At 41.6% G+C, this 144,179-nt stretch overlaps 3 protein-coding genes, 1 long non-coding RNA gene and 1 pseudogene across 6 annotated transcripts; 2 read left to right on the plus strand and 3 right to left on the minus strand.

The window, feature by feature from the left end:
• Positions 1 to 10,016: 10,016 nt before the first annotated feature.
• LOC113168691 (Fc receptor-like protein 5) lies at positions 10,017 to 21,451 on the minus strand. Its single transcript, XM_033326743.1, has 4 exons — positions 21,421 to 21,451; positions 20,698 to 20,733; positions 10,386 to 10,649; positions 10,017 to 10,306 (listed from the first exon to the last, which is right to left on the minus strand). Exons 1-4 carry the CDS (start codon positions 21,449 to 21,451, stop codon positions 10,017 to 10,019), a joined length of 621 nt encoding a protein of 206 aa, XP_033182634.1.
• A 1,894-nt stretch (positions 21,452 to 23,345) lies between these two features.
• Positions 23,346 to 103,635, plus strand: LOC113168364 (annotated as a pseudogene).
• On the plus strand, positions 43,439 to 46,855 carry LOC117153077. Its single transcript, XR_004463506.1, has 2 exons — positions 43,439 to 43,499; positions 46,726 to 46,855. It is a non-coding gene; the product is annotated as an uncharacterized LOC117153077 (long non-coding RNA).
• Positions 75,912 to 80,688, minus strand: LOC113168374 (butyrophilin subfamily 2 member A1-like). Of its 3 annotated transcripts, none has more exons than XM_026369392.2 (3): positions 80,341 to 80,454; positions 76,742 to 77,071; positions 75,912 to 76,457 (listed from the first exon to the last, which is right to left on the minus strand). In XM_026369392.2, exons 1-3 carry the CDS (start codon positions 80,414 to 80,416, stop codon positions 76,213 to 76,215), a joined length of 651 nt encoding a protein of 216 aa, XP_026225177.1. In that variant the 5' UTR covers positions 80,417 to 80,454; the 3' UTR covers positions 75,912 to 76,212. The 3 variants fall into 3 exon arrangements, with proteins under 3 accessions (XP_026225177.1, XP_026225178.1, XP_026225179.1); XM_026369393.2 differs by having other exon boundaries at positions 76,742 to 77,062; positions 80,341 to 80,431; XM_026369394.2 differs by lacking the exons at positions 75,912 to 76,457; positions 76,742 to 77,071 and adding an exon at positions 78,296 to 79,059 and having other exon boundaries at positions 80,341 to 80,688.
• A 26,743-nt stretch (positions 103,636 to 130,378) lies between the features above and the next one.
• On the minus strand, positions 130,379 to 131,746 carry LOC113155774 (Fc receptor-like protein 5). Its single transcript, XM_033326692.1, has 4 exons — positions 131,419 to 131,746; positions 131,094 to 131,339; positions 130,849 to 131,019; positions 130,379 to 130,707 (listed from the first exon to the last, which is right to left on the minus strand). Exons 1-4 carry the CDS (start codon positions 131,696 to 131,698, stop codon positions 130,607 to 130,609), a joined length of 798 nt encoding a protein of 265 aa, XP_033182583.1. The 5' UTR covers positions 131,699 to 131,746; the 3' UTR covers positions 130,379 to 130,606.
• Between the last annotated feature and the right edge of the window lie 12,433 nt (positions 131,747 to 144,179).

Consider the following 144,179-nt stretch of genomic DNA (forward strand, 5'->3'; position numbering starts at 1 on the left):
CGTGACTTTTCCAACACTTTATGTATTGATGGGGATTAACAATGGACGCGACCAGGATCAGACACACTGTTTACACCAGGGATCAGCTGATCGCTCTCTCCCAACACTCACCAGGAGAAAGGCCTCTGATCCCCGTGGAGCTAAGGAGAAGGCGCCGGGGATGAAGAGCTGGACTAAAAAAGAAAGACTGGAAGAGAAGGTTTAAACCTTCTCTACCTTCTGTGGTCACGGGAAGAGGAGAGGAGGTGGTGCAACCCCGGACATGTTACTGTAAAGGAACTGTTGAGCACAGCAACTCCTGCGTGTTGAGAAGTGAAGTCTTCTCTTTTGGCTACAGAACAAGCCATTTATTCTTCATAGGGACGTTATCGTCGGCTCTATACATCCGACATAGGTCACGACAGTCACTCACACACACGTGTACCGTAATCACATCCTCATCACTACCGTAAACAACAATGAGTAAGGGCACATATAATACACATACTAGTCTCAACACCCCCACTCGCTCTTACCTCAGAAACTTAGCTCTTAAAACATCAATGATAACCCATTACATTTGTCATGTGGTACATTGCAGATATTCTCAAGCACCGAACATGTCTTCAGCAAACATTGTCAACTTCAGCTTAGTGGCTGGTTTTGTCATTATGTCAGCAACCATCTTGTCAGTTGGGCAGTACTCCAGAATGACTTTGCCACTGTTTACAGTTTCCCTTGTGAAATGGTACTTGATGTCAATGTGTTTGCACCTCTGGCTGTTAACTGGGTTTTTGGCTAGTGCTATAGACCCCTGATTATCTTCATACACTTTGGTCTATGTGTATCGGTATGAATCAATCCCTGTAAGTAGTTGTTCCAGATGAACACTCTCCTGTATAGCTGATGCTAAGGATACATATTCTGCCTCACAAGTAGATAGTGCTACTGTTGGTTGTTTCCTTGTCTTCCATGCAATCAGACCACTGCCTTCGCTCAGACTGATCCAATATCCTGACGTGCTGCGTCTGTCTGTAGCGTCTGATGCCCAGTCAGCGTCACTATACACTTTGAGTCCTAATTTCTCAGAGTTTCTCTTGAAGTACAAACTGTGTTTTTCTGTACCATTGAGATATCTGAACACGTGTTTCACTGTGTTCCAGTGTTCTTCTGTTGGTTCAGCAAAATACTGTGACAGTTTACTGACCACAAAATGAGATCTGGTCTGGTGCAAGTGGACAAGTAGATTAAACTTCCCACTGCCTCCCTGTACATTCTTGGGTCGTCTATTTTCTTTGCATTTTCTGTGAAGTCTAGTTTGAGTTCACATGGGGTTGCTCTAGGTTTACAGTTTTGCATGTTAAACCTGTTCAATATTTTTATCACATATTTTTCTTGTGACATCTTTACACTTTCCTCTGTCTGTTCAAAATCTATTCCTAAGAAATGTTTTAGCTTTCCCAGGTCTTTCATTTTGAACCTTTCAGTGAGTGTTTTCTTTATGTCTGTCAGTACATCTGTATTGTCTGCCGCTATGATCAGGTCATCTACCCATATTATTATGATCACTTTTCCATCACAGTTCTCTCTTGTATTCACACAGTTGTCAGCTGGATTCTGTGTAAACCTGTTCTCAACTAAGCAGGTCTGTAACATACCATTCCAATTTCTCCCTGATTGTTTGAGACCATAAAGCGATTTCTGTAACTTACATACAAGTTTTTCACTTGTTTCTGACATCTTTTCATAACCTTTAGGTTGTTCCATGTATATTTCACAGTCGATTGCTGCATGTAGATAAGCAGTTTTAACATCCATCTGGTGTAAAACTAAATTTTCCTGAGCTGCCTTCTGCATGATCACTCTGACACTTGTCGTATCAGCTGTGGGCGAAAATGTCTCTTCATAGTCAGTTCCTGATTTCTGACTGTAGCCTTTTTCTACGAACCTTGCTTTGTACGTTTCAGGACCATCAATGTCTGTTTTTAGTGCGTAGACCCATCTTCCTCCCTGTTCTTTTCCCGGGTGGTAACTGGGTGAGAGTGAAAGTCTCGTTCTCTTCCAGTGAGTTCATCTCCTCATCCATAGCCTTTTTCCACTGCTGTGAATCACTTGATGACATGGCTTCCTCATAGCTTTGAGGTATGTATTAGTCTGTAACAGGAATCAACACATGTTTGGAGTTTGTCCTTGGAGTACTCAGTCTCAAATTCACGTAGACGCACTGGTCTTTTCTTTGTTCTTGGTGGGTTTCTTCTGATTTCCTCCCCTGTGTTTTTATCTGGACACTTGGATTCACTTTGTTCTGGTAAGACCTCACAAACATCATTTCTACCACTTGCTTCCATTTAATCATCACCTTTCTGGTTTTGAATCATAGGATATACACTCTCATATTCAGTGTATGGTTCAGAAGTTTGTGTTTCTCTCTCTTTGGTTGTTTTAGTTGCAAACTTCACTAACCTGTGCTTCATTATGTTTTCTGTGTCTGGGTAGTACACCAGGTAAGCTGGACTGTTTTTATCATAGCCAATGAAAATGCCTTGATCACATCGAGAGTCTAATTTCCCACTCTTCTGCCTGTAAGCAAAACATGTAGATCCAAATTTTTGCATCTTGGATAGGTTTGGCTTCTTGCCTGTGAACAACTCGTAGGCTGTTTTCTTTGTTGATCTATCATAACACCTGTTTCTCACATAAGCTGATGTTTGTACAGCATAGTTCCACAACTTATTTGGTAGTCCACTCTCTATTAGTAAGCATCTACTCATCTCATGGAGGGTTCTCCAACTCCTCTCTGCTGTACCATTCTGGTGTGGTGAGTAAGGTGCAGATGACTCATGTCTTATCCTGTTCTTTCTTAGCAACGTTTGGAACTCGTGGCTTGTAAACTCTTGTAATGCATTTAACTTCCCCATAAGGTGCTATATCTGCCAAGAATTTTTCAGTAGCCTTTACTGTATCACTTTTGGATTTTAGGAAATACACCAACATAGTTCCTGAATAATCATCTGTGAAGGACTGACTATATCTGTACCCATCTATGCTTGGCGTCGGCATGGGGCCGGCTAAATCAGTGTGGACTAACTCTAAGGGTTTCTTTGCCTTTGCATCTGGCTCTCTATTCCTTGACTGACTGAATTTCCCTTTAGTGCACACTTCACATAGCTCGTCTGGCTTCTTGTTTCCCTTTATCTCCATCCCTTTTACTACACCTTGTAGTCTTTGTACATCTCCATAGTTACAATGACCTTGAATTTCATGCCAGGTTTGTATATCATGACATGCATTACATTGGTCAACATTCTCTTCTACAGTTGACAAGTAATACAGATTCCCTGTTTCATGAATGTCAAACCTGCTGCCATCTTTGGTAATCATGTGATTGTCATCCCTTTTGAAGGTAATAGTTGCTCCTCCATTTGTTGCTCTTGCTACTGAGAAGATGTCTTGTGGATAGGAGGGCATGTAGAGTGTGTCTCGTAGATGTGCTCTGTGCTGTCTCCCAGCGTCGTCCAGAAGGTAGATCACCGCTGTGCCTCTTTGCTCTGCTATTCCACTGCATCTTGTCCCATCGGCTAATTCTACAGAATGAGACTTCGGCTGGAATGAGCTGTCAAAGTTGGTGAACTTTCGGATGTCACTGACGATACGTTGCTCCTGCATCCACCATGATGCCTTTTAACTTTCTTGTACCTGCTGGTGTTTCTTTCTTTATGTGCTTGGCTTTGAAGAGGTGGTCTTGGCCTGTGTCTTGGTTCTCTGCTATCTTTCTGAAACCATCTCTTTCTCTCTTTTTCTTGCAAATGGACTCTCCACACTTTTCTGGAACACTTTCTTGCCTTGTGTCCTTTTATTCCACACTTGTAGCAGGTTACGTCTATGTCGTCATCTTTTCTTGTTGTGAGACTTGCTGTTGGCTTTTCCATGCAGTGTCTTCATTACATTATCTGTTGTCTCTGTCACTCTAATTTTTTCTGATTCTTCATAAACTCGTAGTCTTCTCTTGAAGTCCGCAAAAGTGACGTTGTCCTCATTTTGTGTGACATGAACAGCTAGCGGCTTGAAGGAATCTGGTAGACCGCCTAGGACCATGGCTACGATTAGACCGTCACTCAATGACTCGCCAGCACTTCTCAGAGCTGTGATAATGTTTTCTACTCTTATGATGTAGTCTGTGACACTCTCGGTTTCTGACATTCTTAGTTGGGTCAGAGACGTGTATAAGTTTATTATCCGTGGTTTGCTTTTTCCACAGTAGTGTTCTTTTAGTATCTTCAGGGCTCCTCTACCATCATCACTGGCTTCATGTCTTATCAACGACAGGCTTCATCGTCTATTAGTCTTATTAGTTCTGCATAGCAGTCTGCATTCTTCCGTGCATCTTCGGCTAATGCTTCAGCGTCAGCACCAGTAGGCTCATTTAGGATGGTGTCCTTTAGCTTTAACACGTGTAAGTAGCCTAGAAATCTCGTTTCCCAAAGCTCATACTTATCTTCAGTGCCGTCGAAGAAAAGTTGGGGGGCCGTGACTCCGGTTGCTCTACTTGCCATTTCGCTAGCTCCGTCTTGCTAACTTCTTAGTCGCGCGTAATGCGTCGCGCTAAAACTGTCCAAAAGAGTTTCTCAAAACATTCACTTATCTTCAACCCTGGGCCCATAACCTGTTGAGCACAGCAACTCCTGCGTGTGTAAAGAACAAGTGAAGTCTTCTCTTTTGGCTACAGAACAAGGCATTTATTCTTCATAGGAACGTTATCTTCGTCTGTACATCCGACATAGGTCACGACAGTCACTCAGACACACGTGTATCGTAATCACATCCTCATCACCACTGTAAACAACAATGAGTAAGGGCACACATAATACACAAACTAGTCTCAACAGGAACGTCTCTGTAGCCCGGATATTGAACTCTTAGCTGTAAGTTTGCGTCCATATTATCTACAGAGGAAGTTCAGCTGTGTTATTGTCATTACGACGTACATTCCCCCGTCAGCCGCTCCTGAAGTAGCGTGTGACGTCAGTCACTGCTAATTTACAGAACCAGCATCCAAAATCCTTCATATTAATCACACAGACTTTAATCACATGTCTCTGGACACAATTCTTCCCACTGTTTATCAGTTTGTCAACTGCTCCACCTGAGACAATAAGACTTTAGATTTACTGTATGCAAACATTAAGGATGCATACACCTCCACTGCTCTCCCTCCCTTAGGCAGCTCTGACCACAACAATGTGATAATGTACAACAGTACATTAACTTCTGTGTGAACAACATCATCCCAACCAGGACAGTGAGGTGCTTCTCTAACAACAAGCCCTGGATCACCAGCAACTTAAAGGATCTGCTGAACAGGAAGAAGAAGGCCTTTCTGGAGGGAGACAAGGACCAGGTGAAGTCTGTGCAGAGAGAGCTGAGGGTGAGTCTGAGGCAGAGTAAGGACGCGTACAGTAGGAAGCTGGAGAACCAACTCCAGCAGAACAACATGAAGCATGTGTGGAATGAAAAAGATCACTGGCTTCAAGGAGAAGGGGAACCAGGTGGAAGGGAACCTGGACAAGGCCAACGAGCTGAACCATTTTTTCAACAGGTTTACAGCACTACCGCCCTCCCTCTCCCCCTCCTCCACCTCCAGACACTCTGCTGCACCCTCCTCTGCAGTGGTTGGGTGTATCAGCGTTGGGGAGGAGACAGAGTACAGAGGTCTGGTGGACAGCTTTGTGAAGTGGTGTGGAAACAACCATCTGACCTTGAATGTAAGCAAGACCAAGGAGATGGTTGTGGACTTCAGGAGGAAGAAAACTGGCTTTGACACTGTGTCCATTCTGGGTGAGAAGGTGGAGGTGGTGGAGAGGTACAGATACCTGGGAGTTCACCTGGACAACAGACTGGACTGGAAGTTCAACACACAGGCTGTATACAGGAAGGGACAGAGTAGACTCTACTTCCTGAGGAAGCTCAGGTCCTTTAATGTGTGCAACAAGATGCTGCAGATCTTCTACCAGTCTGCTGTAGCCAGTGCGATATTCTTTGCTGTCGTCTGCTGGGGCAGCAGCATCAGAGCCAGCGACACTAAGAAACTGAATAAGCTGATCAGGAAAGCTGGCTCTGTGCTGGGGGCTTCTCTGGAACCTTTAGAGCAGGTGGTGGAGAGGAGGATGCTGCACAAACTGCTGAGCATCATGGAGAACAGCTCATATCCTCTCCACAGCCTGCTTATCAAACAGCGGAGCAGTTTCAGTCAGAGACTTCTCCAGCTCCGCTGTGACAAGGAACGGTTCAGGAAGTCATCTGTGCCAACAGCCATCAGCCTGTACAATGACTCCCTGACAGAGAGTCAGTGTCCACGCTGATGGTTTAACAATGTGTAACTAAGTCACTTTACATTCAAGTCCTACTGTGTGTTTTGTTGTTATTATTGTCTATTCTCTGTGTTATTCTTGTACTGTGTCTCGTGTATTGTTGTGTAGATTATGTTACTTAATGTTAAAATGTTTTTCTGTGTAATGGCTGCTCCAACACCAAACTTTCCCCTTAGGGACCAATAAAGTGTTTATCTATCTATCTATCTATCTATCTATCTATCTATCTATCTATCTATCTACTAACACTCCTCCATCGTCCACATAAGAAAAACAGTGCAGAGCTTGTTGTATTTCGCAGGTTTGATCAAATGGGCTCTTACACATACTTTGATGGCTACTTTACCAAAGACTCTAACTACAGGTTTTGGTGCCGACAGGTTTGTTTATCTCGACCCATCAGATCCAGAGTTCGGTCGTCTGGTGAGGAAGTACGCCTACAGTATGTACTGGTCCACGCTGACACTCACCACCATTGGAGAAACGCCGCCTCCTGCGGAGTACTTCTTTGTAGTCACAGACTTCCTGGTAGGTGTGAAATGTAGATGTAATAGAGGGGTAACTGTGAGTACTCGTACAAACATTTAATTAATAATATATAATAATACTATTAATAATAATATTAATAAAACAGGTCAGATGTTTAAGTGCATTACTGTTAAATGTTGTTTGCAACCAAAGTAGAAACTTAAAAAGCTTTTAAAAACTCTGCTTCAATAACCAACTCTACTTCTCTAGTACCACGTTTCATGATGTTAATCAGTTGTTTTAAATTAATCATTAATCTCCAGGAATAGATTTCATACTTTCTTCTCTACTCTTCCTCAGGTGGGTGTGTTGATTTTTGCCACCATCGTCGGCAACGTCGGTTCCATGATCACCAACATGAACGCTGTCAGAGCCGATTTCCAGGCTCGTATTGATGCCAATAAGAAAACTGTGGATGATGATTTGATCAACATCAACACCACCTGGACACCCTGGAAAAAGTCTGCACAGAAGTCTGGAATGAGTCTGAGGTGGATTCGATGCACCACCAGCAGTGGTGGGTGTTGAGCTCCCTCTGCTGCTGGTTTCTCTGATAATATCCTGAATGATCCACTTCATGTTCTTGTAGCCTGGCAGCCAGATGTGTTTGCTGGTTAGGGTTCACATCAGGGAGCCTCTCCTCATCGAGCTCCATCCTCAATACTGCATCTGGCCCATAGGACAAATGTTCTAAAGGAAAATCAGGGCTGAATAAATAGAGGATCTTCACAACAACCAGGATGGTGTATCTGTCAGGATCCAGAAGGAGGCTGAGACGTCACTTCCTCTTTAACTGGAGGTGAACCAGTGGGATTTATTGGAGCAGCACATCAACGTCACAGTACTGGTTCAGCTTACTCATCACCTCACCTCACCTTTCCAGAACTACCAGTACATACATCCAACATGCCGTCACTTCCTATTACCTGAAGTCAGTGTTAAAACCGATTAGTGTCAGAGCCTTTCATACAGAAAGCATTGTGTACATGGCCCCATCTCATAACAAGAAAACGAGAAGCTGGCAAAGAATTATCCTTAAAAGTTCAGCTAAAATCTAAGTAAAGATAAAAAATGATTTGCAGAGTATCTTAGTGCTCTAAGGTGAAAAACTGTTCGGCGTAGGGAGGAGGATTAAAAGTATCTTAATAAGATGACAAAATGATGGAAGGACAGAGATAATTATTGTCCAAACACTGAATGACAGTGAGATCCTGTTTGTGGTGGATCTCATTAGAGATGTGCTCCCATCAGCCAGTAACACAGGAACACAGTGAACTAGGAGAACAACAGGAACCAGAGCAGCAGTGCTGACTTGTCTCTGTTAGAACCTTCTATCAGCAGTGATCAGACAAACTACTGCAGAACTGAGACCAACATGTTCCTCATTTATTTCACTGGACGTTCAGACCACACAGAGCAGACGTCACCAACGATGGTGAAGATGAAGATATTTGTGTCCAACATTCACCACGGTCACTACTTCAGTCAGAGTAACTCTCTCTGTGTCCAGCAGGGGGCAGAAGAAGATGTTTAATCAGTGCAGGACAAGAGAAGAAGACCAGCTGATGATGAGTCACAACATCCACAGTTCACACAGTCTTTATACAAACATAGATGTTCAGAAGATGTTTCCTGTTTAGTTCAACACTAAATGATGTCACTGCTGTTAATAGTCTGTGGTTATGGTTTGTGGATGTTTGTGCACAGTAGAGAGGTGTGGATCTGTTACCAGTCAAAGTGAAGTCAGTTTCCATTTTAACACCTTTGTATAAACCACAGAACTACACGAGAAAAACAGCTGCTACATTTGGACCAAAGTTTATTGATGCTTCAGAGAAACAAGTGAAAAAATATAAATAAAAAGCAAAGTTAATGTGGAATCACTGAAAACTGTATAAGTGGGTTATACAAAAAATGATCCATGTCTAAAAATGAAATAAAATAATTTAAGGTGTTGTAACCAGTTCCAGATCAGCAGGTGGACGTCAGTGTTTGAACTGTTGTGAAGGTGTGAAGCTCGACTTCAGTGAAGAGTAGACGACCGCTGGTTCTGGAGAAAAGTCTGAACACAAACACACAGTCACACGTTTATCTGACGATGATATTTCTGACATAGGTAAAGATTAATATCACTTTCTCATGTAGGTGTAGTTAGTTAAATGTCTGGTTACTCTACTGCAGGTCAAGACTGAAAGAAGCCTTCAGTAACTACAGCTTTACAGTACGTGACGTTTGTTTTAAATACAACCATGGTCGTGGTCCTCAAGGACCAGAATTACCCATCACTGGACCAACCTACTGTCATCATTAAATGTTCAAAAGGGTTTGTTGGGTTTCCTGACCTGAAAATTTTTAGTATCTTGAGTTGAAAGTGCTACTGAACGTGATGTGGCAGCTACAGTAAGACAGTGCAGAGATCCGAAGACTGCCGTTTATGGCTGACGTGTCGTTTATGGCTGATCAGAACTGAGACAAGCTTCAGTGTCTCTTCAATATTGTTGGTATTATTATTAGTAGTAGTATTAGTAGTAGAAGATCCTGTAGTAGTAGTATTTAGCAGCCATACACAAACAATTAAAAAGTACAAATGAACACTTACCTCTGCTTTCCCTGATTGGCTGTTGTTGGTGACTGTTTTTATTTAATATTTTGACTTCACTGTATGTGATGTCATCTTCTTTAACTTTTACTTCACCAGCTGGAACAAACCAACATCAACCACAATATAATTTGTTTTATAACAATCTTTCTATTTAAATGGAAACCAACTCAACTTGTAGTTTTTTGTAAATTTGAAGGAAACAGTAAAATGTAATTAAGAGAATACTGTAACATGGGAGGACGTATGTTAAACAGAATCAATCTAACTGTATAAAGTCTGTATCTCACCTTTAGATTTCTTCTTAACACATCGTCTCACCAGTAGAATCAGTAAAATCAGTAGAAGCAGAACAAAGACAACAGAACATGTAACAGACACTGTGACGAGGAGAGGAGGAGGAGGAGAAGGAGAAGGTACGTAGGCAGTAGAGGTAGAAGTGGGAGTTGGATGAGATGTTGTAGTTGTTTTCTCTAAAATGAAACAATTAAAATATGAAATTATTGTCACGTTATGAATAATGACTGGAGACCTTATTAATATCAAAACAGAGAATTTAAGTTTAAGTTTTCTCCACCCTCCTGACCTGTGACAGAGATCCAGCTGGGTGGAGACTCTCCATGACTGCTGATGTGACACTTGTAGAGGCCTTCATCAGACTTGGTAACATGGTGGATGGTCATGTGACCTGTAGGCTCAGTCCTGATGAGGGAGCCATCTTTATAGAAATCAGCTGGGAGCTTGGAGGGAGGGCTCTTTGTTTGACAGTGCAGAGTGACATCATGTCCCTCCATCACAGGGAGGACAGGACTCTGCAGGATCACTGATCCACCTCAACACAGAGACAAACTACAGCATTTCATCCATTTCCACACAGACTCATCAACACTAACTCCACAGTCTGATCTTACCAGAGACAGTGATGTTGATGATGCTACTGGTTGATCCCTCTCTGGACTCACACCAGTAAACTCCACTGTCCCATGGGTTGATGAAGCTGATTTTACAAGAAGAACCAGCTGTTCTTCCCCAACCATCTCCACACTGAGTCCTGGTGTCTCTGGTTGTGTTCCTCCTCAGTGTCCATCCAGCAGAGCTGTCGTCCTCCTCACAGCTCAGAGACACAGACTCATCTTCAAACAGCTGAGATCTGTTGGGACTCACAGTCAGACGAGCTGGAGAAAGATTCATGCAGAAATTTCACAAATTAGCTTTGAAGCACCAACTAGTTATTGGAGTTACATTTCCACATTACATTATATCAAGAATGAAGTTAATTAATATTTCTGTCTTCTTTTCCTGAACTTTGTTGAGAGCTGCATATTTCTGTCAAATTTGGAATCTGAAATTAAAAGCTGTTCCTAAGTTACATCAGAGAATGTAGATTAAACAAATATGTTAAGTAAGTATTAAGTATTTTATTAACTACACAGAAAAGTGCTAACGATATACGCCTTCGTCAGTCTGAGGTTACCAAGAATAACTTTAAAGAGGTGTTTAAATTAGTGAAGATGATGTCCGAAGGTGTAATCTTCTCTGGCCCCCTCCCAATGAGACGAGGTGACATAACCTACAGCAGGTTATGGTCGCTGAACCGCTGGATGTCCAGGTGGTGCTCCGAAAACAACGTGGGCTTCATAGATAATTGGAGTACCTTTGAGGGCAAACCTGGCCTGTTAGGGCGGGACGGTGTCCATCCCACTCGGAAAGGTGCTGCTCTCATTTCTTGTAGTATAGCTCATAGTCTAAGATCAGGCCTAGCTAGTTGCTGACTACCCAGAGTCCAGGCCAGGGAGCAGGCAAACAGGCTAAACCAACTGTCTGCTAGCTGCACAGAGTCGTCACTCAGGGTTCAACGTATTGAGACTGTGTCTGTTCCTCGAGCTAAACAAAAAGTCAGAAAAACCCAGAAAGTCTGTTCTAATAATCTAATTAACATAGTGACTTCAAATTCAGAGCACACTGATTCTGCAGCCAGCACCTCTGATCTGAAGTTCTCTCTTCCCTTTCGGCTCTAGACAAGTACCTGGCGCCGCCTCAGGTGGCTGCCTGTTGCAGTAGCTCCTGTTAGATTTTGTAGTTATTTTGGGCGTTTTTATTTCCTTCCTTACTTTTCTCTTTTAACTCTCCTTCGAAACAACTTACTTCACGTTGGAATATGGCCTTACTTATGATTTTTTACCCATTTTTCGCGACTTTTCAAACACTTTATGTACTGATAGGGAATAACAATGGACGCGACCAGGAGCGGACGCATTGTTTACACCAGAGATCAGCTGATCGCGCTCTCCCAACACTCACCAGGAGAAAGGCCTCTGATCCCCGTGGAGCTAAGGAGAAGGCGCTGGGGATGCAGAGCTGGACTAAAAAAGAAAGACTGGAAGAGAAGGTTTAAACCTTCTCTACCTTCTGTGGTCACGGGAAATGTGAGGTCCCTGGTGAATAAGATGGACGAGCTCGGTGCGCTGACTTCAAGCCAGCGGGAATATCGTGAGTGCAGCGTCATGTGTTTTACTGAGACCTGGCTGCAGGAACAGATTCCGGACTCCAACTGCACCATCAGCGGCTTCAGGACTGTGTGGGTGGACAGAGACTGTAGGAGGAGCAGTAACAGGTGGTGTAAGCCCGGACATGTTACTGTAAAGGAGCGTCTCTGTAGCCTGGACATTGAACTGTTAGCTGTAAGTCTGCGTCCTTATTATCTACAGAGGGAGTTTAGCTGTGTTATTGTCATCATCACTTACATTCCCCCGTCAGCCGCTCCTGAAGTAGCGTGTGACGTCATTAACTCAGTCACTGCTAACTTACAGAACCAGCATCCAAACTCCTTCATAATAATAACAGGAGACTTCAATCACACGTCTCTGGACACAACTCTTCCCACTTTTTCCCAGTTTGTCAACTGCTCCACCAGAGACAATAAGACCTTAGATTTACTGTATGCAAACATTAAGGATGCATACACCTCCACTGCTCTCCCTCCCTTGGGCAGATCTGACCACAACCTGGTGCTCCTCACACCTGTCTACACTCTTATTGTTGAAAAGCAGACACTGACCACGAGAACTGTAAGGAAGTGGTCTCAGGAAGCTATTGAGACTCTGCAGGGATGCTTTGAAGCCACAGACTGGAATGTTTTCTGTGACCAACATGGAGACGACATCAATTCCATGACAGACAGCGTCACAGAGTACATTAACTTCTGTGTGGACAACATCATCCCAACCAGGACAGTGAGGTGCTTCTCTAACAACAAGCCCTGGATCACCAGCAACTTAAAGGAGCTGCTGAACAGGAAGAAGAAGGCCTTTTTGGAGGGAGACAAGGACCAGGTGAAGTCTGTGCAGAGAGAGCTGAGGGTGAGGGTCATCCCTGTCTCCTTCCTCTACCATACCCACCTCCCCTACCCATCTGTCAGTGACCAGCAGCCAGGTGAAGAGGCAGCAGGACCTGATGGTGTCAGCCCCAGAGTCCTGAAGTCCTGTTCTGAGCAGCTCTCTGGGATTCTACCAGTCTCCCTCACCTCACACATCATGAAGGTCCTGGAGAGACTGGTTCTGACTCATTTGAGACCTCAGGTCGAGACATCACTAGACCCACTGCAGTTCGCCTATCGTCCCCAGGTTGGAGTAGATGATGCTATTGTCTACCTGCTTCAGCGAGCTCTCTCACACCTGGACAAGGCTAACAGCACTGTGAGGATCACGTTCTTTGATTTCTCTAGTGACTTTAACACCATCCAGCCTGTCCTGCTGAGAGAGAAGCTCCTGAAGATGCAGGTAGACTCCTCCACAACCTCCTGGATCACTGACTACCTGACAGACAGACCACAGTTTGTACGACTGCCGGGACGTGAGTCTGAGCGGGTGGTCAGCAGCATAGGAGCACCCCAGGGGACTGTCCTCTCACCTTTCCTCTTCACCCTGTACACCTCAGACTTTCAGTACAACACTGAGTCCTGCCATCTGCAGAAGTTCTCAGATGACTGGTGTATTAGCGGTGGGGAGGAGACCGAGTACAGAGGTCTGGTGGACAGCTTTGTGAAGTGGTGTGGGAACAACCATCTCACCTTGAATGTAAGCAAGACCAAGGAGATGGTTGTGGACTTCAGGAGGAAGAAAACTGGCTTTGACACTGTGTCCATTCTGGGTGAGAAGGTGGAGGTGGTGGAGAGGTACAGATACCTGGGAGTTCACCTGGACAACAGACTGGACTGGAAGTTCAACACAGAGGCTGTATACAGGAAGGGACAGAGTAGACTCTACTTCCAGAGGAAGCTCAGGTCCTTTAATGTGTGCAACAAGATGCTGCAGATCTTCTACCAGTCTGTTGTAGCCAGTGTGATATTCTTTGCTGTCATCTGGTGGGGCAGCAGCATCAGAGCCAGCGACACTAAGAAACTGAATAAGCTGATAAGAATTGTTGTATTGTTGTGTAGATTATGTTACTCAATGTTCAAATGTTTTCTGTGTAATGGCTGCAACACCAAAATTTGGGGATCAATAAAGTATCTATCTATCTATCTATCTTTTCCCATCAGGGGTCGCTACAGCGAATCATCCTTTTCCACCTCACTCTATCATGAACATCTTCTACCCTAACACTAGCCAACCTCATGTCCTCTGTTAAGACATCCATATATCTCCTCTTTGGTCGTCCTCTTGTCCTCCTGCCTGGCAGCTCCATCTCCAACATCCTTCTACCAATATACTCACTATCCCTCCTCTGAACATGTCCAAACCATCTCAGTCTGGCCTCTCTGACTTTGTTGCTAACACAGGCAACATGAGCCGTCTCTCTGATGTACTCGTTCCTTATTCTGTCTAACCTGGTCACTCCTAAGGAGAACCTCAACATCTTCATCTCTGCTACCTCCATCTCAGCCTCTTGTCTCTTTCTCACTGCTACCGTCTCTAACCCATAGAGCAGAGCTGGTCTCACCACTGTCTTGTCCACCTTTCCTTTGAGTCTTGCTGACAGTCTTCTGTCACACAACACTCCTGACACTTTCCTCCACCCGCTCCAACCTGCCTGCACTCTCCTCTTCACCTCTTCTCCACACTCCCCATCACACTGAACTGTTGACCCTAAGTACTTAATGTTACAGTTCCTCCCTCTGGCCCGGTCTTTTGGTTTGGTTTGGATTTGTTTTGTTCAGTCTCACTCTCCTGCCACACCCCTGTATGGACTGCCTCCACTCTCCACACCGGACTAATTACAGACTCAATTCACCTGTGCATCCCTCTGTTTTAAAAGCACCCCTCAGTCCTCAGTTCGGGGCTGGTTTGTCACTTCTGCTTATTCATTCATGCTGCACACTACTCCTCCATTTCTCTGGTCAGTCTGTTTGTTTGTTCGTTTGTCCATAAGGCACCTGTCTGTTTTTGGTTTGTAGGTTTGATTTGTTTGGTCTGCGTTTATGCAGCATTTTTAGTTGATACTTTGCCTGTTAGTTTTGTATGTTTGTTCCTGTTTGCCTGCCTTGCGCAGTGATTTTGGTTTGTCACTTTGTACATTTAGTTTGTTAGTTTCATGTCCGCATTAGTGCGTGGTTTTTTTGTTGGCACTTTGTATGTTGTCGGTAGAGTTTTAGTTTGCGTTTCTGCCTGTGTTCCCACAGCGTTTGGCTAGGGTTTTGTTTGTACTTTGTAGCACCGTGTGTTCGGGTCTTTTTCTTTTGATACTTTGTTGGTGTTTGTTAGTTCCCTGTGTCCCCTGCCCTTTTTGTTAATAAATATATCATTTGTTCTTACTCGTTCGCCCCGTCAGTCCCTGTTCGTAACAGAACAAACCAGCCAGTTTGCGAACTACCTCGTTCCACCACTGGTCGCTCAATTTTTCTTCCCTGCTCCCATTTTGTTTGTGGTAGTGATAGTTCGAATGAGGATTACCTGGACTGTTACGGTACTGCTCTCACCTCACCTGACCCTCTGACCCCCGTTGCTTTGAGCCCAGAGAAGGCTCGCTCCATATATGAGAAGCTTAAGGCCCAGTCAGCCCCAGCGTTTGATCTCCGTAGCGGCTGTTCGTTCAGCCAGCCTCCTGTAATTAGCGACACCCAGTATTCGCTGTACGAGGGAACCCGCTTGGCTTTGTGGATGGGGTTTCACAGCAAGCGCCATTGTCGACGTCGGAGGCGGAAGGCTCCCCGGGTTTCAAGGTCAGCAACATCCGTAGATCCGGTTATTGCAGCTAATGCTGCTTTTGTTAGTTATGCAGCTGATGCTGCTTCTGTTAGTTATGCAGCTAACGCTGCTTTTGTTAGTCCCGCAGCCCCCGATGCTGCTTTTGTTAGTCCCGCAGCCCCCGATGCTGCTTTTGTTAGTCCCGCAGCCCCCGATGCTGCTTTTGTTAGTCCCGCAGCCCCCGATGCTGCTTTAGTTAGCCCCGCAGCCCCCGATGCTGCTTTAGTTAGTCCCGCAGCCCCCGATGCTGCTTTAGTTAGTCCCGCAGCCCCCGATGCTGCTTTAGTTGGTTCTGCAGCTAAAGCTGCTTTCGTTAGTCCCGCAGCTACCCATGCTGTTTTAGTTGGTTGTGCAGCTCCCGCTGTTCTTGTTGGTCCCGCAGCTCCCGCTGTTCTTGTTGGTCCCGCAGCTCCCGCTGTTCTTGTTGGTCCCGCAGCTCCCGCTGTTCTTGTTGGTCCCGCAGCTCCCGCTGCTCTTGTTAGTCTCCGGACGGGTCGACGCAGAGGTCGTCGCCGCCGTCTCTTCAGTTCAAACTTTGTTGGTCACCACAGGAGATGTGGTGGGATGAGAATAAGGACACCACCACTCTGCTCCTGTCTCCTTGGGGGGCCCCTGAGAACTGTGGTCCTGTCCTGGCCCCTGAGCTCCAGCTGGCCGGGCAGTCCGCCCGGGACTCTCCAGCCTTGTTCATCGCCGCCGGGCAGTCCGCTCGGGGCTCTCCAGCCTTGTTCATCGCCGCCGGGCAGTCCGCTCGGGGCTCTCCAGCCTTGTTCGTCGCCGCCGGGCAGTTGGTCGCCGCCGGGCAGTTGGTCGCCGCCGGGCAGTTGGTCGCCGCCGGGCAGTCCGCCCGGGGCTCTCCAGCCTTGTTCGTCGCCGCCGGGCAGTTCGTCGCCGCCGGGCAGTTCGTCGCCGCCGGGCAGTTCGTCGCCGCCGGGCAGTTCGTCGCCGCCGGGCAGTCCGCCCGGGGCTCTCCAGCCTTGTTTGTTGCCGCCGGGCAGTTCGTAGCTGACACAGGTATGTCATCAGGACCAACACCCTTTCCACTCTTCATCCTTTTCAGAGTCTTCCTCACCTCATTCTTTCCAATCTCTGCTACTTCCTGCTCCAAAACATCCACATCTTCCTCCCTTCTTTCCCTGTCATTTTCCTCATTCATCAGCTCCTCAAAATACTCCTTCCATCTTTTCTGCACACTCTCCTGGGTTGTTAGTACCTTTCCATCTCTGTCCTTAATCACCCTTACCTGTTGCACATCCTTCCCATCTCTATCTCTCTGTCTGGCTAGCCTGTACAAGTCCTTCTCTCCTTCCTTTGTGTCTAACCTGTCATACAGCTCATCATAAGCTTTCTGTTTGGCCTTTGCCACCTCCCTCTTCACTCTACGCTGCACTACCTTGTACTCTTGTCTACTTTCATCAGTCCTTTCTACATCCCACTTCCTTTTAGCTAACCTCTTCCTCTGGACACATTCCTGTACTTCCTCATTCCACCACCAAGTGTCTTTACCTTCTTTCCTCTTTCCAGATGACACACCTAGAACCTTCCTCCCCGTTTCCCTGATAGTCTCTGCTGTAGTTTCCCAGTCATCTGGAAGCTCATCCTGACCTGTTCCTCTCTCTTCTGGAAGTAAGTGTTGACTACAGCCATTTCCATCCTCTTAGCAAAGTCCACCACCATCTTTCCTTCCAGATTCCTTTCCTTCACACCAAACCTGCCCATCACCTCCTCATCACCTCTGTTGCCCTCACCAACATGCCCATTGAAGTCTGCTCCAACAACAACTCTCTCTGCTCTGGGGATACTCTCTATGACCTCATCAAACTCACTCCAGAATCTCTCCTTCTCTTCTAACTCACAGCCAACCTGTGGCGCATACCCACTGACTACATTCACCATCACCCCTTCAATTTCTAGCTTTAGGCTATTTTCACCTCTAGAACATTGTTCACAAACTCCCCCTTCAAGATCACTCCTACCCCGTTTCTCTTCCTATCCACACCATGGTAGAACAGTTTGTATCCTCCTCCAATACTACGTGCCTTGCTGCCCTTCCACCTTGTCTCCTGCACACACAGAACATCTACCTTCCTTCTCTCCATCATGTCTGCCAGCTCTCTGCCTTTCCCTGTCATCGTGCCAACGTTAAGAGTCCCTATTCTCAAACCTATGCTCCTGCCTATTCCCTTCTCTCTCTGACCACGAACCCTTCTGCCTCCCCTCTTTCTTCGACCAACAGTAGTCAAATTTCCACCGGCACCCTGTAGGTTAACAGCATCGGTGGCGGTCGTTGTTAACCCGGACCTCGACCGATCCGGTATGAAAGTCTTTTTGATGATTCGCATGGTTATTTTGGCAATTTTTACGCCGGTTGCCCATCCTGACGCAACCCTCTCTATTTATCCGGGCTTGGGACCGGCACAGCTTTTGAATGTCTCTATACTAACATAACAAGTATAGATACAAATATAAAGTCTGCTCAGCCGATCCAGCTAATTATCATTTACAGACCTCCAGGGCCCTACTCTGAATTTCTTTGTGAATTTGCAGATTTCCTCTCTAACCTAGTTTTTTCTGAAGACAAAGCATTAATTGCTGGAGATTGGCGCCAAACTAAATTCTAAATTATTTTTCAATATCAAAAGTATAAATGTAAGGCATAAATTTCAAGCTTTAAAACCATTAAATTTAGTTGACAGAGATTCATCAACTTGTACATTAGACCCTATACGACATACTTTCTAAAACAGATAGTGCCAGAAATAATAGAACCCCTGCTGACAATCATAAATTCCTCACTCAGCTGTGGGTATGTCCCAAAGTCTTTTAAATTAGCAGTTATTAAACCGCTAATCAAGAAACCTGATCTCGACCCCTGTCAGCTGTCCAATTACAGGCCGATATCAAACCTCCCCTTTATCTCAAACAGTGATAATAGTGAAAACAGTGATGACAGTGATAACAGTGATAACAGTGATGACAGAACAAAGCAAAATGGTATTAACTTTCATTGTTATGCTGACGACACACAGTTATATGTTTCATCAAAACCAGATGAGATCAAACAGCTTAATAAAGTTGAGCAATGTGTAAAGGATATACGAGACTGGATGCTAATTAACTTCCTTCTGCTAAATCCTGATAAGACAGAAGTACTAGTTATAGGATCATCTGCAGCTAGAAGCAAGATTTTAGATCACGCCGTAACTCTGGATGGCCTTTCTGTTACATCTAGTGCAACAGTAAAAGACCTTAGTGTGATTCTAGATTCCAATCTTTCATTTGAAGCTCATGTAGATAATGTCACCAGGACAGCTTTCTTTCACCTCAGAAATATTAACGCAGAAAAATGAGTCCATGCTTTCATCACCTCTAGGTTGGACTACTGTAATGCCTTACTGTCTGGCTGTTCAACCAGGTGCATAAACAAGCTTCAGTTAGTTCAGAATGCAGCAGCGAGAGTCCTCACTAGAACCAGAAGATACGAGCACATCACCCTATCTTATTGACACTTCATTGGCTCCCCATGAAATTTCGCATTGATTTTAAAATACTACTTCTGACATTTAAAGCATTAAATGGTCTTGCGCCGCATTATCTAAGTGAACTGCTAGTGTCTTATGATCCACCACGCCTACTTCGATCAAAGGATGCTGGCTGCCTGTCAGTGCCTCGTATCCTAAAAACTACAGCTGGGGGCAGAGCTTTTTCTTACAAAGCCCCAAAGTTATGGAATAGTCTTCCAAATAGTGTTCGGGACTCAGACACAGTCTCAGTGTTTAAGTCTAGGCTGAAAACCTATTTATTTAATCAAGCATTTGAGTAAATAGATCTGGGAAGGACTCATGGACGTAGAGCATTATGGTGAACTGGTATGTTTAGATGCTGTCTTCCCAACTCTCACTGATCACTCAGGTTTGTTGATGGTGAAGTGTTCGGTTGCTCTACATCCCAGTGCGCCCTCATGTCTGTGTTTCCTTCTGAACCCACCCTTTTAGTTAGGCTGTCATAATTAGTCCTGCCAGAGTCCTGCACTCCACTAAATATACATTCACCTCAAACTTTATCTGACTGTGAATACAAATAACTGCAATCTCTCCTCTTCTCTCTCTTTCTCTACCTTTCTATTTCCCTCTTCCTGTCTCTCTGTCGAGCTACACGTCATTCCACCCTTTGCCCTCTGGACCTGTCTGACTCGTCCTGATGCCCAACTTCTGGCTGGAGATCTTGTTGCCTGGATCCACCGTTTGCCCTTTGGGATGCGTTTGGAGACTGGATTGGTCACAAGCTACTATGAAGTCGGTCTTGGCCTCGGCGGACGTCGGAAGCTGTTTCTCGGAGGTCTCGACTCAACGCTCGATAGTCAAGGAATGGAACAAGTCTGCCTGCAATTAACTAACTGGACTCCACATTAACTTAAAGACATTAACTGTTATACTGGACTGCCTGCTGCCTACACAGCATGTAATCACCCATATGAGGATGGGTTCCCTGTTGAGTCTGGTTCCTCTCAAGGTTTCTTCCTGTTGCCTTCTCAGGGAGTTTTTCTTGCCACCATCGCCCTCGGCTTGTCTGATTGTTATGATTCATACACATTCACTGTTCGTGTACTGTTCTTTGGTTGTGTAAAGCTGCTTTGTGACAATGTAAATTGTAAAAAGCGCTCTACAAATAAAATTGAATTGAATAGTTGTGGACAGCTCACTAATCACTCAGCAGTATTCATGTTTCAATAGAGTCATTGTTACACTAATAGATGATGTTGTAGGTTAATTAATCTGTTCATTAATATGCAGTTGATGAAAGGTGGTTTTGGAGAAGTCTGTGACTCCAGGAGTTAAAGAACTCACAAAAGTAAAATCAGTTTCTGTGTAAATATGGTCGTTCTTCAACACAGACTCAATCTGAACGGGTGTTAGCTTCAATCACCTTCATCCATTTATCAAAAACACTGTACAAGTGTAAGTTAAGGAGCTGCTGGTTAAAATCAGCAACTTGATATTTAAACATCTTTACAGAATCAGAAGAGAAGTTTACTGACCTTGGTTTGTTGTGCAGCACAGCAGTGAGATCACGACTAAGGAAGAAATAAATAAATAAATAATATTATGGGAGTGTGAATTAGAAATGAATTCATGGTAAATAACTGGAAACACACTTTTCTACTGGTTATTTCAGTGTAATCATCATGAATCAGAGTCAAACACAGCTCTGCACAAACAGCTGGAGACTTTTTGAAGTTGACAAGAGATCAGAGAATTTCAGCACTTTCTGCCTGATCAGCAGGTTTTGTATTATTATTAATTATTTTGATTTCTTGTTGATGATCAGTACTTCATCAGAATTATAATGGATGATTATTATAATAAATAAATATGAAAACACTTTTTGTAAGTTGAATATTACTTAAATACTGAAGCAGCATCGCTCTGTGGCTAAATTAAACTGAATGTGTTGCATCATAGTTACCCAGTTAGCTAGTTAACTAGCATATTAGCAAGATAATTATCTAACTTACTGCAAATGGAAAGAAGTAGAGATCAAAGTTAGTTTTTAAAGCTGCTTAATGACATTTTTTCACTGTTGATCTTTATCGTGATCCACACCGTCAGATTACAAATTATTTAACATCTAGTTTACATTTTAAAGCCCAGATTTTGATTTGTTTGCTTTTCTTGTCAAATTTCTTGACAAACTGTGTGATCCTGCGATCACCAACAAATCTGACAATAATAAAAAACAAAATAACACATGTTGTACTCACAGAGCAGCCACTGAAGAGCTGTTTGGTCCATTGTTACACTTGGTGATGTGAGATCATCAACACGTTTGGTCAGAGCAGTTAGTTTTACTTCCTTCCTCTTTTTTATTTGAGTATGTAGGTGTGAAACTTCCTTCTAAGCCTTTGACAGGAGAGAACACATTTAGTTTTATGTTAATATCTCACAGATAAACCATCAGCACTGAGCCAATATGTTGTTCGAGGCCATGTATGAACATCTTCCACCAAACAGAATACAGTGACAGGATGAACTTAGCATCATCTGAAGAATCAACTTATGAGATTCAAGATTCTAAAAAGTTCATTAATCACATGTGGGAATTATTTAACATTCACATTTATCTGTTATTTTTGTTTGTTTTATTAATTTGTTTTAGAGCTGTTGCTTTGTTTGTATCTGATCAACAACACAAGCAAAAGAACTGTAAGATCATAAACAGCGTGGACGCTGCAGAGGTGAGAAACTTCACAGGAAATACTTCAGTACTGAACGTCTCAGGTGCAGTTCCTACAAATATAGCAGCATAAAGAGGGATGGTGACGTGACGACCAGAGCTCTGTAGATTCAGTCTTCACGTTGTCTGTTCTCCTTCTTAGTATTGTTGCTATAATGTAAAAACACATACTGACCCAGACATTAACACCCAGATCCACTAATCTACCACTATTTATTTATTTATTTATAAGAACAAAGTTGATTATGGAGTAAAAATTAAATGAATGATTCTAACCTGAACCTTAATCTAAGTCTGTTTGAGAACCAGACAATCCCAGAAGAGTAAACTGGTTCTTCTAACATATACCAGTACACATGCACACACTTACACTGACTGAAGCCTAATTCCCAGTAAGCCTGTTAAACTCAGCAGCTTGAATGTGTGTCTGTGTGTTATTAGTGTTGAACTGCTGACTCAGGAGGATCAGAGGAAAACCAGCACCACTAATCTGCCCCTCCACACCTTTCACTGTCTCTTCCTCTCTCACAGTTACTTTCTTTCTGCTCCTGTCATCTGTGTTATTTCTCTAGGTCATTAATCCTTCCTTATTTCCTTCCTTATTTCCTTCCTTGTTTCCTTCCTACCTCATGTTTATTCTGTTCCCACTTCTTCTTCTGTGTGGTCTCTAGTCTGTCCTCTGTCTTCTCTGTGGGTTTCCATCATTTCTATTCTGTTTGATCTAGTTTCTCATCACTTGCTCATCCTAACTTAAAGTATAAAGACATAAAATAATTATGAATATTATTATGCATTATTAAGTGTGCAGTCATTTCCTTCATTCACCTCTGAGTGCAGGTGTATGTGAGACATACGTATCATCCGTCCTCCTCTAATCCCTTTATCCCTGTCAGGGTGACAGAGGAGACGTCCTGCTGGGTCTTCACTTCCTTTTCTCTCATTTTATCTCTGGAAACTTAACATTAAAAGGATTTATAGAGGTCAGAAATATCAGTCTGTGTGTGGGGGTGTTGCTCTTCTGTTTCCATGGCGATGAGATTGAAGCACAGCTGGCGGATACAGGCCTAGTAACCGAGGGCAACAGGTTATCACCTGACAGATGAGTAAAGAGATAATGGAGAAGTTTCTGGAAGATTTGTAAATATAGTCAAAACTTTATGTGGCTCTATGAAGATGTGTGATGGTGATAACAGTGATAACAGAACAGTGATAACAGTGATAACAGTGATAACAGAACAGTGAAAACAGTGATGACAGTGATGACAGTGATGACAGCCTTGATTCTTAGTTGGTCTGAAAATACTATTAAAGCTAAACTGTGTTTATCGTTGTTCAATGTTACCTTTCATGGTTCCAACTAAAAATAATAAAACCTCTTTGGTAGATGACACCAGATTAAACTGGAGTTGTTGTAGTTTCATGTTTCTCTCTGTAACAGAAAGTCAGGGGAACAGCACCTCCATGGATAAAGTAGCTCCATTAGCCCCTCCCTCCACGTCCAGGTTAACACCACCCACCATCGTTCTACAAGACATGGAGGAGGAGCCAGGTTCAGTCAGGGAGGGGGACAGGTGAGACCACACTGTATGGTAGACCAGGAGCTGCTGTGGTTGCCAGTTCTGCTTCTAAGTTGATTAATAAGAATTGAATATTTCTTGTTTGTCTCAGAGCTGCACAAAGAGCAGGACCAGGAGTTTTGTTCAATGTCAACAACAACAACAACAACGAGGAGGAGTAAGACCCACACATTCAAAAGATACAGTTTAATCTAAGTGTTTATGGACACAGCTGATCTCTCTGATCTGTTTCATGCTGCAGGGACGAGAAAAAGAAAAAGAAGAAAGAGAAGAAAGAGAGAAAAGAGAAGAAGGAGTAAGTTTTATCTTTAGGATTCTTCTACGATCCAATAAAAACAGTAATACAACAATTACTGCCACAAACATCCATGTTTCATTGTGCAGCCGTCGCCCAACACACTAAAAACTAATCAACCAATGTTCTTTATGTTCTTTTACTGTGACCTTTTAATTAGTTTTAATTCTGACAGACATTTTAAATTCAGCTCATCCTATTTTATTTCATTTTAAACTATTTTTATTTTCTTCTCATCTAGGAAGGAGAAGAAGGAGAAGAGAGAGAGGAAACAGAAGGAGAAAGAGGAGAAAGAGAAAGAGAAGAAAGCCAAAGAGGAGGCGTAGGTTTGATTTATTGAACCAAATACAGATATTTATAACTCAGAGGGACTGTACAACGACTAATGAACCACAATGAGTAGAATCATTAATAGAGACAATTAAAAGTATGTTTTAATATTTATTTTCTTTGTGTCCAGTCCAAAGGAGATCACAGTGATCGATCCAGCAGGTAACACCTACTACTACTGGCTGTTTGTTATCACCGTACCTGTGATGTACAACTGGACCCTGATCATAGCCAGGTACCAAACACATGCTCTTCTTTCCAGTAACTCTTGTTCTTTTGATAATTTCTTATCTTCTGTATGTCTTCCTGTGTTTCAGGGCGTGTTTCGAAGAGCTTCAGACCGACTATTTGGTCCTTGATCTGTGATCTCATCTACCTCGCTGACCACACACTTCCAAACACACACACACACATATCAAATGATTAATTCATACAATATCCGCATCTCCAACCTCGTCATGTACATCGTCATCATCATCCACTGGAACGCCTGCCTCTACTACTCCTTCTCTAAGGCCATCGGTGAGGTCTGAATCCTGACTCTAGTTCTTTGGTTGATGGCTACTTTACCAAAGACTCTAACACCGTGTCTTCTCCAGGTTTTGGTGCCGACATGTTCGTTTCTCCCGACCCATCAGATCCAGAGTTGGGTCGTCTGGTGAGGAAGTACGCCTACAGTATGTACTGGTCCACGCTGACACTCACCACCATTGGAGAAACGCCGCCTCCTGTGGAGAACTCAGAGTACTTCTTTGTAGTCACAGACTTCCTGGTGAGTGTGAAGTGTAGCTGTAATAGAAGGGAAACTGTTTGAGTACTAACACAAACATGTAATGAATAATATATAATAATACTATTAATAATAATATTAATAAAACAGGTGTTAAACAGATGTTTAAGTGCATTAATGTATACTGTAATAGTAGTAGAATATGTAATACTGCATCCGGCTCGAAGGACAAATGTTCTAAAGGAAAATCAGGGCTGAATAGTCAGAGGATCTTAACAACAACCAGGATGGTGTATCTGTCAGGATCCAGAGGGAGGCTGAGACGTCACTTCCTCTTTAACTGGAGGTGAACCAGTGGGATTTATTGGAGCAGTTCACAGTATTACAACAAGTCTGGAGTTAAATAACAAAGGTGTCAAATAAATGAACTCCAGTAACACATGTGTAACTAAAGAGACAATGTACCAATGGACATACAGCATATAGTTCTTAATTAACCATCAGATGTAGCTTCAGCATTTCTAATACAGTAACAGAACTCTGTTAAACATAGAGAGAGCTTCATCCTCAAATAAACAGAGGTGACATGTGACCAGGTAACAAGGAACAAGGACGACACCCAGTGGTTAAAAAGGAATCCTACATACTGATGCCCACCCCCAACAGTCACTCCTACATCAACATCACAGCACTGGTTCAGTTTAACATCATCTTTACCAGAACTACCAGTACATACAAACATTCTCCATGATGTTCAACAGCTTGTTCAGCATCCTGCTCTCAACAACCTGATTATCTCCTGAACTTTGATCCCATCACTCATCGAGTTGTATTCATGAAGCTTTTTAAGGATGAAAGTGGCTTCTAGTGATAAAATAATTTACAAATTCTTAGAATAATGATGTTTTCTAATATTTTCCTTTAAAGTTAAAACTAGTAAAGATGTGATTGACAAAACATCTTAGACCTTAAAAGAGCTAAGGTGGAAAATTGTTGGGAGTAGAGAGGAGAACAAATCAGTGGAAGGACAGAAATTTAATTAAATTAATATTAATTTAAGTCACAGCACTGACTGGGATCCACTAAATCAGGGGTCCCAGTGCTGCGTTCACAACACTTCAAAAAAAAGTTTCTGCCCAGCGGGACATTATAAGTTAAAGTGATGCGTTCACAGCGGGTTAAAAGAAAAGTAAGTAACTCACTGCAGCATAATGTAGTCTGCAGTCACATAGAGACACCTGTCAATCAACAATTACAGTCCCCGGTAACCCGGACCATTTATAAGGTCGTACTGTTATTTGTGGGTCATTGTTTTTATTTCCATCGTGCTATTTGCAGTTTCAATGAGAACTGACCCTCAGCTTCCCTGAGCTGAACTTTAATAAGTCCAAGTACAGGTCCAGACTTACCGATGATCCTCTTTAAACCATACTGAGGGTCTCAGCTGCTTCCTCCCTCAAGACAAATGTGGCTCGACTATGGAAGAGGAAGAGCTGCCAGGTCTGTAGCAGAAAAGAGTAGATAAGAGAAGAAGAACAGTTGATGTTCTTCAGTGTTCAATTAATGTTCAGAAGAAGGTTAAAGAACTGTTAATACAGACATTTGAATCTGAATACAGCCGATATAGAAGACTGAAGAAACCACATATAATCACTGACTAGAGGAATCTATTTATTATTATTTTCATTATTACTATTTTTTTATTTATTACTGATTTATTTTATTTTCTTTTTTTTACGTTTTTATTTATTTAGTATTAAAAATAAAAATATATTTTTTATTTTCTACAAAACTTTTCTTGAACAACCTGATGTGGTCCAGCCTCACCCAGACTCTGCTTCCCGCGACCCCCAGGTTAATTGAGTTTGAGACCCCTGCACTGAATCCTTCAGGAACCTCCATCATGGGGACGAACTAAACTCTAAACTTGTTCTTAATCCCACCAACGACACCACAGTCGATATCAACCAACCAGTCCAAACACAGTCTCAACACTAACTGAACCACTTAAACCTAAAAGTTAACAGAACCATCAGTTCTCACACTCACAGCACAAATCATAAAGTCCAAGCAGCCACTTCACTCAGATCATTACAATACATTTAATGATCAACCAATCACAGCGTTTAAAACAACGTGTCATCAATAGCAACAGGGTCAAACACAGCTCCTCACTCAGATAACAGCTGTTGTCCTTAAAGTTAGTGATGCAGTTGGTGAAGTGGTCGCCCATCAACTCAGGGCCGGTAGTTTAAGACACAGCTCCTCTTAGACACATGTCAAATGTCTCTGTACAAGAGACTGAACCCCCAAAATCCACAGACACTGAGGCTGAAGAAGCCTGATTAAAAGAAAAGGAAATAAAACTGTCAGAACTAAATGTGGTTTATGTCTCTTTCTGAGTTAAACTGAAACTTCCTCAAATTAAACTGTTCTGAGAAGTAAATGAAAACTTCTCGTTTCTTTAAATCTTTTATATCCACACACAGAGACACGTGTTTATAAAGGTCAAAGGTCATGAAACTAAAGATCACAAGATTTGTCACTGATGAATAAAAACTTTCCTCCTAAACTGTCTCAGTTCTTTGTCTCGTGTTTATCAGTGTAAAACAACATTTCTGCTTTATTTAAATACTTCAAACTACAGCAACACGTCAAGATGTTCTGAGGAATCAGGAAACTAAAAGTCACGTACACAGAGAGATGAGTAAAAATACTGTGAGGATGCAGTACTGTGAGTATTCTCACCGACTGTTGTACTGACTCAGCGATAAAATGTTGATCAAATATTTAAGCTGCTCATTTGGAAGTAAAAACAGTTTTTATTTTAAATAACCTCCAACAGAAAGACACATTCAAGAAATAGGATCTTTTTTTTTTCAAATCATCTGACATATTAATATGGAACCAGATGATGAGTAAATCCACATTAATGAAAAGACAATGTTTGAACAGTGGTAAAACTACATTCAATACAGTAGAAAACATGCAGTAGAATATGCGTATTCACATTAAATCAATCAAGCTGAGTTGATTAATTAACTGATATAAAACTATAAACACTTTAATAAATTAACACTTTAATAAACCAGGATTTGTATCTTCTCCTAATGTCCATTAGTAAAATTCCTGCTCTGCTCTGAGTAGATTAGGATATCAGGTATTAATGAGGAAGTGAAACAGTGGAGGATGGAGGAGACACAGTTCAACTCAGTGTTTGTTGAATTCTCCCAGTGAACAACAACAGGACTCATATCTGATCAGTGGTTTCAACATTGAACTCTTTCTACCTGAATGGTCCCAGAGAAACACAATAAACCAGGTTTTCTTCAGTGTCCTGAATCCGTGGGACCTCTGGAGAAACTGTCTCTGCTTCAACAAACTGTCTGCAGCTCTGTGCTGTGAGTCAACGAGGAGGTTTGAGTTGGATTAGACAGAAACTGAAGACAAACTAAAAACATGTGGAACAGAGTTCAGTTTTCATTTTTACTTTACCAGTCACAGAAGCAGCAGTTTGACCACTTTACATCTCTGGATGGAGTTTGGTGAAAAAGACCAAACTGTCACTTCTGTTCTCCACATTTTAACAGAGTCCCAAATATTTGATAGACTTTATAGTTTTAGTTTTCAACAAAGTCTCTGTTTTATCATTGTTGTTTAAAAGGAGCAGGAGAAGAAGATTCAGCAGCAGAGTCAGTTTGGACTGTTTGAAGTTCAGTTCTTTGTTCAGGAGGTTGTTGGTATGAAGACTGGTCTGTGGATCCTCTTTGTTTTTTATAGAACAAAAATCCAACAATACCAACAACAAGCAACAAAACAAGTACAACAGGTATCACTACACTAATTAGTGTAGTGTTTCCTCCACCCTTGTTGGTACCTGCAGATGAGAAGCAGCAGTGAGTCAGCAGGTGTCAGGTAGGTGATGAGTGAAGAACACAACAGAATCCATTTCCTCTTCAAACTCCTGTCAGACATTATCTACTGCACTTTGATCCCATCACTCATACCAGCTGTTTTCTACAAAGTCTCATCAACACCAACATCTGATCTGTGATGTTTCACTCTCACATCAACAACCAGGAAGCAGCTTCAACTCTGATCCACACACACACACACACACACACACACACACACACACACACACACACACACACACTAACTCACCTGGTTCAACTCTCAGGTTGATGGTGTTGATGAGCTCAGTTTTTTCTCCATATCCAACATAACACTCATATGTTCCAGTATCATTGATGTTGACGTTCTTCAGAATCACAGAAACGTCTCCGTCCTTCATCTCTGGATCTTTCAGCTCCACTCGACCTCGATAAGATTCATGCTGTTCTTCATTGATGTGCTTCCCTCTCATGTAGTAGACATAACCCTCAGACTTCAGGTCTGGTCTGATCCACTTTATCATCAGGATATCAGCATCTCTGGCTCCCTGACATTGAAGAGTGATGTCAACTCCAGGTTTAACTTTAATCTCTGAATAAAAAGAAAAAACACAGGAAACATATGAAGCAGATCAGTGATACAGTTCTTTAAGACATATTTTTATTAATTAATCATCAACCAGCTTCAGACTGAAACATATTTACTCTTTGTCTACATGAAACTCAGTTTAGCATCAACATGATCTGAAATAACAGCAGAGATGATGTTTAAAAAGACACAAGTGGGTTGTTATTCCACAGATCTTCTGTAACAACATGTTAACTGACATGAACCACTGAGGTTTTAGAAAGTGAGTAAAACAGGATTCTGCTACTTTTCCTCAGCTATGTACTGTAAACTAATGAGGTGGCACCAAAAGTGCACGTTTCATCAGTTTCTACTACAGATCTACAGTTTCTACTGTTGTTGAAGCTGATCTCACTCAAACAAATGAGAACTAGTGGACTTTGATACTAAAATCTGTACCTGTTATTAAAAGTGTGCACAGGTTGGCAGGTCTGCAATTCTTAATTATATTAATAAATGATTTGGTGATTATTTTATTACTAATGATAATAATGAATACTTTATTGATTCCCTCTGGGAAATTGTGGTTGGACAGTAGGGGAGACCGGGGTTGGTTGTCACACTTTTTATTTTTTTACAGATTCCTCAAAAACCGTCGCCCTAAAATATGAACTTTCACTGTATTATGAAAGGATAAAGAATAAGAATAGAGTGTCTTTACTTTCCATAACCTTATTCTGTTCAAAACATACTGGCTTTCAAATACATCATGTGCATTTGTAACAACCATCCCCGTTGTAGCGTTGGTTGTCCCTGTGTATTTTAATGCAAAAAATAGAAAAATTACACAATCAGAAAATGTAATTAAGAAATTAAACTTTTATTAAATGCAAAAGCCTAATATCACATAAGAACGTACGCAGGAAAAACTCTTTCCTGAAAGTGTTTTTTTAACCAATATATAAGACTAGAAATAAAAACAGACAACAACAATACAATGATAATATTTAATTTATCTTGTCAGTCACTACCGGACCCAGAGTCACAGTTCTGACAGATATAGACCGACAGTCCAGGGCTGTAGTCCTTGTGTGCCCACTGTTTGCACATGATGCACTGAAACCATTTCTCCCTGGGGCGGCTGTTTGAGAAGAGCTCCACACACACCAAGCAGAAACATTCTTCTTCATCTGAGGATGACTCCGTCTTCTGCTCTTTCCTTTTCTTGCTTGTCTTTGTTGATGTCTTACTCTTTTTCTTTTCACTGTGACAGAAGAGGGTCTTTTTCATTCTCTGCTGAGTGAATTCTGAGTCTTCTCTGCCTCAATCCTCTCTTTCACTGGGGTATCTGAGAGTATGGAACTTGTCAGGGTTTTTCATTTTCGGGTCTTGTTCCTGGGTCCAGCCTTTGGAAATGGCCTCAACTCCTCTGGAGTAGTTACTCTGTGTCCAGAGCTGGTGGAAAGGTCTGATGAATGGACAGTAGTGGTAGTATCCTGTGATTGGGGGGTTGTAGGTGCTCTGTTCTGTTTGTCATTTAGCACCAATGCATCGGCAGCTGGGCTGGGGTCAGTATTTGGACGGTCAGTCACAAAGGCAGGAGCAAATAACTGAGGGAACACCTCCCTATTGAGGGGATATATTCCACTTGCCCTGAAGCCTGCCTGAATGTTAACCATGTTTACAGCAAGAGGGAAGGCTGCAGCTACAATTCTGGGTATTTTGTGAATGGTCATTGTTTTTCCTGGATTATTGAACATCCAGGCAGATGAGGCAGTGTTGATGTGCTTCTTAAATGGGCCACAGACAGCTACATCCAGGGGATGCAGGCGGTGAGAGCAGTGAGGGGGGAATGATAGCATCACAATCCCACACTCTTTAGCATAATTAAGCCCATCGACAGACAGGTGGTAGCTGTGGTTGTCCAGCAGCAGGAGACCTGGTCTTTCTGTGCTGCACTTTGTGTGCACCACAAGATGATCCTCCTTCATCTACCCACTTGGATTTGCCCCCCCACACTTCCTGTGGGAGCAGAAGTTAGAAAATGGTCAAAAAAGTTGACTCGCGGGAAAATGAAGAAGGCAGGTATACTGTTCCCAGTGGCAGAGACAGCACAGGACACAGTGACCAGGGTTCCCCTCTCAGCAGAGGTCAAAGATCCCACCTGCTTGTAGCCTCTCCTGGCTACCACTTTGTTTGGTTTAGGGACCGTGGAAACACCAGTTTCATCCATATTGAGAGGAGACAGTAAATTGTACGCCATCTTGGAATTGTACTGATCAGACGCACGCGAAACTTGGGTTCGTAACTCCTCTGCTCTAAACTTTGTTAATCTCTTTGTACTACTCTCGTTGTATTTCTCACTTTCTCATATATCCATATAAACTCGATCTACTTTTAAACGGTGTTTTCAAACTGGTTATTTTACACCTTTTCGTGGTTATTTCACAACTAACAAACATTTCTCTTGTCTGAGCTCAACATGGCGGCCGCTGTTCCAGCACCAACTTCGCCCAGAGAGGACAACGTGCTGCTTCTGAGAGCCTAAAGGAAGATCGCTGCCCTGAAGGAAGACATCCGTCGCCTGTCTGATGAACTTCGACAGAAGGAGTCCTTGTTGACCAGCGTCGTCGATGTGGCCTCGGAGCAGTCCAAGCGGATTTTCTCACTCACCACGGCCCTCCAGGATACGGCTCCGTGGGATCCCTCCAGCTGTCCGCGACCTTCCCTCTGCTCGACTCCGAACCATCAGCCGTCGTGGGCCGAAGTTGTGACGCTTGGGAAGAAGAGGAACCGGGACCAGGATCCTTCAAGTCTCCAGATAAACATTTCCAACCGCTACGCGGCCTTGACCTCCGACGCCCCGAACCACCCAGCTGACGGAGTTTCGGCCCCGGCTCCCGCAGATCTTGAACTCCAACCAGCATCGACGCCCGCCGACTGTAACGACTGCCCGGCCCGGAACGCCACCAGCACTCGGCTGGCGCAACACTCACGGACTTCGACAAGGTCTGCTCGCCGGAGGATCCTGAAGGAGGCCGTGCTCAGACGCTCCGGAGGACTCCCGAGCTCTGAGTCGGTGGAGCCGGCTGCTCCTCATCGCCCCCCCTCTCCCGTGTCTGTAGCCGCGGCTACAGCTCGGCGCTCGTCTCAGATGCACGGCGTGCGCTCTGAACATGGACACAACTTCAACGACTCCAGCTCGGAACGCTCTCCTCAGCCCCTCTTCTCTCCGACCACTTTAATTGTTGGAGACTCCATAACCAGACACATCCGGTTCTTCAATGCAGCTACTCACTGCTTCCCTGGTGCCACAGTCCCAGTAATTCTGGATAAACTCCCGAGTCTGTTAGACTCTCTTCCGTCTTCCATTGTCCGGGTCATCGTTCACGTGGGATCATGTGACACCACTCGCCAGCACTCTGAACTGACTAAGAAGGACTTTAATGCCCTTTTTAGCTTCTTAAAGTCCTGTGGCAAGTCTGTCTTTATTTCTGGCCCCATTCCCACTCTAGGCAGAGGTATAGGACGTTTCAGCAGAATCCTTAGTCTTCATACCTGGCTCCAGTCTGCCTGCAAGTCTCAGCATCTTGGATTTATTGACAACTTTAACCTCTTCTGGGATAGACCCTCATTTTTCAGGAATGATGGTTTGCATCCCAGCCGTCATGGCAGCCGCATGCTCGCTGCTAATATACAGCACGCCATTCAGTGTACTCCTCATGACTGACGGTCCCTCCTTTTACCACCTGGAGATCCTCATCTCCTACCTTCACCTCAGGGATCTGCTCCCCTCACCTCCTCTCTCTGTTCTGTGATCCCCACTAACCTAATTTCTCTCTCCTCTAGCTGTATTGTCCACTCAGTACCACCTCAGGACAACACACCTGTCACAGGTTATCATCAAGGGGGGAGCAGGTGTTACTCCTCATCAGTGAGGCATTTCACCAGCTCCCTCAAAGGTCCAATCAGTGTCAATATTATTCCAGTTATCATCAATGGCAGACAGCAAACAGGTCACATAGCAGCACAAAGAAACTATTCTAATCTTGTTAAGCCTCTGACCAACCCTAGTACTAATATTAGTTCTCCTACTACAAGACTTGGTCTTCTAAATGTTAGATCCCTCTCTAACAAAACATCTCTCTTAAATGACTTTATCCTCTCTCAGAATTTAGACTTCTTTTTCTTAAATGAAACCTGGCTGAGGATAGGTGAATCTATCCAGTTGCAGGAGCTCTGTCCCCCTAATTTCATTTATTTCACCTCCCCTAGATTAAGTGGTCGGGGTGGTGGTGTTGCTGTGGTCTTTAAAAATCAATTCAAATGCTCAATGCTATCACTTAAACAGGTTCACTGCTTTGAAGCTCTGTCGTTTCTTATCCACTGCTCTGTTCCTGTATGTTGTACTGTCATCTACCGCCCACCAAAAGCTAATGGTAACTTTTTGTCAGAATTTTCCCAGTTTGTTGCTGACATTGTTGTGAGGTATGATAAGGTCATTATCGCTGCAGACTTTAACCTTCATATTGACAATAATACTAATACTCTAGCAAATGATTTTATCAGTCTTACTGAATCTTTCAACCTGGTTCAACATGTCAAAGGTCCGACCCATAACCAGGGGCACACCCTTGACTTGATATTCACTTTAGGTTTGACTCTAAATTCTATTGAGTTAAAGGATCCATGTCTGATCATAAATGTGTCCTATTTGATACTTGTCTTCATCCAATCACTGTACCTCAGAAATCCACAGTTAAACGCCATCTATTTAACAGCCAGTCAGCAGCTAAATTCACTAGCACCTTCTCTGTGTTGAAGCAGGGTATTTCTTGCACATCACATGTTGATGATGTCGTCCGCCTTTTCAACAATAATTGTGCCTCTGCGCTAGAGGCTGCTGCTCCCTTAAAAACTGCAAATGTGTCTCGTAAAGACACCAACAAACAGCCTTGGATAGATGTCAGCATTCGTAGTTGTAAAGCTGAGTGTAGGAAAGCTGAGCGGAGATGGAAGAAAACCGGACTTCAAGTGCATTATGAAGCTATGAAAGAAGCATTACTCCACTACAATACGATGGTAAAGAATACACACCTGTGCCAGATCTAAATACTTCTCAGACCTGATCACTGCTCACTGCCATAATCCTACATTTTTATTTCAGACTGTTGACAAGTTAGTAAACCCAACCCCCCCTAGCATCCCAGCTGAAAGTGATGCAGATTGTGAGAAGTTCTTAACCTATTTTAATGATAAAATAGAATCAATCAGAGCTTCTGTCATCCCCAACTCCTCACCAGTCATAGTTTCACACCCTTTTAGAGAATGCACTTTAAGCCAGTTTCCTCCCATGTCCGTATTTGAGCTACTACAAACTGTCTCTAGAATGAAACCATCTTCCAGCCCAGTTGATGTCATCCCAACTAAGTTCTTAATCTCGATCATTGATTCGCTTGCTCCCTCTCTCCTGATTATTTTCAATACTTCTCCGTCCACTGGGATTGTGCCAGATTATTTTAAAATTGCATCTCTGCAACCTCTTTTGAAAAAACCTGGTCTAGATCCCTCATCCCCCGAAAACTACAGACCAATCTCCAAACTACCCTTCATATCAAAGATTTTAGAAAAGTACGTGTCTAAACACTTATTTCTAGCCGCAGACAACTATAACATCTTTGACGAATTGCAATCTGGTTTTCTCAAACACCACAGCACAGAGACCGCCCTACTGAAGGTAACCAATGACATTCTGTTGGCTTCTGATGCTGGTTTGTGCTCTATTCTTGTCCTCCTTGATCTTAGTGCTGCTTTTGATACAGTAGACCACCAAATTTTGTTAGACCGGCTAAAGCACTGGGCTGGAATAGAAGGCACTGCACTGGACTGGTTCTCCTCATACCTGTCCAACAGATCGTTTTGTGTTACAGTTAATAACTACAAGTCGTCTTTTTCTCCTGTAAAGTACGCAAGGTTCAGTGCTGGGGCCAATCTTGTTCTCTTTGTATATGCTCCCTTTGGGACATATTATTCGCAAACATGGTGTTTCTTTTCATTGCTATGCTGATGACACTCAGCTGTACTGTCCCTTTAAGATATCAGACCACGGGTGACTGAGTTCCTTACATGAGTGTATAAATGAGATAAAAAACTGGATGGCTCAAAATTTCCTGCAGCTGAATTCTGACAAAACAGAAATAGTTGTCATCTGTCCACAACGTATAACCAAACACATTCTGCCCTGCACAGATTCTCTCTTAGCTAATTCTAAGCCCACTGCAAAAAGTCTTGGTGTTTGGTTTGATAGTAAACTTAACTTCGAGCATCATGTCAAAAAGCTTGTTCAGGCATGTTTTTATCATCTTAGAAATATCTCCAAAATACGTTCAATTCTTTCTTTTCATGACACTGAAGTAATCTTACATGCATTTATTTCCTCACGCCTTGACTATTGCAACAGTCTGTTCACTTGTCTCAGCCAGAAATCTATTAATCGGCTCCAGATTATTCAGAATTCAGCTGCAAGACTCTTAACTAGAAAAAGAAAATACGATCACATCACTCCTGTCTTAGCTTCCTTACACTGGCTGCCAGTATGTTTTAGGATTGATTTTAAGATTTTATTAATTACATTTAAAGCTCTGCATGGCCTTTCTCCCAGCTATTTATCCCAGCTTTTAAAGCCTTATGAGCCTGCACATAGCCTGAGATCCTCTGGTAGAAATCTTCTGTATGTCCCCGATGTCAGAATGACTACTAGAGGTGACAGAGCCTTTTCAGTTAGAGCCCCTAAACTCTGGAACAGCTTACCCGAGGATATAAGATCAGCTGACTGAGTAACATCTTTTAAAACTCTCCTTAAAACATACCTCTACCGGCGAGCCTTTTGCGATCTTCTGTAAACTAAAACAAATCTGTCCTTGGGAAGACTCTCCATTAGATTACAATGTATTTACGTTGGAACTGGTCTCCCCAAGGACCGATGTGGTAGTTGTTTGTATTATTGTTTTGTTTGTATAGCTGTTTCCTGCTCCCCAACCGGTCGAGGCAGATGGCCGTTTAACTTGAGCCTGGTTCTGCTGGAGGTTTCTTCCCCTAGGGGGAGTTTTTCCTCTCCACTGTTTGCCTAGTGCTGCTCAAGTTGATCTTGTTGGGCTACATGTGTTTCTTGTCTGTCTTGTGAAGCACTTTGTAACATATGTTTAGAAAAGTGCTCTATAAATAAATGTATTATATTATTATTATTCCCAATGGACTGGGGCTCAAACTGGTGTCTTCCCATCACCTCCTCCAAGTTGTCAAACAACTGGTCCAAATTATGCTTGTTAAAAGCTGTGGCACGTGAAAGGCTAGTGGCCTCCGGGGTCCTGATTGAAAGTGATGGATGTCTCTTCAGAAAGCCAGAGAACCAGTCTGCAGACTTCAGCAGGAGAGAGGCCAAAATAAATGTCCGATGCAGTGATGACGTACTCTGTCAACTGGTTTTCCTGCTCCTCACTGAAAACTGAACGATTTTTGATTTATCCTACTGGCAAGGATGGGAAAAGTCCATCTCCAGCAACTTCAGCTGGACTTATTTTATTCCAATATCTGGCCAGTGTTCGATAGTTTATCTGAAATTATTTAGCCATTCCTCTGACTGATGTTGTGCAGCTTCCCTGAACATTACATCTGGTGGAGTCTGCCCGTTGTTTGTCTTCCTCACAAACCTTCTGCCCATTTCTCCATTTAAAAAGAATTAAAACGGTCTGGTAGGTCACACCACACATGTCTATTTAAATGAAGGGGTTGGTCGCCACATGTGACGACCAACCCCCGAGAATGTGACAAACATCCCAACTGGACTTTTTAGCTAACATCAAAGCTAGCAGCTACATTTTGTAGCATAGCATAGAAAGAACCGAGTTATAATCAATGACAACCAACCCCGGTCTCCCCTACATGTCTGTGCTACTACAGGGTTTCAGTGTAGTAGCCACGAAGAACCGGACATCGAACCACTCACTCAAATACTGATGTGAAAGTTATTTTACTTCACTAATTCATCTGAAAAATACCTCCGTTACAGACGAAAACCTTCATTTTGATATGAGCAAGCAACAAAACTAGAGTAAAGACAAAACAGTACGTCGGTCAGAAACACGGCGACAGGTCTGGTTAACGAACTGACAGAGGCTCAACTGGACTGACGTGACGATGAGCTGAGTGTAAAATCTACAATCAGTAATAAAAAACACTAACCTTCATTTAGAGACACTGGAGAGATGATCAGCAAAGATGAGACAACAAAGAAAGAAACTGTTACTGAGGACAACATGTCGACTTCCGCATGTGCTCAACAGACGAAATCCCGGAAGAGACGTCAACAGACTGAAAACTAGACGGAGACAATTCTGACCGTTTTCTACCATCAAACTGTTTTTATTTTAAATAACCTCCAACAGAAAGACACATTCAAGAAATAGGATCTTTTTTTTCCTAAATGGTCTGATGTATTAATATGGAACCAGATGATGAGTAAATCCCCATTAGTAAGAAGACTGTTAAAAAGACCAATGCCACTTGGACTATTCCGCTCCCCCCGACCAGCTCCGTGCATGAGGAGGTCACGGAGGGAGGACAGTTTCTCTGAGTTCCAGCAAGTTCATTAAGTTCATTAAGTTCATTGCAACTGTTGTTGTTTATGCAGTGTGTGCGTCCATTGAACTAAACCACACACACACACACAGACATAAAAACACATGAACCTAAATATGATTGTAATAAGAAATGCTGGAATAAAGCTTTCCTAAAGGAAAGAAGGAACTCCAGGTTTTTGAGTGATCTAACAGTCACTTCAGTGGTGGGCAGTAAAGCACCCGAACCCAAGTATAAGGGAGAAGCCAGTGTCAGCCAACTCCATTTATTCATGGTCCTTCAAGCCGGATGTTTGTTCACCACTGATAAGGATGTCCAAGTTATTGGAAGAACAACGTAGTGTGCGAGTCAGGAGGCAGTCATACCTTTCCACACACTTTGAAGATTATGATCTCTCTGGATTTCATCAGAGGAGCCATCGCTCACAGGTGCATCCTACTCCTGTTCACCAGAATGAAGAGGATACTGTGGAAGATGAGGGTGCAGTGGGTGGTGAACGTTCAGTATCACCCATCAGTCAGGACAATGGTCTCTCATCACAGTGGGTCATAAAGGAACAGTGGCCATTCAAGGGAGAGTTTGAGAACAGTGACAAGCGTGAAGTAGATGTGGAGAAAGACGCTCCGCTGAAAGAATTGAAGGAGCTAAGACAGGAGAATGACAGACTACGCTATCAGAATGAGCACAGTCAGTTAAAGTTGGAGAAACTCACCCATCAGAGCTCCATGGACACTCACCAGCTTCACAAACAGGTAGAGCATCTGGGAGTTCTGGTCCAGCAATTGCCAGTGAGTAGTCCACCTGTACAGCCCACATCAGCCATGACAGAGCTGCAGTTGTCAGTTAAGCCAAAGCAATCTTCTCCACTAAAGGATCCTAGTCTCTCACATAGCAGTCATGCTGGTCATCAAACAATGAGGGAATCGTCTGAGACATCCCATAATAGCTCATCAGAGAGTGATCCTGATGAATACCATTACAGGTCAGGTCCACAGACATCAATCTCCCAGGGCACGAGTATGATGAATTCAAGAAACAGGAGAAACATTATAGACGAGGCATAAGGAAATAAAGCCCAAAAGACCAATCAGAACCTTCAGCACCACAAGGCCAATGGACATTCTGCCTTGGCGGAGGCAAAAAAACTTGCACCCGCTCACGCCAGGACAAAGAGGCCGTAGCCCTCCTGGAACAGAGAACAGTGAGGAAAGAGATAGAAGGCACTCAGAGATATGCTACACCGCTCTTACGTGTACAGCATATGCCTCCACTCAAAGCTCCAAAGGATGCAGTTCTTCCCCAGCTGAGAGCTACAGAGAAGAGGTTGGTAAAGGACCCAGAGAAAGCAGCAGCTTACCGAGTAGAAATACAAAAGCTGATCACCGCCGGCTATGTCCAGAAGTTGGGACCTGGTGACAAAGACACGCCCACCAGTTGGTATATTCCTCATCATATGGTGACACACAATGGAAAGAACAGAGTGGGTTTTAATTGTTCATTTGAGTTTCGAGGTGAGAATCTTAACAAGCTCCTGCTGCCTGGACCAACCCTAGGCCCCTCCCTGCTCGCTGTACTGCTGAGTTTCCGGGAGCATGCTGTGGCTGTCAGCAGCGACATTCACAGTATGTTTCATCAAGTTAGACTTCTTCCAGAGGACCAGCCTCTCCTCAGATTCTTGTGGAGAGATGTGAAACAAGAAGAACCACCCAGCATATATGAATGGCGAGTGCTTCCCTTTAACACCACATGTTCTCCCTGCTGTGCCACATTCGCCCCCCAGAAACACATTATCGAACACAGCCGTGAGGGTGAGGACATCAGACAAGCAGTACTGCAGTCATTCTATGTTGACAATTGTTTGCGTAGTCTAACATCAGAGAATGAGGCCAGAGTGCTTGTGGACAAATTGCAGGACATATTGGGCAGTGGTGGGTTTGAGTTGAGACAGTGGGCAAGTAACAAAATCACTGTCATCTCCCACCTTCCACCTGAGATCAGATCAGACAGTGCAGAGCTTGTGATCAACAAAGGTCAAGAAGATGCCTCTGAACCAGCTCTTGGGCTGCGCTGACATTGTTCATCAGATACTCTGACCTATAACCATCACTCATTCACACATTCAACTGTAAGCCTCCGCACCATATATCAGGTGCTTGCCAGTCAGTATGACCCCTTAGGGTTCATTGTGCCTAATACCACAAGAGCTAAGGTGATAGTGCAGAGGTTGTGGGATAAGAAAAGGGACTGGGATGACCCCTCACCCCCAGAGGGTCTTCTTCACATGTGGCAAGAGTGGGAGAGTGAGCTTTCCTCCCTGAAGAACATTGTCTTGCCAAGATGCTACACCAGTGAGGAAATGGACTCTGACACTAACTACAGAGAAATACACATCTTCTGTGATGCTTCAGAGCGCGCATACAGTGGCATATACAGTATGCGTACAAAGAACACAGAAGGCAAAGTCAAAACCACCTTTCTCACCGCCAGATCCCGTGTGGCACCTAAACGGCAACAGTCCATTCCCCGCCTTGAAGTGTGTGCAGCACTAACAGGGGCACAGCTGGCAAATGTGCTAAAGAAAGAACTTACACTCCTCATTCACCAGATAATACTATGGACAGACTCGACCACTGTGCTCACATGGCTGTCCTCAGAATCCTGTAGATTCAAAATGTTTGTAGGAACCCGTGTTGCAGAGATTCAGGATTTGACTGACAGAGAGGCATGGAGATATGTGGATTCTGCAAATAACCCTGCAGATGATATTACCAGAGGCAAGCACCTGCAGGAGTTGACAGCAGACAGCCGCTGGTTTCAAGTGTCACCGTTTCGGCCTGGCTTCAGGCCAAGCTGAGGATTTCCCTCACCTCTTCACTTCACTCTCCCTCTGGACTCCGCCCACCAGCCCATTCTCTCCCTCTGCTCACAGCAATCAGCTGAACATTGGACTCACCTGTGCCCACTTTCCCCTACAAAACTCTCCTCAGCCCTTTTCACCTCTGTCAGTTCGTCGTCGTTCCCAACCTGTTTCCAGCCTGTTTTCCATGTCTGTTCCTGCCCGTCCTCCTCAGCCCTGTCTGCTTCCCCCCCTGGATTCCTTGGACTTGTTTTCCCCCTCTGGACCTTAGACTTTGTTACTTTTTTCCTGCCCTTGTGCAATGGTTTTTGTTTTGTCCTTTGATCCTTGAGTTGTTACTTTGTTCTCGTGTTCCTGCCTGTTTTTGTAGTGTCTGTCGACACCCTCCTTAGTTTGCCTGTTTTTGTAGTTTTCAGTAATAAATCCTGTTTAAGTTCATTCCTGCCTCGTCCCCCTCCTTAAACTGTGACATCAAGGTCCTGCTTTCTTGAAAAACAGCTCAGTTCAGTGGCCACAACTGCATCAGATACCATCTATCTCTGCAGATTGTGAGGTGGTAAAAAAGACTTTTGTGGGCTCATAGCAGCTCACCCAGCTGTTCCAGACATTGAGCAATTAGAGACTTGGCCTCAGGTTGCTGCAGCCACTGCCCAGTGCCTTCACTGGGTGGCTAACACTCCACCTACTGCAGACCATTATCGAGAAGCAGAAAATAGCTTACTTCAGCGAGTGGTTCGACTATCAGAGGTTAATGATGGGGAAGTCTATCTCAAGCAGCAGTCGCATCATCACTTGGTGGCCGACTCCGCCATACTGCTGTCATTGAGGAGGAGACCCTCCACCCAATCATTCTTGATCCAAAACATAAGATCACACAACTCCTTATCCAGCACTATGATGACCAACTTCACCATCCAGGATGTGGACGTGTATTCGCTGAGCTAAGGAGGAAGTAGTGGATTCTAAGGGGAAGAGAGGCTGTCAGACGACATCAGCATCATTGCACTGGGTGCAGGAAGTGGCGTGGAAATCAAAAACAGCCTCGAACGGCAGATCTTCCACCAGCGAGGCTGCGCCTCCACAAACCAGCCTTTAATTCAACAGGGGTTGATTGTTTTGGTCCATACCATATAAAGATTGGACGAAGGACCGAGAAGAGGTGGGGGATCATCTTCAAGTGTATGACCACCAGGGCTGTTCACTTGGATCTCCTCCCTAGTATTGATGCAGATTCAATCCTTATGGCTCTGAGACGGTTTGTGGCCCGCCGTGGCAAACCCTTTGAGCTACTGTCTGACCAAGGCACAAATTTCAGAGGTGGAGAACGAGAACTGCAGGAAGTATTCTCTTCACTACATCCAGACCTTCAAGGCCAGCTGGCCTCTCAACAGATCAAATTTACCTTCAACCCACCAAGCGCTCCCCATTTTGGTGGATGTTGGGAGAGGGAGATAAGGTCCCTCAAACAAGCACTTCAAGTCACCATTGGCACACAGTCAGTCACTGAAGAGGTCCTTCAGACTGTGCTTGTGGAAATTGAGGGTATCCTTAATTCTAAACCATTGGGCTACACCTCATCCGATGTGGCAGACCCTGATCCTATTACACCTAACATCCTGCTTATGGGGCAGCAGGATGCATCATTACCTCAGGTGGTATATCCAGAGTCTGAGATCCTCAGCAGACGGCGGTGGCGTCACAGCCAAATATTGGCAGATCAGTTCTGGAGGAGCTCCATCCGATTCTACTTACCTGGTCTTCAGCCACGCCAGAAGTGGTGTTCAGAATCTGTAAATCTCCAAGCTGGGGACGTAGTAATGATAATCGATCCACAGCTGCCTCGGGCTTCATGGCCCATTGGACTAATTATTCAGACATTCCCTGCATCTGATGGCAGAGTGAGGACTGTGGAAGTCAAAGTAGGAGATCGCTCTTACACCCGACCAGTATCCAGAATTATCAGTCTTCCAAAACTGCCAGACTGTTAAATGTTCCAGTAGTGACAATAGGTCTTTTCTTGTTGTTGTGCAGATTTCTTAAAGAAATTTGGGGGCAACTGTTAAAAAGGCCAATGCCACTTGGACTATTCCGCTCCCCCCCTCTGGGAATGGTATGTTCCGATCGGACCAGCTACGTGCATGAGGAGGTCACGGAGTGAGGACAGTTTCTCTGAGTTCCAGTAAGTTCATTAAGTTCATTGCAACCGTTATTGTTTATGCAGTGTGTGCGTCCATTGAACTAAACCACACACACACACACACACACACACACACACACACAGACATAAAAACACATGAACCTGAATGTGATTGTAATAAGAAATGCTGGAATAAAGCTTTCCTAAAGGAAAGAAGGAATTCCAAGTTTTTGAGTGATCTAACAGTCACTTCAGTGGTGGACAGTAAAGCATCCGAACCCAAGTATAAGGGAGAAGCCAGTGTCAGCCATCTCCATTTATTCAGTATATATAGTAGATTATATATTAGATTATATACAGTAGAATAGATACAGTAGAATATGTGTATTCATGTTAGATCAGCCTCCTGTTTCCATCTCAGACTTAAAACACTGAAGTTGAGTTGATTAATTATCTCTGATATAAAACTATCAACACTTTAATAAACTAACAGAAAACTGTCAACCAGGATTTTGACATTCTCCTTATGTACATTTCTAAAATTAATACTCTGACTTGAGCTGATTAGGATTCATAAACCAGGTTTTCTTCAGTGTCCTGAATCTGTGGGACCTCTGGAGAAACTGTCTCTGCTTCAACAAACTGTCTGCAGCTCTGTGCTGTGAGTCAACGAGGAGGTTTGAGTTGGATTAGACAGAAACTGAAGACAAACTAGAAACATCTGGAACATAACAGACCTGAACATCGACTTTATCCTTCTTCATTGATGTGATTCCTTCTCTTGATGTAGACATAACCCTCAGACTTCAGGTCTGGTCTGATCCACTTTAACATCAGGATATCAGCATCTCTGGGTCCCTGACATTGAAGAGTGACGTCAACTCCAGCTTTTACTTCAATCTCTTGTGGGACTGAAGAAAAAAACACAGAAAAGATATGAAGCAGATCAGTGATACAGTTCTTTAAGACATAAGACCGAAACATATTTACTCTTCATCATCACATCACATGAAACTCAGTTTAGCATCAACATGATCTGAAATAACAGAGATGATGTTTAAAAAGTAAAAACATTAATAATAAATATTCATAGTTATTGTTAAAGCATGAAGCTCAGACCTGATTTTAAACATCTAAATCCTGAGTTTATCTGCAGTTTATAAAACTAATGGGTTTTTATGAGAACTGTGTTCATCTATGTGAATCTTAATCTGACAGCATTTTATTGTGATTAATGTTTATTTTAATTTAAGAAAACAGAAGCTGGAGTTCCATCTGAGAGGAAACAGTTTCTATTCCATTGTCCTGTGTTATTATTATTATGTCATATTATTTTTCTCTGTCCGTTGTCATTGGGTGCTGAAGCCTGTCTCATCTGGGTGAGACGTGAAGTTCACCCTGGACACTATTCATCCTTCAATGTCTTTGGACTGTGGAAGAAAAACCAGAAGTACCTGGACACACAGGTACAAGAGAACATGAAGATCCTCACAGAGGAGCCAGAGAGAGATCACGTCCTTCTAGCTGTGCTGCAGGAATTCTACCCACTCTACCACCATGGTAGTAGTAGTAGTAGTAGTAGTAGTAGTAGTATACGTAGTAATAGTGAAAGTAATGTGGGATTTACACAGTTTGTTTCTGCACTTTCAGTAAATGATGGATCTATGAAACTCCTTTTTAATCTTGCTGCCAGAAACTGACTTTCACTGTGAACAAAGTGATTTTAGAGCAGATTCATGGAGTTTGTTTAAATGTTTCACAGTAAGAGTAAAAACACATTCTCTGTCTTCGAGTGTAAGCTCACACAGGAACAGCTGAAGAAGGTGGAGGAGAAAATCCTAAGCCAATCAGGTCATGAAGTCACCAACATCTTTTCGTCCCCACTGGCAGCTCGTATGTTCAGATATTATTCCACAGATCTTCTGTAACAACATGTTAACTGACATGAACCACTGAGGTTTTACAAAGTGAGTAAAACAGGATTCTGCAACTTTTCCTCAGCTATGTACTGTAAACTAATGAGGTGGCACCAAAAGTGCACGTTTCATCAGTTTCTACTACAGATCTACAGTTTCTACTGTTGTTGAAGCTGATCTCACTCAAACAAATGAGAACTAGTGGACTTTGATACTAAAATCTGTACCTGTTATAAAAAGTGTGCACAGGTTGGCAGGTCTGCAATTCTTAAGTATATTAATAAATGATTTGGTGATTATTTCATTACTACTAATAATAATGAATACTTTATTGATTCCCTCTGGGAAATTGTGGTTGGACAGCTGCCAGTACGTGTCTGCTCCAGAATCAGATCCAGAAATCAAACCACTCACTCAAATACTGATGTGAAAGTTATTTTACTTCACTAATTCATCTGAAAAATACCTCCCTTTCAGACGAAAACCTTCATTTTGTGACGAGCAAGCAACAAAACTAGAGTGAAGACAAAACAGTATGTCAGTCAGAAACATGGCGACAGGTCTGGTTAACGAAACATGGAGTTCATAAAAAAGCACGACGACTGAACTGACAGAGGGTCAACTGGACTGACGTGACGATGAGCTGAGTGTAAACTCTACAATCAGTAATAAAAAACACTGATCTTCATTTAGAGACACTGGAGAGATGATCAGCAAAGACGAGACAACAAAGAAATACACTGTTAATGAGAACAACATGTTGACTTCTGCTGGAGTTCCTTATATGCTCAGCAGACGAAATACAACAGACAGAGTTAACAGACTGAAAACTAGACGGAGACAATTCTTACCGTTTTCTACCATCTTGTGTCTCATCCAGAGTAAAATTCCTCAAAGTAAACATCTCACAGTTTGGTACCATCGTAATCCAAAGTCTGTGTGGAAATGTGTCCCAATACTTTTAGAGTCACATTCTTCAACAGTGAGTCATCGTGTGAGCTGCTGCAGCTGCTGCAGCTCTTGAAGCTCCACTTACTGATCTATAATCTGTTCCATGTGCTGGTTACTTCCTCACTGTGCTGCTGCAGACTGATGTGAAGTGAAACGTTTAGACCAACAAGAAGTAAATCCAGAGATAACTTCCTCTGGATGACTCTTCACCAACACTTTGGTCAAACTACATTTCTCCAAAACACTGATGTGTTTGTACTGAAGAACTGACTGAAACTGAATTAGATATTATTCTAATTATTATCAGTGATCAATCCACACTAATGACAAGAAAATGTTTGAACTTACAAACAGTTGTAAAAATACAATCAATACAGTGTATACAGTACATTAATAATAATAATAATGTATACTTTATTCATCCCCTTGGGGAAATTCGGTTGGACAGCTGCCAGACTGAGTCGGCGCTACTACAGGGTTTCGGTGTCTTGTCCAAGGACACCTCAGCTAGTAGCCAGGAGGAACCGGGAATCGAACCACTCACCCTGGGGTTCGTAGGCGACTGCTCTACCACCTGAGCAGAAAGTGGTGATTTTTGTATTTTAGTCAGAAAAACACTGAGTGAACGCTGAAAAACACTGAGGCAGAGTTAATTAATTAACTGATATAAAACTATAAACACTTTAATAAATTAACACTTTAATAAACCAGGATTTGTATCTTCTCCTAATGTCCATTAGTAAAATTCCTGCTCTGACCTGAGTAGATTAGGATATCAGGTATTAATGAGGAAGTGAAACAGTGGAGGATGGAGGAGACACAGTTCAACTCAGTGTTTGTTGAATTCTCCCAGTGAACAACAACAGGACTCATATCTGATCAGTGGTTTCAACATTGAACTCTTTCTACCTGAATGGTCCCAGAGAAACACAATAAACCAGGTTTTCTTCAGTGTCCTGAATCCGTGGGACCTCTGGAGAAACTGTCTCTGCTTCAACAAACTGTCTGCAGCTCTGTGCTGTGAGTCAACGAGGAGGTTTGAGTTGGATTAGACAGAAACTGAAGACAAACACATCTGGAACATAACAGACCTGAACATCGACTTTATCCTTCTTCATTGATGTGATTCCTTCCTCCTGAAACATATTTACTCTTTGTCTACATGAAACTCAGTTTTCTCCTTTATCTGGGACAGTTCACAAACTTCTTATGTCAGTTGAAACTATAATTTACATTTCGATGAACATGGATCCTGATTCAGATCATTTAGTTTTAAGAAGTCATCTGTGTTATAGTAGATTATAGTTCCTGTTTCTATGTAATATGTAGGTTGATATTAGACCACACCTACAGCTACGTCATTAGACAGACTTCAACTTGAATCAGACTATAATGGACAAAATACTCTAAGATACTAATTAGAGTATTTTATAGTACTTATTATAGTACTTTGATAGAAGTTGTAATCCATATGTGTCAAACTCACGGCCCGCGAGATCATTTCTATATTATTGTTATTAATCACCCGACGATATGAAGCGCTGGTAACACAATAAACTACAGATCCCATAATGCAGCGCTTCAGCTGCCTTCATCAAGTCTAGTTTATGATGCTGCAAGTTATTATGAAGCTGGTCCTCAGGATGTCAAGTAATGTTGAACCATATCGTTACAACGGTGTTCAGAAATACACACTTTGCTGATAAACTGAGTTCTCACGGAGCTTTGGTGACTTTGACGAACAAGAAAATAATTTTGAGTTGCTTCTCAACCCATTTACCGTCTTTGTGGAAACTGCACCTGTGCAGATTCAGATGGAGCTGATTGAGCTGCAGTGTAATGACTGAAGGTAAAGTAGGACACCGCAGGACCAGCACAGTTTATTCACTCCATTCCTGCAGAAATGTCCCAGCTCCGTCCACATGAGGCTCGAACCTTGTTTATGTTTGGTAGCACAAATCTTAGTGAGAAGCTGTTCTCAGTGATGAAGACTAACAATACAGCACACAGGAGTCGTCTCACTGGTGAGAACCTACAGTCCATCCTGAGAATCTCCACAACACAGAACCTCACAACAAATATAAACGAACTTGTTGACAAAAACAGATGCAGCTCTGATAAAATGATATAAGAACAAAGACAACTGAATGATTTGTTTTGTTATTGCTGAAAAGCACAAATTTTATTTATATTTCCAGGTTTTGGTGTTTTTGTCTCCCCCTGATGTTCACCTTCTCACTCCCATCCACAGCCACTTCCTAATACCCTCATTTGGACCACCTGCACTCTTCACTCTCCTGGACTTTATGAGTTGTTTCACCTGTGTGTCTCGTGTCTTTAAAAGCTCCCTCAGTCATCATTCTCATCACCAGTTTCTTATACACACGTCCTTTTTGTTCTCCTCAGCTGTGAGTTTGCAGCACTTTTCAGTTGTTACTTTAGTGGTGGTCATGAAGTCATGAAGCACTTTGAGGTTTCCTAACAATTGTGTGGAGAAAGGTTCAAAGCTTCAAGACCTCAGTGACGTCTGGTGGACAACTGAAGCCATAGCAACCTCTAAAAGTCACGACTGAAGCTCTGGTGCTGTTTCAATCCCATGACAGCAATAAGAGTTGAGAACAGTCTGTGTGGTCATTTTAATGTTTTGTTCATTCATACCAAATAATGATTCTATAGTCATTACAATAAAATATGCAGATGCTCTCTCTCATACTCTAAAACACATTCCTGATTAACCCAAAGAATCAAGGCAAATTATAATATGGGTTAAAGGTTGGTTAAAGGTTTATTAGGGTTTATTATCTCTAACAGGATCAGAGATCCTTCCTACTTTGCAAATGATCAGTTTTTAAATTCAGTGTTTTTACAGAAAACCTTTAAAGATAATATTTTGTCAGTTGAGGACTTGTATAGTTGATTTGAAATGATTATTTACAGAAGCAGACAAGTTAGTTGTCTTCACGGGTTTTTATTAAGAAATATAATTTTTTCTACGGTCGCAGGATCAGTCGGCTCATTCCTGGCACGCAAGTGTCGCAGTGTTTGGTGGTATGAGATAAAAATCATCCCAAATGTTAGAACATCTCTTATTAGTGGTACTCACCATGAAACTTACTCTCTATGAAAAATACTCTCACTGTCCAAACCTCTGTCTCCTCACAACCTCATTTGAAGCATAATGATGAATCTTATATAGCTGCTAAAGAACCAAACACTCAAATCTGTAAAACCTGTCAAGCTGTCTCAGATTCAGAATATATTGAAACACTCTGAGCCAATGAAACACACTGAAACACTCTGAGCCAATGAAACACACTGAAACACTCTGAGCCAATGAAACACTCTCAAACACTCTGAGCCAATGAAACACTCTGAAACACTCTGAGCCAATGAAACACTCTGAAACACTCTGAACCAATGAAACACACTGAAACACTCTGAAACACTCTGAGCCAATGAAACACTCTGAAACACTCTGAGCCAATGAAACACTCTGAAACACTCTGAGCCAATGAAACACTCTGAAACACTCTGAACCAATGAAACACTCTGAAACACTCTGAGCCAATGAAACACTCTGAAACACTCTGAACCAATGAAACACACTGAAACACTCTGAGCCAATGAAACACTCTGAAACACTCTGAACCAATGAAACACACTGAAACACTCTGAAACACTCTGAGCCAATGAAACACTCTGAAACACTCTGAGCCAATGAAACACTCTGAAACACTCTGAACCAATGAAACACACTGAAACACTCTGAGCCAATGAAACACTCTGAAACACTCTGAAACACTCTGAGCCAATGAAACACACTGAAACACTCTGAAACACACTGAAACACTCTGAAACACACTGAAACACTCTGAAACACACTGAAACACTCTGAGCCAATGAAACACACTGAAACACTCTGAAACACTCTGAAACACTCTGAGCCAATGAAACACTCTGAAACACTCTGAGCCAATGAAACACTCTGAAACACTCTGAGCCAATGAAACACTCTGAAACACTCTGAGCCAATGAAACACGCTGAAACACTCTGAAACACTCTGAGCCAATGAAACACTCTGAAACACTCTGAGCCAATGAAACACACTGAAACACTCTGAGCCAATGAAACACACTGAAACACTCTGAGCCAATGAAACACACTGAAACACACTGAAACACTCTGAGCCAATGAAACACACTGAAACACTCTGAAACACTCTGAGCCAATGAAACACACTGAAACACTCTGAGCCAATGAAACACTCTGAAACACTCTGAGCCAATGAAACACACTGAAACACTCTGAAACACTCTGAGCCAATGAAACGCACTGAAACACTCTGAGCCAATGAAACGCACTGAAACACTCTGAGCCAATGAAACACACTGAAACACTGTGAGCCAATAAAAAGCTTTGAAACATTTTAAAGAAAGGAAGCGCGAAACGAAACAGTGATCTGTCACGTGACTCTGGTGTTTCTATACAACCTCCAACAGCGTTTCGAATCACTACACTTCAGGAAGAGTGAGACAAGCTCTGTATCATTTGCCCATCACTAAGTTCTAGTTAAGTGAGTTAGTTTGTTTTTTAGTGTTAATGTATATTTTGTCTGCCTCTGTGTTTTTGATTTTCAATGTTACTTTGTGTTTCTGGTTAGTGTGTTATTTTGTAGTTTGCCTGCGTCAGTCTCTGTTACTTTGTATTTTCTTGTTTGTATCTTCTTTATGACTTTGGTTCTCCAGTTGTGTTGCCACTTTGTTTGTTACTTTGTTTTTTACAGTGCTTTACGTTGTCACTTTGTTTTTTCATTGGGTTTGTGTGGTAGTAGTATGCATTAATTTCCCCCACTGTCGTTTGTTATACTCATGTCCCGTTTGTTAGTTCCTCACACCTAAAGTCCTAAGGTGAATCCAAACACTGAATGACAGTGAGATCCTGTTTGTGGTGGATCTCATTAGAGATGTGCTCCCATCAGCCAGTAACACATGAACACAGTGAACTAGGAGAACAACAGGAACCAGAGCAGCAGTGCTGACTTGTCTCTGTTAGAACCTTCTATCAGCAGTGATCAGACAAACTACTGCAGAACTGAGACCAACATGTTCCTCATTTATTTCACTGGACGTTCAGACCACACAGAGCAGACGTCACCAACGTTGGTGAAGATGAAGATATTTGTGTCCAACATTCACCACAGTCACTACTTCAGTCAGAGTAACTCTCTCTGTGTCCAGCAGGGGGCAGAAGAAGCTGGTTGTACAACAGTACTTTAGAGGGAGAAGACACGTCCTACTACTGAACCAATGTTTAAAACTATTATAACTGACTAAATATTAAACAATCTGCTGAGTTACTTTATGGTAAATTAATTACAAAACAAAAATAAAATATTTAAATTACTAATATCAACAGTGTTACTTCTTGTTACAGTTCTGCTGTACTGCATTGGTAATATATATATAAAATGTAATGAAATGAATACAATTAAAAGATAATATGAATTAATAATATTACATATCTATCGTCACAGGTAATATAAGAAACTTTCTCTAACTCTCAATAATTCACTGATTATTAAACTGTCTTTAAACAAACGTTCAGAATATGTTTCCTGTTCAGTTTAACACTAAATGATGTCGGTGCTGTTAATAGTCTGTGGTTATGGTTTGTGAAAGTTTGTGCACAGTAGAGAGGTGTGGATCTGTTACCACAAACAAACAAGAACAAGTTAAAGTTTCCATTTTAACACCTTTGTATAAACCACAGAACTACATGAGAAAAACAGCTGCTACATTTAGACCAAAGTTTATTGATGCTTCAGAGAAACAAGTGAATTAAATATAAATAAAAAGCAAAGTTAATGTGGAATCACTGAAAACTGTATAAGTGGGTTATACAAAAAATGATCCATGTCTAAAAATGAAATAACAGAATTTAACATGTTGTAACCAGTTCCAGATCAGCAGGTGGACGTCAGTGTTTGAACTGTTGTGAAGGTGTGAAGCTCGACTTCAGTGAAGAGTAGACGACCTCTGGTTCTGGAGAAAAGTCTGAACACAAACACACAGTCACACGTTTGTTAATCAGCCTCTGACGACATGATCTCTCTTTTTATTTGCTGATGACTGAAACATTTCAGCTTCCTTGAAGAAGAAGAACACATTGATCACAATGGATCAGTTCAGAAGTGATGCTCTGTGGTGACATCATCATAGTCATCATCCAATCCCTGCTCAGCCTGGAGGGGTGAGGTCATCACCATGGAGACAGACAGGTGATTTTCTACAGTCAGAAAATGTTAAAAAGAAAAAGTAGAAAATGTATCAAGAGACACTGAGATTGATTGATTGATTGATTGATTGATTGATTGATTGATTAGTGTTTGTGAGGTCAGTGACTGATTCACAGTGTTACCTGTGAGTCTGTGTCGATATAAAGACACCATGAGGAGAGTGGAGATGAAGTACGGACAGAACACCACCAGGTGGAGGACCAGTATGAACACAAGCTGGAGGGAGGTGGAGGCAGGAGGTGGAGATGAAGTAGGGAGCAGTTCTGAAGCAGGGGGTGTAGTGGTGCAAGTGGTTGTAGTTGTAGTTTTACCTGTAGAGAGAATCCAGCTGTTCAGGTGAATGTGTGGATGTAATAAATGTTGAAATCCAAGTTTTCCTCCTGACCTGTGACAGAGATCCAGCTGGGTGGAGACTCTCCATGACTGCTGATGTGACACTTGTAGAGGCCTTCATCAGACTTGGTAACATGGTGGATGGTCATGTGACCTGTAGGCTCAGTCCTGATGAGGGAGCCATCTTTATAGAAATCAGCTGGGAGCTTGGAGGGAGGGCTCTTTGTTTGACAGTGCAGAGTGACATCATGTCCCTCCATCACAGGGAGGACAGGACTCTGCAGGATCACTGATCCACCTCAACACAGAGACAAACTACAGCATTTCATCCATTTCCACACAGACTCATCAACACTAACTCCACAGTCTGATCTTACCAGAGACAGTGATGTTGATGATGCTACTGGTTGATCCCTCTCTGGACTCACACCAGTAAACTCCACTGTCCCATGGGTTGATGAAGCTGATTTTACAGGAAGAACCATTTCCTTCTCCCCATCCATCTTCACACTGAGTCATCTGTTGTCTGGTTGTGTTCCTCCTCAGTGTCCATCCAGCAGAGCTGTCGTCCTCCTCACAGCTCATAGACACAGACTCATCTTCAAACAGCTGAGATCTGTTGGGACTCACAGTCAGACGAGCTGCAGAAAGATTCATGCAGAAATTGCACAAATTAGTTTTGAAGCACCAACTAGTTATTGGAGTTACATTTCAACATTACATTATATCAAGAATGAAGTTAATTAATATTTCTGTCTTCTTTTCCTGAACTTTATTGAGAGCTGCATATTTCTGTCAAATTTGGAATCTGAAATTAAAAACTGTTCCTAAGTTACACTAGAGAATGTAGATGAAACAAATGTCTTAAGTAAGTATTAAGTATTTTATTAATGTCTGTTCCCTGAGCTAAATAAAAAGTTAGAAAAACCCAGAGAGTCTGTTTTAATAATATAATTAACATAGAGACCTCCAATTCAGAGCACACTGATTGTGCAGCCAGCACCTCTGATCTGAAGTTAGGACTGTTAAATATTAGATCTCTTACATCTAAAGCTCTTACTGTTAATGAAACTATCACAGATCAGGAGTTTGATATACTCTGTTTAACAGAAACCTGGATTAAACAGGACGAGTATGTAGCTTTAAATGAAGCAACTCCTCCTGGATACAGCTACATTCACCAGCCTCGTCTGACTGGTAGAGGAGGAGGTGTCGCAGTTATTTATAATGATAAACTGACTATCGTACAAAAGCATGTACACAAATTTAAAGCTTTTGAATGTCTTTATAGTAACATAACAAGTATAGATACAAATATAAAGTCTGCTCAGCCGATCCCGCTAATTATCATTTACAGACCCCCAGGGCCCTACTCTGAATTTCTTTGTGAATTTGCAGATTTCCTTTCTAACCTAGTTGTTTCTGTAGACAAATCATTAATTGCTGGAGATTGGTGCCAAAATAAATTCTAAATTATTTTTCAATTACAAAATTGTAAATATAAGGCAGAAAATTCAAGCTTTAAAACCAGACAATTTAGTTGACGCAGGTGATGAGCTAACCTCAGCAGATCAGTACCTAGATTACTTTACTCCTCTTGAAGAGAATGAACTAATTTCACTCATCTCAACCTGTACATTCGACCCTATACCGACACACTTTCTAAAACAGATAGTGCCAGAAATAATAGAACCCCTGCTGACAATCATAAATTCCTCACTCAGCTGTGGGTATGTCCCAAAGTGTTTTAAATTAGCAGTTATTAGACCGCTAATCAAGAAACCTGATCTCGACCCCTGTCAGCTGTCCAATTACAGGCCCATATCAAACCTCCCCTTTATCTCAAAGATTCTCGAAAAGATAGTAGCTGGGCAGCTATCCTCGTATCTTCATAGAAATAACATACATGAACTCTATCAGTCAGGATTTAGGCCTCAGCACAGCACAGAGACGGCACTTGTTAAAGTAGTAAATGACCTCCTATTGGCCGCTGATCAGGGTAGTGTCTCTGTGCTTGTGCTACTCGATCTCAGTGCAGCTTTCGACACCATTGACCATAGTATTCTCCTTCACAGACTAGAAAATGTTGTTGGAATTAAGGGAACAGCCCTCTCCTGGTTAAGGTCCTATTTGACTGATCGTTATCAGTATGTAGATCTAAGTGGCGATTACTCCACATGCTCTCCAGTGGAGTTTGGTGTTCCACAGGGTTCAGTTTTAGCCCCACTGCTTTTTTCCCTCTACATGCTTCCTCTGGGTAACATAATCCGTAAACATGGTATTAACTTTCATTGTTATGCTGACGACACACAGTTATATGTTTCATCAAAACCAGATGAGATCAAACTGCTTAATAAAGTTGAGCAATGTGTAAAGGATATACGAGACTGGATGCTAATTAACTTCCTTCTGCTTAATCCTGATAAGACAGAAGTACTAGTTATAGGTTCATCTGCAGCTAGAAGCAAGATGTTAGACCACACCGTAACTCTAGATGGCCTTTCCGTTATATCTAGTGCAACAGTAAAAGACCTTGGTGTGATTCTAGATTCCAGTCTTTAATTTGAAGCTCATGTAGATAATATCACCAGGACAGCTTTCTTTCACCTCAGAAATATTGGTAAGATAAGGAATATTTTGTCACTAAATGATGCAGAAAAATGAGTCCATGCTTTCATCACCTCTAGGTTGGACTACTGTAATGCCTTACTGTCTGGCTGTTCAGCCAGGTGCATAAACAAGCTTCAGTTAGTTCAGAATGCAGCAGCGAGAGTCCTCACTAGAACCAGAAGATATGAGCACATCACCCCATCTTATCTACACTTCATTGGCTCCCCGTGAAATTTCGCATTGATTTTAAAATACTACTTTTGACATTTAAAGCATTAAATGGTCTTGTGCCGCAGTATCTAAGGAAATTGCTAGTGTCTTACGATCCACCACGCCTACTTCGCTCAAAGGATGCTGGCTGCCTGTCAGTACCTCGTATCCTAAAAACTACAGCTGGGGGCAGAGCTTTTTCTTACAAAGCCCCAAAGTTATGGAATAGCCTTCCAAATAAAGACATTAACTGTTATAATGAACTGCTGCCTACACAGCATGTAATCACCCATATGAGGATGGGTTCCCTGTTGAGTCTGGTTCCTTTCAAGGTTTCTTCCCTTTGCCTTCTCTCGTCCTCGGCTTGCTCTTCAGGGACAATCTGATTATTATGATTCATACACATTCACTGTTCATGTACTGTTCTTTGGTGGTAAAGCTGCTTTGTGACAATGTCAATTGTAAAAAGCGCTCTACAAATAAAATTGAATTGAATTGAATTGTTGTGAACAGCTCACTAATCACTCAGCAGTATTCACGTTTCAAGAGAATTGTTTTTACACTAATAGATGATGTTGTAGGTTAATTAATCTGTTCATTAATATGTAGTTAATGAAAGGTGGTTTTGGAGTCTGTGTCTCCAGGAGTTAAAGAACTCTGTAAAGTAAAACCAGTTTCTTGGTAAATATGGTCGTTCTTCAACACAGACTCAATCTGAACGAGTGTTAGCTTCAATCACCTTCATCTATTTATCTAAAACACTGTACAAGTGTAAGTTAAGGAGCTGCTGAGTAAAATCAGCAACTTGATGTTTAAACATCTTTACAGAATCAGAAGAGAAGTTTACTGACCTTGGTTTGTTGTGCAGCACAGCCGTGAGATCACGACTGAAGAAGATATAAATAAATAATATTATGAAAGTGGGAGATAGAAATGAATTCATGGTAAATAACTGGAAACACACTTATCTACTGGTTATTTCTGTGTAATCATCATGAATCAGAGTCAAACACAGTTCTGCACAAACAGCTGGAGACTTTTTGAAATTGACAAGAGATCAGAGAATTTCAGCACTTTCTGCCTGATCAGCAGGTTTTGTATTATTCTTAAATATTTTGATTTCTTGTTGATGATCAGTACCTGAAGTCAGAGTGTATGAAACATAAAGAACAAACCTGAGCTGTAACTATAAAGAGGGAGGGTTGGACGGAGTCTCATACTGGTTCTAACTTAACTTGTTCATCATAACTTTGTATAGTACAATGGATCATTATTCTAATAAATACATAAATATGAAAACACTTTTTGTAAGTTGAATATTACTTCAATACTGAAGCAGCATCGCTCTGTGGCTAAATTAAACTGAATGTGTTGCATCATAGTTACCCAGTTAGCTAGTTAACTAGCATGTTAGTAAGATAATTATCTAACTTACTGCAAATGGAAAGAAGTAGAGTTTAAAGTTAGTTTTTAAAGCTGCTTAATGACATTTTTTCACTGTTGATCTTTATCGTGATCCACACCGTCAGATTACAAATTATTTAACATCTAGTTTACATTTTAAAGCCCAGATTTTGATTTGTTTGCTTTTCTTGTCAAATTTCTTGACAAACTGTGTGATCCTGCGATCACCAACAAATCTGACAATAATAAAAAACAAAATAACACATGTTGTACTCACAGAGCAGCCACTGAAGAGCTGTTTGGTCCATTGTTACACTTTGTGATGTGAGATCATCAACACGTTTGGTCAGAGCAGTTAGTTTTACTTCCTTCCTCTTTTTTATTTGAGTATGTAGGTGTGACATTTCCTTCTAAGCCGTTGACAGGAGAGAACACATTTAGTTTTATGTTAATATGTCACAGATAAACCATCAGCACTGAGCCAATATGTTGTTCGAGGTCTTGTATGAACATCTTCCACCAAACAGAATACAGTGACAGGATGAACTTAGCATCATCTGAAGAATCAACTTATGAAATTCAAGATTCTAAAAAGTTCATTAATCACATGTGGGAATTATTTAACATTCACATTTATCTGTTATTTTTGTTTGTTTTTATTAATTTGTTTTAGAGCTGTTGCTTTGTTTGTATCTGATCAACAACACAAGCAAAAGAACTGTAAGATCATAAACGGCGTTGACGCTGCAGAGGTGAGAAACTTCACAGGTAATACTGCATTTCCTACAAATATAGCAGCATAAAGAGAGATGGTCACGTGACGACCAGAGCTCTGTAGCTTCAGTCTTCACGTTGTCTGTTCTCCTTCTTAGTATTGTTGCTATAATGTAAAAACACATACTGACCCAGACATTAACACCCAGATCCACTAATCTACCACTATGTATTTATTGACTCTTACTGCTCGAATAAAAGAACAAAGTTGATTATTAAATGATTCTAACCTGAACCTTAATCTAAGTCTGTTTGAGAACCAGACAATCCCAGAAGAGTAAACTGGTTCTTCTAACATATACCAGTAAACATGCACACACTTACACTGACTGAAGCCTAATTCCCAGTAAGCCTGTTAAACTCAGCAGCTTGAATGTGTGTCTGTGTGTTATTAGTGTTGAACTGCTGACTCAGGAGGATCAGAGGAAAACCAGCACCACTAATCTGCCCCTCCACACCTTTCACTGTCTCTTCCTTTCTCACAGTTACTTTCTTTCTGCTCCTGTCACCTGTGTTATTTCTCTAGGTCATTAATCCTTCCTTATTTCCTTCCTTATTTCCTTCCTTATTTCCTTCCTTATTTCCTTCCTTATTTCCATCCTACCTCATTCCTCTTCTGTTCCCACTTCTTATTCTTCTGTGTGGTCTCTAGTCTTTCCTCTGTCTTCTCTGTGGGTTTCCATCATTTCTATTCTGTTTGATCCTGTTTCTCATACTAACACTGCTCATCCTAACTTAAAGTTAGGATGAGCAGTGTTAGAATAAAAACAGTGATAAAAGTGATGACAGTGATAAAAGTGATGACAGTGATGACAGCCCTGATTCTCAGTTGGTCTGAAAGTACCATTAAAGCAAAGTGGTGTTTATCGTTTTTAAATGTTCTCTTTCGTGGTTCCAACTAAAAATAATAAACCTCTTGGTAGATGACACCAGGTTAGACTGTGATGAAGTCAAGAACAGATTAAACTGGAGTTGTTTTAGTTTCATGTTTCTCTCTCTAACAACAGAAAGTCATGGGGAACAGCACGTCCATGGATAAAGTAGCTCCATTAGCCCCTCCCTCCACGTCCAGGTTAACACCACCCACCATCGTTCTACAAGACATGGAGGAGGAGCCAAGTTCAGTCAGGGAGGGGGACAGGTGAGACCACACTGTATGGTAGATGGGGGGGGCTTCTCTTCTGTTTCCAGCTGGTGGATACCGGCCTTGTAACCGAGGGCAAGAGATTATCACCTGACAGGTGGGTAAGAGATAATGGAGTAGTTTCTGGTAGGTTTGTTAATACAGTCAACACTTTACGTGGCTCTCTGAAGATGTGTGATGACAGTGATAAAAGTGAAAAAATTACACAGTTATAAAATTGAATTTCAAAATTTAAATTGTATTAAATGCAACAGTCTAATATCACATTAGAACATATGCAGGAAAAACTCTATCCTGAAAGTGTTTTTTTAACCAATATATAAGACTAGAAAGAACAACAGACAACAACAATACAACGATAATATTTCATTTATCAGTCACTACTGGACCCAGAGTCACAGTTCTGACAGATATAGACCGACAGTCCAGGGCTGTAGTCCTTGTGTGCCCACTGTTTGCACATGATGCACTGAAACCATTTCTCCCTGGGGCGGCTGTTTGAGAAGGGCTCAACACACACCAAGCAGAAACATTCTTCTTCATCTGAGGATGACTATCTACTGCTCTTCACTGAAAATTGAACAATATTTGATATATCCCACTGGCAAGCATGGGAAAATTCCAACAACTTCAGCTGGACTTTTTGCAATATTACATCAGTTAGTTTGGTAGTGATAGTTTATCTGAAATTCTTTAGCCATTCCTCTGACATTTTGTAGCGTAGCATAGAAAAAAACGATGCAAAATATAGCACTGATATAGCATAACACTTCAGGCTTTTTAACTGGTAAGAATAGTTTTTTATGAACAAATTTTCTCATAAACTACATGAAAATTTTCACATTGTTAAAAATGTCCATTTTGCCATGAAAAAAAAAACTAACAGTTCTCTCACCTCATTATAAAGTGTCTTGCTGCAGAAAAGTAATAGTAGGTGATCTTTGACCCAAATTCCTGAAAATTTAGTGGTAACAATTTTTAACAGCACCCCCTAGGGACCGAGTTAAAATCAATACGACAACCAACCCATGTGACAACCAACCCCGTTCTCCCCTACTCACACACCAACACATAGACACATGTCACTGTTTTAAAACATACATTAACACTGCTGAACGCAGCTTAGTGAAGACATTAAAGTTCTGACATATAAAAAATATAAAAGGGTTTGGAGCCAACTAGTGGAAAATGTAGGAGCTGCAATGTTGCAGACCACCTGTTACCCACTCGTCTGATGTGAACTTGGTTCATCAGGATGCTGGAGTTCTTCCAGAGGACTGAAACAAGGACAAACTACCCCAACGCTCTCCGCGTCTCCAACCTCGTCATGTACATCGTCATCATCATCCACTGGAACGCCTGCCTCTACTACTCCTTCTCTAAGGCCATCCGTGGGGTCTGAATCCTGACTCTAGTTCTTTGGTTGATGGCTACTTTAACAAAGACTCTAACACTGTGTCTTCTCCAGGTTTTGGTGCCGACAGGTTTGTTTATCTCGACCCATCAGTCGTCTGGTGAGGAAGTACGCCTACAGTATGTACTGGTCCACGCTGACACTCACCACCATTGGAGAAACGCCGCCTCCTGTGGAGAACTCAGAGTACTTCTTTGTAGTCACAGACTTCCTGGTGAGTGTGAAATGTAGACGTAATAGAAGGGAAACTGTTTGAGTACTAACACAAACATGTAATTAATAATATATAATAATACTATTAATAATAAAACCAAAGAACAAACTTAAAAACTGAGGTTCTGAACTCAGGTTCAATAACCAACTCTACTTCTCTAGTACCACGTTGCGTGATGTTAATCAGTCATTTTAAATTAATCATTAATCTCCAGGAATGGATTTCATATCTTCTGTTCTACTCTTCTCCAGGTGGGTGTGTTGATTTTTTCAGAAAGGTCAGTTCGTTAACTAGTTAGTTCAACACTGTTTCTGGTTTTGTCCATGTGGTCGGTAACGTTTGTGGACTTGAAGCAAATTACTTAAAGAGAACAAATCACATAACACACATTTAGCACCAGTATCTGAGCAGCTTTCCAAGCTTATGTTGGCCCAGATCTGACCTTTAACCTTCCTCCACTTCTTGCTCTCTGTTTCAGGTCACTAAAGACCTGGAGAAGCGAGTGATCAAGTGGTTTGACTTCCTGTGGACCAATAACAAAGCTGTGGATGATGATGTGATCAACATCAACACCACCTGGACATCCTGGAAAGAGTCTACACAGAAGTCTGGAATGAGTCTGAGGTGGATTCGATGCACCACCAGCAGTGGTGGGTGTTGAGCTCCCTCTGCTGCTGGTTTCTCTGATAATATCTTGAATGATCCACTTCATGTTCTTGTAGCCTGGCAGCCAGATGTGTTTGCTGGTTAAGGTTCACATGGGAGCTTCTCCTCATTGAGATCCATCCTGAATACTGCGTCCGGCTCGAAGTACAAATGTTATAAAGGAAAATCAGTGCTGAATAATCAGAGGATCTCCACAACAACCAGGATGGTGTATCTGTCAGGATATAGGAGGAGGCTGAGACGTCACTTCCTCTTTAACTGGAGGTGAACCAGTGGGATTTATTGGAGCAGTTCACAGTATTACAACAAGTCTGGAGTTAAATAACAAAGGTGTCAAATAAATGAACTCCAGTAACACATGTGTAACTAAAGAGACAATGTACCAATGTACATACAGCATATAGTTCTTAATTAACCATCAGATGTAGCTTCAGCAGTTCTACAACAGTAACAGAACTCTGTTAAACATAGAGAGAGCTTCATCAGCTTTTTAAGGATGAAAGTGACTCCTAGTGATAAAATTATTTGTAAATTCTTAGTATAATGATGTTTTATAATAAATACCGTTAAAGTTAAAACTAGTAAAGATGTGATTGACAAAACATCTTAGACCTTAAAAGAACTAAGATGAAATATTATTGGGAGTAGAGAGGAGAACTTTTAAGAAGTTTAAGAGTTTGTTAAGAAGACAACAAAACAGTGGAAGGACAGAGATTTAATTATATTAATATTAATTTAAGTCACAGCACTGACTGGGATCCACTAAATCAGGGGTCTCAAACTTGCCGCAAACGACCCGCGGGACGGGACGAGTTTGATGTTTGACACAAAGACAAATGTGGCTCGACTTTAGGAGAGGAAGTGCTGCCAGGTCTGTAGCAGCAAGGAATAGACAAGAGAAGAAGAACAGCTGATGTTCTTCAATGTTCAATTCATGTTCAGAAGAAGGTTAAAGGTTAAAGAACTGTTAATACAGACATTTGAATCTGAATACAGCAGATATAGAAGACTGAAGAAACCACATATAATCACCGACTAGAGGAATCTATTTATTATTATTTTTTTATTTATTACTGATTTATTTTCTTATATTTTATGTTTTTATTTATTTAGTATTAAAAAATAAAGAGATTTGAGAAGATTTTTTATTTTCTACAAATCTGATGTGGTCCAGCCTCACCCAGACTCTGCTTCCCGCGACCCCCAGGTTAATTGAGTTTGAGACCCCTGCACTGAATCCTTCAGGAACCTCCATCATGGGGACGAACTAAACTCTAAACTTGTTCTTAATCCCACCAACGACACCACAGTCGATATCAACCAACCAGTCCAAACACAGTCTCAACACTAACTGAACCACTTAAACCTAAAAGTTAACAGAACCATCAGTTCTCACACTCACAGCACAAATCATAAAGTCCAAGCTGCCACTTCACTCAGATCATTACAATACATTTAATGATCAACCAATCACAGCGTTTAAAACAACGTGTCATCAATAGCAACAGGGTCAAACACAGCTCCTCACTCAGATAACAGCTGTTGTCCTTAAAGTTAGTGGTGCAGTTGGTGAAGTGGTCGCCCATCAACTCAGGGCCGGTAGTTTAAGACACAGCTCCTCTTAGACACATGTCAAATGTCTCTGTACAAGAGACTGAACCCCCAAAATCCACAGACACTGAGGCTGAAGAAGCCTGATTAAAAGAAAAGGAAATAAAACTATTAGAACTAAATGTGGTTTATGTCTCTTTATGTGTTAAACTGAAACTTCCTCACATTAAACTGATCTGAGAAGTAAATGGAAACTTCTCGTTTCTTTAAATCTTTTATATCCACACACAGAGACACGTGTTTATAAAGGTCAAAGGTCATGAAACTAAAGATCACAGAGTTTCTATCATTGATGAATAAAAACTTTCCTCCTAAACTGTCTCAGTTCTTTGTCTCGTGTTTATCAGTGTAAAACAACATTTCTGCTTTATTTAAATACTTCAAACTACAGCAACACGTCAAGATGTTCTGAGGAATCAGGAAACTAAAAGTCACGTACACAGAGAGATGAGAGTAAAAATACTGTGAGTATTCTCACTGACTGTTGTACTGACTCAGTGATAAAACATTGATAAAATATTTAAGCTGCTCATTTGGAAGTAAAAACAGTTTTTATTTTAAATAACCTCCAACAGAAAGACACATTCAAGAAATAGGATCTTTTTTTTTTTCAAATCATCTGACATATTAATATGGAACCAGATGATGAGTAAATCCACATTAATAAGAAGACAATATTTGAACAGTGGTAAAAATACATTTAATACAGTAGAAAACATGCAGTAGAATATGTGTATTCACATTAAATCAATCAAGCTGAGTTGATTAATTAACTGATATAAAACTATAAACACTTTAATAAATTAACACTTTAATAAACCAGGATTTGTATCTTCTCCTAATGTCCATCAGTAAAATTCCTGCTCTGACCTGAGTAGATTAGGATATCAGGTATTAATGAGGAAGTGAAACAGTGGAGGATGGAGGAGACACAGTTCAACTCAGTGTTTGTTGAATTCTCCCAGTGAACAACAACAGGACTCATATCTGATCAGTGGTTTCAACATTGAACTCTTTCTACCTGAATGGTCCCAGAGAAACACAATAAACCAGGTTTTCTTCAGTGTCCTGAATCCGTGGGACCTCTGGAGAAACTGTCTCTGCTTCAACAAACTGTCTGCAGCTCTGTGCTGTGAGTCAACGAGGAGGTTTGAGTTGGATTAGACAGAAACTGAAGACAAACTAAAAACATGTGGAACAGAGTTCAGTTTTCATTTTTACTTTACCAGTCACAGAAGCAGCAGTTTGACCACTTTACATCTCTGGATGGAGTTTGGTGAAAAAGACCAAACTGTCACTTCTGTTCTCCACATTTTAACAGAGTCCCAAATATTTGATAGACTTTATAGTTTTAGTTTTCTACAAAGTCTCTGTTTTATCATTGTTGTTTAAAAGGAGCAGGAGAAGAAGATTCAGCAGCAGAGTCAGTTTGGACTGTTTGAAGTTCAGTTCTTTGTTCAGGAGGTTGTTGGTATGAAGACTGGTCTGTGGATCCTCTTTGTTTTTTATAGAACAAAAATCCAACAATACCAACAACAAGCAACAAAACAAGTACAACAGGTATCACTACACCAATTAGTGTGGTGTTACCTCCACCCTTGTCTCCTTCATCCTTGTTGTTTCCTGCAGATGAGAGGCAGCAGTGAGTCAGCAGGTGTCAGGTAGGTGATGAGTGAAGAACACAACAGAATCCATTTCCTCTTCAAACTCCTGTCAGACATTATCTACTGCACTTTGATCCCATCACTCATACCAGCTGTTTTCTACAAAGTCTCATCAACACCAACATCTGATCTGTGATGTTTCACTCTCACATCAACAACCAGGAAGCAGCTTCAACTCTGATCCACACACACACACACACACACACACACACACACACACACACACACTAACTCACCTGGTTCAACTTTCAGGTTGATGGTGTTGATGAACTCAGTTTTTCCTTCATATCCAACATAACACTCATATGTTCCAGTATCATTGATGTTGAAGTTCTTCAGAATCACAGACACGTCTCCGTCCTTCATCTCTGGATCTTTCAGCTTCACTCGACCTCGATAAGATTCATGCTGTTCTTTATTTATGTGATTCCCTCTCATGTAGTAGACATAACCCTCAGACTTCAGGTCTGGTCTGATCCACTTTAACATCAGGATATCAGCATCTCTGGGTCCCTGACATTGAAGAGTGACGTCACCTCCAGATTTTACTTCAATCTCTTGTGTGACTGAAAAAAAAAAACACAGAAAATATATGAAGCAGATCAGGATTCTGCTACTTTTCCTCAGCTATGTACTGTAAACTAATGAGGTGGCACCAAAAGTGCACGTTTCATCAGTTTCTACTTTGATACTAAAATCTGTACCTGTTATTAAAAGTGTGCACAGGTTGGCAGGTCTGCAATTCTTAATTATATTAATAAATGATTTGGTGATTGTTTCATTACTAATGATAATAATAATGAATACTTTATTGATTCCCTCTGGGAAATTGTGGTTGGACAGTAGGGGAGACCGGGGTTGGTTGTCACACTTTTTATTTTTTTTACAGATTCCTCAAAAACCGTGATCCTAAAATATGAACTTTCACTGTATTATGAAAGGATAAAGTGTCAGCTAAGAATAGAGTGTCTTTACTTTCCATAACCTTATTCTGTTCAAAACATACTGGCTTTCAAATACATCATGTGCATTTGTAACAACCATCCCCGTTGTAGGGTTGGTTGTCCCTGTGTATTTTATTGCAAAAAATAGAAAACTTACACAATCATAAAATTTAATTAAGAAATTAAACTTTTATTAAATGCAAAAGCCTAATATCACATAAGAACGTACGCAGGAAAAACTCTGTCCTGAAAGTGTTTTTTTAACCAATATATAAGACTAGAAAGAAAAACAGACAACAACAATACAACGATAATATTTAATTTATCTTGTCAGTCACTACCGGACCCAGAGTCACAGTTCTGACAGATATAGACCGACAGTCCAGGGCTGTAGTCCTTGTGTGCCCACTGTTTGCACATGATGCACTGAAACCATTTCTCCCTGGGGCGGCTGTTTGAGAAGAGCTCCACACACCAAGCAGAAACATTCTTCTTCATCTGAGGAGGACTCCGTCTTCTGCTCTTTCCAGTTCTTGCTTGTCTTTGTTGATGTCTTACTCTTTTTCTTTTCACTGTGACAGAAGAGGGTATTTTTCATTCTCCGCTGAGTGAATGTTTTCTCTGCCTCAATCCTCTCTTTCACTGGGGTTTCTGGGAGTATGGAACTTGTCAGGGTTTTTCATTTTCGGGTCTTGTTCCTGGGTCCAGCCTTTGGAAATGGCCTCAACTCCTCTGGAGTAGTTACTCTGTGTCCAGAGCTGGTGGAAAGGTCTGATGAATGGACAGTAGTGGTAGTATCCTGTGATTGGGGGGTTGTAGGTGCTCTGTTCTGTTTGTCATTTAGCACCAATGCATCGGCAGCTGGACTGGGGTCAGTATTTGGACAGTCAGTCACAAAGGCAGGAGCAAATGACTGAGGGAACACCTCCCTATTGAGGGGATATATTCCACTTGACAGGAAGCCTGCCTGAATGTTGGCCATGTTTGCAGCAAGAGGGAAGGCTGCAGCTACAATTCTGGGTATTTTGTGAATGGTCTTTATTTTTCCTGGATTATTGAACATCCAGACAGATGAGGCAGTGTTGATGTGCTTCTTAAATGGGCCACAGACAGCTACATCCAGGGGATGCAGGCCGTGAGAGCAGTGAGGGGGGAATGATAGCATCACAATCCCACACTCTTTAGCATAATTAAGCCCATCGACAGACAGGTGGGAGCTGTGGTTGTCCAGCAGCAGGAGACCTGGTCTTTCTGTGCTGCACTTTGTGTGCACCACAAGATGATCCTCCTTCATCTACCCACTTGGATTTGCCCCCCCGCACTTCCTGTGGGAGCAGAAGTTAGAAAATGGTCAAAAAAGTTGACTCGCGGGAAAATGAGGAAGGCAGGTATACTGTTCCCAGTGGTGGAGACAGCACAGGACACAGTGACCAGGGTTCCCCTCTCAGCAGAGGTCAAAGATCCCACCTGCTTGTAGCCTCTCCTGGCTACCACATTGTTTGGTTTAGGGACCGTGGTAACACCAGTTTCATCCATATTCCCAATGGACTGGGGCTCAAACTGGTGTCTTCCCATCACCTCCTCCAAGTTGTCAAAGAACTGGTCCACATTATGCTTGTTAAAAGCTGTGGCACGTGAAAGGCTAGTGGCCTCCGGGGTCCTGATTGAAAGTGATGGATGTCTCTTCAGAAAGCCAGAGAACCAGTCTGCACCTGGCGTCTTCTTTTCTGCCCAGTTTGTGCGAACTGCAACATTATTGTGAACTGCATACATGTATGCAAGTCTGCAGACTTCAGCAGGAGAGAGGCCAAAATAAATGTCTGATGCAGAGATGACGTACTCTGCCAACTGGTTTTTCTGTTCCTCACTGAAAACTGAACGATTTTTGATTTATCCTACTGGCAAGGATGGGAAAACTCCATCTCCAGCAACTTCAGCTGGACTTATTTTATTCCAATATCTGGCCAGTGTTCGATAGTTTATCTGAAATTCTTTAGCCATTCCTCTGACTGATGTTGTGCAGCTTCCCTGAACATTACATCTGGTGGAGTCTGCCCGTTGTTTGTCTTCCTCACAAACCTTCTCCCCATTTCTCCATTTAAAAAGAATTAAAACGGTCTGGTGGGTCAAACCACACATGTCTATTTAAATGAAGGGGTTGGTCGCCACATGTGACGACCAACCCCCGAGAATGTGACAAACATCCCAACTGGACTTTTTAGCTAACATCAAAGCTAGCAGCTACATTTTGTAGCATAGCATAGAAAGAACCGAGTTATAATCAATGACAACCAACCCCGGTCTCCCCTACATGTCTGCGCTACTACAGGGTTTCAGTGTAGTAGCCACGAAGAACCGGAAATCGAACCACTCACTCAAATACTGATGTGAAAGTTATTTAACTTCACTAATTCATCTGAAAAATACCTCCAGACGAAAACCTTCATTTAGTGTCGAGCAAGAAACAAAACTAGAGTGAAGGCAAAACAGTAGGTCGGTCAGAAACACGGCGACAGGTCTGGTTAACAAACTGACAGAGGCTCAACTGGACTGACGTGACGATGAGCTGAGTGTAAACTCTACAACCAGTAATAAAAAACACTAACCTTCATTTAGAGACACTGGAGAGATGATCAGCAAAGATGAGACAACAAAGAAAGAAACTGTTACTGAGGACAACATGTCGACTTCCGCATATGCTCAACAGACGAAATCCCGGAAGAGACGTAACAGACTGAAAACTAGACGGAGACAATTCTGACCGTTTTCTACCATCAAACTGTTTTTATTTTAAATAACCTCCAACAGAAAGACACATTCAAGAAATAGGATCTTTTTTTTCCTAAATGGTCTGATGTATTAATATGGAACCAGATGATGAGTAAATCCACATTAGTAAGAAGACTGTTAAAAAGACCAATGCCACTTGGACTATTCAGCCCCCCCTCTGGGAATGGTATGTTCCGATCAGACCAGCTCCGTGCATGAGGAGGTCACGGAGTGAGGACAGTTTCTGAGTTCCAGTAAGTTCATTAAGTTCATTAAGTTCATTAAGTTCACTGCAACTGTTGTTGTTTATGCAGTGTGTGCGTCCACTGAACTAAACCACACACACACAAATGAAAACACATGAACCTGAATGTGATTGTAATAAGGAATACAGGAATAAAGCTTTCCTAAAGGACAAAGAAGGAACTCCAAGTTGTTGAGTGATCTAACAGTCACTTCAGTGTTGGACAGTAAAGCATCCAAACCCAAGTACAAGGGAGAAGCCAGTGTCAGCCATCTCCATTTATTCATGGTCCTTCAAGCCGGATGTTTGTTCACCACTGATAAGGATGTCCAAGTTATTGGAAGAACAACGTAGTGTGCGTGTCAGGAGGCAGTCATACCTTCCCACACACTTTGAAGATTATGAACTCTCTGGATTTCATCACAGGCGCATCCTACTCCTGTTCACCAGAATGAAGAGGATACTGTGGAAGATGAGGGTGCAGTGGGTGGTGAACGTTCAGTATCACCCATCAGTCAGGACAATTGTCTCTCATCACAGTGGGTCATAAAGGAACAGTGGCCATTCAAGGGAGAGTTTGAGAACAGCGACAAGCGGGAAGTAGACGTGGAGAAAGACGCTCTGCTGAAAGAATTGAAGGAGCTAAGACAGCAGAATGACAGACTATGCTATCAGAATGAGCACAGTCAGTTAAAGTTGGAGGAACTCACCCATCAGAGCTCCATGGACACTCACCAGCTTCACAAACAGGTAGAGCATCTGGGAGTTCTGGTCCAGCAATTGCCAGTGAGTAGTCCACCTGTACAGCCCACATCAGCCATGACAGAGCTGCAGTTATCAGTTAAGCCAAAGCAATCTTCTCCACTAAAGGATCCTAGTCTCTCACATAGCAGTCATGCTGGTCATCAAACAATGAGGGAATCGTCTGAGACATCCCATAATAGCTCATCAGAGAGTGATCCTGATGAATACCATTACAGGTCAGGTCCACAGACATCAATCTCCCAGGGCACGAGTATGATGAATTCAAGAAACAGGAGAAACATTATAGACGAGGCATAAGGAAATAAAGCCCAAAAGACCAATCAGAACCTTCAGCACCACAAGGCCAATGGACATTCTGCCCTGGCGGAGGCAAAAAAACTTGCACCCGCTCACGCCAGGACCAAGAGGCCGTAGCCCTCCTGGAACAGAGAACAGTGAGGAAAGAGACAGAAGGCACTCAGAGATATGCTACACCGCTCTTACGTGTACAGTATATGCCTCCACTCAAAGCTCCAAAGGACGCAGTTCTTCCCCAGCTGAGAGCTACAGAGAAGAGGTTGTTAAAGGACCCAGAGAAAGCAGCAGCTTACTGAGTTGAAATACCGGCTATGTCCAGAAGTTGGAACCTGGTGACGAAGACACGCCCACCAGTTGGTATATTCCTCATCATATGGTGACACACAATGGAAAGAACAGAGTGGTTTTTAATTGTTCATTTGAGTTTCGGGGTGAGAATCTTAACAAGCTCCTGCTGCCTGGACCAACCCTAGGCCCCTCCCTGCTCGCTGTACTGCTGAGTTTCCGGGAGCATGCTGTGGCTGTCAGCAGCGACATTCACAGTATGTTTCACCAAGTTAGACTTCTTCCAGAGGACCAGCCTCTCCTCAGATTCTTGTGGAGAGATGTGAAACGAGAGGAACCACCCAGCATATATGAATGGTGAGTGCTTCCCTTTGGCACCACATGTTCTCCCTGCTGTGCCACATTCGCCCTCCAGAAATACATTATTGAGCACAGCCGTGAGGGTGAGGACATCAGACAAGCAGTACTACAGTCATTCTATGTTGATAATTGTTTGCGTAGTCTAACATCAGAGAATGAGGCCAGAGTGCTTGTGGACAAATTGCAGGACATATTGGGCAGTGGTGGGTTTGAGCTGAGACAGTGGGCAAGTAACAAAATCACTGTCATCTCCCACCTTCCACCTGAGATCAGATCAGACAGTGCAGAGCTTGTGATCAACAAAGGTCAAGAAGATGCCTCTGAACCAGCTCTCGGGCTTCGCTGGCATTGTTCCTCAGATACTCTGACCTACTCTGACCTAATCCTGTAGATTCAAAATGTTTGTAGGAACCCGTGTTGCAGAGATTCAGGATTTGACTGACAGAGAGGCATGGAGATATGTGGATTCTGCAAATAACCCTGCAGATGATATTACCAGAGGCAAGCACCTTCAGGAGTTGACAGCAGACAGCCGCTGGTTTCAAGGTCCTGCTTTCTTGAAAAACAGCTCAGATCAGTGGCCACAACTGCATCAGATACCATCTATCTCTGCAGATTGTGAGGAGGTAAAAAAGACTTTTGTGGGCTCATAGCAGCTCACCCAGCTGTTCCAGACATTGAGCAATTAGAGACTTGGCCTCAGGTTGTTGCAGCCACTGCCCAATGCCTTCATGGGGCAGCTAACACTCCACCTACTGCAGACAATTATCGAGAAGCAGAAAATAGCTTACTTCAGCGAGTACAGCAGGAATGTTTTCCTGATGACTATCAGAGGTTGATGATGGGGAAGTCCATCTCAAGCAGCAGTCGCTTCATCACTCTAGCCCCAGAGTTTGATACTGTGGCAGATCTCATTCGAGTCGGTGGCTGACTCCGCCATACTACTGTCGTTGAGGAGGAGACCCTCCCCCCAATCATTCTTGATCCAAAACATAAGATCACACAACTCCTTATCCAGCAATATGACGACCAACTTCACCATCCAGGCTGTGAACGTGTATTCGCTGAGCTGAGGAGGAAGTTTTGGATTCTAAGGGGAAGAGAGGCTGTCAGACGACATCAGCATCATTGCACTGGGTGCAGGAAGTGGCGTGGAAATCCAAAACAGCCTCGAATGGCAGATCTTCCACCAGCGAGGCTACGCCTCCACAAACCAGCCTTTTATTCAACAGGCGTTGATTGTTTTGGTCCATACCATATAAAGATTGGACGAAGAACCGAGAAGAGGTGGGGGATCATCTTCAAGTGTATGACCACCAGGGCTGTTCACTTGGATCTCCTCCCCAGTATTGATGCAGATTCATTCCTTATGGCTCTGAGACGGTTTGTGGCCCGCCGTGGCAAACCCTTTGAGCTACTGTCTGACCAAGGCACAAACTTCAGAGGTAGAGAACAAGAACTGCAGGAAGTATTCTCTTCACTACATCCAGACCTTCAAGGCCAGCTGGCCTCTCAACAGATCAAATTTACCTTCAACCCACCAAGCGCTCCCCATTTTGGTGGATGTTGGGAGAGGGAGATAAGGTCCCTCAAACAAGCACTTCAAGTCACCATTGGCACACAGTCAGTCACTGAAGAGGTCCTTCAGACTGTGCTTGTGGAAATTGAGGGTATCCTTAATTCTAAACCATTGGGTTACACCTCATCCGATGTGGCAGACCCTGATCCTATTACACCCAACATCCTTCTTATGGGGCGGCTGGATGCATCATTACCTCAGGTGGTATATCCAGAGTCTGAGATCCTCAGCAGACGGCGGTGGCGTCACTGCCAAATATTGGCAGATCAGTTCTGGAGGAGCTTCATCAGATTCTAGTTACCTGGTCTCCAGACACGCCAGAAGTGGTGTTCAGAATCTGTAAATCTCCAAGCTGGGGACGTAGTAATGATAATCGATCCACATTATCATTACTGGGGGCGGCTGTTAAAAAGGCCAATGCCACTTGGACTATTCCGCTCCCCCCCTCTGGGAATGATATGTTCCGATCAGACCAGCTCCGTGCATGAGGAGGTCACGGAGCGAGGACTGTTTCTCCGAGTTCCAGTAAGTTCTCTAAGTTCATTGCAACTGTTAATGTTTATGCAGTGTGTGCGTCCATTGAACTAAACCACACACACACAGACATAAAAACACATGAACCTGAATGTGATTGTAATAAGGAATACAGGAATAAAGCTTTCCTAAAGGACAAAGAAGGAACTCCAAGTTGTTGAGTGATCTAACAGTCACTTCAGTGGTGGACAGTAAAGCATCCAAACCCAAGTATAAGGGAGAAGCCAGTGTCAGCCATCTCCATTTTTTCAATATATATATAATAGATTATATATTAGATTATATACAGTAGAATAGATACAGTAGAATATGTGTATTCATGTTAGATCAGCCTCCTGTTTCCATCTCAGACTTAAAACACTGAAGCTGAGTTGATTAATTATCTCTGATATAAAACTATCAACACTTTAATAAATTAACACTTTAATAAACCAGGATTTGTATCTTCTCCTAATGTCCATTAGTAAAGTTCCTGCTCTGCTCTGAGTAGATTAGGATATCAGGTATTAATGAGGAAGTGAAACAGTGGAGGATGGAGGAGACACAGTTAAACTCAGTGTTTGTTGAATTCTTCCAGTGAACAACAACAGGACTCATATCTGATCAGTGGTTTCAACATTGAACTCTTTCTACCTGAATGGTCCCAGAGAAACACAATAAACCAGGTTTTCTTCAGTGTCCTGAATCCGTGGGACCTCTGGAGAAACTGTCTCTGCTTCAACAAACTGTCTGCAGCTCTGTGCTGTGAGTCAACGAGGAGGTTTGAGTTGGATTAGACAGAAACTGAAGACAAACTAGAAACATCTGGAACATAACAGACCTGAACATCGACTTTATCCTTCTTCATTGATGTGATTCTTTCTCTTGATGTAGACATAACCCTCAGACTTCAGGTCTGGTCTGATCCACTTTAACATCATGATATCAGAATCTCTGGGTCCCTGACATTGAAGAGTGACGTCACCTCCAGGTTTTACTTTTATCTCTTGTGGGACTGAAAAAAAAAAACACAGAAAAGATATGAAGCAGATCAGTGATACAGTTCTTTAAGACATAAGACTGAAACATATTTACTCTTTGTCTACATGAAACTTAGTTTAGCATCAACATAATCAGAAATAACAGCAGAGATGATGTTTAAAAAGTAAAAACAAATATAATAAATATTCATAGTTATTGTTAAACCATGAAGCTCAGACCTGATTTAAAACATCTAAATCCTGAGTTTATCTGCAGTTTATAAAACTAATGGGTTTTTATGAGAACTGTGTTCATCTATGTGAATCTTAATCTGACAGCATTTTATTGTGATTAATGTTTATTTTAATTTAAGAAAACAGAAGCTGGAGTTCCATCTGAGAGGAAACAGTTTCTATTCCATTGTCCTGTGTTATTATTATTATGTCATATTATTTTTCTCTGTCCGTAGTCATTGGGTGCTGGAGCCTGTCTCATCTGGGTGAGACGTGAAGTTCACCCTGGACACTATTCATCCTTCAATGTCTTTGGACTGTGGAAGAAAAACCAGAAGTACCTGGACACACAGGTACAAGAGAACATGAAGATCCTCACAGAGGAGCCAGAGAGAGATCACGTCCTTCTAGCTGTGCTGCAGGATTTCTACCCACTCTACCACCATGGTAGTAGTAGTAGTAGTAGTAGTAGTAGTGGTAGTAGTAGTAGTAGTATTAATTAGTAGTAGTAGTAGTATTAATTAGTAGTAGTAGTAGTAGTATTAATTAGTAGTATTAATTAGTAGTAGTAGTGGTAGTATTAATTAGTAGTATTAATTAGTAGTAGTAGTAGTAGTATTAATTAGTAGTATTAATTAGTAGTAGTAGTAGTAGTAGTAGTATTAATTAGTAGTAGTAGTAATAATTAGTAGTAGTAGTAGTAGTAGTAGTAGTAGTAGTAGTAGTGGTAGTAGTAGTGGTAGTAGTATCAATGTGTAATCCACACAGTTCTGTACTTTACGTAAATGATGGATCTATGAAACTCCTTTATTAATCTTGCTTCCAGAAACTGACTTTCACTGTGAACAAAGTGATTTTAGAGCAGATTCATGGAGTTTGTTTAAATGTTTCACAGTAAGAGTAAACATTCTCTGTCTATGAGTGTAAGCTCACACAGGAACAGCTGAAGAAGGTGGAGGAGAAAATCCTACTGGCAGCACGTATGTTCAGATGTTATTCCACAGATCTTCTGTAACAACATGTTAACTGACATGAACCACTGAGGTTTTAGAAAGTGAGTAAAACAGGATTCTGCTACTTTTCCTCAGCTATGTACTGTAAACTAATGAGGTGGCACCAAAAGTGCACGTTTCATCAGTTTCTACTACAGATCTACAGTTTCTACTGTTGTTGAAGCTGATCTCACTCAAACAAATGAGAACTAGTGGACTTTGATACTAAAATCTGTACCTGTTATAAAAAGTGTGCACAGGTTAGCAGGTCTGCAATTCTTAATTATATTAATAAATGATTTGGTGATTATTTCATTACTACTAATAATAATGAATACTTTATTGATTCCCTCTGGGAAATTGTGGTTGGACAGCTGCCAGTACGTGTCTGCTCCAGAATCAGATCCAGAAATCAAACCACTCACTCAAATACTGATGTGAAAGTTATTTTACTTCACTAATTCATCTGAAAAATACCTCCCTTTCAGACGAAAACCTTCATTTTGTGACGAGCAGGCAACAAAACTAGAGTGAAGACAAAACAGTATGTCGGTCAGAAACATGGCGACAGGTCTGGTTAACGAAACATGGAGTTCATAAAAAAGCACGACGACTGAACTGACAGAGGGTCAACTGGACTGACGTGACGATGAGCTGAGTGTAAACTCTACAATCAGTAATAAAAAACACTGATCTTCATTTAGAGACACTGGAGAGATGATCAGCAAAGACGAGACAACAAAGAAATACACTGTTAATGAGAACAACATGTCGACTTCTGCTGGAGTTCCTCATATGCTCAGCAGACGAAATACAACAGACAGAGTTAACAGACTGAAAACTAGACGGAGACAATTCTTACCGTTTTCTACCATCTTGTGTCTCATCCAGAGTAAAATTCCTAAAAGTAAACATCTCACAGTTTGATACCATCGTAATCCAAAGTCTGTGTGGAAATGTGTCCCAATACTTTTAGAGTCACATTCTTCAACAGTGAGTCATCGTGTGAGCTGCTGCAGCTGCTGCAGCTCTTGAAGCTCCACTTACTGATCTATAATCTGTTCCATGTGCTGGTTCCTTCCTCACTGTGCTGCTGCAGACTGATGTGAAGTGAAACGTTTAGACCAACAAGAAGTAAATCCAGAGATAACTTCCTGTGGATGATTCTTCACCAACACTTTGGTCAAACTACATTTCTCCAAAACACTGATGTGTTTGTACTGAAGAACTGACTGAAACTGAATTAGATATTATTCTAATTATTATCAGTCATAAAACATTGATAAAATATTTAATCTGCTCATTTGGAAATAAAAACAGTTTTTATTTTAAATAACCTCCAACAGAAAGACACATTCAAGAAATAGGATCTTTTTTTTCATATGATATATATTGTTTACATGTATCATGTTAGATCAGCCTCCTGTTTCCTTCACAGACTTAATAAACGGTGAAAATGGTGATTTTTGTATTTTAGTCAGAAAAACACTGACAAACACTGAAGCTGAGTTGATTAATTAACTGATATAAAACTATAAACACTTTAATAAATTAACACTTTAATAAACCAGGATTTGTATCTTCTCCTAATGTCCATTAGTAAAATTCCTGCTCTGACCTGAGTAGATTAGGATATCAGGTATTAATGAGGAAGTGAAACAGTGGAGGATGGAGGAGACACAGTTCAACTCAGTGTTTGTTGAATTCTCCCAGTGAACAACAACAGGACTCATATCTGATCAGTGGTTTCAACATTGAACTCTTTCTACCTGAATGGTCCCAGAGAAACACAATAAACCAGGTTTTCTTCAGTGTCCTGAATCCGTGGGACCTCTGGAGAAACTGTCTCTGCTTCAACAAACTGTCTGCAGCTCTGTGCTGTGAGTCAACGAGGAGGTTTGAGTTGGATTAGACAGAAACTGAAGACAAACTAAAAACATGTGGAACAGAGTTCAGTTTTCATTTTTACTTTACCAGTCACAGAAGCAGCAGTTTGACCACTTTACATCTCTGGATGGAGTTTGGTGAAAAAGACCAAACTGTCACTTCTGTTCTCCACATTTTAACAGAGTCCCAAATATTTGATAGACTTTATAGTTTTAGTTTTCAACAAAGTCTCTGTTTTATCATTGTTGTTTAAAAGGAGCAGGAGAAGAAGATTCAGCAGCAGAGTCAGTTTGGACTGTTTGAAGTTCAGTTCTTTGTTCAGGAGGTTGTTGGTATGAAGACTGGTCTGTGGATCCTCTTTGTTTTTTATAGAACAAAAACCCAGCAATACCAACAACAAGCAACAAAACAAGTACAACAGGTACCACTACACCAATTAGTGTGGTGTTTCCTCCACCCTTGTCTCCTCCATCCTTGTTGGTACCTGCAGATGAGAGTCAGCAGTGAGTCAGCAGGTGTCAGGTAGGTGATGAGTGAAGAACACAACAGAATCCATTTCCTCTTCAAACTCCTGTCAGACATTATCTACTGCACTTTGATCCCATCACTCATACCAGCTGTTTCTACAAAGTCTCATCAACACCAACATCTGATCTGTGATGTTTCACTCTCACATCAACAACCAGGAAGCAGCTTCAACTCTGATCCACACACACACACACACACACACACACACACACACACACACACACACACACACTAACTCACCTGGTTCAACTCTCAGGTTGATGCTGTTGATAAGCTCAGTTTTTTCTCCATATCCAACATAACACTCATATGTTCCAGTATCACTGATGTTGACGTTCTTCAGAATCACAGAAACGTCTCCGTCCTTCATTTCTGGATCTTTCAGCTCCACTCGACCTCGATAAGATTCATGCTGTTCTTTATTTATGTGATTCTCTCTCATGTAGTAGACATAACCCTCAGACTTCAGGTCTGGTCTGATCCACTTTAACATCAGGATATCAGCATCTCTGGGTCCCTGACATTGAAGAGTGACGTCAACTCCAGGTTTTACTTCAATCTCTTGTGGGACTGAAGAAAAAAACACAGAAAAGATATGAAGCAGATCAGTGATACAGTTCTTTAAGACATATTTTTATTAATTAATCATCAACCAGCTTCAATCTGAAACATATTTACTCTTTGTCTACATGAAACTCAGTTTAGCATCAACATGATCTGAAATAACAGCAGAGATGACGTTTAAAAAGACACAAGTGGGTTGTTATTCCACAGATCTTCTGTAACAACATGTTAACTGACATGAACCACTGAGGTTTTAGAAAGTGAGTAAAACAGGATTCTGCTACTTTTCCTCAGCTATGTACTGTAAACTAATGAGGTGGCACCAAAAGTGCACGTTTCATCAGTTTCTACTACAGATCTACAGTTTCTACTGTTGTTGAAGCTGATCTCACTCAAACACATGAGAACTAGTGGACTTTGATACTAAAATCTGTACCTGTTATCAAAAGTGTGCACAGGTTAGCAGGTCTGCAATTCTTAATTATATTAATGAATGATTTGGTGATTATTTCATTACTACTAATAATAATGAATACTTTATTGATTCCCTGTGGGAAATTGTGGTTGGACAGTAGGGGAGACCGGGGTTGGTTGTCACACTTTTTATTTTTTTTACAGATTCCTCAAAAACCGTGATCCTAAAATATGAACTTTCACTGTATTATGAAAGGGTAAAGTGTCAGCTAAGAATAGAGTGTCTTTACTTTCCATAAACTTAGTCTGTTCAAAACATACTGGCTTTCAAATACATCATGTGCATTTGTAACAACCATCCCAGTTGTAGGGTTGGTTGTCGCTGTGTATTTTAATGCAAAACATAGAAAACTTACACAATCATAAATTTTAATTTAAAATTTTTAATTTAATTAAATGCAAAAGCCTAATATCACATAAGAATGTACGCAGGAAAAACTCTTTCCTGAAAGTGTTTTTTTAACCAATATATAAGACTAGAAAGAAAAACAGACAACAACAATACAATGATAATATTTAATTTATCTTGTCAGTCACTACCGGACCCAGAGTCACAGTTCTGACAGATATAGACCGACAGTCCAGGGCTGCAGTCCTTGTGTGCCCACTGTTTGCACATGATGCACTGAAACCATTTCTCCCTGGGGCGGCTGTTTGAGAAGAGCTCCACACACCAAGCAGAAACATTCTTCTTCATCTGAGGTCTTCTACTCTTTCCTTTTCTTGCTTGTCTTTGTTGATGTCTTACTCTTTTTCTTTTCACTGTGACAGAAGAGGGTCTTTTTCATTCTCTGCTGAGTGAATTCTGAGTCTTCTCTGCCTCAATCCTCTCTTTCACTGGGGTATCTGAGAGTATGGAACTTGTCAGGGTTTTTCATTTTCGGGTCTTGTTCCTGGGTCCAGCCTTTGGAAATGGCCTCAACTCCTCTGGAGTAGTTACTCTGTGTCCAGAGCTGGGGGAAAGGTCTGATGAATGGACAGTAGTGGTAGTATCCTGTGATTGGGGGGTTGTAGGTGCTCTGTTCTGTTTGTCATTTAGCACCAATGCATCGGCAGCTGGGCTGGGGTCAGTATTTGGACGGTCAGTCACAAAGGCAGGAGCAAATGACTGAGGGAACACCTCCCTATTGAGGGGATATATTCCACTTGACAGGAAGCCTGCCTGAATGTTGGCCATGTTTACAGCAAGAGGGAAGGCTGCAGCTACAATTCTGGGTATTTTGTGAATGGTCATTGTTTTTCCTAGATTATTGAACATCCAGGCAGATGAGGCAGTGTTGATGTGCTTCTTAAATGGGCCACAGACAGCTACATCCAGGGGCTGCAGGCGGTGAGAGCAGTGAGGGGGGAATGATAGCATCACAATCCCACACTCTTTAGCATAATTAAGCCCATCGACAGACAGGTGGGAGCTGTGGTTGTCCAGCAGCAGGAGACCTGGTCTTTCTGTGCTGCACTTTGTGTGCACCACAAGATGATCCTCCTTCATCCACCCACTTGGATTTGCCCCCCCGCACTTCCTGTGGGAGCAGAAGTTAGAAAATGGTCAAAAAAGTTGACTCGCGGGAAAATGAAGAAGGCAGGTATACTGTTCCCAGTGGCAGAGACAGCACAGGACACAGTGACCAGGGTTCCCCTCTCAGCAGAGGTCAAAGATCCCACCTGCTTGTAGCCTCTCCTGGCTACCACATTGTTTGGTTTAGGGACCGTGGTAACACCAGTTTCATCCATATTCCCAATGGACTGAGGCTCAAACTGGTGTCTTCCCATCACTTCCTCCAAGTTGTCAAAGAACTGGTCCACATTATTCTTGTTAAAAGCTGTGGCACGTGAAAGGCTAGTGGCCTCCGGGGTCCTGATTGAAAGTGATGGATGTCTCACACTCAGAGAACCAGTCTGCACCTGGCGTCTTCTTCTCTGGCGTCTTCAGTTTGTGCGAACTGCAACATTATTGTGAACTGCATACATGTATGCAAGTCTGCAGACTTCAGCAGGAGAGAGGCCAAAATAAATGTCTGATGCAGTGATGACGTACTCTGCCAACTGGTTTTCCTGCTCCTCACTGAAAACTGAACGATTTTTGATTTATCCTACTGGCAAGGATGGGAAAAGTCCATCTCCAGCAACTTCAGCTGGACTTATTTTATTCCAATATCTGGCCAGTGTTCCATAGTTTATCTGAAATTCTTTAGCCATTCCTCTGACTGATGTTGTGCAGCTTCCCTGAACATTACATCTGGTGGAGTCTGCCCGTTGTTTGTCTTCCTCACAAACCTTCTCCCCATTTCTCCATTTAAAAAGAACTAAAAGGGTCTGGTGGGTCAAACCACACATGTCTATTTAAATGAAGGGGTTGGTCGCCACATGTGACGACCAACCCCCGAGAATGTGACAAACATCCCAACTGGACTTTTTAGCTAACATCAAAGCTAGCAGCTACATTTTGTAGCATAGCATAGAAAGAACCGAGTTATAATCAATGACAACCAACCCCGGTCTCCCCTACATGTCTGTGCTACTACAGGGTTTCAGTGTAGTAGCCACAAAGAACCGGACATCGAACCACTCACTCAAATACTGATGTGAAAGTTATTTAACTTCACTAATTCATCTGAAAAATACCTCCAGACGAAAACCTTCATTTAGTGTCGAGCAAGAAACAAAACTAGAGTGAAGGCAAAACAGTACGTCGGTCAGAAACACGGCGACAGGTCTGGTTAACGAACTGACAGAGGCTCAACTGGACTGACGTGACGATGAGCTGAGTGTGAACTCTACAATCAGTAATAAAAAACACTAACCTTCATTTAGAGACACTGGAGAGATGATCAGAAAAGACGAGACAACAAAGAAAGAAACTGTTACTGAGGACAACATGTCGACTTCCGCATGTGCTCAACAGACGAAATCCCGGAAGAGACGTAAAGACACATTCAAGACATAGGATCTTTTTTTTTCCTAAATGGTCTGATGTATTAATATGGAACCAGATGATGAGTAAATCCACATTAGTAAGAAGACTGTTAAAAAGACCAATGCCACTTGGACTATTCCGCCCCCCCTCTGGGAATGGTATGTTCCGATCAGACCAGCTCCGTGCATGAGGAGGTCACGGAGCGAGGACTGTTTCTGAGTTCCTGCAAGTTAATTAAGTTCATTAAGTTCATTAAGTTCACTGCAACTGTTGTTGTTTATGCAGTGTGTGCGTCCACTGAACTAAACCACACACACACAGACACACAGACATAAAAACACATGAACCTGAATGTGATTGTAATAAGGAATACTGGAATAAAGCTTTCCTAAAGGACAAAGAAGGAACTCCAGGTTTTTGAGTGATCTAACAGTCACTTCAGTGGTGGACAGTAAAGCATCCAAACCCAAGTACAAGGGAGAAGCCAGTGTCAGCCATCTTCATTTATTCATGGTCCTTCAAGCCGGATGTTTGTTCACCACTGATAAGGATGTCCAAGTTATTGGAAGAACAACGTAGTGTGCGTGTCAGGAGGCAGTCATACCTTTCCACACACTTTGAAGATTATGATCTCTCTGGATTTCATCAGAGGAGCCATCGTTCACAGGCGCATCCTACTCCTGTTCACCAGAATGAAGAGGATACTGTGGAAGATGAGGGTGCAGTGGGTGGTGAACGTTCAGTATCACCCATCAGTCAGGACAATTGTCTCTCATCACAGTGGGTCCTAAAGGAACAGTGGCCACTCAAGGGAGAGTTTGAGAACAGCGACAAGCGTGAAGAACATGTGGAGAAAGACGCTCTGCTGAAAGAATTGAAGGAGCTAAGACAGCAGAATGACAGACTACGCTATCAGAATGAGCACAGTCAGTTCAAGTTGGAGAAACTCACCCATCAGAGCTCCATGGACACTCACCAGCTTCACAAACAGGTAGAGCATCTGGGAGTTCTGGTCCAGCAATTGCAAGTGAGTAGTCCACCTGTACAGCCCACATCAGCCATGACAGAGCTGCAGTTATCAGTTAAGCCAAAGCAATCTTCTACACTAAAGGATCCTAGTCTCTCACATAGCAGTCATGCTGGTCATCAAACAGTGAGGGAATCGTCTGAGACATCCCATAATTGCTCATCAGAGAGTGATCCTGATGAATACCATTACAGGTCAGGTCCACAGACATCAATCTCCCAGGGCACATGAGTATGATGCATTCAAGAAACAGGAGAAACATTATAGACGAGGCATAAGGAAATAAAGCCCAAAAGACCAATCAGAACCTTCAGCACCACAAGGCCAATGGACATTCTGCCCTGGCGGAGGCAAAAAAACTTGCACCCGCTCACGCCAGGACAAAGAGGCCCTAGACCTCCTGGAACACAGAACAGTGAGGAAAGAGATAGAAGGCACTCAGAGATATGCTACACCGCTCTTACGTGTACAGCAGATGCCCCAACTCAAAGCTCCAAAGGATGCAGTTCTTCCCCAGCTGAGAGCTACAGAGAAGAGGTTGTTAAAGGACCCAGAGAACGCAGCAGCTGACAGAGTTGAAATACACAAGCTGATCACCGCCAGCTATGTCCAGAAGTTGGGACCTGGTGACGAAGACACGCCCACCAGTTGGTATATTCCTCATCATATGGTGACACACAATGAAAAGAACAGAGTGGTTTTTAATTGTTCATTTGAGTTTCGAGGTGAGAATCTTAACAAGCTCCTGCTGCCTGGACCAACCCTACGCCCCTCCCTGCTCGCTGTACTGCTGAGTTTCCGGGAGCATGCTGTGGCTGTCAGCAGCGACATTCACAGTATGTTTCATCAAGTTAGACTTCTTCCAGAGGACCAGCCTCTCCTCAGATTCTTGTGGAGGGATGTGAAACGAGAGGAACCACCCAGCATATATGAATGGCGAGTGCTTCCCTTTGGCACCACATGTTCTCCCTGCTGTGCCACATTCGCCCTCCAGAAACACATTATCGAACACAGCCGTGAGGGTGAGGACATCAGACAAGCAGTACTGCAGTCATTCTACGTTGATAATTGTTTGCGTAGTCTAACATCAGAGAATGAGGCCAGAGTGCTTGTGGACAAATTGCAGGACATATTAGGCAGTGGTGGGTTTGAGTTGAGACAGTGGGCAAGTAACAAAATCACTGTCATCTCCCACCTTCCACCTGAGATCAGATCAGACAGTGCAGAGCTTGTGATCAACAAAGGTCAAGAAGATGCCTCTGAACCAGCTCTTGGGCTGCGCTGGCATTGTTCCTCAGGTACTCTGACCTACTCTGACCTAATCCTGTAGATTCAAAATGTTTGTAGGAACCCGTGTTGCAGAGATTCAGGATTTGACTGACAGAGAGGCATGGAGATATGTGGATTCTGCAAATAACCCTGCAGATGATATTACCAGAGGCAAGCACCTTCAGGAGTTGACAGCAGACAGCCGCTGGTTTCAAGGTCCTGCTTTCTTGAAAAACAGCTCAGATCAGTGGCCACAACTGCATCAGATACCATCTATCTCTGCAGATTGTGAGGAGGTAAAAAAGACTTTTGTGGGCTCATAGCAGCTCACCCAGCTGTTCCAGACATTGAGCAAATAGAGACTTGGCCTCAGGTTGTTGCAGCCACTGCCCAATGCCTTCATGGGGCAGCTAACACTCCACCTACTGCAGACAATTATCGAGAAGCAGAAAATAGCTTACTTCAGTGAGTACAGCAGGAATGTTTTCCTGATGACTATCAAAGGTTGATGATGGGGAAGTCCATCTCAAGCAGCAGTCGCTTCATCACTCTAGCCCCAAAGTTTGATACTGTGGTACATCTCATTCGAGTCGGTGGCTGACTCCGCCATACTACTGTCGTTGAGGAGGAGACCCTCCCCCCAATCATTCTTGATCCAAAACATAAGATCATACAACTCCTTATCCAGCACTACGATGACCAACTTCACCATCCAGGCTGTGAACGTGTATTCGCTGAGCTGAGGAGGAAATATTGGATTCTAAGGGGAAGAGAGGCTGTCAGACGACATCAGCATCATTGCACTGGGTGCAGGAAGTGGCGTGGAAACCCAAAACAGCCTCGAATGGCAGATCTTCCACCAGCGAGGCTACGCCTCCACAAACCAGCCTTTTATTCAACAGGCGTTGATTGTTTTGGTCCATACCATATAAAGATTGGACGAAGAACCGAGAAAAGGTGGGGGATCATCTTCAAGTGTATGACCACCATGGCTGTTCACTTGGATCTCCTCCCCAGTATTGATGCAGATTCATTCCTTATGGCTCTGAGACGGTTTGTGGCCCGCCGTGGCAAACCCTTTGAGCTACTGTCTGACCAAGGCACAATCTTCAGAGGTGGAGAACAAGAACTGCAGGAAGTATTCTCTTCACTACATCCAGATCTTCAAGGCCAGCTGGCCTCTCAACAGATCAAATTTACCTTCAACCCACCAAGCGCTCCCCATTTTGGTGGATGTTGGGAGAGGGAGATAAGGTCCCTCAAACAAGCACTTCAAGTCACCATTGGCACACAGTCAGTTACTGAAGAGGTCTTTCAGACTGTGCTTGTGGAAATTGAGGGTATCCTTAATTCTAAACCATTGGGCTACACCTCATCCGATGTGGCAGACCCTGATCCTATTACACCTAACATCCTGCTTATGGGGCAGCAGGATGCATCATTACCTCAAGTGGTATATCCAGAGTCTGAGATCCTCAGCAGTCGGCGGTGGCGTCACAGCCAAATATTGGCAGATCAGTTCTGGAGGAGCTTCATCAGATTCTAGTTACCTGGTCTCCAGACACGCCAGAAGTGGTGTTCAGAATCTGTAAATCTCCAAGCTGGGGACGTTGTAATGATAATCGATCCACAGCTGCCCTGGGCTTCATGGCCCATTGGACTAATTATTCAGACATCTCCTGCATGTGATGGCAGAGTGAGGACTGTGGAAGTCAAAGTAGGAGATCGCTCTTACACCCGACCAGTATCCAGAATTATCAGTCTTCCAAAACTGCCAGACTGTTAAATGTTCCAGTAGTGACAATAGGTCTTTTCTTGTTGTTGTGCAGATTTCTTAAAGAAATTTGGGGGCAGCTGTTAAAAAGGCCAATGCCACTTGGACTATTCCGCTCCCCCCCTCTGGGAATGGTATGTTCCGATCGGACCAGCTCCGTGCATGAGGAGGTCACGGAGCGAGGACAGTTTCTCTGAGTTCCAGCAAGTTCATTAAGTTCATTGCAACAGTTGTTGTTTATGCAGTGTGTGCGTCCATTGAACTAAACCACACACACACACACAGACATAAAAACACATGACTGTGAATGTGATTGTAATAAGAAATGCTGGAATAAAGCTTTCCTAAAGGAAAAAGAAGGAACTCCAAGTTTTTGAGTGATCTAACAGTCACTTCAGTGGTGGACAGTAAAGCATCCGAACCCAAGTATAAGGGAGAAGCCAGTGTCAGCCATCTCCATTTATTCAATATATATAGTAGATTATATATTAGATTATATACAGTAGAATAGATACAGTAGAATATGTGTATTCATGTTAGATCAGCCTCCTGTTTCCATCTCAGATTTAAAACACTGAAGTTGAGTTGATTAATTAACTCTGATATTAAACTATCAACACTTTAATAAACTAACAGAAAACTGTCAACCAGGATTTTGACATTCTCCTTATGTACATTTCTAAAATTCCTGCTCTGACTTGATCTGATTAGGATTCATAAACCAGGTTTTCTTCAGTGTCCTGAATCAGTGGGACCTCTGGAGAAACTGTCTCTGCTTCAACAAACTGTCTGCAGCTCTGTGCTGTGAGTCAACGAGGAGGTTTGAGTTGGATTAGACAGAAACTGAAGACAAACTAAAAACATCTGGAACATAACAGACCTGAACACCGACTTTATCCTTATTCATTAATGTGATTCCTTCTCTTGATGTAGACATAACCCTCAGACTTCAGGTCTGGTCTGATCCACTTTAACATCAGGATATCAGCATCTCTGGGTCCCTGACATTGAAGAGTGACGTCAACTCCAGGTTTTACTTTAATCTCTTGTGAGACTGAAGAAAAAAAACACAGAAAATATATGAAGCAGATCAGTGATACAGTTCTTTAAGACATAAGACTGAAACATATTTACTCTTCATCTACATGAAACTTAGTTTAGCATCAACATAATCAGAAATAACAGCAGAGATGATGTTTAAAAAGTAAAAACAAATATAATAAATATTCATATTTATTGTTAAACCATGAAGCTCAGACCTGATTTAAAACATCTAAATCCTGAGTTTATCTGCAGTTTATAAAACTAATGGGTTTTTATGAGAACTGTGTTCATCTATGTGAATCTTAATCTAACAACATTTTATTGTGATTAATGTTTATTTTAATTTAAGAAAACAGAAGCTGGAGTTCCATCTGAGAGGAAACAGTTTCTATTCCATTGTCCTGTGTTATTATTATTATGTCATATTATTTTTCTCTGTCCGTTGTCATTGGGTGTTGGAGCCTGTCTCATCTGGGTGAGACGTGAAGTTCACCCTGGACACTATTCATCCTTCAATGTCTTTGGACTGTGGAAGAAAAACCAGAAGTACCTGGACACACAGGTACAAGAGAACATGAAGATCCTCACAGAGGAGCCAGAGAGAGATCACGTCCTTCTAGCTGTGCTGCAGGATTTCTACCCACTCTACCACCATGGTAGTAGTAGTAGTAGTAGTAGTAGTAGTATAAGTAGTAATAGTGATAGTAATGTGGGATTTACACAGTTTGTTTCTGCACTTTGAGTAAATGATGGATCTATGAAACTCCTTTATTAATCTTGTTGCCAGAAACTGACTTTCACTGTGAACAAAGTGATTTTAGAGCAGATTCATGGAGTTTGTTTAAATGTTTCACAATAAGAGTAAAAACACATTCTCTGTCTTCGAGTGTAAGCTCACACAGGAACAGCTGAAAAAGGTGGAGGAGAAAATCCTAAGCCAATCAGATCATGAAGTCACCAACATCTTTTCGTCCCCACTGGCAGCTCGTATGTTCAGATGTTATTCCACAGATCTTCTGTAACAACATGTTAACTGACATGAACCACTGAGGTTTTAGAAAGTGAGTAAAACAGGATTCTGCTACTTTTCCTCAGCTATGTACTGTAAACTAATGAGGTGGCACCAAAAGTGCACGTTTCATCAGTTTCTACTACAGATCTACAGTTTCTACTGTTGTTGAAGCTGATCTCACTCAAACAAATGAGAACTAGTGGACTTTGATACTAAAATCTGTACCTGTTATAAAATGTGTGCACAGGTTAGCAGGTCTGCAATTCTTAATTATATTAATGAATGATTTGGTGATAATTTTATTACTACTAATAATAATGAATACTTTATTGATTCCATCTGGGAAATTGCGGTTGGACAGCTGCCAGTACGTGTCTGCTCCAGAATCAGATCCAGAAATCAAACCACTCACTCAAATACTGATGTGAAAGTTATTTTAATTCACTAATTAATCTGAAAAATACCTCCCTTACAGACGAAAACCTTCATTTTGTGACGAGCAAGCAACAAAACTAGAGTAAAGACAAAACAGTACGTCGGTCAGAAACATGGCGACAGGTCTGGTTAACGAAACGTGGAGTTCATAAAAAAGCACGACGACTGAACTGACAGAGGCTCAACTGGACTGACGTGACGATGAGCTGAGTGTAAACTCTACAATCAGTAATAAAAAACACTGATCTTCATTTAGAGACACTGGACAGACGATCAGCAAAGACGAGACAACAAAGAAATACACTGTTAATGAGAACAACATGTCGACTTCTGCTGGAGTTCCTCATATGCTCAGCAGACGAAATCCAACAGACAGAGTTAACAGACTGAAAAATAGACCGAGACAATTCTTACCGTTTTCTACCATCTTGTGTCTCATCCAGAGTAAAATTCCTAAAAGTAAACATCTCACAGTTTGGTACCATCGTTATCCAAAGTCTGTGTGGAAATGTGTCCCAATACTTTTAGAGTCACATTCTTCAACAGTGAGTCATCGTGTGAGCTGCTGCAGCTGCTGCAGCTCTTGAAGCTCCACTTACTGATCTATAATCTGTTCCATATGCTGGTTACTTCCTCACTGTGCTGCTGCAGACTGATGTGAAGTGAAACGTTTAGACCAACAAGAAGTAAATCCAGAGATAACTTCCTGTGGATGATTCAGTGTCCTGAATCAGTGGGACCTCTGGACAAACTGTCTCTGCTTCAACAAACTGTCTGCAGCTCTGTGCTGTGAGTCAACGAGGAGGTTTGAGTTGGATTAGACAGAAACTGAAGACAAACTAAAAACATCTGGAACATAACAGACCTGAACAACAACTTTACTGTTCTTCATCGATGTGATTCCCTCTCATGAAGACTGAAGCTCTGGCACTGTTTCAATCAGAAAAAAAAGTTCAGAACAGTCTGTGTGGTCATTCAAGTGTTTTGTTCATTCATACCAAATAATGATTCTACAGTCTTTACAATAAAATATGCAGATGCTCTCTCCCATACTCTGAAACACATTCCAGATTAACCCAAAGAATCTATAAATTACAAATTTAGAAATTATATTATGGGTTAAAGGTTGGTGAGGGGTTTATTATCCCTAACAGGATTAGAGATCCTTCCTACTTTGCAAATGATCAGTGTTTGAATTCAGAAGCAGTCTTTTTTTGTGTGTTTTCTTCAAACACAAAAAATGAAACATTTTTAAAGGAAAACCTTCAGAGATAATAGTTTGTCACTTATGGACTTGTATGGTTGATTTGAAATGATTATTTAAAGAATCAGACAAGTTAGTTGTCTTCAGAGGTTTTTATTGAGAAATATGCCCATATTAGCTTAAATAGAGCACAACTTTTCCTTTGCTTTTCAACTGGACTTGAAGTGTGCCACTATTTTGCCGGCCCTACTGCGCATGTTTTCCAGCTCAGAGGTCTGACAGAGTGATTTTTTGACAATAAAATTAAGCATGTGTGCAAAGCAATGAATATGTCTAACATTTAACTGAGTAACAATTTCCCCAATATTATGAGCTCCATCAGTGACCATCCCACAGACCTTATCAGTGATTCCCCACTCTGTCATCAAATTTGCAATTGCATCTGAAATATTAGCTGCTGTGTGGGTCAAAGGAAAATACTGAACACCTAAAAGTACAGTACCCAGATCTAGGCTGTCTGACACATCATGAAAAGTGACACCAAGGTACGCATCCATGTAGACTGATGTCCACATGTCAGCAGTCAAACTAACAGCTGGAGTCTGCTTATTTTCTGCCAAGGCCGTCTCTTTGGTTACACCGTACCTTGCTTCCACCAGTGCCTTCAGAGTTTTGTGGCTTGGAATGGAGTTTGATGGGTCCAGGATTTGAATGAAGTTTAGGAACCCTTCATCCACAACGATAGAAAAAGACTGACCATCTTTAACTATCAGGTCCACCAAGGCCTCATCCAGCTTCTGTTTTCTGGACACTGTGTGGAAGATAGTTTGCTATATGAACATGATCCACAACATCTACAATAAAAAGACACACACATATATACAGTATATGTACATTTATATTTAGCTTACTGTGAGGATTCCCAGTGTTGACAGGGTCACTGGTTTGCTGGATGTGATGGTCATCATGCCTGGCACGTAAGTGTGGCAGCTGTAAGACAACTCTTGTGTGCAGAGTAAACACAGCACCTAAAAGCAATTGTAATTTTGAGAGCCATTTAAAAATTTTAAATACAATTCAAGATTTAAAAAACTTTATTAATCCCAGAGGGAAATTGTTTGCCTTATTATATTTGTTCTCAAAACAGACAGAAAGAAAAGGAACCACAACCAGGAAAGATCCAACACCAACATAAATACACAATAACATCAATACTGTAAAACTCAATATATATACAGAATATGTAAAATAGATAAATGAAATTGGGTCAAAATATATAGATTCACAGCAAGTTTATGACAGTTTCACTTCCCCCACCTCTTACCAAGGGGGGAGGAATTGTACAGATTGATGGTCACAGGTAGAAAGGATCTCCTGTGGTTCTCTGTGGAGCATTTAATGTTAATAAGTCTTTGATCCGCAGCATGGTGCTGCAGACGTTGAAGGACCTGAGTCTCCTCAGGAAGTACATTCCGCTCTGAGCCTTTCTGTACAATGCTGATGAGTTTTTGGTCCAGTCCAGTTTGTTGTCCAAGTACACTCCCAGGTATTTGTACTCAGATACAACCTCCACCTCCTCCCCCTGTATAGAGAGAGGGATGACAGGACTCCCAGATTTCCTGAAGTCCATCAGCAGCTCCTTTGTTTTACTGATGTTCAGTTGCAGATGGTTGAGTCCACACCAGTCCACAAACTGTCCACCACTCCACGGTACTCCGTGACATCTCCACCCTTAATACATCCTACAACTGCAGAGTCATCAGAGAACTTCTGAAGATGACAGGACTCTGAGTTGTACCTGAAGTCTGAGGTGTACAGGGTGAAGAGGAATGGAGACAGAACTGTCCCCTGTGGAGCACCTGTGCTACAGACCACAGTGTCAGACACACAGTTCTGCAGGCGGACGTACTGTGGGTGGTTAGTGAGGTAGTCCATGATCCAGGAAATCAGAGGAGTGTTAACCTGCATGTTTTTTAATTTCTCTCCCAGCAGTGCAGGCTGGATGGTGTTAAATGCACTGGAGAAATCAAAAAACATGATCCTCACTAAGCCCCCAGGCTTGTCCAGGTGGGTGTAGGTGCGATGGAGCAGGTGTATGATGGCGTCATCCACTCCAGTATGGGGTTGATAAGCAAACTGGAGGGGGTCAAGTGAGGGTTTAACCAGAGGACAGAGGGACTCCAGGATCAGCCTCTCAAAAGCCTTCATAATGTGTGATGTCAGAGCCACTGGTCTGAAGTCATTGAGGACTCTGGGACGTGGCGTCTTATTCACTGGAACCAGGCACGACTTTTTCCACCCTAGAGGAACTCTCTCCAGGTGAAGCCTGTTCAGCTCTCTTCTCACCTGCTCAGCTGAGATTGTTAGGGTGGTGGCTGAGTCGTGTGGGGGAGGGACTGAGGAGCAGTTAGTGAACTGAAGTGGGCTCTGTGGATCAGCCTGGAATCGATTGAAGAAATGATTAAATTCATTGGCTCGGTCCACAGTCCCCACAGTCTCCTGGCTACTGGACTTGTAGACAGTGATGGTCCTCATGCCCCTCCAAACCTCCCTGGTGTTTTTCTGTTGAAGACTATGTTCTAGTTTTCTCCTGTACGTCTCCTTCCCCTCCCTGATCTTGACAGACAGCAGTCTCTGGACCCTCAGTCAGTCCATCAATGTCCTCACCATGAGGTTCACAGAGAGTCTTCCAGTCTGTGTCTTCAAAGCATCCCTGCAGGGCAGAGTGTGCCCCCTCTGTCCACCTCTTTACAGTTTTAATGGTGGGAGGCTGCCTGTGAACCAAAGGTGTGTATTGTGGGAGGAGATGTACCAGGTTGTGATCCGACTTTCACAGAGGGGGGAGGGCAGTGGAGCTGTAGGCATCTTTAACATTAGCATACATCAGGTCCAATGTCCTCTCCCCCCTGGTGGGACAGCTCACAAACTGGGTAAAGGTAGGAAGTGTCTTATTGAGGGTGGCGTGATTAAAGTCTCCACAGATCATAAAGAAGGCGTCAGGGTGTCTGGTCTGCAGGTTGGAGGTGACCGTCTGAATGACGTCACACGCAGCAGCGGCGTTAGCGGATGGAGGCACGTAAACAGATTAATATGGAGTGAGAAAACTCTCTGGACAAATAATATGGACGAAGTCCCACAGCCAAAAGTTCAATATCAGGGCTGCATACACGCTCTTTCACAGTGACATGACCAGGATGGCACCACCTGTTGTTAATGAGAACATCAACCCCCCCTCCTCTCCTGAAACCATCTATATTAACACTGGAGTCAGGAATACCATCATGCAGCCATGTCTCTGTGAAACACATCAAACTACACTCTGTAAAGATTTTCTCCATCCTCACTAGAGCTGTCAGTTCGTCCATCTTATTGTCCAGTGATCTCACATTACCCATAATCACAGAGGGGAGATGAGGTTTGAATCTTCTCACCCTCTCTCTGCGCATCGCTCTTCTCCGTTCTTTATTTCCTTTTTGTTGTTTTTTGCCTCCTCTACATCCCCTCGTTGTCCTTCTTCTGATCTCCTCTGGGATGTTTAAAGTCCCGGACAAAGTTTGATCCTTTACTCCGGCCGTCCTCAGTAAGATCAGCTGATCCCGGGTGTAAATAAAGGAGCTGGCTCCATGGTGATGGAGCAGCTGTTGCGCTCCAGTCTTTCGGATTAGTGAGAGTATGAAACCAAAGGTAAAAACAGAGATAAAAACTCTCTGGAACAACATGATGTGAGAGGGTAGAACTTAATTTCAAAACTAGTTACTTATCTACACAAAAGTAATAAAAATAATAAGATAAAATACAGAAAAGACATCACAAGATGAGAACAACGGTAAATCGACTGCAGCAAGGCAAATATAGTAGTATAAGAAATATAATATGTATGCCATAAACTGTATTGTACCTTAGCAGGTGGAATGGCCAGAACAGACCCATTTAAAAATTAAAAATACAATTCAATTATGGAAATATAATATGAATGCCATAAACTGTATTATACCCCATCTGGTGGAATGGCCAGAACAGACCCATTTAAAATTTAAAAATATTTTTGTTTTGTTTTCATTGCAGGAAAAAGTTGAGCAGTCGGAATGAAAACCACTGACACTGTTTGTCCATGTTCAACCTCCACAGCATCCAGGCACACGTCTCTGAAAAGAGATGTTAGAAGAAGCTGACATTGTCACAAGTTGACGTGGTCCACCTGCCCTACCTACCATCTTTTGGAACAGCCTTTTATCTCTGGTCATGGAGTCTGATCCCACAGTACAACCCATGACAACTTTTAGTAGTAAGAGTGAAAGCAACTTTTTTGATTTATTATAAGCTGATATAATAAAATGATTAACAGTCATTTCAAGAACAAAACTCTCGACCTAAAATCTGCAGCTGATCAAACAGAACCTGTAAATTCTCTCTGTATCTGATGAAGAATTAGTTTCACTGTTTCCTTCATATTTTGTTCACAAAAAAGCCCAGAGTCCAAAAGTCCAGACACGGAAGAAACCAGCACATGTGCGATGAACCAAACCAATAAAGTCTAAAGTGAAGTAGACATAGTTTTCTACTTTATCTCAGACAGTTTACGACCTTGAAACTATAATTTACATTCCCATGAACATGGATCCTGATCCAGATCATTGAGTTTTAAGGCGTCATCTGTGTTATAGTAGGTTAGAGTTTCTGTCACACCCACAGCTACGTCATTAGGAAGACTTCAACTTGAATAAGAATATAATGTAATCCAAGATACTAATTAGAGTATTTTATAGTACATTGATAGAAGTTTTAATTGTACTTCATCTGATTTCCCTCTTTGAACTGGTGCTGTATCTTTAACATGAGGTAAAGAAATTCACAACTTGTACCAAATGTTAATTATTGTATTAAACAACATCATATATTTTACTGTAGTAGTTGTATTAACGTCTTGTTCTTTATTAATTACTATATGTTTGAACCTTCTATCAGCAGTGATCAGACAAACTACTGCAGAACTGAGACCAACATGTTCCTCATTCATTTCACTGGACGTTCAGACCACACAGAGCAGACGTCACCAACGATGGTGAACATGAAGATATTTGTGTCCAACATTCACCACAGTCACTACTTCAGTCAGAGTAACTCTCTCTGTGTCCAGCAGGGGGCAGAAGAAGCTGTTTAATCAGTGCAGGACAAGAGAAGAAGACCAGCTGATGATGAGTCACAACATCCACACTTCACACAGTCTTTATACAAACATAGATGTTCAAAAGCTGTTTCCACTTCAGTTTAACACTAAATGATGTTGGTGCTGTTAATAGTCTGTGGTTATGGTTTGTGAATGTTTGTGCACAGTAGAGAGGTGTGGATCTGTTACCACAAACAAACAAGAACAAGTTAAAGTTTCCATTTTAACACCTTTGTATAAACCACAGAACTATGAGAAAAACAGCTGCTACATTTAGACCAAAGTTTATTGATGCTTCAGAGAAACAAGTGAATAAAATATAAATAAAAAGTAAAGTTAATGTGGAATCACTGAAAACTGTATAAGTGGGTTATACAAAAAATAATCCATGTCTAAAAATGAAATAAAAGAATTTAAGGTGTTGTAACCAGTTCCAGATCAGCAGGTGGACGTCAGTGTTTGAACTGTTGTGAAGGTGTGAAGCTCGACTTCAGTGAAGAGTAGACGACCTCTGGTTCTGGAGAAAAGTCTGAACACAAACACACAGTCACACGTTTGTTAATCAGCCTCTGACGACATGATCTCTCTTTTTATTTGCTGATGACTGAAACATTTTAGCTTCCTTGAAGAAGAAGAACACATTGATCACAATGGATCAGTTCAGAAGTGATGCTCTGTGGTGACATCATCATAGTCATCATCCAATCCCTGCTCCGCCTGGAGGGGTGAGGTCATCACCATGGAGACAGACAGGTGATTTTCTACAGTCAGAAAATGTTAAAAAGAAAAAGTAGATTTTGATTGATTGATTGATTGATTGATTGATTGATTGATTGATTAATTGATTGATTGATTAGTGTTTGTGAGGTCAGTGACTGATTCAGAGTGTTACCTGTGGGTCTGTGTCGATATAAAGACACCATGATGAGAGTGGAGATGAAGTACGGACAGAACACCACCAGGTGGAGGACCAGTCTGAACACAAGCTGGAGGGAGGTGGAGGCAGGAGGTAATGCTGTAGAGTCAGTGGTGGGTGGTTGTGTGGTTGTAGTTGAAGGTTCTTCTGTAGAGAGAATCCACCTGTTCAGGTGAATGTGTGGATGTAATAAATGTTGAACTCAGAGTTTTCCTCCTGACCTGTGACGGAGATCCAGCTGGGTGGAGACTCTCCATGACTGCTGATGTGACACTTGTAGAGGCCTTCATCAGACTTGGTAACATGGTGGATGGTCATGTGACCTGTAGGCTCAGTCCTGATGAGGGAGCCATCTTTATAGAAATCAGCTGGGAGCTTGGAGGGAGGGCTCTTTGTTTGACAGTGCAGAGTGACATCATGTCCCTCCATCACAGGGAGGACAGGACTCTGCAGGATCACTGATCCACCTCAACACAGAGACAAACTACAGCATTTCATCCATTTCCACACAGACTCATCAACACTAACTCCACAGTCTGATCTTACCAGAGACAGTGATGTTGATGATGCTACTGGTTGATCCCTCTCTGGACTCACACCAGTAAACTCCACTGTCCCATGGGTTGATGAAGCTGATTTTACATGAAGAACCATTTCCTTCTCCCCATCCATCTTCACACTGAGTCATGTTTTCTCTGGTTGTGTTCCTCCTCAGTGTCCATCCAGCAGAGCTGTCGTCCTCCTCACAGCTCAGAGACACAGACTCATCTTCAAACAGCTGAGATCTGTTGGGACTCACAGTCAGACGAGCTGCAGAAAGATTCATGCAGAAATTGCACAAATTAGTTTTGAAGCACCAACTAGTTATTGGAGTTACATTTCAACATTACATTATATCAAGAATGAAGTAAATTAATATTTCTGTCTTCTTTTCCTGAACTTTGTTGAGAGCTGCATATTTCTGTCAAATTTGGAATCTGAAATTAAAAACTGTTCCTAAGTTACATCAGAGAATGTAGATGAAACAAATATCTTAAGTAAGTATTAAGTATTTTATTAATGTCTGTTCCTCGAACTAAACAAAAAGTTAGAAAAACCCAGAGTCTGTTTTAATAATCTAATTAACATAGAGACCTCAAATTCAGAGCACACTGATTGTGCAGCCAGCACCTCTGATCTGAAGTTAGGACTGTTAAATATTAGATCTCTTACATCTAAAGCTCTTACTGTTAATGAAACTATCACAGATCAGGAGTTTGATATACTCTGTTTAACAGAAACCTGGATTAAACAGGATGAGTATGTAGCTTTAAATGAAGCAACTCCTCCTGGATACAGCTACATTCACCAGCCTCGTCTGACTGGTAGAGGAAGAGGTGTCGCAGTTATTTACAATGATAATCTGACTATCGTACAAAAGCATGTACACAAATTTAAAGCTTTTGAATGTCTTTATAGTAACATAATAAGTATAGATACAAATATAAAGTCTGCTCAGCCGATCCCGCTAATTATAATTTACAGAGGCCAGGGCCCTACTCTGAATTTCTTTGTGAATTTGCAGATTTCCTTTCTAACCTAGTCATTTCTGTAGACAGAGCGTTAATTGCTGGAGATTGGTGCCAAAATAAATTCTAAATAATTTTTTCAATAACAAAATTGTAAATATAAGGCATAAAATTCAAGATTGAATACCAGACAATGTAATTGACGCAGGTGACGAGCTAACCTCAGCAGATCAGTACCTAGATTACTTTACTCCTCTTGAAGAGAATGAATTAATTTCACTCATCTCTTCTGCAAAATCTTCAACCTGTACATTAGACCCTATACCGACACACTTTCTAAAACAGATAGTGCCAGAAATAATAGAACCCCTGCTGACAATCATAAATTCCTCTCTCAGCTGTGGGTATGTCCCAAAGTGTTTTAAATTAGCAGTTATTAAACCACTAATCAAGAAACCTGATCTCGACCCTTGTCAGCTGTCAAATTACAGGCCGATATCAAACCTCCCCTTTATCTCAAAGATTCTCGAAAAGATAGTAGCTGGGCAGCTATCCTCGTATCTTCATAGAAATAACATACACAAACTCTATCAGTCAGGATTTAGGCCTCATCACAGCACAGAGACGGCACTTGTTAAAGTAGTAAATGACCTCCTATTGGCCGCTGATCAGGGTAGTGTCTCTATGCTTGTACTACTCGACCTCAGTGCAGCTTTTGACACCATTGACCATAGTATTCTCCTTCACAGACTAGAAAATGTTGTTGGAATTAAGGGAACAGCCCTCTCCTGGCTTAGGTCCTATTTGACTGATCGTTATCAGTATGTAGATCTAAATGGCGATTACTCCACATGCTCTCCAGTGGAGTTTGGTGTTCCACAGGGTTCAGTTTTAGCCCCACTGCTTTTTTCCCTCTACATGCTTCCTCTGGGCAACATAATCCGAAAGCATGGTATTAACTTTCATTGTTATGCTGACGACACACAGTTATATGTTTCATCAAAACCAGATGAGATCAAACAGCTTAATAAAGTTGAGCAATGTGTAAAGGATATACCAGACTGGATGCTAATTAACTTCCTTCTGCTAAATCCTGATAAGACAGAAGTACTAGTTATAGGATCATCTGCAGCTAGAAGCAAGATTTTAGATCACACCGTAACTCTAGATGGCCTTTCCGTTACATCTAGTGCAACAGTCAAAGACCTTGGTGTGATTCTAGATTCCAGTCTTTCATTTGAAGCTCATGTAGATAATGTCACCAGGACAGCTTTCTTTCACCTCAGAAATATTGCCAAGATAAGGAATATTTTGTCACTAAATGATGCAGAAAAATTAGTCCATGCTTTCATCACCTCTAGGTTGGACTACTGTAATGCCTTACTGTCTGGCTGTTCAACCAGGTGCATAAACAAGCTTCAGTTAGTTCAGAATGCAGCAGCGAGAGTCCTCACTAGAACCAGAAGATATGAGCACATCACGCCTATCTTATCTACACTTCATTGGCTCCCCGTGAAATTTCGCATTGATTTTAAAATACTACTTTTCACATTTAAAGCATTAAATGGTCTTGCGCCACAGTATCTAAGTGAACTGCTAGTGTCTTATGATCCACCACGCCTACTTCGATCAAAGGATGCTGGCTACCTGTCAGTACCTCGTATCTTAAAAACTACAGCTGGGGGCAGAGCCTTTTCTTACAAAGCCCCAAAGTTATGGAATAGCCTTCCAAATAGCGTTCGGGACTCAGACACAGTCTCAGTGTTTAAGTCTAGGCTGAAAACCTATTTATTTAGTCAAGCATTTGAGTAAATAGATTTGGGAAGGACTCATGGACGTAGAGCATTATGGTGAACTGGTATGTTTAGATGCTGTCTTCCCCACTCTCACTAATCACTCAGGTTTGTTGATGGTGAAGTGTTCGGTTGCTCTACATCCCAGGGAGCCCTCATGTCTGTGTTTCCTTCTGGCTCAGCCTTTTAGTTAGGCTGTCAAGTGTTTCTTTGAGGTCTTGACTCAACGCTCGATAGTCCAGCACTGGAATTTCCTACAAGTCTACCAGAGCCTCCAATAACTAACTGGACTCCACATTAACTTAAAGACATTAACTGTTATACTGAACTGCCTGCTGCCTACACAGCATGTAATCACCCATATGAGGATGGGTTCCCTGTTGAGTCTGGTTCCTCTCAAGGTTTCTTCCTGTTGCCTTCTCAGGGAGTTTTTTCTTGCCACTGTCGCCCTCGGCTTGTTCATCAGGGACAATCTGATTTCATGATTCATACACATTCACTGTTCATGTACTGTTCTTTGGTTGTAAAGCTGCTTTGTGACAATGTCAATTGTAAAAAGCTCTCTACAAATAAAATTGAATTGAATTGAATTGTTGTGAACAGCTCACTAATCACTCAGCAGTATTCACGTTTCAAGAGAATCGTTTTTACACTAATAGATGATGTTGTAGGTTAATTAATCGGTTCATTAATATGCAGTTAATGAAAGGTGGTTTTGGAAAAAGTCTGTGTCTCCAGGAGTTAAAGAACTCACAAAAGTAAAATCAGTTTCTTGGTAAATATGGTCGTTCTTCAACAAAGGCTCAATCTGAACGAGTGTTAGCTTCAATCACCTTCATCCATTTATCAAAAACACTGTACAAGTGTAAGTTAAGGAGCTGCTGGTTAAAATCAGAAACTTGATGTTTTAACATCTTTACAGAATCAGAAGAGAAGTTTACTGACCTTGGTTTGTTGTGCAGCACAGCCGTGAGATCACGACTGAAGAAGAAATAAATAAATAAATAATATTATGGGAGTGGGAGATAGAAATGAATTCATGGTAAATAACTGGAAACACACTTTTCTACTGGTTATTTCAGTGTAATCGTCATGAATCAGAGTCAAACACAGCTCTGCACAAACAGCTGGAGACTTTTTGAAGTTGACATGAGATCAGAGAATTTCAGCACTTGCTGCCTGATCAGCAGGTTTTGTATTATTCTGAATTATTTAGATTTCTTGATGATGATCAGTACCTGAAGTCAGAGTGTATGAAACATAAAGAACCAACCTGAGCTGTAACTATACAGAGGGAGGGCTGGACGGAGTCTCATACTGGTTCTAACTTAACTTGTTCATCATAACTTTGTATAGTACAATGGATCATTATTCTAATAAATAGCTAAATATGAAAACACTTTTTGTAAGTTGAATATTACTTCAATACTGAAGCAGCATCGCTCTGTGGCTAAATTAAACTGAATGTGTTGCCTCATAGTTACCCAGTTAGCTAGTTAACTAGCATATTAGCAAGATAATTATCTAACTTACTGCAAATGGAAAGAAGTAGAGTTTAAAGTTAGTTTTTAAAGCTGCTTAATGACATTTTTTCACTGTTGATCTTTATCGTGATCCACACCGTCAGATTACAAATTATTTAACATCTAGTTTACATTTTAAAGCCCAGATTTTGATTTGTTTGCTTTTTTTGTCAAATTTCTTGACAAACTGTGTGATCCTGCGATCACCAACAAATCTGACAATAATAAAAAACAAAACAACACATGTTGTACTCACAGAGCAGCCACTGAAGAGCTGTTTGGTCCATTGTTACACTTTGTGATGTGAGATCATCAACACGTTTGGTCAGAGCAGTTAGTTTTACTTCCTTCCTCTTTTTTATTTGAGTATGTAGGTGTGACATTTCCTTCTAAGCCGATGACAGGAGAGAACACATTTAGTTTTATGTTAATATCTCACAGATAAACCATCAGCACTGAGCCAATATGTTGTTCGAGGTCTTGTATAAACATCTTCCACCAAACAGAATACAGTGACAGGATGAACTTAGCATTATCTGAAGAATCAACTAATGAGATTCAAGATTCTAAAAAGTTCATTAATCACATGTGGGAATTGTTTAACATTCACATTTATCTGTTATTTTTGTTTGTTTTTATTATTTTGTTTTAGAGTTGTTGCTTTGTTTGTATCTGATCAACAACACAAGCAAAAGAACTGTAAGATCATAAACAGCGTGGACGCTGCAGAGGTGAGAAACTTCACAGGAAATACTTCAGTACTGAACGTCTCAGGTGCAGTTCCTACAAATATAGCAGCATAAAGAGAGATGGTCACGTGACGACCAGAGCTCTGTAGCTTCAGTCTACATGTTGTCTGTTCTCCTTCTTAGTATTGTTGCTATAATGTAAAAACACATACTGACCCAGACATTAACACCCAGATCCACTAATCTACAACTATTTATTTATTGACTCTTACTTCGAATAAAAGAACAAAGTTGATTATGGAGTAAATTAAATGAATGATTCTAACCTGAACCTTAATCTAAGTCTGTTTGAGAACCAGACAATCCCAGAAGAGTAAACTGGTTCTACTAACATATACCAGTACACATGCACACACTTACACTGACTGAAGCCTAATTCCCAGTAAGCCTGTTAAACTCAGCAGCTTGAATGTGTGTCTGTGTGTTATTAGTGTTACACTGCTGACTCAGGAGGATCAGAGGGTGACAGAGGAGACCGTCCTGCTGGGTCTTCACTTCAGTTCCTCCTTTTTTCTCCTTTTTCTCTTTTGAAACTTAACATTAAAAGGATTTAAAGAGGTCAGAAATATCAGTTTGTGTGTGGGGGTGTTACTCTTCTGTTTCCATGGCGATGAGATTGATGCACAGCTGGCGGATACAGGCCTAGTAACCGAGGGCAACAGATTATCACCTGACAGGTAGGTAAAGAGATAATGGAGTAGTTTCTGGAAGATTTGTTAATACAGTCAAAACTTTATGTGGCTCTATGAAGATGTGTGATGGTGATAACAGTGATGACAGCCTTGATTCTTAGTTGGTCTGAAAATATTATTAAAGCAAAACTGTGTTTATTACTAAAAATAATAAAACCTCTTTGGTAGATGTCACACCAGATAACTGGAGTTGTTTTAGTTTAATGTTTCTCTCTCTAACAACAGAAAGTCAGGGGACCAGCACCTCAATGGATAAAGTAGCTCCATTAGCTCCTCCCTCCACGTCAATGTCAACAACAACAACAACAACAACAACGAGGAGGAGTAAGACACACACATTCAAAAGATACAGTTTAATCTAAGTGTTTATGGACACAGCTGATCTCTCTGATCTGTTTCATGCTGCAGGGACGAGAAAAAGAAAAAGAAGAAAGAGAAGAAAGAGAGAAAAGAGAAGAAGGAGTAAGTTTTATCTTTAGGATTCTTCTACGATCTAATAAAAGCAGTAATACAACAATTACTGCCACAAACATCCATGTTTCATTGTGCAGCCGTCGCCCAACACACTAAAAACTAATCAACCAATGTTCTTTATGTTCTTTTACTGTGACCTTTTAATTAGTTTTAATTCTGACATTTTAAAATCAGCTCCTCCTATTTTATTTCATTTTAAACTATTTTTATTTTCTTCTCATCTAGGAAGGAGAAGAAGGAGAAGAGAGAGAGGAAACAGAAGGAGAAAGAGGAGAAAGAGAAGGAGAAGGAGAAGAAAGCCAAAGAGGAGGTGTAGGTTTGATTTACTGAACCAAATACAGATATTTATAACTCAGAGCGACTGTACAACGACTAATGAACCACAATGAGTGGAATCATTAATAGAGACAATGAAAGGTATGTTTTAATATTTATTTTCTTTGTGTCCAGTCCAAAGGAGATCACAGTGATCGATCCGGCAGGTAACACCTACTACTACTGGCTGTTTGTTATCACCGTACCTGTGATGTACAACTGGACCCTGATCATAGCCAGGTACCAAACACATGCTCGTTCTTTCCAGTAACTCTTGTTCTTTTGATAATTTCTTATCTTCTATACGTCTTCCTGTGTTTCAGGGCGTGTTTTGAAGAGCTTCAGACCGACTATTTGGTCCTCTGGTTCATCGTGGACTTGATCTGTGATCTCATCTACCTCGCTGACATGTTTTTCAGAACCAGGACCGGTCCGACCACACACTTCCAAACACACACACACACACACATCAAATGATTAATTCATGCAAACGTCATTTTCATCATCATTCAACAGGTGCTCACACACCAACACATAGACACATGTCACTGTTTTAAAACATACATTAACACTGCTGAACGCAGCTTAATGAAGAAGAATTAAAGTTCTGACGTATATCAGAAAAATAAAAGGGTTTGGAGCCAACTAGTGGAAAATGTAGGAGCTGCAATGTTGCAGACCACCTGTTACCCACTCGTCTGATGTGAACTTGGTTCATCAGGATGCTGGAGTTCTTCCAGAGGACTGAAACAAGGACAAACTACCCCAACGCTCTCCGCATCTCCAACCTCGTCATGTACATCGTCATCATCATCCACTGGAACGCCTGCCTCTACTACTCCTTCTCTAAGGCCATCGGTGGGGTCTGAATCCTGACTCTAGTTCTTTGGTTGATGGCTACTTTACCAAAGACTCTAACACCGTGTCTTCTCCAGGTTTTGGTGCCGACAGGTTTGTTTATCCCGACCCGTCAGATCCAGAGTTGGGTCGTCTGGTGAGGAAGTACGCCTACAGTATGTACTGGTCCACGCTGACACTCACCACCATTGGAGAAACGCCGCCTCCTGCGGAGAACTCAGAGTACTTCTTTGTAGTCACAGACTTCCTGGTGGGTGTGAAATGTAGATGTAATAAACGTTTGAGTACTAACACAAACATATAATTAATAATATATAATAATATTTTTAATAATAGTATTAATAAAACAGGTCAGATGTTTAAGTGCATTAATGTTAAATGTTGTTTGCAGCCAAAGTACAAACTTAAAAAATGAGGTTCAATAATCAACTCTACTTCTCTGGTACCACGTTTCATGATGTTAATCAGTTATTTAATAAGTAATCTCCAGGAATGGATTTCATATTTTCTGTTCTACTCTTCCTCAGGTGGGTGTGTTGATTTTTGCCACCATCGTCGGTAACGTCGGTTCCATGATCACCAACATGAACGCTGCCAGAGCCGATTTCCAGGCTCGTATTGATGCCAATAAGAAAACTGTGGATGATGATGTGATCAACATCAACACCCACCTGGACATCCTGGAAAGAGTCTACACAGAAGTCTGGAATGAGTCTGAGGTGGATTCGATGCACCACCAGCAGTGGTGGGTGTTGAGCTCCCTCTGCTGCTGGTTTCTCTGATAATATCCTGAATGATCCACTTCATGTTCTTGTAGCCTGGCAGCCAGATGTGTTTGCTGGTTAGGGTTCACATCAGGGAGCCTCTCCTCATCGAGCTCCATCCTGAATACTGCATCTGACTCGAAGGACAAATGTTCTAAAGGAAAATCAGGGCTGAATAATCAGAGGATCTTCACAACAACCAGGATGGTGTATCTGTCAGGATCCAGAAGGAGGCTGAGACGTCACTTCCTCTTTAACTGGAGGTGAACCAGTGGGATTTATTGGAGCAGTTCACAGTATTACAACAAGTCTGGAGTTAAATAACAAAGGTGTCAAATAAATGAACTCCAGTAACACACGTGTAACTAAAGTGACAATGTACCAATGGACATACAGCATATAGTTCTTAATTAACCATCAGATGTAGCTTCAGCATTTCTACAACAGTAACAGAACTCTGTTAAACATAGAGAGAGCTTCATCCACAAATAAGCAGAGGTGACATGTGACCAGGTAACAAGGAACAAGGACGACACCCAGTGGTTAAAAAGGAATCCTACATACTGATGTCCACCCCCAACAGTCACTCCTACATCAACATCACAGTACTGGTTCAGTTTAACATCATCTTTACCAGAACTACCAGTACATACAAACATTCTCCATGATGTTCAGCAGCCTGCTCTCAACAACCTGATTATTTCCTGAACTTTGATCCCATCACTCATCGAGTGCCGCCATGCAGCCATGTATCTGTGTTTCACAGAGACATGGCTGCATGACTGTTTACGTTCCTCCATCCGCTAACGCCGCTGCTGCGTGTGACGTCATTCAGACGGTCACCTCCAACCTGCAGACCAGACACCCTGACGCCTTCTTTATGATCTCTGGAGACTTTAATCACGCCACCCCCAATAAGACACTTCCTACCTTTACCCAGTTTGTGAGCTGTCCCACCAGGGGGGAGAGGACATTGGACCTGTTGTATTCTAATGTTAAAGATACCTACAGCTCCACTGCCCTCCTCCCTCTGGGAAAGTCAGATCACAACCTGGTACATCTCCTCCCACAATACACACCTTTGGTTCACAGGCAGCCTCCCACCATTAAAACTGTAAAGAGGTGGACAGAGGGGGCACACCTTGCCCTGCAGGGATGCTTTGAAGAGACAGACTGGAAGACTCTCTGTGAACCTCATGGTGAGGACATTGATGGACTGACAGACTGCATCTCTGACTACATTAATTTCTGTGTGGACACCCAGGTACCTACAAAAACCATTTGCTGCTTCCCAAACAATAAGCCCTGGGTCACTCAGGACATTAAAGCCATCCTGAATGACAAAAAGAAGGCATTTAGATCAGGAGACAGGGAGGAAGCAAAGAGGGTCCAGAGACTGCTGTCTGTCAGGATCAGGGAGGGGAAGGAGGTTTACAGGAGAAAACTGGAACAAAACCTTCAACATAACAACACCAGGGAGGTTTGGAGGGGTATGAGGACCATCACTGGCTACAAGTCCAGCAGTCCAGAGACTGTGGGGACTGTGGACCGAGCCAATGAATTGAATCATTTTTTCAATCGATTCCAGGCTGAGTCACAGAGCCCACTTCAGTTCACTACCTGCTCCTCAGTCCCTCCCCCACACGACTCAGCCACCACCCTAACAATCTCAGCTGAGCAGGTGAGAAGAGAGCTGCACGGGCTACACCCCAAAAAGTCTGCAGGTCCTGATGGAGTCAGCCCAAGGGTGCTGAAAGCCTGTGCTCCTCAGCTATGTGTTGTTCTCCAACACATCTTCAACCTCAGCCTGCACCTGGAGAGAGTTCCTCTAGGGTGGATAAAGTCGTGCCTTGTTCCTGTGAATAAGACGCCACGTCCCAGAGTCCTCAATGACTTCAGACCAGTTGCTCTGACATCACACATCATGAAGGCTTTTGAGAGGCTGATCCTGGTCAAACCCTCACTTGATCCCCTCCAGTTTGCCTATCAACCTCAACTTAAGGTGGATGACGCCATCATACACCTTCTCCATCGCACCTACACCCACCTGGACAAGCCTGGGGGCTTAGTGAGGATCATATTTGATTTCTCCAGTGCATTCAACACCATCCGTCCTGCACTGCTGGGAGAGAAATTAAAAAACATGCAGGTCAACACTCCCCTGATTTCCTGGATCATGGACTACCTCACTAACCGCCCACAGTACATCCGCCTGCAGAACTGTGTGTCTGACACTGTGGTCTGAAGCACAGGTGCTCCACAGGGGACAGTTCTGTCTCCATTCCTCTTCACCCTGTACACCTCAGACTTCAGGTACAACTCAGAGTCCTGTCATCTTCAGAAGTTCTCTGATGACTCTGCAGTTGTAGGATGTATTAAGGGTGGAGATGTCACGGAGTACCGTGGAGTGGTGGACAGTTTTGTTGACTGGTGTGGACTCAACCATCTGCAACTTAACATCAACAAAACAAAGGAGCTGGTGATGGACTTCAGGAAATCTGGGAGTCCTGTCATCCCTCTCTCTATACAGGGGGAAGAGGTGGAGGTCGTGTCCGAGTACAAATACCTGGGAGTGTACTTGGACAACAAACTGGACTGGACCAAAAACTCATCAGCATTGTACAGAAAGGCTCAGAGCCGGATGTACTTCCTGAGGAGACTCAGGTCCTTCAACGTCTGCAGCACCATGCTGCGGATGTTTTATGAGTCTGTAGTGGCCAGTGTCATCTTCTATGCTGTGGTCTGCTGGGGCAGCAACATGAAGGTGGCAGACACTAACAGACTAAACAAACTGATTAGGAGGGCTGGCTCTGTTCTGGGGGTGGAGCTGGACCCTCTACATGTTGTAGCTGAGAGGAGGATGCTGTCCAAACTCCTCTCAATCTTGGACAATCCCTCCCACCCACTGCACAGTGTGTTGGTTGGACAGAGGAGCACGTTCAGCCAAAGACTCATTAACATTAAATGTTCCACAGAGAACCACAGGAGGTCCTTTCTACCTGTGTCCATCAATCTGTACAATTCCTCCCCCCTCTGTAAGGGGTGGGGGAAGTGAAACTGTCATATACTTGCTGTGAATCTATATATTTTGACCCAATTTCATTTATCTATTTTACATATTCTGTATATATATTGAGTTTTTCGGTATTGATGTTATTGTGTATTTATGTTTGTGTATTTATGTTGGTGTTGGATCTTTCCTGGTTGTGGTTCCTTTTCTTTCTGTCTGTTTTGAGAACAATGGTAATGAGGCAAACAATTTCCCTCTGGGATTAATAAAGTTTTATGAATCTTAAATCTTGAGTTGTATTCACAAAGCTTTGTAAAGATGAAAGTGGGTCCTAGTGATAACGTCCTTTACAAATTCTTAGAATAATGATGTTTTCTAATTATTTACTTTAAAGTTAAAACTAGTAAAGATGTGATTGACAAAACATCTTAGACATTAAAAGAGCTAAGGTGAAAAATTGTTGGGAGTAGAGAGGAGAACTTTTAAGAAGCATATGAGTTTGTTAAGAAACCAACAAAACAGTGGAAGGACAGAGATTTAATTAAATTAATATTAATTTAAGTCACAGCACTGACTGGGATCCACTAAATCAGGGGTCCCAGTGCTGCGTTCACAACACTTCAAAAAAAAAAATTTTTAAGTTTCTACCCAGCGGGACATTATAAGTCAAAGTGATGCGTTCACGGCGGGTTAAAAGAAAAGTAAGGAACTCACTGCAGCCTAATGTAGTCGGCAGTCACATAGAGACACCTTTCCATCGGCAATAACAGTCCCCGGTAACCCGGACACATTATAGGGTCGCACAGTTATTTGTGGGTCTTTTTTTTTTTATTTGCATCACGCTATTTACAGTTTTTGAGAGAATAAATAATAATAATAATAATAGTCATTATTAGTCAAGTAGTCATTCTGACATCGGGGACATACAGAAGATTTCTACCAGAGGATCTCAGGCTACGTGCAGGCTCATAAGGCTTTAAAAGCTGGGATAAATAGCTGGGGGAAAGGCCATGCAGAGCTTTAAAAGTTATTAATAAAATCTTAAAATCAATCCTAAAACATACTGGCAGCCAGTGTAAGGAAGCTAATACAGGAGTGATGTGATCGTATTTTCTTTTTCTAGTTAAGAGTCTTGCAGCTGAATTCTGAACAATCTGGAGCCGATTAATGGATTTCTTGCTGAGACAGGTGAACAGACTGTTGCAATAGTCAAGGTGTGAGGAAAAAAATGCGTGTAAGATTACTTCAGTGTCATGAAAAGAAAGAATTGAACGTATTTTGGAGATATTTCTAAGATGATAAAAACATGCCTGGACAAGCTTTGTGACATGATGCTCGAAGTTAAGTTTACTATCAAACCAAACACCAAGACTTTTTGCAGTGGGCTTAGAATTAGCTAAGAGAGAATCTGTGCAGGGCAGAATGTGTCTGGCTACACGTTGTGGACTGATGACAACTATTTCTGTTTTGTCAGAATTCAGCTGCAGGAAATTTTGAGCCATCCAATTTTTTATCTCATTTATACACTGATGTAAGGAACTCAGTCCCCCGTGGTCTGATATCTTAAAGGGACAGTACAGCTGAGTGTCATCAGCATAGCAATGAAAAGAAACACCATGTTTGCGAATAATATGTCCCAAAGGGAGCATATACAAAGAGAACAAGATTGGCCCCAGCACTGAACCTTGTGGGACTCCGTACTTTACAGGAGAAAAAGACGACTTGTAGTTATTAACGGTAACACAAAACGATCTGTTGGACAGGTATGAGGAGAACCAGTCCAGTGCAGTGCCTTCTATTCCAGCCCAGTGCTTTAGCCGGTCTAACAAAATTTGGTGGTCTACTGTATCAAAAGCAGCACTAAGATCAAGGAGGACAAGAATAGAGCACAAACCAGCATCAGAGGCCAACAGAATGTCATTAGTTACCTTCAGTAGGACGGTCTCTGTGCTGTGGTGTTTGCAAAAACCAGATTGCAATTCGTCAAAGATGTTATAGTTGTCTGCGGCTACAAATAAGTGATTAGACACGTACTTTTCTAAAATCTTTGATATGAAGGGTAGTTTGGAGATTGGTCTGTAGTTTTCGGGGGATGAGGGATCTAGACCAGGTTTTTTCAAAAGAGGTTGCACACGCAATTTTAAAATAATCTGGCACAATCCCAGTGGACAGAGAAGTATTGAAAATAATCAGGAGAGAGGGAGCAAGCGAATCAATGATCGAGATTAAGAACTTAGTTGGGATGACATCAACTGGGCTGGAAGATGGTTTCATTCTAGAGACAGTTTGTAGTAGCTCAAATACGGACATGGGAGGAAACTGGCTTAAAGTGCATTCTCTAAAAGGGTGTGAAACTGTGACTGGTGAGGAGTTGGGGATGACAGAAGCTCTGATTGATTCTATTTTATCATTAAAATAGGTTAAGAACTTCTCACAATCTGCATCACTTTCAGCTTGGATGCTAGGAGGGGTTGGGTTTACTAACTTGTCAACAGTCTGAAATAAAAATTTAGGATTATGGCAGTGAGCAGTGATCAGGTCTGAGAAGTATTTAGATCTGGCATTCTTTACCATCGTATTGTAGTGGAGTAATGCTTCTTTCATAGCTTCATGATGCACTTGAAGTCCGGTTTTCTTCCATCTCCGCTCAGCTTTCCTACACTCAGCTTTACAACTACGAATGCTGACATCTATCCAAGGCTGTTTGTTGGTGTCTTTACGAGACACATTTGCAGATTTTAAGGGAGCAGCAGCCTCTAGCGCAGAGGCACAATTATTGTTGAAAAGGCGGACGACATCATCAACATGTGATGTGCAAGAAATACCCTGCTTCAACACAGAGAAGGTGCTAGTGAATTTAGCTGCTGACTGGCTGTTAAATAGATGGCGTTTAACTGTGAATTTCTGAGGTACAGTGATTGGATGAAGACAAGTATCAAATAGGACACATTTATGATCAGAGATGGAGTCCTTTAACTCAGTGGAATTTAGAGTCAAACCTAAAGTGAATATCAAGTCAAGGGTGTGGCCCTGGTTATGGGTCGGACCTTTGACATGTTGAACCAGGTTGAAAGATTCAGTAAGATTGATAAAATCTTTTGCTAGAGTATTAGTATTATTGTCAATATGAAGGTTAAAGTCTCCAGCGATAATGACCTTATCATACCTCACAACAATGTCAGCAACAAACTATGGAAAATTCTGACAAAAAGTTACCATTAGCTTTTGAGAACTGACCCCCAGCTTCCCTGAGCTGGACTTCAATAAGTCCAAGTACAGGTCCAGACTTACTGATGATCCTCTTTAAACATACTGAGGGTCTCAGCTGCTTCCTCCCTCAAGACAAATGTGGCTCAACTATGGAAGAGGAAGCGCTGCCAGGTCTGTAGCAGCAAAGAGTAGATAAGAGAAGAACAGCTGATGTTCTTCAATGTTCAATTCATGTTCAGAAGAAGGTTAAAGAACTGTTAATACACACATTTGAATCTGGATACAGCAGATATAGAAGACTGAAGAAACCACATATAATCGCTGACTAGAGGAATCTATTTATTATTAACTAGAAACTAATTATTATTATTATTATTTTATTTATTTATTACTGATTTATTTTCCTATATTTATTTAGTATTAAACTTTTATTTTTACAAAACTTTGAACTTGAACAACCTGATGTGGTCCAGCCTCACCCAGACTCTGCTTCCCGCGGCCCCCAGGATAATTGAGTTTGAGACCCCTGCACTGAATCCTTCAGGAACCTCCATCATGGGGACGAACTAAACTCTAAACTTGTTCTTAATCCCACCAATGACACCACAGTCGATATCAACCAACCAGTCCAAACACAGTCTCAACACTAACTGAACCAATTAAACCTAAAAGTGAACAGAACCATCAGTTCACACACTCACAAATCATAAAGTCCAAGCTGCCACTTCACTCAGATCATTACAATACATTTAATGATCAACCAATCACAGCGTTTAAAACAACGTGTCATCAATAGAAACAGGGTCAAACACAGCTCCTCACTCAGATAACAGCTGTTGTCCTTAAAGTTAGTGGTGCAGTTGGTGAAGTGGTCGCCCATCAACTCAGGGCCGGTAGTTTAAGACACAGCTCCTCTTAGACACATGTCAAATGTCTCTGTACAAGAGACTGAACCCCCAAAATCCACAGACACTGAGGCTGAAGAAGCCTGATTAAAAGAAAAGGAAATAAAACTGTCAGAACTAAATGTGGTTTATGTCTCTTTCTGAGTTAAACTGAAACTTCCTCAAATTAAACTGTTCTGAGAAGTAAATGAAAACTTCTCGTTTCTTTAAATCTTTTATATCCACACACAGAGACACGTGTTTATAAAGGTCAAAGGTCATGAAACTAAAGATCACAAGATTTGTCACTGATGAATAAAAACTTTCCTCCTAAACTGTCTCAGTTCTTTGTCTCGTGTTTATCAGTGTAAAACAACATTTCTGCTTTATTTAAATACTTCAAACTACAGCAACACGTCAAGATGTTCTGAGGAATCAGGAAACTAAAAGTCACGTACACAGAGAGATGAGTAAAAATACTGTGAGGATGCAGTACTGTGAGTATTCTCACCGACTGTTGTACTGACTCAGCGATAAAATGTTGATCAAATATTTAAGCTGCTCATTTGGAAGTAAAAACAGTTTTTATTTTAAATAACCTCCAACAGAAAGACACATTCAAGAAATAGGATCTTTTTTTTTTCAAATCATCTGACATATTAATATGGAACCAGATGATGAGTAAATCCACATTAATGAAAAGACAATGTTTGAACAGTGGTAAAACTACATTCAATACAGTAGAAAACATGCAGTAGAATATGCGTATTCACATTAAATCAATCAAGCTGAGTTGATTAATTAACTGATATAAAACTATAAACACTTTAATAAATTAACACTTTAATAAACCAGGATTTGTATCTTCTCCTAATGTCCATTAGTAAAATTCCTGCTCTGCTCTGAGTAGATTAGGATATCAGGTATTAATGAGGAAGTGAAACAGTGGAGGATGGAGGAGACACAGTTCAACTCAGTGTCTGTTGAATTCTCCCAGTGAACAACAACAGGACTCATATCTGATCAGTGGTTTCAACATTGAACTCTTTCTACCTGAATGGTCCCAGAGAAACACAATAAACCAGGTTTTCTTCAGTGTCCTGAATCCGTGGGACCTCTGGAGAAACTGTCTCTGCTTCAACAAACTGTCTGCAGCTCTGTGCTGTGAGTCAACGAGGAGGTTTGAGTTGGATTAGACAGAAACTGAAGACAAACTAAAAACATGTGGAACAGAGTTCAGTTTTCATTTTTACTTTACCAGTCACAGAAGCAGCAGTTTGACCACTTTACATCTCTGGATGGAGTTTGGTGAAAAAGACCAAACTGTCACTTCTGTTCTCCACATTTTAACAGAGTCCCAAATATTTGATAGACTTTATAGTTTTAGTTTTCTACAAAGTCTCTGTTTTATCATTGTTGTTTAAAAGGAGCAGGAGAAGAAGATTCAGCAGCAGAGTCAGTTTAGACTGTTTGAAGTTCAGTTCTTTGTTCAGGAGGTTGTTGGTATGAAGACTGGTCTGTGGATCCTCTTTGTTTTTTATAGAACAAAAATCCAACAATACCAACAACAAGCAACAAAACAAGTACAACAGGTACAACTACTACAATTACTGTGGTGTTTCCTCCACCCTTGTTGGTACCTGTAGATGAGAAGCAGCAGTGAGTCAGCAGGTGTCAGGTAGGTGATGAGTGAAGAACACAACAGAATCCATTTCCTCTTCAAACTCCTGTCAGACATTATCTACTGCACTTTGATCCCATCACTCATACCAGCTGTTTTCTACAAAGTCTCATCAACACCAACATCTGATCTGTGATGTTTCACTCTCACATCAACAACCAGGAAGCAGCTTCAACTCTGATCCACACACACACACACACACACACACACACACACACACACACACACACACACACACACACACACACACACACACTAACTCACCTGGTTCAACTCTCAGGTTGATGGTGTTGATGAACTCAGTTTTTTCTCCATATCCAACATAACACTCATATGTTCCAGTATCACTGATGTTGATGTTCTTCAGAATCACAGACACGTCTCCGTCCTTCATCTCTGGATCTTTCATCTCCACTCGACCTCGATAATATTCATGTTGTTCTTTATTTATGCGCTTCCCTCTCATGTAGTAGACATAACCCTCAGACTTCAGGTCTGGTCTGATCCACTTTAACATCAGGATATCAGCATCTCTGGGTCCCTGACATTGAAGAGTGACGTCAACTCCAGGTTTTACTTTAATCTCTTGTGGGACTGAAAAAAAAACACAGAAAATATATGAAGCAGATCAGTGATACAGTTCTTTAAGACATATTTTGATTAATTAATCATCAACCAGCTTCAGACTGAAACATATTTACTTTTTGTCTACATGAAACTCAGTTTAGCATCAACATGATCTGAAATAACAGCAGAGATGATGTTTAAAAAGACACACGTGGGTTGTTATTCCACAGATCTTCTGTAACAACATGTTAACTGACATGAAGCACTGAGGTTTTAGAAAGTGAGTAAAACAGGATTCTGCTACTTTTCCTCAGCTATGTACTGTAAACTAATGAGGTGGCACCAAAAGTGTACGTTTCATCAGTTTCTACTACAGATCTACAGTTTCTATTGTTGTTGAAGCTGATCTCACTCAAACAAATGAGAACTAGTGGACTTTGATACTAAAATCTGTACCTGTTATAAAAAGTGTCCACAGGTTAGAAGGTCTGCAATTCTTAATTATATTAATGAATGATTTGGTGATTATTTTATTACTAATGATAATAATGAATACTTTATTGATTCCCTCTGGGAAATTGTGGTTGGACAGTAGGGGAGACCGGGGTTGGTTGTCACACTTTTTATTTATTTACAGATTCCTCAAAAACCGTCGCCCTAAAATATGAACTTTCACTGTATTATGAAAGGGTAAAGTGTCAGCTAAGAATAGAGTGTCTTTACTTTCCATAAACTTAGTCTGTTCAAAACATACTGGCTTTCAAATACTTCATGTGCATTTGTAACAACCATCCCTGTTGTAGGGTTGGTTGTCCCTGTGTATTTTAATGCAGAAAATAGAAAACTTACACAATCATAAATTTTAATTAAAAAATTTTAATTTAATTAAATGCAAAAGCCTAATATCACATAAGAACGTAAGCAGGAAAAACTCTTTCCTGAAAGTGTATTTTTAACCAATATATAAGACTAGAAATAAAAACAGACAACAACAATACAATGATAATATTTAATTTATCTTGTCAGTCACTACCGGACCCAGAGTCACAGTTCTGACAGATATAGACCGACAGTCCAGGGCTGCAGTCCTTGTGTGCCCACTGTTTGCACATGATGCACTGAAACCATTTCTCCCTGGGACGTCTGTTTGAGAAGAGCTCCACACACCAAGCAGAAACATTCTTCTTCATCTGAGGATGACTCCGTCTTCTGCTCTTTCCTTTTCTTGCTTGTCTTTGTTGATGTCTTACTCTTTTTCTTTTCCCTTTGACAGAAGAGGGTCTTTTTCATTCTCTGCTGAGTGAATGTTTTCTCTGCCTCCATCCTCTCTTTCACTGGGGTTTCTGGGAGTATGGAACTTGTCAGGGTTTTTCTTTTTCGGGTCTTGTTCGTGGGTCCAGCCTTTGGAAATGGCCTCAACTCCTCTGGAGTAGTTACTCTGTGTCCAGAGCTGGTGGAAAGGTCTGATGAATGGACAGTAGTGGTAGTATCCTGTGATTGGGGGGTTGTAGGTGCTCTGTTCTGTTTGTCATTTAGCACCAATGCATCGGCAGCTGGACTGGGGTCAGTATTTGGACGGTCAGTCACAAAGGCAGGAGCAAATGACTGAGGGAACACTTCCCTATTGAGGGGATATATTCCACTTGCCTGGAAGCCTGCCTGAATGTTGGCCATGTTTACAGCAAGAGGGAAGGCTGCAGCTACAATTCTGGGTATTTTGTGAATGGTCATTGTTTTTCCTGGATTATTGAACATCCAGGCAGATGAGGCAGTGTTGATGTGCTTCTTAAATGGGCCACAGACAGCTACATCCAGGGGCTGCAGGCGGTGAGAGCAGTGAGGGGGGAATGATAGCATCACAATCCCACACTCTTTAGCATAATTAAGCCCATCGACAGACAGGTGGGAGCTGTGGTTGTCCAGCAGCAGGAGACCTGGCCTGTCTTTGCTGCACTTTGTGTGAACTACAAAATGTTTCAAAAAGTCCACAAAATGCTCCTCCTTCATCCACCCACTTGGATTTGCCCCCCCCCCCCACTTCCTGTGGGAGCAGAAGTTAGAAAATGGTCAAAAAAGTTGACTTGCGGGAAAATGAAGAAGGCAGGTATACTGTTCCCAGTGGCAGAGACAGCACAGGACACAGTAACCAGGGTTCCCCTCTCAGCAGAGGTCAAAGATCCCACCTGCTTGTAGCCTCTCCTGGCTACCACTTTGTTTGGTTTAGGGACCGTGGTAACACCAGTTTCATCCATATTCCAAACGGACTGAGGCTCAAACTGGTGTCTTCCCATCACTTCCTCCAAGTTGTCAAAGAACTGGTCCACATTATGCTTGTTAAAAGCTGTGGCACGTGAAAGGCTAGTGGCCTCCGGGGTCCTGATTGAAAGTGATAGATGTCTCTTCAGAAAGCCAGAGAACCACTCTGCACCTGCCATCTTCTTTTTCCGCCCAGTTTATGCAGAGTGCAACATTATTGTGGACTACATACATGTATGCAAGTCTGCAGACTTCAACAGGAGAGAGGCCAAAATAAATGTCCGATGCAGAGATGACGTACTCTGCCAACTGGTTTTTCTGTTCCTCACTGAAAACTGAATGATTTTTGATTTATCCTACTGGCAAGGATGGGAAAACTCCATCTCCAGCAACTTCAGCTGGACTTATTTTATTCCAATATCTGGCCAGTGTTCGATAGTTTATCTGAAATTCTTTAGCCATTCCTCTGACTGATGTTGTGCAGCTTCCCTGAACATTACATCTGGTGGAGTCTGCCCGTTGTTTGTCTTCCTCACAAACCTTCTGCCCATTTCTCTATTTAAAAAGAATTAAAAGGGTCTGGTGGGTCACACCATGCATGTCTATTTAAATGAAGGGGTTGGTCGCCACATGTGACGACCAACCCCCGAGAATGTGACAAACATCCCAACTGGACTTTTTAGCTAACATCAAAGCTAGCAGCTACATTTTGTAGCATAGCATAGAAAGAACCGAGTTATAATCAATGACAACCAACCCCGGTCTCCCCTACATGTCTGTGCTACTACAGGGTTTCAGTGTAGTAGCCACGAAGAACCGGAAATCGAACCACTCACTCAAATACTGATGTGAAAGTTATTTAACTTCACTAATTCATCTGAAAAATACCTCCGTTACAGACGAAAACCTTCATTTTGTGACGAGCAAGCAACAAAACAAAAGTGAAGTCAAAACAGTACGTCGGTCAGAAACACGGCGACAGGTCTGGTTAACGAACTGACAGAGGCTCAACTGGACTGACGTGACGATGAGCTGAGTGTAAACTCTACAATCAGTAATAAAAAACACTAACCTTCATATAGAGACACTGGAGAAATGATCAGCAAAGATGAGACAACAAAGAAAGAAACTGTCACTGAGGACAACATGTCGACTTCCGCATATGCTCAGCAGACGAAATCCCGGAAGAGACGTAGACAGACTGAAAACTAGACGGAGACAATTCTGACCGTTTTCTACCATCAAACTGTTTTTATTTTAAATAACCTGCAACAGAAAGACACATTCAAGAAATAGGATCTTTTTTATCCTAAATGGTCTGATGTATTAATATGGAACCAGATGATGAGTAAATCCACATTAGTAAGAAGACTGTTAAAAAGACCAATGCCACTTGGACTAGCAGTCATGCAGGTCACCAAACAACGAGGGAATCATGTGAGACATCCCATAATAGTTCATCAGAGAGTGATCCTGATGAATACCATTACAGGTCAGGTTCACACAGACATCAATCTCCTAGGGCACATGAGTATGATGAATTCAAGAAACAGGAGAAACATAATAGACACTGTCACTCTTGTCACCAAACACCAAACCTAGGTGGACGTGAGCAGTTCTATAGGGGCCCAGCGCCCACAATCCCAGCTATGATTCATCCAAATCCTCCAGAGTTCAATCGCCTAAAGACTGCTTTAGACAACCTCATGATGCATCAGAGATGTTCAAATATCAAATACTTGTTGATCATCTGAAGTCAGAAGAGGCTCTACTGATTGCTGACTCATACAGCAATTCTCCCTTCACTGACACTATGGCAGCTCTTAACCAACAATATGGACAGCCCCACCAGTTAGCTTTACAGCGGATGGCAGAACTCATGGATGGGCCCAATGTTATAAGTGGTGACACCAAGGCTTTCAGGATGTTTGCACTTTGTGTGCAGTCTTTGGTCAGCATGCTAGAGCAACTTGGAGGAAAGGGCAAAATAGAATTAGAGTGTGGCTCACATGTTTCCCGTCTGTTAGGAAAGCTCCCTCATGATCTGCGCTCTAGTTTCCGGTGTTTCATTCATTCTCTCAGGGTTCCCATACCAACACTTCTTGACCTTGCTGAATGGCTGGAGTATGAGCTGCAAGTGCAAGAAGATAATCTCAGGTTCATCGTCAGCTCGAAGAGGGATAAGGAAATAAAGCCCAAAAGACCAATCAGAACTTTCAGCACCACAAGGGGGCCCTCTGTAGTGTTGATGAGCACAACAGCCCAGAAGGAGTTGGCTCCACCTCTAACATCAGAAGAGACTGGTAAGAGATGCTGCCCTTTTTGTGACAATAATAAGCACTCATTGAATAACTGTGCTACTTTCAAGATGCTTAGCACCACACAGAAACATATGAAGTCCATTTAAATGAAGTCCATTTGAACAGCATTACAGAGGAGGTGTTGTATATTGACAGACCACCAGAGCAGAGAAAGGTGCTGCTAAAAGTCAGCAAAGTGGTGTTGAGAAATGGAGATCTAACCATGGATGGATACGCTATTCTGGATGATGGGTCTGAACGAACCATCCTTCTCCACCCTGCAGCTGAGCAACTAGGCCTGAAAGGTGAACCGGAGGATTTGCCCCTGCGAACTGTCAGACAAGAGCTGCAGATGCTACACGGTGCCATGGCTTTCATCAGCAGCTGAACCTAACTGTGTGTTTAATATCAGTCGAGCATTTACTGCAAAACGCCTCGGATTAGCAGAATACACACATCCAGTGGAGGCTCTACGGAAGAAGTATTGGCACCTGAGAGATCTACCTTTGCAATCCTTGCACTGTGTCCATCCTGTGTTGCTGATTGGATCAGATCATCCTCATCTGATCACCCCGTTTATACCAGTACGCCTGGGACCTCCTGGAGGCCCTGCAGCTGTGAAGACTCGCCTTAGCTGCACTCTCCAAGGCCCAGCACAAGGAATAAGATACTGCCTATCAGAGCAGCAGTGTCTTTTCACCTCCACTCTGTCACCTTCAGCAGACATATACAACCATGTTGAGAAGCTGTGCCAAATGGACATTCTGCCCTGGCGGAGTGAAAAAGCCTGCACCTGATCACGCCAGGACAAAGAGGCCCCAGCCCTCCTGTAACAGAGAACAGTGAAGAAAGATATAGAAGGCACTCAGAGATATGCTACACTGCTCTTACGTGTACAGCATATGCCTCCACTCAAAGCTCCAAAAGACGCAGTTCTTCCCCAGCTGAGAGCTACAGAGAAGAGGTTGTTAAAGGACCCAGAGAAGGCAGCAGCTTACAGAGTTGAAATACAAAAGCTGATCACCGCCGGCTATGTCCAGAAGTTGGGACCTGGTGACGAGGACACGCCCACCAGTTGGTATATTCCTCATCATATGGTGACACACAATGGAAAGAACAGAGTGGGTTTTAATGTTGCCTGGACCAACCCTACGCCCTTCCCTGCTCGCTGTACTGCTGAGATTCCGGGAGCATGCTGTGGCTGTCAGCAGCGACATTCGCAGTATGTTTCATCAAGTTAGACTTCTTCCAGAGGACCAGCCTCTCCTCAGATTCTTGTGGAGAGATGTGAAACAAGAGGAACCACCCAGCATATATGAATGGCGAGTGCTTCCCTTTGGCACCACATGTTCTCCCTGCTGTGCCACATTCGCCCTCCAGAAACACATTATCGAACACAGACGTGAGGGTGAGGACATCAGAGCAGTACTACAGTCATTCTATGTTGACAATTGTTTGCGTAGTCTAACATCAGAGAATGAGGCCAGAGTGCTTGTGGACAAATTGCAGGACATATTGGGCAGTGGTGGGTTTGAGCTGAGACAGTGGGCAAGTAACAAAATCACTGTCATCTCCCACCTTCCACCTGAGATCAGATCAGACAGTGCAGAGCTTGTGATTAACAAAGGTCAAGAAGATGCCTCTGAACCAGCTCTTGGGCTGCGCTGGCATTGTTCCTCAGATACTCTGACCTATAACCACCACTCATTCACACATTCAACTGTAACCCTCCGCACCATATATCAGGTGCTAGCCAGTCAGTATGACCCCTTAAGGTTCATTGTGCCTTATACCACAAGAGCTAAAGTGATAGTGCAGAGATTGTGGGATAAGAAAAGGGACTGGGATGACCCCTCACCCCCAGAGGGTCTTCTTCACATGTGGCAAGAGTGGGAGAGTGAGCTTTCCTCCCTGAAGAACATTGTCTTGCCAAGATGCTACACCAGTGAGGAAATGGACTCTGACACTAACTACAGAGAAATACACATCTTCTGTGATGCTTCAGAGCGCGCATACAGTGGCATATACAGTATGCGTACAAAGAACACAGAAGGCAAAGTCGAAACCGCCTTTCCTACCGCCAGATCCCGTGTGGCACCTAAACGGCAACAGTCCATTCCCCGCCTTGAATTGTGTGCAGCACTAACAGGGGCACAGCTGGCAAATGTGCTAAAGAAAGAACTTACACTCCTCATTCACCAGATAATACTATGGACAGACTCGACCACTGTGCTCACATGGCTGTCCTCGGAATCCTGTAGATTCAAAGTGTTTGTAGGAACCCGTGTTGCAGAGATTCAGGATTTGACTGACAGAGAGGCATGGAGATATGTGGATTCTGCAAATAACCCTGCAGATGCTATTACCAGAGGCAAGCACCTGCAGGAGTTGACAGCAGACAGCCGCTGGTTTCAAGTGTCACCGTTTCGGCCTGGCTTCAGGCCAAGCTGAGGATTTCCCTCACCTCTTCACTTCACTCTCCCTCTGGACTCCGCCCACCAGCCCATTCTCTCCCTCTGCTCACAGCAATCAGCTGAACATTGGACTCACCTGTGCCCCCTTTCCCCTACAAAACTCTCCTCAGCCCTTTTCCCCTCTGTCAGTTCGTCGTCGTTCCCAACCTGTCTTCAGTGTCGCTCCCAACCTGTTTTCCATGCCTGTTCCTGCCCGTCCTCCTCAGCCCTGTCTGCTTCCCCCCCTGGATTCCTTGGACTTGTTTTCCCCCTCTGGACCTTTTGTTACCTTTTTTTCCCGTGAGTGTTTTCCTGCCCTTGTGCAATGGTTTTTGTTTTGTCCTTTGATCCCTGAGTTGTTACTTTGTTCTCGTGTTCCTGGCTGTTTTTGTAGTGTCTGTCGACACCCTCCTTAGTTTGCCTGTTTTTGTAGTTTTCAGTAATAAATCCTGTTTAAGTTCATTCCTGCCTCGTCCCCCTCCTTAAACTGTGACATCAAGGTCCTGCTTTCTTGAAAAACAGCTCAGTTCAGTGGCCACAACTGCATCAGATACCATCTATCTCTGCAGATTGTGAGGAGGTAAAAAAGACTTTTGTGGGCTCATAGCAGCTCACCCAGCTGTTCCAGACATTGAGCAATTAGAGACTTGGCCTCAGGTTGCTGCAGCCACTGCCCAGTGCCTTCACTGGGTGGCTAACACTCCACCTACTGCAGACAATTATCGAGAAGCAGAAAATAGCTTACTTCAGCGAGTGGTTCGACTATCAGAGGTTAATGATGGGGAAGTCTATCTCAAGCAGCAGTCGCATCATCACTTGGTGGCCGACTCCGCCATACTCTGTCATTGAGGAGGAGACCCTCCACCCAATCATTCTTGATCCAAAAAATAAGATCACACAACTCCTTATCCAGCACTATGATGACCAAATTCACCATCCAGGCTGTGAACGTGTATTCGCTGAGCTAAGGAGGAAGTAGTGGATTCTAAGGGGAAGAGAGGCTGTCAGACGACATCAGCATCATTGCACTGAGTGCAGGAAGTGGCGTGGAAACCCAAAACAGCCTCGCATGGCAGATCTTCCACCAGCGAGGCTGCGCCTCCACAAACCAGCCTTTTATTCAACAGGGGTTGATTGTTTTGGTTCATACCATATAAAGATTGGACGAAGAAACGAGAAGAGGTGGGGGATCATCTTCAAGTGTATGACAACCAGGGCTGTTCACTTGGATCTCCTCCCCAGTATTGATGCAGATTCATTCCTTATGGCTCTGAGACGGTTTGTGGCCCGCCGTGGCAAACCCTTTGAGCTACTGTCTGACCAAGGCACAAATTTGAGAGGTGGAGAACGAGAACTGCAGGAAATATTCTCTTCACTACATCCAGACCTTCAAGGCCAGCTGGCCTCTCAACAGATCAAATTTACCTTCAACCCACCAAGCGCTCCCCATTTTGGTGGATGTTGGGAGAGGGAGATAAGGTCCCTCAAACAAGCACTTCAAGTCACCATTGGCACACAGTCAGTCACTGAAGAGGTCCTTCAGACTGTGCTTGTGGAAATTGAGGGTATCCTTAATTCTAAACGATTGGGCTGCACCTCATCCGATGTGGCAGACCCTGATCCTATTACACCCAACATCCTGCTTAGGGGGCGGCTGGATGCATCATTACCTCAGATGGTATATCCAGAGTCGGAGATCCTCAGCAGACGGCGGTGGCGTCACAGCCAAATATTGGCAGATCAGTTCTGGAGGAGCTCCATCCGATTCTACTTACCTGGTCTTCAGACACGCCAGAAGTGGTGTTCAGAATCTGTAAATCTCCAAGCTGGGGACGTAGTAATGATAATCGATCCACAGCTGCCTCGGGCTTCATGGCCCATTGGACTAATTATTCAGACATCTCCTGCATCTGATGGCAGAGTGAGGACTGTGGAAGTCAAAGTAGGAGATCGCTCTTACACCCGACCAGTATCCAGAATTATCAGTCTTCCAAAACTGCCAGACTGTTAAATGTTCCAGTAGTGACAATAGGTCTTTTCTTGTTGTGCAGAATTCTTAAAGAAATTTGGGGGCAGCTGTTAAAAAGGCCAATGCCACTTGGACTATTCCGCCCCCCCTCTGGGAATGGTATGTTCCGATCGGACCAGCTCCGTGCATGAGGAGGTCACGGAGCGAGGACTGTTTCTCTGAGTTCCAGCAAGTTCATTAAGTTCATTGCAACTGTTGTTGTTTATGCAGTGTGTGCGTCCATTGAACTAAACCACACACACACAGACATAAAAACACATGAACCTGAATATGATTGTAATAAGAAATGCTGGAATAAAGCTTTCCTAAAGGAAAAGAAGGAAGTTTCTGAGTGATCTAGCAGTCACTTCAGTGGTGGACAGTAAAGCATCCGAACCCAAGTATAAGGGAGAAGCCAGTGTCAGCCATCTCCATTTTTTCAATATATGAATATAGTAGATTATATACAGTAGAATAGATACAGTAGAATATGTGTATTCATGTTAGATTAGCCTCCTGTTTCCATCTCAGACTTAAAACACTGAAGTTGAGTTGATTAATTATCTCTGATATAAAACTATAAACACTTTAATAAACTAACAGAAAACTATCAACCAGGATTTTGACATTCTCCTTATGTACATTTCTAAAATTAATACTCTGACTTGAGCTGATTAGGATTCATAAACCAGGTTTTCTTCAGTGTCCTGAATCAGTGGGACCTCTGGAGAAACTGTCTCTGCTTCAACAAACTGTCTGCAGCTCTGTGCTGTGAGTCAACGAGGAGGTTTGAGTTGGATTAGACAGAAACTGAAGACAAACTAGAAACATCTGGAACATAACAGACCTGAACACCGACTTTATCCTTCTTCATTAATGTGATTCCTTCTCTTGATGTAGACATAACCCTCAGACTTCAGGTCTGGTCTGATCCACTTTAACATCAGGATATCATCATCTCTGGGTCCCTGACATTGAAGAGTGACGTCAACTCCAGGTTTTACTTCAATCTCTTGTGGGACTGAAGAAAAAAACACAGAAAAGATATGAAGCAGATCAGTGATACAGTTCTTTAAGACATAAGACTGAAACATATTTACTCTTCATCTACATGAAACTCAGTTTAGCATCAACATAATCAGAAATAACAGCAGAGATGACGTTTAAAAAGTAAAAACAAATATAATAAATATTCATAGTTATTGTTAAACCATGAAGCTCAGACCTGATTTAAAATATCTAAATCCTGAGTTTATCTGCAGTTTATAAAACTAATGGGTTTTTATGAGAACTGTGTTCATCTATGTGAATCTTAATCTGACAGCATTTTATTGTGATTAATGTTTATTTTAATTTAAGAAAACAGAAGCTGGAGTTCCATCTGAGAGGAAACAGTTTCTATTCCATTGTCCTGTGTTATTATTATTATGTCATATTATTTTTCTCTGTCCGTTGTCATTGGGTGCTGGAGCCTGTCTCATCTGGGTGAGACGTGAAGTTCACCCTGGACACTATTCATCCTTCAATGTCTTTGGACTGTGGAAGAAAAACCAGAAGTACCTGGACACACAGGTACAAGAGAACATGAAGATCCTCACAGAGGAGCCAGAGAGAGATCACGTCCTTCTAGCTGTGCTGCAGGATTTCTACCCACTCTACCACCATGGTAGTAGTAGTAGTAGTAGTAGTAGTAGTAGTAGTAGTGGTAGTAATAGTAGTATTAATTAGTAGTAGTAGTAGTATTAATTAGTAGTAGTAGTAGTATTAATTAGTAGTAGTAGTAGTAGTAGTATTAATTAGTAGTAGTAGTAGTAGTAGTAGTAGTAGTAGTAGTATAAGTAGTAATAGTGATAGTAATGTGGGATTTACACAGTTTGTTTCTGCACTTTCAGTAAATGATGGATCTATGAAACTCCTTTATTAATCTTGTTGCCAGAAACTGACTTTCACTGTGAACAAAGTGATTTTAGAGCAGATTCATGGAGTTTGTTTAAATGTTTCACAGTAAGAGTAAAAACACATTCTCTGTCTTCGAGTGTAAGCTCACACAGGAACAGCTGAAAAAGGTGGAGGAGAAAATCCTAAGCCAATCAGGTCATGAAGTCACCAACATCTTCTTTTCGTCCCCACTGGCAGCTCGTATGTTCAGATGTTATTCCACAGATCTTCTGTAACAACATGTTAACTGACATGAACCACTGAGGTTTTAGAAAGTGAGTAAAACAGGATTCTGCTACTTTTCCTCAGCTATGTACTGTAAACTAATGAGGTGGCACCAAAAGTGCACGTTTCATCAGTTTCTACTACAGATCTACAGTTTCTACTGTTGTTGAAGCTGATCTCACTCAAACAAATGAGAACTAGTGGACTTTGATAATAAAATCTGTACCTGTTATAAAAAGTGTGCACAGGTTAGCAGGTCTGCAATTCTTAAGTATATTAATAAATGATTTGGTGATTATTTCATTACTACTAATAATAATGAATACTTTATTGATTCCCTCTGGGAAATTGTGGTTGGACAGCTGCCAGTACGTGTCTGCTCCAGAATCAGATCCAGAAATCAAACCACTCACTCAAATACTGATGTGAAAGTTATTTTACTTCACTAATTAATCTGAAAAATACCTCCCTTTCAGACGAAAACCTTCATTTTGTGACGAGCAAGCAACAAAACTAGAGTAAAGACAAAACAGTACGTAAGTCAGAAACATGGCGACAGGTCTGGTTAACGAAACGTGGAGTTCATAAAAAAGCACGACGACTGAACTGACAGAGGCTCAACTGGACTGACGTGACGATGAGCTGAGTGTAAACTCTACAATCAGTAATAAAAAACATTAGCCTTCATTTAGAGACACTGGAGAGATGATCAGCAAAGACGAGACAACAAAGAAATACACTGTTAATGAGAACAACATGTCGACTTCTGCTGGAGTTCCTCATATGCTCAGCAGACGAAATACAACAGACAGAGTTAACAGACTGAAAAATAGACGGAGACAATTCTTACCGTTTTCTACCATCTTGTGTCTCATCCAGAGTAAAATTCCTCAAAGTAAACATCTCACAGTTTGGTACCATCGTAATCCAAAGTCTGTGTGGAAATGTGTCCCAATACTTTTAGAGTCACATTCTTCAACAGTGAGTCATCGTGTGAGCTGCTGCAGCTGCTGCAGCTCTTGAAGCTCCACTTACTGATCTATAATCTGTTCCATATGCTGGTTACTTCCTCACTGTGCTGCTGCAGACTGATGTGAAGTGAAACGTTTAGAGCAACAAGAAGTAAATCCAGAGATAACTTCCTATGGATGATTCAGTGTCCTGAATCCGTGGGACCTCTGGAGAAACTGTCTCTGCTTCAACAAACTATCTGCAGCTCTGTGCTGTGTCAACGAGGAGGTTTGAGTTGGATTAGACAGAAACTGAAGACAAACTAAAAACATCTGGAACATAACAGACCTGAACAACAACTTTACTGTTCTTCATCGATGTGATTCCCTCTCATGAAGACTGAAGCTCTGGCACTGTTTCAATCAGAAAAAAAAGTTCAGAACAGTCTGTGTGGTCATTCAAGTGTTTTGTTCATTCATACCAAATAATGATTCTACAGTCTTTACAATAAAATATGCAGATGCTCTCTCCCATACTCTGAAACACATTCCAGATTAACCCAAAGAATCTATAAATTACAAATTTTGAAATTATATTATGGGTTAAAGGTTGGTGAGGGGTTTATTATCCCTAACAGGATTAGAGATCCTTCCTACTTTGCAAATGATCAGTGTTTGAATTCAGTTTGAATTTGAATTCATTCTTTTTTTGTGTGTTTTCTTCGAACACGAAAAATGAAACATTTTTAAAGGAAAACCTTCAGAGATAATAGTTTGTCACTTATGGACTTGTATGGTTGATTTGAAATGATTATTTAAAGAATCAGACAAGTTAGTTGTCTTCAGAGGTTTTTATTGAGAAATATGCCCATATTAGCTTAAATAGAGCACAACTTCTCCTTTGCTTTTGAACTGGACTTGAAGTGTGCCGCTATTTTGCGGGTCCTACTGCGCATGTTTTCCAGCTCAGAGGTCTGACAGAGTGATTTTTTGACAATAAGATTAAGCATGTGGGCAAAGCAATGAATATGTCTAACATTTAACTGAGTAACAATTTCCCCAATATTATGAGCTCCATCAGTGACCATCCCACAGACCTTATCAGTGATTCCCCACTCTGTCATCAAATTTGCAATTGCATCAGAAATATTAGCTGCTGTGTGGGTCAAAGGAAAATACTGAACACCTAAAAGTACAGTACCCAGATCTAGGCTGTCTGACACATCATGAAAAGTGACACCAAGGTACGCATCCATGTAGACTGATGTCCACATGTCAGCAGTCAAACTAACAGCTGAAGTCTGCTTAATTTCTGCCAAGGCCGTCTCTTTGGTTACACCGTACCTTGCTTCCACCAGTGCCTTCAGAGTTTTGTGGCTTGGAATGGAGTATGATGGGTCCAGGATTTTAATGAAGTTTAGGAACCCTTCATCCACAACGATAGAAAAAGACTGACCATCTTTAACTATCAGGTCCACCAAGGCCTCATCCAGCTTCTGTTTTCTGGACACTGTGTGGAAGATAGTTTGCTATATGAACATGATCCACAACATCTACAATAAAAAGACACACACATGTATACAGTATATGTACATTTATATTTAGCTTACTGTGAGGATTCCCAGTGTTGACAGGGTCACTAGTTTGCTGGATGTGATGGTCATCATGCCTGGCACGTAAGTGTGGCAGCTGTAAGACAACTCTTGTGTGCAGAGTAAACACAGCACCTAAAAGCAATTGTAATTTTGAGAGCCATTTAAAAATTTTAAATACAATTCAAGATTTAAAAAACTTTATTAATCCCAGAGGGAAATTGTTTGCCTTATTATATTTGTTCTCAAAACAGACAGAAAGAAAAGGAACCACAACCAGGAAAGATCCAACACCAACATAAATACACAATAACATCAATACTGTAAAACTCAATATATAAACAGAATATGTAAATAGATAAATGAAATTGGGTCAAAATATATAGATTCACAGCAAGTTTATGACAGTTTCACTTCCCCCACCTCTTACCAAGGGGGGAGGAATTGTACAGATTGATGGTCACAGGTAGAAAGGATCTCCTGTGGTTCTCTGTGGAGCATTTAATGTTAATAAGTCTTTGATCCGCAGCATGGTGCTGCAGACGTTGAAGGACCTGAGTCTCCTCAGGAAGTACATTCCGCTCTGAGCCTTTCTGTACAATGCTGATGAGTTTTTGGTCCAGTCCAGTTTGTTGTCCAAGTACACTCCCAGGTATTTGTACTCAGATACAACCTCCACCTCCTCCCCCTGTATAAAGAGAGGGATGACAGGACTCCCAGATTTCCTGAAGTCCATCACCAGCTCCTTTGTTTTACTGATGTTCAGTTGCAGATGGTTGAGTCCACACCAGTCCACAAACTGTCCACCACTCCACGGTACTCCGTGACATCTCCACCCTTAATACATCCTACAACTGCAGAGTCATCAGAGAACTTCTGAAGATGACAGGACTCTGAGTTGTATCTGAAGTCTGAGGTGTACAGGGTGAAGAGGAATGGAGACAGAACTGTCCCCTGTGGACCACCTGTGCTACAGACCACAGTGTCAGACACACAGTTCTGCAGGCGGACGTACTGTGGCCGGTTAGTGAGGTAGTCCATGATCCAGGAAATCAGGGGAGTGTTGACCTGCATGTTTTTTAATTTCTCTCCCAGCAGTGCAGGCCGGATGGTGTTGAATGCACTGGAGAAATCAAAAAACATGATCCTCACTAAGCCCCCAGGCTTGTCCAGGTGGGTGTAGGTGCGATGGAGCAGGTGTATGATGGCGTCATCCACTCCAGTATGGGGTTGATAAGCAAACTGGAGGGGGTCAAGTGAGGGTTTAACCAGAGGACAGAGGGACTCCAGGATCAGCCTCTCAAAAGCCTTCATGATGTGTGATGTCAGAGCCACTGGTCTGAAGTCATTGAGGACTCTGGGACGTGGCGTCTTATTCACAGGAACCAGGCACGACTTTTTCCACCCTAGAGGAACTCTCTCCAGGTGAAGCCTGTTCAGCTCTCTTCTCACCTGCTCAGCTGAGATTGTTAGGGTGGTGGCTGAGTCGTGTGGGGGAGGGACTGAGGAGCAGTTAGTAAACTGAAGTGGGCTCTGTGACTCAGCCTGGAATCGATTGAAGAAAGTATTCAATTCATTGGCTCGGTCCACAGTCCCTACAGTCTCCTGGCTACTGGACTTGTAGACAGTGATGGTCCTCATGCCCCTCCAAACCTCCCTGGTGTTTTTCTGTTGAAGACTATGTTCTAGTTTTCTCCTGTACGTCTCCTTCCCCTCCCTGATCTTGACAGACAGCAGTCTCTGGACCCTCAGTCAGTCCATCAATGTCCTCACCATGAGGTTCACAGAGAGTCCTCCAGTCTGTCTCTTCAAAGCATCCCTGCAGGGCAGAGTGTGCCCCCTCTGTCCACCTCTTTACAGTTTTAATGGTGGCAGGCTGCCTGTGAACCAAAGGTGTGTATTGTGGGAGGAGATGTACCAGGTTGTGATCCAACTTTCCCAGAGGGGGGAGGGCAGTGGAGCTGTAGGCATCTTTAACATTAGCATACATCAGGTCCAATGTCCTCTCCCCCCTGGTGGGACAGCTCACAAACTGGGTAAAGGTAGGAAGTGTCTTAGTGAGGGTGGCGTGATTAAAGTCTCCAGAGATCAAAAAGAAGGCGTCAGGGTGTCTGGTCTGCAGGTTGGAGGTGACCGTCTGAATGACGTCACACGCAGCAGCGGCGTTAGCGGATGGAGGAACGTAAACAGATTAATATGGTGTGTGAAAACTCTCTGGACAAATAATATGGACGAAGTCCCACAGCCAAAAGTTCAATATCAGGGCTGCATACAGGCTCTTTCACAGTGACACGACCAGGATGGCACCACCTGTTGTTAATGAGAACATCAACCTCCCCCCTCCTCTCCTGAAACCGTCTATATTAACACTGGAGTCAGGAATACCATCATGCAGCCATGTCTCTGTGAAACACATCAAACTACACTCTGTAAAGATTTTCTCCATCCTCACCAGAGCTGTCAGTTCATCCATCTTATTGTCCAGTGATCTCACATTACCCATAATCACAGAGGGGAGATGAGGTTTGAATCTTCTCACCTTCTCTCTGCGCATCACTCTTCTCCGTTCTTTATTTCCTTTTTGTTGTTTTTTGCCTCCCCTACATCCCCTCGTTGTCCTTCTTCTGATCTCCTCTGGGAAGTTTAAAGTCCCGGACAAAGTTTGATCTTTTACTCCGGCCGTCCTCAGTAAGATCAGCTGATCCCCAGTGTAAACAAAGGAGTTGGCTCCATGGTGATGGAGCAGCTGTTGCGCTCCAGTCTTTCGGATTAGTGAGAGTATGAAACCAAAGGTAAAAACAGAGATAAAAACTCTCTGGAACAACATGATGTGAGGGGGTAGAACTTAATTTCAAAACTAGTTACTTATCTACACAAAAGTAATAAAAATAATAAGATAAAATACAGAAAAGACATCACAAGATGAGAACAACGGTAAATCGACTGCAGCAAGGCAAATATAGTGGTATTAGAAATATAATATGTATGCCATAAACTGTATTGTACCTTAGCAGGTGGAATGGCCAGAACAGACCCATTTAAAAATTAAAAATACAATTCAATTATGGAAATATAATATGAATGCCATAAACTGTATTATACCCCATCTGGTGGAATGGCCAGAACAGACCCATTTAAAATTTTAAAATATTTTTGTTTTGTTTTCATTGCAGGAAAAAGTTGAGCAGTCGGAATGAAAACCACTGACACTGTTTGTCCATGTTCAACCTCCACAGCATCCAGGCACACGTCTCTGAAAAGAGATGTTAGAAGAAGCTGACATTGTCTGACTGCACAGACACGGTGGTCACAAGTTGACGTGGTCCACCTGCCCTACCTACCATCTTTTGGAACAGCCTTTTATCTCTGGTCATGGAGTCTGATCCCACAGTACAACCCATGACAACTTTTAGTAGTAAGAGTGAAAGCAACTTTTTTGATTTATTATAAGCTGATATAATAAAATGATTAACAGTCATTTCAAGAACAAAACTCTCGACCTAAAATCTGCAGCTGATCAAACAGAACCTGTAAATTCTCTCTGTATCTGATGAAGAATCAGTTTCACTGTTTCCTTCATATTTTGTTCACAAAAAAGCCCAGAGTCCAAAAGTCCAGACACGGAATAAACCAGCACATGTGCGATGAACCAAACCAATAAAGTCTAAAGTGAAGTAGACATAGTTTTCTACTTTATCTCAGACAGTTTACGACCTTGAAACTATAATTTACATTCCCATGAACATGGATCCTGATCCAGATCATTGAGTTTTAAGGCGTCATCTGTGTTATAGTAGGTTAGAGTTTCTGTCACACCCACAGCTACGTCATTAGGAAGACTTCAACTTGAATAAGAATATAATGTAATCCAAGATACTAATTAGAGTATTTTATAGTACTTTGATAGAAGTTTTAATTGTACTTCATCTGATTTCCCTCTTTGAACTGGTGCTGTATCTTTAACATGAGGTAAAGAAATTCACAACTTGTACCAAATGTTAATTATTGTATTAAACAACATCATATATTTTACTTAGTACTGTAGTAGTTGTATTAACGTCTTGTTCTTTATTAATTACTATTTGTTTGAACCTTCTATCAGCAGTGATCAGACAAACTACTGCAGAACTGAGACCAACATGTTCCTCATTTATTTCACTGGACGTTCAGACCACACAGAGCAGACGTCACCAACGATGGTGAACATGAAGATATTTGTGTCCAACATTCACCACAGTCACTACTTCAGTCAGAGTAACTCTATCTGTGTCCAGCAGGGGGCAGAATAAGCTGTTTAATATAATGTGACGTAAGAATGAGGACCAGTTCCAGATCAGCAGGTGGACGTCAGTGTTTGAACTGTTGTGAAGGTGTGAAGCTCGACTTCAGTGAAGAGTAGACGACCTCTGGTTCTGGAGAAAAGTCTGAACACAAACACACAGTCACACGTTTGTTAATCAGCCTCTGACGACATGATCTCTCGTTTTATTTGCTGATGACTGAAACATTTCAGCTTCCTTGAAGAAGAAGAAAACATTGATCACAATGGATCAGTTCAGAAGTGATGCTCTGTGGTGACATCATCATAGTCATCATCCAATCCCTGCTCAGCCTGAAGGGGTGAGGTCATCACCATGGAGACAGACAGGTGATTTTCTACAGTCAAATGTTAAAAAGAAAGAGTAGAAAATGTATCAAGAGACACTGAGATTGATTGATTGATTGATTGATTGATTGATTGATTGATTGATTGATTGATTAGTGTTTGTGAGGTCAGTGACTGATTCAGAGTGTTACCTGTGGGTCTGTGTCGATATAAAGACACCATGAGGAGAGTGGAGATGAAGTACGGACAGAACACCACCAGGTGGAGGACCAGTCTGAACACAAGCTGGAGGGAGGTGGAGGCAGGAGGTAATGCTGTAGAGTCAGTGGTGGGTGGATGTGTGGTTGTAGTTGAAGGTTCTTCTGTAAAGAGAATCCACATGCTCAGGTGAATGTGTGGATGAAATAAATGTTGAACTCAGAGTTTTCCTCCTGACCTGTGACAGAGATCCAGCTGGGTGGAGACTCTCCATGACTGCTGATGTGACACTTGTAGAGGCCTTCATCAGACTTGGTAACATGGTGGATGGTCATGTGACCTGTAGGCTCAGTCCTGATGAGGGAGCCATCTTTATAGAAATCAGCTGGGAGCTTGGAGGGAGGGCTCTTTGTTTGACAGTGCAGAGTGACATCATGTCCCTCCATCACAGGGAGGACAGGACTCTGCAGGATCACTGATCCACCTCAACACAGAGACAAACTACAGCATTTCATCCATTTCCACACAGACTCATCAACACTAACTCCACAGTCTGATCTTACCAGAGACAGTGATGTTGATGATGCTACTGGTTGATCCCTCTCTGGACTCACACCAGTAAACTCCACTGTCCCATGGGTTGATGAAGCTGATTTTACATGAAGAACCATTTCCTTCTCCCCATCCATCTTCACACTGAGTCCTGGTGTCTCTGGTTGTGTTCCTCCTCAGTGTCCATCCAGCAGAGCTGTCGTCCTCCTCACAGCTCAGAGACACAGACTCATCTTCAAACAGCTGAGATCTGTTGGGACTCACAGTCAGACGAACTGTAGAATGATTCATGCAGAAATTGCACAAATTAGTTTTGAAGCACCAACTAGTTGTTGGAGTTGCATTTTCATTTCCACATTACATTATATCAAGAATGAAGTAAATTAATATTTCTGTCTTCTTTTCCTGAACTTTGTTGAGAGCTGCATATTTCTGTCAAATTTGGAATCTGAAATTAAAAACTGTTCCTAAGTTACACTAGAGAATGTAGATGAAACAAATATCTTAAGTAAGTATTAAGTGTTTTATTAATGTCTGTTCCTCGAGCTAAACAAAAAGTTAGAAAAACCCAGAAAGTCTGTTTTAATAATTTAATTAACATAGTGACCTCAAATTCAGAGCACACTGATTGTGCAGCCAGCACCTCTGATCTGAAGTTAGGATTGTTAAATATTAGATCTCTTACATCTAAAGCTCTTACTGTTAATGAAACTATCACAGATCAGGAGTTTGATATACTCTGTTTAACAGAAACCTGGATTAAACAGGACGAGTATGTAGCTTTAAATGAAGCAACTCCTCCTGGATACAGCTACATTCACCAGCCTCGTCTGACTGGTAGAGGAGGAGGTGTCGCAGTTATTTACAATGATAAACTGACTATCGTACAAAAGCATGTACACAAATTTAAAGATTTTGAATGTCTTTATAGTAACATAATAAGTATAGATACAAATATAAAGTCTGCTCAGCCGATCCCACTAATTATCATTTACAGACCCCCAGGGCCCTACTCTGAATTTCTTTGTGAATTTGCAGATTTCCTTTCTAACCTAGTTGTTTCTGTAGACAAAGCATCAATTGCTGGAGATTGGTGCCAAAATAAATTCTAAATTATTTTTCAATAACAAAATTGTAAATATAAGGCATAAAATTCAAGATTGAAAAGCAGACAATTTAGTTGACGCAGGTGACGAGCTAACCTCAGCAGATCAGTACCTAGATTACTTTACTCCTCTTGAAGAGAATGAATCAATTTCACTCATCTCTTCAGCAAAATCTTCAACCTGTACATTAGACCCTATACCGACACACTTTCTAAAACAGATAGTGCCAGAAATACCAGAACCCCTGCTGACAATCATAAATTCCTCACTCAGCTGTGGGTATGTCCCAAAGTGTTGTAAATTAGCAGTTATTAAACCGCTAATCAAGAAACCTGATCTCGACCCTTGTCAGCTGTCCAATTACAGGCCGATATCAAACCTCCCCTTTATCTCAAAGATTCTTGAAAAGATAGTAGCTGGGCAGCTATCCTCGTATCTTCATAGAAATAACATACATGAACTCTATCAGTCAGGATTTAGGCCTCATCACAGCACAGAGACGGCACTTGTTAAAGTAGTAAATGACCTCCTATTGGCCTCTGATCAGGGTAGTGTCTCTATGCTTGTGCTACTCGACCTCAGTGCAGCTTTCGACACCATTGACCATAGTATTCTCCTTCACAGACTAGAAAATGTTGTTGGAATTAGGGGAACGGCCCTCTCCTGGCTTAGGTCCTATTTGACTGATCGTTATCAGTATGTAGATCTAAATGGCGATTACTCCACCTGCTCTCCAGTGTAGTCTGGTGTTCCACAGGGTTCAGATTTAGGCCCACTGCTTTTTTCCCTCTACATGCTTCCTCTGGGCAACATAATCCATAAGCATGGTATTAACTTTCATTGTTATGCTGACGACACACAGTTATATGTTTCATCAAAACCAGATGAGATCAAACAGCTTAATAAAGTTGAGCAATGTGTAAAGGATATACGAGACTGGATGCTAATTAACTTCCTTCTGCTAAATCCTGATAAGACAGAAGTACTAGTTATAGGATCATCTGCAGCTAGAAGCAAGATTTTAGATCACGCCGTAACTCTGGATGGCCTTTCTGTCACATCTAGTGCAACAGTAAAAGACCTTGGTGTGATTCTAGATTCCAGTCTTTAATTTGAAGCTCATGTAGATAATATCACCAGGACAGCTTTCTTTCACCTCAGAAATATTTTCAAGATAAGGAATATTTTGTCACTAAATGATGCAGAAAAATTAGTCCATGCTTTCATCACCTCTTGGTTGGACTACTGTAATGCCTTACTGTCTGGCTGTTCAACCAGGTGCATAAACAAGCTTCAGTTAGTTCAGAATGCAGCAGCGAGAGTCCTCACTAGAACCAGAAGATATGAGCCTGTCAGTACCTCGTATCTTAAAAACTACAGCTGGGGGCAGAGCTTTTTCTTACAATGCCCCAAAGTTATGGAATAGCCTTCCAAATAGCGTTCGGGACTCAGACACAGTCTCAGTGTTTAAGTCTAGGTTGAAAACCTATTTATTTAGTCAAGCATTTTGTAAATAGATCTGGGAAGGACTCATGGACGTAGAGCATTATGGTGAACTGGTATGTTTAGATGCTGTCTTCCCCACTCTCACTGATCACTCAGGTTTGTTGATGGTGAAGTGATCAGTTGCTCTACATCCCAGTGAGCCCTCATGTCTGTGTTTCCTTCTGAACCCACCCTTTTAGTTAGGCTGTCATAATTAGTCCTGCCGGAGTCCCTGCTGCACTATTCTAAATATACATTCACCTCAAACTTTATCTGACTGTGAATACAACTAACTGCCATCTCTCTCTTTCTCTACCTCTCTATTTCCCTCTTCCTGTCTCTCTGTCGAGCTACACGTCATTCCACCCTTTGCCCTCTGGACCTGTCTGACTCGTCCTGATGCCCAATTTCTGGCTGGAGATCTCGTCACTTGGATCCACCGTTTGCCCTATGGGATGCGTTTGGAGACTGGAGTCGTTTCCACGCCACCACGAAGTCGGTCTTGGCCGCGGCGGATGTTGGAAGCTGTTTCTCTGAGGTCTCGACTCAACGCTCGATAGTCAAGGAATGGAACAATTCTGCCTGCAATTAACTAACTAGACTCCACATTAACAGCATGTAATCACCCATATGAGGATCGTTCCCTGTTGAGTCTGGTTCCTCTCAAGGTTTCTTCCCTTTGCCTTCTCTCGTCCTCGGCTTGCTCTTCAGGGACAATCTGATTATTATGATTCATACACATTCACTGTTCATGTACTGTTCTTTGGTTGTAAAGCTGCTTTGTGACAATGTCAATTGTAAAAAGCGCTCTACAAATAAAATTGAATTGAATTGAATTGTTGTGAACAGCTCACTAATCACTCAGCAGTATTCACGTTTCAAGAGAATTGTTTTTACACTAATAGATGATGTTGTAGGTTAATTAATCTGTTCATTAATATGCAGTTAATGAAAGGTGGTTTTGGAGAAGTCTGTGACTCCAGGAGTTAAAGAACTCAGAATAAATAAAATCAGTTTCTGTGTAAATGTGGTCGTTCTTCAACACAGACTCAATCTGAGCGAGTGCTAGTTTCAATCACCTTCATCTATTTATCAAAAAACATTGTACAAGTGTAAGTTAAGGAGCTGAATGTTTTAACATCTTTAAAGAATCAGTAGAGAAGTTTACTGACCTTGGTTTGTTGTGCAGCACAGCCGTGGGATCACGACTGAAGAAGAAATAAATAAATAAATAATATTATGGGAGTGGGTGATATAAATGAATTCATGGTAAATACCTGGAAACACACTTATCTACTGGTTATTTCTGTGTAATCATCATGAATCAGAGTCAAACACAGCTCTGCACAAACAGCTGGAGACTTTTTGAAGTTCACATGAGATCAGAGAATTTCAGCACTTTCTGCCTGATCAGCAGGTTTTGTATTATTCTGAATTATTTAGATTTCTTGATGATGATCAGTACCTGAAGTCAGAGTGTATGAAACATAAAGAACAAACCTGAGCTGTAATTATACAGAGGGAGGGCTGGACGGAGTCTCATACTGGTTCTAACTTAACTTGTTCATCATAACTTTGTATAGTACAATGGATCATTATTCTAATAAATACATAAATATGAAAACACTTTTTGTAAGTTGAATATTACTTCAATACTGAAGCAGCATCGCTCTGTGGCTAAATTAAACTGAATGTGTTGCCTCATAGTTATCCAGTTAGCTAGTTAACTAGCATGTTAGCAAGATAATTATCTAACTTACTGCGAATGGAAAGAAGTAGAGATCAAAGTTAGTTTTTAAAGCTGCTTAATGACATTTTTTCACTGTTGATCTTTATCGTGATCCACACCGTCAGATTACAAATTATTTAACATCTAGTTTACATTTTAAAGCCCAGATTTTGATTTGTTTGCTTTTCTTGTCAAATTTCTTGACAAACTGTGTGATCCTGCGATCACCAACAAATCTGACAATAATAAAAAACAAAAACAACACATGTTGTACTCACAGAGCAGCCACTGAAGAGCTGTTTTGTCCATTGTTACACTTGGTGATGTGAGATCATCAACACGTTTGGTCAGAGCAGTTAGTTTTACTTCCTTCCTCTTTTTTATTTGAGTATGTAGGTGTGAAACTTCCTTCTAAGCCGTTGACAGGAGAGAACACATTTAGTTTTATGTTAATATGTCAGAGATAAACCATCAGCACTGAGCCAATATGTTGTTCGAGGCTTTGTATGAACATCTTCCACCAAACAGAATACAGTGACAGGATGAACTTAGCATCATCTGAAGAATCAACTTATGAGATTCAAGATTCTAAAAAGTTCATTAATCGCATGTGGGAATTATTTAACATTCACATTTATCGGTTATTTTTGTTTGTTTTTATTAATTTGTTTTAGAGTTGTTGGTTTGTTTGTATCTGATCAACAACACAAGCAAAAGAACTGTAAGATCATAAACAGCGTGGACGCTGCAGAGGTGAGAAGCTTCACAGGAAATACTTCAGTACTGAACGTCTCAGGTGCATTTCCTACAAATATAGCAGCATAAAGAGGGATGGTGACGTGACGACCAGAGCTCTGTAGCTTCAGTCTTCACGTTGTCTGTTCTCCTTCTTAGTATTGTTGCTATAATGTAAAAATACATACTGACCCAGACATTAACACCCAGATCCACTAATCTACCACTATTTATTTATTTATTTATAAGAACAAAGTTGATTATGGAGTAAAAATTAAATGAATGATTCTAACCTGAACCTTAATCTAAGTCTGTTTGAGAACCAGACAATCCCAGAGGAGTAAACTGGTTCTTCTAACATATACCAGTACACAGACACACACTTACACTGACTGAAGCCTAATTCCCAGTAAGCCTGTTAAACTCAGCAGCTTGAATGTGTGTCTGTGTGTTATTAGTGTTGAACTGCTGACTCAGGAGGATCAGAGGAAAACCAGCACCACTAATCTGCCCCTCCACACCTTTCACTGTCTCTTCCTCTCTCACAGTTACTTTCTTTCTGCTCCTGTCACCTGTGTTATTTCTCCAGGTCATTAATCCTTCCTTATTTCCTTCCTTATTTCCTTCCTACCTCATTCTTCTTCTGTGTGGTCTCTAGTCTGTCCTCTGTCTTCTCTGTGGGTTTCCATCAATTTTTTTCTGTTTGATCTCATTTCTCATCACTTGCTCATCCTAACTTAAAGTATAAAGATGTAAAATAATTATGAATATTATTATGTATTATTAAGTGTGCAGTCATTTCCTTCATTTACCTCTGAGTGCAGGTGTATGTGAGACATACGTATCATCCGTCCTCCTCTAATCCCTTTATCCCTGTCAGGGTGACAGAGGAGACCGTCCTGCTGGGTCTTCACTTCAATTCCTCCTTTTATCTCCTTTTATCTCTGGAAACTTAACATTAAAAGGATTTAAAGAGGTCAGAAATATCAGTTTGTGTGTGGGGGTGTTGCTCTTCTGTTTCCATGGCGATGAGATTGATGCACTGCTGGTGGATACCGGCCTAGTAACCGAGGGCAACAGATTATCACCTGACAGGTGAGTAAAGAGATAATGGAGTAGTTTCTGGAAGATTTGTTAATACAGTCAAAACTTTATGTGGCTCTATGAAGATGTGTGATGATAATAACAGTGATGACAGTGATAACAGTTATAACAGTGATAACAGTTATAACAGTGATAACAGTTATAACAGTGATGACAGTGATAACAGTGATGACAGTGATAAAAGAGATAACAGTGATGACAGTGATAAAGGTGAAAACAGTGATAACAGTGATGACAGAACAGTGATAATAGTGATAACAGTGATAATAGTGATAACAGTGATAACAGTGATGACAGAACAGTGATAACAGTGATAACAGTGATGACAGAACAGTGATAACAGTTATAAACAGTGATGACAGAACAGTGATAACAGTGATAACAGTGATAATAGTGATAACAGTGATAACAGTGATGACAGAACAGTGATAACAGTGATAACAGTGATGACAGAACAGTGATAACAGTTATAAACAGTGATGACAGAACAGTGATAACAGTGATAACAGTGATAATAGTGATAACAGTGATAACAGTGATAAAAGTGATGACAGTACAGTGATAACATTGATAACAGTACAGTGAAAACAGTGATGACAGAACAGTGAAAACAGTAATGACAGTGATGACAGTACAGTGATAACAGTGATAACAGTACAGTGAAAACAGTGATGACAGAACAGTGAAAACAGTGATGACAGAGCAGTGAAAACAGTGATAACAGAACAGTGATAACAGTGATGACAGAACAGTGATGACAGTGATAACAGTGATGACAGAACAGTGATAACAGTGATGACAGAACAGTGATAAAAGTGATAACAGTGATGACAGAACAGTGATAACAGTGATGACAGAACAGTGATAATAGTGATAACAGTGATAACAGTGATGACAGAACAGTGATAACAGTGATAACAGTGATGACAGAACAGTGATGACAGTGATAACAGTGATAACAGAACAGTGATAACAGTTATAAACAGTGATGACAGAACAGTGATAACAGTGATAACAGAACAGTGATAACAGTGATAACAGTGATGACAGAACAGTGATAACAGTGATAATAGTGATAACAGTGATAACAGTGATGACAGTACAGTGATAACAGTGATAACAGAACAGTGATAACAGTGATAACAGTGATAACAGTGATGACAGAACAGTGATAACAGTGATGACAGAACAGTGATGACAGTGATAACAGTGATAACAGAACAGTGATAACAGTTATAAACAGTGATGACAGAACAGTGATAACAGTGATAACAGTGATAATAGTGATAACAGTGATAACAGTGATAACAGTGATGACAGTACAGTGATAACATTGATAACAGTACAGTGAAAACAGTGATGACAGAACAGTGAAAACAGCAATAACAGTGATAACAGAACAGTGATAACAGTGATGACAGTGATGACAGTACAGTGATAACAGTGATAACAGTACAGTGAAAACAGTGATGACAGAACAGTGAAAACAGTGATGACAGAGCAGTGAAAACAGTGATAACAGTGATAACAGAACAGTGATAACAGTGATGACAGAACAGTGATGACAGTGATAACAGTGATGACAGAACAGTGATAACAGTGGTGACAGAACAGTGATAAAAGTGATAACAGTGATGACAGAACAGTGATAACAGTGATGACAGAACAGTGATAATAGTGATAACAGTGATAACAGTGATGACAGAACAGTGATAACAGTGATAACAGTGATGACAGAACAGTGATAACAGTGATGACAGAACAGTGATAACAGTGATAACAGAACAGTGATAACAGTTATAAACAGTGATAACAGAACAGTGATAACAGTGATAACAGTGATGACAGAACAGTGATAACAGTGATAATAGTGATAACAGTGATAACAGTGATGACAGTACAGTGATAACAGTGATACAGAACAGTGATAACAGTGATAACAGTGATAACAGAACAGTGATAACAGTTATAAACAGTGATAACAGTGATAACAGAACAGTGATAACAGTGATAACAGTGATGACAGAACAGTGAAAACAGTGATGACAGAACAGTGAAAACAGTGATGACAGTTATAATCAGTGATAACAGTGATGACAGAACAGTGATAACAGTGATAACAGAACAGTGATAACAGTGATAATAGTGATAACAGTGATAACAGTGATGACAGAACAGTGATAACAGTGATGACAGAACAATGATAAGAGTGATAACAGTGATAATAGTGATAACAGTGATAACAGTGATGACAGAACAGTGATAACAGTGATGACAGAACAGTGATAACAGTGATGACAGAACAGTGATAACAGTGATAACAGTGATGACAGTGATAACAGAGATAACAGAACAGTGATAACAGTGATAACAGAACAGTGATAACAGTGATGACAGAACAGTAAAAACAGTGATGACAGTGATAACAGAACAGTGATAACAGTGATAACAGAACAGTGATGACAGTTATAATCAGTGATTACAGTGATAACAGTGATGACAGAACAGTGATGACAGTGATAAAAGTGATAACAGTGATAACAGAACAGTGAAAACAGTGATGACAGAACAGTGATAACAGTGATAACAGTGATAACAGAACAGTGATAACAGAACAGTGAAAACAGTGATAACAGTGATAATAGTGATAACAGTGATAACAGTGATGACAGAACAGTGATAACAGTGATATTAGTGATGACAGAACAGTGATAACAGTGATAACAGAACAGTGATAACAGTGATAACAGTGATAACAGTGATGACAGAACAGTGATAACAGTGATGACAGAACAGTGATAACAGTGATGACAGAACAGTGATAACAGTGATAACAGTGATAATAGTGATAACAGTGATAACAGTGATGACAGAACAGTGATAACAGTGATATTAGTGATGACAGAACAGTGATGACAGTGATAACAGTGATAATAGTTATAAACAGTGATGTCAGAACAGTGATAACAGTGATGACAGTACAGTGATAACAGTGATAACAGTGATGACAGTACAGTGAAAACAGTGATGACAGAACAGTGAAAACAGTGATGACAGATCAGTGAAAACAGTCATAACAGTGATAACAGAACAGTGATAACAGTGATGACAGTGATAACAGTGATGACAGAACAGTGATAACAGTGATAATAGTGATGACAGTAAATACAGTAATGACATTGATGATAGTGATGACAGAACAGTGATAGCAGTGATAACAGTGATAACAGTGATAATAGTGATAACAGTGATAACAGTGATGACAGAACAGTGATAACAGTGATAACAGTGATAATAGTGATAACAGTGATAACAGTGATGACAGAACAGTGATAACAGTGATGACAGAACAGTGATAAGAGTGATAACAGTGATGACAGAACAGTGATGACAGTGATAACAGTGATAACAGAGATAACAGAACAGTGATAACAGTGATAACAGTGATAACAGTGATGACAGAACAGTGAAAACAGTGATAACAGAACAGTGAAAACAGTGATGACAGAACAGTGATAACAGTGATAACAGTGATGACAGAACAGTGATAACAGTGATAACAGTGATGACAGAACAGTGATAACAGTGATGACAGAACAGTGATAATAGTGATAACAGTGATAACAGTGATGACAGAACAGTGATAACAGTGATAACAGAACAGTGATAACAGTGATAACAGTGATGACAGAACAGTGATGACAGTGATAACAGTGATAACAGAACAGTGATAACAGTTATAAACAGTGATAACAGTGATAACAGTGATGACAGAACAGTGATAACAGTGATAATAGTGATAACAGTGATAACAGTGATGACAGAACAGTGATAACAGTGATGACAGAACAGTGATAACAGTTATAAACAGTGATAACAGTGATAACAGTGATGACAGAACAGTGATAACAGTGATAATAGTGATAACAGTGATAACAGTGATGACAGAACAGTGATAACAGTGATGACAGAACAGTGATAACAGTGATGACAGAACAGTGATAACAGTGATAACAGTGATGACAGAACAGTGATGACAGTGATAACAGTGATAACAGAGATAACAGAACAGTGATAACAGTGATAACAGTGATAACAGTGATGACAGAACAGTGATAACAGTGATGACAGAACAATGATAAGAGTGATAACAGTGATAATAGTGATAACAGTGATAACAGTGATGACAGAACAGTGATAACAGTGATGACAGAACAGTGATAACAGTGATGACAGAACAGTGATAACAGTGATAACAGTGATGACAGTGATAACAGAGATAACAGAACAGTGATAACAGTGATAACAGAACAGTGATAACAGTGATGACAGAACAGTAAAAACAGTGATGACAGTGATAACAGAACAGTGATAACAGTGATAACAGAACAGTGATGACAGTTATAATCAGTGATTACAGTGATAACAGTGATGACAGAACAGTGATGACAGTGATAACAGTGATAACAGTGATAACAGAACAGTGAAAACAGTGATGACAGAACAGTGATAACAGTGATAACAGTGATAACAGAACAGTGATAACAGAACAGTGAAAACAGTGATAACAGTGATAACAGAACAGTGAAAACAGTGATAACAGTGATAACAGTGATGACAGAACAGTGATAACAGTGATGACAGAACAGTGATAACAGTGATGACAGAACAGTGATAACAGTGATAACAGTGATAATAGTGATAACAGTGATAACAGTGATGACAGAACAGTGATAACAGTGATATTAGTGATGACAGAACAGTGATGACAGTGATAACAGTGATAATAGTTATAAACAGTGATGTCAGAACAGTGATAACAGTGATGACAGTACAGTGATAACAGTGATAACAGTGATGACAGTACAGTGAAAACAGTGATGACAGAACAGTGAAAACAGTGATGACAGATCAGTGAAAACAGTGATAACAGTGATAACAGAACAGTGATAACAGTGATGACAGTGATAACAGTGATGACAGAACAGTGATAACAGTGATAATAGTGATGACAGTAAATACAGTAACTACATTGATGATAGTGATGACAGAACAGTGATAGCAGTGATAACAGTGATAACAGTGATAATAGTGATAACAGTGATAACAGTGATGACAGAACAGTGATAACAGTGATAACAGTGATAATAGTGATAACAGTGATAACAGTGATGACAGAACAGTGATAACAGTGATGACAGAACAGTGATAAGAGTGATAACAGTGATGACAGAACAGTGATGACAGTGATAACAGTGATAACAGAGATAACAGAACAGTGATAACAGTGATAACAGTGATAACAGTGATGACAGAACAGTGAAAACAGTGATAACAGAACAGTGAAAACAGTGATGACAGAACAGTGATAACAGTGATAACAGTGATGACAGAACAGTGATAACAGTGATAACAGTGATGACAGAACAGTGATAACAGTGATGACAGAACAGTGATAATAGTGATAACAGTGATAACAGTGATGACAGAACAGTGATAACAGTGATAACAGAACAGTGATAACAGTGATAACAGTGATGACAGAACAGTGATGACAGTGATAACAGTGATAACAGAACAGTGATAACAGTTATAAACAGTGATAACAGTGATAACAGTGATGACAGAACAGTGATAACAGTGATAATAGTGATAACAGTGATAACAGTGATGACAGAACAGTGATAACAGTGATGACAGAACAGTGATAACAGTTATAAACAGTGATAACAGTGATAACAGTGATGACAGAACAGTGATAACAGTGATAATAGTGATAACAGTGATAACAGTGATGACAGAACAGTGATAACAGTGATGACAGAACAGTGATAACAGTGATAACAGTGATGACAGAACAGTGATGACAGTGATAACAGTGATAACAGAGATAACAGAACAGTGATAACAGTGATAACAGAGATAACAGTGATGACAGAACAGTGAAAACAGTGATAACAGTGATGACAGAACAGTGATAACAGTGATAACAGTGATGACAGAACAGTGATAACAGTGATAACAGTGATAACAGAACAGTGATAACAGTGATGACAGAACAGTGATAACAGTGATAACAGTGATGACAGAACAGTGATAACAGTGATAACAGTGATGACAGAACAGTGATAACAGTGATGACAGAACAGTGATAATAGTGATAACAGTGATAACAGTGATGACAGAACAGTGATAACAGTGATAACAGAACAGTGATAACAGTGATAACAGTGATGACAGAACAGTGATAACAGTGATAACAGAACAGTGATAACAGTGATAACAGTGATAACAGTGATAACAGAACAGTGATAACAGTGATAACAGTGATGACAGAACAGTGATAACAGTGATAATAGTGATAACAGTGATAACAGTGATGACAGTACAGTGATAACAGTGATAACAGAACAGTGATAACAGTGATAACAGTGATGACAGAACAGTGATAACAGTGATAATAGTGATAACAGTGATAACAGTGATGACAGTACAGTGATAACAGTGATACAGAACAGTGATAACAGTGATAACAGTGATAACAGAACAGTGATAACAGTTATAAACAGTGATAACAGTGATAACAGAACAGTGATAACAGTGATAACAGTGA

The sequence above is a fragment of the Anabas testudineus genome, chromosome 18, assembly GCF_900324465.2.
Source record: "Anabas testudineus chromosome 18, fAnaTes1.2, whole genome shotgun sequence".
Taxonomy (NCBI): Eukaryota; Metazoa; Chordata; class Actinopteri; order Anabantiformes; family Anabantidae; genus Anabas; species Anabas testudineus.

Excerpts from the sequence above, each read along its gene's own strand:
- LOC113168691 (XM_033326743.1), bottom strand. The coding sequence starts at position 21,451 with ATGGACCAAACAGCTCTTCAGTGGCTGCTCT. Across the intron at positions 10,650-20,697 it reads GTGCTGCACAACAAACCAAG|CTCGTCTGACTGTGAGTCCC; the intron begins GTCAGTAAACTT and ends ATCTTTCTCCAG. Across the intron at positions 10,307-10,385 it reads CATCAACATCACTGTCTCTG|GTGGATCAGTGATCCTGCAG; the intron begins GTAAGATCAGAC and ends CTCTGTGTTGAG.
- LOC113155774 (XM_033326692.1), bottom strand. The coding sequence starts at position 131,698 with ATGAATCATTCTACAGTTCGTCTGACTGTGAGTCCCAACAGATCTCAG. Across the intron at positions 131,020-131,093 it reads CAGCTGGATCTCTGTCACAG|AAGAACCTTCAACTACAACC; the intron begins GTCAGGAGGAAA and ends TTCTCTTTACAG. Across the intron at positions 130,708-130,848 it reads ATATCGACACAGACCCACAG|AAAATCACCTGTCTGTCTCC; the intron begins GTAACACTCTGA and ends ATTTGACTGTAG.
- LOC113168374 (XM_026369392.2), bottom strand. The coding sequence starts at position 80,416 with ATGTTGTCCTCAGTAACAGTTTCTTTCTTTGTTGTCTCGTCTTTTCTG. Across the intron at positions 77,072-80,340 it reads TCCAGTGTCTCTAAATGAAG|TCCCACAAGAGATTGAAGTA; the intron begins GTTAGTGTTTTT and ends TTTTTTCTTCAG. Across the intron at positions 76,458-76,741 it reads CAACCTGAGAGTTGAACCAG|GTACCAACAAGGATGGAGGA; the intron begins GTGAGTTAGTGT and ends TCTCATCTGCAG.